Genomic DNA, 144179 nt, shown 5'->3' with positions numbered 1-144179 from the left:
CTGTATATTTCCCATTGGGTAGCTGCAGTCAAAACTGAATTACGTGTTTCTTTTACTGCTCATAGGGACTCATATCCAGAGATCACCAAATACCATCTGATGTCCTCACTCTACCAGACCGTCTATACTTTTTAGAAAACACCTTATATACTCGAGTATAAGCCGTCTCGAATATAAGCCGAATATAAGCCTAATTTTACCACAAAAAAGTGGGAAAACCTATTGACTCAAGTATAAGCCAAGGGTGGGAAATGCAGCAGCTACTGGACCCAACTGGACCACCACGAGACACAAAACAGGGGCTGCAGGCATGGTACAGGAGATGCAGGGCTGTGGGCATGGTACAGGAGATGGTACAGGCATGGTACAGGAGATGGTACAGGCATGGTACAGGAGATGGTACAGGCATGTCACAGGAGATGGTACGGGCATGGCGCAGGTGATGGTACGGGCATGGCGCAGGTGATGGTACGGGCATGGCACAGGTGATGGTACAGGCATGGCACAGGTGATGGCACAGGCATGGCACAGGTAATGGTACAGGAGATGGTACAGGCATGGCACAGGAGATGGTACAGGCATGGTACAGGAGATGGTACAGGCATGGCACAGGAAATGGTATGGGCATGGCACAGGTGATGGTACAGGCATGGCACAGGTGATGGCACAGGCATGGCACAGGTGATGGTACAGGCATGGCACAGGTGATGGCACAGGCATGCCACAGGTAATGGTACAGGAGATGGTACAGGCATGGCACAGGAAATGGTACAGGCATGGCACAGGAGATGGTACGGGCATGGCACAGGTGATGGCACAGGCATGGCACAGGTGATGGTACAGGCATGGCACAGGTGATGGCACAGGCATGCCACAGGTAATGGTACAGGAGATGGTACAGGCATGGCACAGGAGATGGTACAGGCATGGCACAAGGGATGGTACAGGCATGGCCCAGGTGATGGTACAGGAGATGGTACAGGCATGGCACAAGGGATGGTACAGGCATGGCACAGGTGATGGTACAGGAGATGGTACAGGCATGGCACAGGTGATGGTACAGGCATTGTTCAGGAGATGCAGTGCTGCGGGCATGGTACAGGAGAATGTCTAACATACCTGTCGGTGAGGTGCCTTACATTTAAAAATGGCGCCGCCCTGTGCCAACACGTCACCACGCATGCGCCGCCGATGCTCGGGAAAGCCTGTACACGTTTGGCTATTCCCGGGCAGACGGTGCATGCGCGGTGACGTGTTGGCACCGGGCGGCGCCATTTTAAAAAGGTAAGTGAGACCGAGACTTGAGTATAAGCCGAGGGGGGCTTTTTCAGCATAAAAAAACATGCTGAAAAAGTCAGCTTATACTCGAGTATACATGGTAATTGGACAATCCAGTTTTAAGAGAGTGACCTTTACTTTGGGTGAAAGTTTACCATCCGAGTCTCTGTTGTAAGATTTATTGGGTGATGCCACATGGTCTTATGGTCTCTTTCCTAATAATAATTGTATTGCCAAGTCCCATTTTTTTCCAGCTAGGCCATAGAAAAATAGGGGGCAACCCTACATGCAGTCCATCAAAACTGAAACAGAACTTTTTATTTGAGTTGGCATTTAAAGTGTCAAGTTAATACAGATGGGAAACGACCAGCTGTCGTGACGCAACTGTAAATTCGACAATCTCGCAGAATGTTCCTATTGCCACACCTTACCTAGTAACACAGTTATTGTAACCAGTATGGACTTGATAGTGGGTGTGCTCCAGACATCAGCAACAGTCAGCAAAACACAGCAAGATGCTCTTACAGATATACGGGTAATTCAACCAGATCATCAACAATGGAAGGGGTGATTCATAAAAACTGGAAAACGGCTCGTGGTTAGATAATGAAAGCTAGAATGTGATTTACTTTGATAAATTTGCCCCAGTGCATGCAGCTAAATAGTGCCAGGGTCAGTAATAGATTACATAATACCATGAACTAACTGGGTGGTTCCCCACCCAGAAAACAAGGAGTATCCTGCTCATGCTTCATGCAGTCATTGCTAGTGAAGCTGCAACAAGAACAGTGTGTAGCTTTTTCCATAGTTAGCTGCTTTTGACCTCCTCCAATGACAGTGGTCACTAGGATAGAAAGTAAGGGAAAATCCTCCCCAGTGGGAGCCCAGATTGTAAAAAAAACAGCCAACAATGGTTAGAACCAATGTTCCCTCTAATTTTTTACTGGGCTGAGCAAATAAAAAAATTTCTGAGCGCAGTGCTCCCCAACCTTTTTATCGCCGCGGACCGGTCAACGTTTGATCATTTTTCTGTGGCCCCCAATCAATGCAGAGTGCCCACAGCATTGCCCCCAATCAATGCAGAGTGCCCACAGCATTGCCCCCAATCAATGCAGAGTGCCATAGCATTGCCCCCAATCAATGCAGAGTACTACAGCATTGCCCCCAATCAATGCAGAGTACTACAGCATTGCCCCCAATCAATGTAGAGATGCCAGCGTGCCCCTTTTCAATGTAGAGGTGCCAGTGTGCCCCCTTTCAATGTAGAGATGCCAGTGTGCCCCCTTTCAATGTAGAGATGCCAGTGTGCCACCTTTCAATGTAGAGATGCCAGTGTGCCCCCTTTCAATGTAGAGATGCCAGTGTGCCCCCTTTCAATGTAGAGACTCTTCAGTCCCGAGTCTAGTAATGGTTCTGCCATTTTTTCAGTTTTTAATTAATGCAGAGTGCCCACAGCATTGTCCCCAAATCAATGTAGAGATGCCAGTGTTCCCCCCCCCCCGTGCACTTACCTCATGGTCACGGGCGGCAGCTTCTCTTCAGTTCATTCCCCGGCTTCCTGCCTCTCCTCAGTCCTCCTGACTCCCCGAGTCCCGGCGCCTCTTCCTCGGCCAATGGCATGAAGTTGGCCTTTCGGCCAATCAGGAAGCGGGAGGACCCGCTCCCTGATTGGCCAGGAGGAGGATCCGTGTGACAATAGCGAATTTTCATTCGCTATTGTCACACAATGGGCGTGCTCTCGCGGCGCACGCTCTGCTACACGGCCGCCACGTCTGCGGCTGCGCGGTTTGAATAGGTGCTTGCGCGGGACCTTCATTCACACTGCGCGCCCGCGCATGCGCGCAGGCTAAAGGGAACACTGGTTAGAACTATTGCCTACTCCAGCCTTTTTCAACCAGGGTGCCTTTGGGTTTCTTCAGGGATGCCTTGGCAAAATGCCTAAAAATCGCATACAAGCCAGCAGATGGATCAAGTCTGCCTTTTAGTTACACAAAGCCACAGGCTTTCATTGTGAACCATTACAACCATCCAGCTGCTGGCGTCTTAACTAGGGATGATCGAACTTTTCAAAAGTTCGGTTCGGCCAGAACATCCGAACTTCCTGAAAGTTCGGCCCGGATTTCAGAACCCCATTGAAATCAATGGGACCCGAACTTCGATAAGCAAAAAACACAATTTTGAAGCCCTAAAACCCAATAAATGCCCCTAAAAAGTGCCTAGGGTTCTGGGTCATGCCCCAGGGACTATTAATCACACAAAAAAAGTTCTTAAAAATTGTCATTTTTGATAGAGAGCAAATTATTGAAAAAATTAAAAAAAAAAAAATGAGATTTTTTTTTGATTTTGACTTTGGATTTAGTGTCTGGGGGGTCTAAAAAGTGTACCTGTAAAGTTTCAGCTCTGTAGCATGTCCAGAACCATAAAAAAAAAGATTGTTTGTATTATGTCACTTATAGAACAGGGATATGGCTCCGCGATTTTCACACCTTGCCGGTTTAGTATCAAGCGTTTTTTTGGGCGTTTTTTGGGGGTTATTGGAGGCAGGCATAACATCAGAACTTCTGTGTAGGGGTATATATACACACATACTTATATGTATATATACCCATACACATATATAGGTGTGAAAGTAGCAGAACACTATACTTGCGCTAATGAAATAATTAACACTTATATGGCTCCGCTCCTATCACACCTATATATGTGTAAGTGTAAAATACATATAAGTGTGTGTGTATATATATATACCCCTATACAGAAGTTCAGATGTTTTGCCTGCCTCCAAAGAACCCAAAAAAATGCCCAAAAAAATGCCTGCAAGAACAAACCTGGGCATTTTTTTTGGCGCTGGCATTTTTTTGGGTAAGTAACCCCTCTACCAGGATCCAGCGATCTTCCTAGTGGTACCCCGAGTGTGGCTCGGGGTTACCGCTTTTGGCACTGAAATTTAACCCCGAGCCACACTCTGGAATACCGCTAGGAAGGTTAATGACATCAATGGTTGATAAGGGGAATGTCGGGTACCTGCCCAGCATCCTTGTTTGATCCTCTCCCTCAGCTTTGAGGTCACATAAGCTGAGTGAGGGAGAGAATCTGAGGGAGATGAGAAACATTGGATTACTAGTCAGTACCAATGTGCAAAGGTGTATTTGCTTTGGAAGAATAGATCACCTTTAACATTGGGTGTCCTACATGTGTGGATGTTTCTGTGTTATGTGAAACTTTTAGTTTAGTTTTTTACATTTTAGAATGGGGTGCATCATTTTAAAGGGTGCCTTGACTGAATAAAGGTTGAGAAACACTGATCTACTCTATTCAAAACTAAAAACCATAAAAGGTTTGAGCAGAAGTTCTACTTGAAAGTGCATTATGTGTAGAGAAATCAGGGAGAACTAGAGAATGTGACTTCATGGACCTCATGCCTTTTGGTCCACCAGAGTCTCTATAGTTCACCATTGTTGGGTGGAAGAGTTATTCTTACAAGTTAGCCAGGTCATACTGACTTGTTCGAAATCCCTCATGCGTTTATATTGAGGTATAATTGATTGTTCCGCAAAGAGTATCCTTCTTAGGCTCCATGCAGTCCAGTGAAGCGCCAACAAAAACAATACTTAGCTTTTTGCTTTAATAGCGTCTCATTACCTATTCTAATGATAGTGAAGACAGAAGTGAGAGGAAATCCTCCTCAATGAGAACCCAGACAGAAAGAAACAGACAACAGTGGTTCCAAGTATTGCCTATGATATTCACAACTAAAAACAATAAAAAGTTAGGGCAGGAGTTTTACTTGAAACCAAAAGAAAAATGCGATGCTCGGCACCTTGCTCCTGCGCTCAGAACCTGGTTCTCGAACACCCTCTATCATGGGACTTTCCACTTGGCATCCTCAAATGGCTAGACCTTGCTGCCCTCTACGACCGGGGTGGTTGACTTTACACTGTAAACATAAACAAAAAAGAGGGCGCACCAGCCTAGCGCATTATCCTCAGTAGGCTTTTATTAATGAATAATTAAAAAGTGTCTACTCACAAACAAGTGATGTAAACCAGCATATTAACTCCGACAGACAACGTCCATAGTGTTGGATACCACTGTCTAGGTTCAGAAGATCGGCTGATGCGTTTCGAGGCGATGCCTCTTCCTCGGAGCCTGACCTTTTGTTTATTTTTTTTGTTTATGTTTACAGTTTTACTTGAAACCACATGATATATGGAGAACGCAGAGAGTAATAGAGAATTTGTGACCATGTCTCATGGGCCTCATGCCTATGGTATGGCAGGTTCCTAATAGTTCACCATTGTTGGGTGGATGTGTCAATCACACAGGTTCGTCACCTGAATTTATATTTAAGTATAATTGAGTGGTCCGCAAGGAGTATCCTTCTCATGCTCTATGCAGTCGTTGCCAGTGAATCTGCAACAAGAACAGTGTGTATGACAGCAGGTGGCCTACTGTATGTTCAGTTAGCATCCAACTGCCCAGGTCAGGGGGAAAGGGTTAATGCTTTGCCGCCTTCCCAAATGTGTTAGCAGGCTTTCTCTGGGGTCCAGCCTCTCTCCCATGTTCTATAAAAGGGAAGAGGTCCGAATCTTAGGGGGAAACATGCAACCAGGGATACGTGCAGAGACTTTCTGGGACCTACAGTCTGCTCTTGAACGCCAATTTGCTGGGACATCGCAAGAACCTCAGTTCGAGCATTTCTAAGTATGGACTTTACCCAAAGACGCTTGTGCAGGTAACCTGGGGCAGCCACAGTTAGGTTTAGTTAGGAGAAAGATATTACTGCATGTCATATATGTTGTGCCAAGTTTACAGTAAAAGTTAATCCAACTGCTCAATGCCTGGTGTGAAGTTCAAGGGGTGCATGTAGGTTTTGGCAAATTCTTAAAGAACCTACAGCAATATAGGGTACGTGTAACATCACTATGACAACGATTTGTTCAGCAAGACAAGTAGGAAGTGGGAATTGCCATGAGTGATTGCAAGATAGCACACCTACCAGTCTTTGGCATGGTACCTGGTTAGGTGACAGGTCCTACTATAGTGAGGAGGTCAATGGTCATGCACAGAGCAGCCGCGATCCTCTTCTCCTGGGGTCCTCCATCGGCACTCCTGGTGACTCCTCTTCGGCGAGAAGCCACTTCCTTTGGGGGCAATCATGCGGGCTCCCTCCAGAGCCGCCTTGTTTGCGTCCATTAACACAGGCCAGGAGGCTCGGCGCACATACTCCCCCTGGTTCCAGTGGTAATTTTTAGTGTGGGCAGCATGCCATTAGGATTATTGGCACCTGCCTGCGGGTCCTGCATTTCACTTTGCGGGTAGTTGCCACTGTGGGAATTTGTGCAGTTTCTGCAGCAGCACCACTCGCACAGGTGTGAACTTAGCCTATGACTTTAAGGCCTGGTTCACACCCAACACATTTTTTTGGTGCTTTTTGCAGAAACGCACTAGTTGATTTAACATGGTTTCCTATGGGACAGGTTCACATCTATTCTTTTTTCAGCCACGGCATTTTTCAAAAGGGTCAGGGACTTTTTTAAATGCAAAACCGTGCTTTTTTGGTTCAATAGACTTCAGTGGAGAAGCTGCACTACACATGTAGTGTTATGTGTGTTTTTGCAGCGATTTTACCATGATTTTGTCACAAATTACGTTTTTTTAATCCCACCCAACAACAAACTGGCATAAAAAAAAGCATAAAAAATGCAAAACGCAAATAGCAGCAAAATCGCGTGTGCAAAAACGCACAGCAAAAAGCACTGCAGAAACTAAAAGCAAACTGCATAGGTGTGAACTGTAAACCAAGCCTAAGTGTGAAGGTAGGGTTTAGAGGTATAATTCAGAGTAAACTAAATTAGGTTGCCATCATCCCTGATTGGGTACAAAGAAAGGGGTTGGTTCCTCAAGCCAAAGAAAGGTGGGATCTTAAAGGCAAGTTTTATGATAAAACACAAATTTATTAATAAAATACATAAGTTAAGCAAGACAAAAAGCAGATGCAGATGGTAAGAAAGGTAACATAGGTGTTATGCATCAATGATACAGTCTATGTTGTGAACTATTGTACTTATAACTTGGAGTGGTGATCCCAGGTTGTAGAAACTGGGGTTCCGACGCGTTTCGGCATTTATTCAATACAACAGCCTTTATCAAGGAAAAAATCACCATACTCTATAATGTGAAAAAAAGTGAAAAAGATTGCAAAAATTAGTGACAATTGTGCTGAATATTGCTATAACATTCAATATAATAACATCGTTTTTTCAGGTTGTGTACCTATAATGCAGAGGTTGCCCCCATATGTCAGTGGGAGGGGTTTGTAGTCCGGATTCACCTGGGTTGCTACTGGATCTGAGAAAGGTCTGTCAAGAACGGCTAATTAGTGTTTGGAATGCATGGCAACCTATATGACAGGGGTATATGTGTATATAGTCATGCATTGTGACTTACAGGTAGTGTTTACAGATGGGTAGGATCCGGGAATAAGTGGTATACAAAGTACCAAAAGTCTTCTATTCCTTAAAGGAACATAAAGGGGATAGAGGCACAAATATTATCATTAGAGTCATTGGGGGAGGGGGAAGTGGTATTCCACTGCCTAGTTAGAAAGTAAGAAAACTTACAAAAAGTTTGCTTGCAATTGGACCGGAGCAGATGGATCATGGAGCCTAAGTGTGAGCACACATGGGGTCCACGCTATGTGCTTGGTGGGACCCCATTCTGTTACTGGTAGTGAGGTACCCCCTACGCCCCTTACACATAGCTTTTTGCATAGATAGCCGTTCACTACCTTTTCCAATGACAGTGGACATCAAGACAAGAAGTGAGAGAAAATTCTCCCCAATGGGAACCCAGATGATAAAAAAAAAGCTAACAGTGGTCTCAGCCATTGCCTACTTGTATTCAAAAAACAATAAAAGGTTTGGACAGGAGTTCTATTTGATGCTAGAGATTTTGTGACCATGTGACCTCATTGACCTCAAGTCTTTGCATCCAAAAGATTCCCAATGGTTCACCATTGTTGGGCGGAAAAGTCATTCATACAGGTTGGTCAGGGCGTCCTAGCTTGTTCAAACTCTCTTTTATGAGTTTATATTTAAGTATAATTGTGTCTTCATCAAATTACAATGCATAGTCCGCTAGTTACAACTGCTAGGAAACGTTTTCCTTTTTTATTTCTTCTCACTGCACAGTGTCCTTTTGCAAGATAAAATTGCATGTTTAGGCATTGTCTTCTTGATGTTTACATGTGTCCTACGCATAAGTTAAAGTCCGGGAAAAGATGGGGAGCCTAGAAAATTCAGGTAGTTTCCAGAGCTGGCGTGATTCCCTCCAGCTTCCCATAATACAATGGGGATACACAACGCCTCAGCAAATTTACTACACATATACTCATGGTTTCTGCTTTTTACTTTTATGAAGTTTTTGTGGTTGTAAACAATAAAGTCAGATATAATATCAATTTAGATAAACTAGTTGTTTAGATACCAGATTTGTTTGTGGTGTTTTCCTTTTGCTATGTCTAGAAGGAGCAATCTCATTGTTTATAGCCTGGATTGGAAGGAAAGCCTCATAGGCTGAGAATGAGGGTGTCAGGAGGATTAGTAAGATGGCAGACTGACCTTTATTTTATCTTATCACTAAGTTCGTTTTTTTCTTAATAATTGAAAAATTAGTCCCTATGCATTTATTGAATGCTGGATAGGCCTGGATTTCTAGCAACTGGAAAAAACCTACCCCTCCGACCCACCAACAATGGTTTGACAAGGTGAATTATATTCAGACCATGGAAGACCTTAACGCTGCCCCAGCGTTGGTTTCAGTGGGAGGAATAGTGCTCCATCATTGGTGTCAGTGGGAGGAATAGTGCCCCATCATTGGTGTCAGTGGGAGGAATAGTGCTCCATCATTGGTGTAAGTAGGAGGAATAGTGCTCCATCATTGGTGTCAGTGGGAGGAATAGTGCTCCATCATTGGTGTCAGTGGGAGGAATAGTGCTCCATCATTGGTGTCAGTGGGAGGAATAGTGCCCCATCATTGGTTTCAGTGGGAGGAATAGTGCCCCATCATTGGTTTCAGTGGGAGGAATAGTGCCCCATCATTGGTGTCAGTGGGAGGAATAGTGCTCCATCATTGGTGTCAGTGGGAGGAATAGTGCCCCATCATTGGTGTCAGTGGGAGGAATAGTGCTCCATCATTGGTGTCAGTGGGAGGAATAGTGCTCCATCATTGGTGTCAGTAGGAGGAATAGTGCTCCATCATTGGTTTCAGTGGGAGGAACAGTGCCCCATTGTTGGTGTCAGTGGGAGGAATAGTGCCCCATTGTTGGTGTCAGTGGGAGGAATAGTGCCCCATTGTTGGTGTCAGTGGGAGGAATAGTGCACCATCGTTGGTGTCAGTGGAAGCATTAGTGCCCCATTATTGGCGTCAGTGGAAGGTATAGTGCCCCAGCGTTGGTTTCAGTGGGAGGAATAGTGCCCCATTGTTGGTGTCAATTGGAGGAATAGTGCCTCATTGTTGGTGTCAGTAACAGGAATTATGCCCCATTGTTGGTGTCAGTGGGAGGAATAGTGTCTTGCATCAGTGGGAAGAAAAGGGCCCCAAGGGCTGAATGAAGGAAAGCAAAGGGCTGCATCTGGCCCTTGGGCCGCAGTTTGGAGACCACTGGTATATAGTGTCCCATGCGGAAATCAAACCTAGAACAGCATACCAAGTGAAGTACGCTAACCTCTTCGTCACTATGCTGCCTAAGAGAAGTCCACTTAATACTTAATATTCAGCCTTGAAGGGATGCCATCACCTTTGTCATTGAGGCAAAGTGACATTGTCTGTGTAGATTCCACCCACCAACCCCCAATATACTTCCCTCTCCAGCACCCCCATGTCTCCACCTCCGCCAAAGCCACCAAAGTGTTGGTTGGCTGATTTTGAATCACAGAGGAAACAGTGACACCACCCTCTCATTATGTGATAGCACTCAATCTTAGCAGATTTTCACTGTACCCAAGCCCTGCATCATGGGGAGGGGGTCACATGCTTCCTCGTCCTCTGAAAATTACCTATGCATAGGCCACCAAAACTGATAGATACCCATTAGGATCAGGGCTGTCTTTAAGGCAGGGCAAAAGGGGAAGCTGCCTCGGGCCCAATCATTGTTGTGGGGCCCAAAGTAGCTGCCCCTTTGGCCCACACTGCCTGCAAATAGTTGATAAGTGGATTTGGGAGGGCCCAAGAACATGTTTGCCCAGGATCAAATCGATATTAAAGATGGCCCTGATTAGGATATTGAATTGATGGAACTGATGATGAGAATGTATGAAGCAACATCAATTTGTGTTTGTCAAATTTTGGTCTCATCCTTTGTGTTGTCCCACTCAGAGTTTGGCGCTGAATGTCAACATCTGTTGAATTTGGCCAAATCAGATGCAGATCTAGCCACCAGCAGCCAACATGTACAGAAGTGCTGATTTGCCCATTATTATCTCAGTTGCGTACTTCAGGCTCTTCAGCAACTTTATTCACCCAGTAGGCTAATCATTTATGGGAAAAGGACCATGGAGAAGAAGAGTTGATTATGTGTTGAACAAGTCTATTTGGACAACATATAAATCCAAGCCAGTTTTTTATCTTGATGGCAGGTTGGCTCACAATGTTGGCGATATCCCTCCATGTGAATAAAGGTGCTTACCTAACACCGTGGCACCAACGCCTTTGCATTGTAGCCAAAGAAAATGACGTCTGTCCCGCAAGCCTGATGCTGCCAAGGCATCTTATCTCATAATGATAAATATTAAAGAACAGATGGGACTTTCCATCATCCCATCTTGGGAGTAGATGTCATTAAAGATGGATTTATAGCTTGCACAGACTCTTCTATCCGAAGCAGGCAACTGTCCAGGAAGAATGGGGAAAACCAGAACCTGCTATCAGGAATTCAGGAGGAAGCTAATTTAACATTTAGATACGGATAATTTGAGTCCTAATGGGACCAGACTATGATATCATCATCAATTATGTCCATTGTCAGAAAATACCTCTATACCTAAATTAGACGGTGATTCAAGCTATGAAAGGAATTCAACTCTTGTGTGAATCAGGTGGCCGTGCTGGTCATTAACCTCTTAAGAACAACACAAAAGATAGATTAAAGCCCCGTACACACGCAACGATTATCGGCCGACCGATCAGCCGACTTTTGTCCAGTGTTGTTGTGTTGGTTGCAATGTGCTCTAGACTGCACACAAATTTTCTCGGCCAACAAAATTCTACTTCAGAAGTGATGTCATGTGATGGTTTACTTTCCGTGTGTTTTTTCTTCTCTGAGCATGCCCAGTCTTGCTCATCAGATTTTTCCCTGTCGAAATCTGTACTGACTGCACGAAAATCGGCCGTGTTTTGACGGGCAACAAAAATTTTATAGCCTGCACACCAGATTTTTTTTCGGCCGAAAAGTCGGAGTCGGTTGTCGCAAGCATCATACTAACAAGCCGAAAATCGGCAGATCGGACGTTGGACGGAAATTCCCTGCCAATTTTTGATGCGTGTGTACAAGGCATTAGATAAGCCCGACAGCAAACATTTATTATAATACAGCTTACCAACTCTTAGATGTGATGGCTGCATCCATTTTCTTTTTTAGGCTTTCTTTCTTCTAATTGAATTGGGTGATCTGGCCAAAAGGTCTGTTTTTCAAAAGAACAAGCTCTCCTAGAATTGTATCTTTTGGAGTGTTGAGATAAACCACTTACCACTGACGGGTGCTTACAATGGTCAGCTATTATTTTTTCATGTAAACCCTTTATCCCAAAAGGAACAAAAACTGTTGCTGTAACTGCCTACGTAATGTGTTAGCTGGAGTTTGGCTTCATTTGTTGGTGTATTAAAATCTGCTAGTGCATCTAACATCCCCCAGACTGACAAAGCTGCTGTCCAAATGTTCCCCTGTGCTTCCTCACCCAGAGAGGGGACAATCTAATACAGGAGGTGTGTTACTGGCCAGATCACCAGGTAAAAACAGAGGGGGAAAGGCCTAATAAAAAAAATGTATATATATATATATATATATATATATATATATATATATATATATATATATATATACACATATATATATATATACACACTATATATATATATATATATATACACTATATATATATATATATATATACACTATATATATATATATATATATATATATATATATATATATATATATATATATATATATATACACTATATATATATATATATATATACATATATATATACACACACTATATATATATATATATATATATATATATACACTATATATATATATATATATATATATATATATATATATATATATATTTATATATATAATAAATGCAGCCGCCACATCTAATGATTGGTGAGCTGCCATATATTACATTTCGTTTTTTTGGTTTAATACCATTGAAAGCATACACCCATGTAAGCGTCATGTTTGCAGGTGTTCTGTGCATCCATGTGCAAGAAGACCCATTCATGTCTACAGCAGCTGCAGTGCCAGTTCAGATAAGTGTCCCTGAAATCACACTGCCTGCATTCAGGGGCGTGCACCCACACAGATGTCAAATTAGGGGCAGTGGCTGTGCCCGTGCAGCTTGCTGCTCCCAATAGATGTAAATGTGACTGCCTGCAAGTTGAAGAATGGAACACCTGTGCATTCGGCATGGGCAAACACAGCCCACACAAGGGTGTACATTTAAAGTGGTTGTTAAACCCCTATAGTATAAACATACAATCCCCTCTGTTAAATAACATTATGTGTTCCAGTGTCTGTGCTATATAAAAAAGTTGCAGATTTCTACCTTATATCAGAGCGTCCCCCTGCGCTCACGTGACTCCTCGGCTCTCTCCTCGGCAGAATTGCCACAGTTTCTACCCACGATCTTGATGCCCATGCGATTCCCGTAACTTGCAATGGCACCCCAAACATGGTGCGATTTTGCCGCCCAACGAATCGCTGTAAAATCGCGCAAACAGAATCGCGGGACGCCTGACACCCAAGAAAAGTACAGGAACTTCTTTTGGGCGACAGGCGTCCCGCGATTCTGTTTGCACAATTTAACTGCAAATTCATCGGGCAACAATCACAGCAAAATTGCGCCGCATTTGGGGTGCCATTGCAAGTCACCGTAATCGCACGGGCGTCCCGCGACTTGCAATGGTTCGGGATCGCGGGCAGAATTGCGGCAATTCTGCCTGCGATCCGAGACGCCTATATGTGAATGGAGCCTTACAGTGACACAGACAGCAATACAAACTGACGGGTGTTCCAATCCCTCTCCACTCTACACAAAACCCGAAAAAACTTTTTGCATTTAGTAATACTGTAAGTATGCCCGTGTGTGAACATCATGTATTGAATGAACGATTGTTTTAATGGAACAAGGATGCTTCCTGGTGATGTAGTGATTGCTCTTCCTTCTTGGGACTTCCATGTTCGTGAAATGAAAGCCAGGTGATTACAATGCATTGTACCTTGCCCCTGGAGGTCAGAACGCTCCTATATGTTGGAACTTTCACTTGCACCTTGTGCCATACACACATTTATATTGCACAATATTGTACTACTGCACAAAAAAAAACGAATCCCCAAAGCATGAATTTCTAGCAATAGGTAATCATTCAGGCTCTTCACACTTTGCATAGCAGGAACGCGCTTTCCTGTTCCCTTTTTTTGCTAATTTTTTCTGTGTTTCTGCACATCACGTGACAAATACATCAAAGAAGTTCTTACATCTTTTTGGATGACAAGTTTTGCTCACTTTGTCATGATTTCCTCAAGTTTTTGTCACTTGACAACCGTCAAGTGACCGACAACCAAAAATTGCACTGCATTTGGGGTGCCATTAAAGCAGAAGTAAAGTCCGCTATATATATATATTATTTTTTTCGGCCACCCAGGTGGGTTATGCCGTAATGTACAGTATGCACAGCATCAGAGGTAGGGGAATTGAGTCACATGACTTGACTTAAGTCAGACTTAAGTCACCAGTTTGAGGACTTGAGACTTGCTTGACTAAAATTAATAAAAGACTCGACTTGACTTTGACTTGAGACATACGACTCGAAATGACTTTACTTTTTTAAGTTATTAAATATTTGCATTCTCTTAAGATGTGTTAAAGCAAAATGAATGTGCCTGTTATGTTTCTCACACCACAGTCACTTAAAACACCTCAGTGTGTTCTGATTTTTAGGACACTGGCTGTTTAAAAATGGAAATACTTAAAGAGGAAGTAAACCCTCCTCTGACACTTCCACCTATAGGTAAGCCTATAATAAGGCTTACCTATAGGTACTATAAATATCTCCTAAACATGTACCGTTTAGGAGATATTTACCTTTCATGCAGCCAGTGACGTCACTGGCGCATGCGCTCTGAAGGAACGGCCGATCGTGCCGTTCCTTCAGTGCCCCGTGCCGTGACCGTCGGCTCCCGCGCGCGTGCGCGGTAGTGACGTCACCGCTGCTCCGGCCAATCAGATGGCCGGATGCCACGATCCCGGAAGACGGGCTACTGGACATGTCGCCCGTCATAGAGGTAAGCGAGCGGCGCGGCGCGGCGGGGGCTCGTTCTAAGGTAAGTATTTGATAATGGGCTAGTATGTGATGCATACTAGCTCATTATGTCTTTCTCTTTCTCTGTCAACCTCTTTAAAATGTTTTTAGTGACTGTGGTGTTGAAACATGCCTGGACGAAGGATTTTGAGCGGTTTGGGCATTCAAAGTGTTTCTTTAATATGCCAAGAAGAAAGCACTAAGCAGTTTTGTTAATGTTGAAAATAAAACAAAACCTTTCCTGACCACTGACTTTTAACTGATTTAAAGGTGAAAATTGGGGTAGATCAGTAGTTTGACTTGATTTGTGACTTGACCAAAATAAATGACTTGACTTCTAGCAGGGACTCGACTTGACTTGCTTGCTTTTCGCCACAGTAACTTGGGACTTGCTTGAGACTTGAAGGTTAAGATTTGAGACTTGCTTGTGACTTGCACATGTGTGACTTACTCCCATGTCTGCACAGCATATTAATACATTAAGGCAGACTTACCTGTCATATAGTGCCCTTAAGCGCAGTGCTGGGACCGATCCGGCGGGCCCCCGGCGCTTCCATCTTCGCCAGTCTTCCTTCCAGGTCTCGTGCCTTCGGCCATTTGATAGGCCAGGGTGTGATGACGCAACTCCTGCGCATGCGCACGGGAGTTACATCACCGCTGCACAGATCAGGGGCCGCTCAGAGCCATAAATGTTTGCAGAGCTGCACATGCGCGGCTCGTGAACATGACAGCTGACAGGCAGAAGGATGTATTTATGGCAGAAGAGACCAGTAGGGTTTCTTCAATCATAAATACCCTGCCATTACACATCAACTTTACTTCCACTTTAAGAATAAATGGCACCCAAACCTGCATTTTGCCTTAAAGCGTAACTTCACTTTTGTTGAGAAAAAAACATTCCCCTCTGGGTGATCTCTGTATATTGCAAGGATTTTAACAAACTTTGTTGCAGATTCTTTCCTTTTGTTATTCTGAAGAAATCCCTGTGTTCCTCTGTGCTGAGTACATCTAATGGGAGCGGTTTCATAATTATCTATCAGCTGTGGCAGCTGCAGGGCTCTAATGAGGAAAGCTGCGGGGCCTGCATCCCTTTAGACATGTTCCTATTGGGAGTGATGACATTTCTGTTGCAGGGGATGCCAGAAATCTGACTTGTATCTTAGGCAGACTTCTGGGATAATCGGTGATCCAATCACACAAGCAGGAAATGATATTTCTGGGGTGTGGTCAGTATACATTCTGTGTACAGAACACCTCCAGGCGGCCATATTGCATTGCATTTTCAGAAAATTACAACAGCTGCAGATTGAAAAGGAGAGGGAATTTTTAATAACATTCAATTACAATATGATTTGTGTCGCAATTGTATACACTATATTGTTTTTCTTTATTTGCTAGTTAGTTACCCTTTAAATTTCAGCATGATTTGGAGTTGGGGGCAGAATCGCATAATTCCAAGTTGCTTAAGTGTGAATAGAGCTTCAGTATATAGATGATCCTGTGAGTAAGCAGAAAAGGTTTAATGTACATTAGAAGGGTTATGCCTCGTACACACACATCGATTATTGGCTGGGAATTTTCGGCCAACGTCCGATCGGCCGATTTTCGGCTTGTTAGTATGATGCTTTCGACAACCGACTCCGACTTTTTGGCCGAAAAAAAACTGGTGTGCAGGCTATAAAATTTTTGTTGGCCGTCAACACAACGGCCGATTTTCCGTCAGTCAGTACAGATTTCGGCAGACAAAAATCTGATGAGCAAGACTGGGCATGCTCAGAGAAGAAAAAACACACGGAAAGTAAACCATCACATGACATCACTTCTGAAGTAGATTTTTGTTGGCCGAGAAAATTCGTGTTCAGTCTAGGCACATTCCAACCAACAAAACACAACTCTGGACAAAAGTCAGACGATCGGTCGGCCGATAATCGTTGCGTGTGTACGAGGCATTAGGCTAATCCAATTGATTCCTCCATCCACCTTAAAGGGTCTGTATACCCTTACATATACCCAGTGCCATTACTGTCCCCAGGTGATACACAGAGACAAAACAAATCCTCCTACATCAGCTGCACGTGTTTATCTGCAGTCTTCCCTTCTCTACAGCCATAAAGCTTGTCTGAGCTTTCAGAAAACGGAGAGGGAGAGCTGAAATTACACACTGCAGAGCTCAGTTAGAAGAGGTCTGAGAGTTGAATGCAGGGAAGAGACACACCACTCCTCACACAGCAAACAGAACCAGAGCTGAGGATGTCAATCACAGGCTGCGTGCTCTACTGATTCCTCCCCTGTCACGTTTTTTTCTCTTGGTGTCAGGAAACATTGCCAGAAGTGACTCATGCTCATAGCAGAGGACCGAAGCAGCAGACAGAAATGACACTTAGTGCTCCGAATTATGACAAGTACACACTATAGAGCAGCCTTTCCCAACACCAAGGAACCCTTGAAATAATTTTTCAGGTCTCAAGGAACCCCTGCTGAAAATGACGATTTCTACAACTCATGATACATTAGTGTGATGGTCAGTGGGGTGAATGCTCCTTACACTAGTGGACACTGGGAAGAATGACCTTCTTCCAGATAGCTAAAAAGATCAATAGTGTCAGGGGAACTTACTGTATCTGAGAGGCAGAAATTGCCCATTGCTCAAGGAACCTCTAGCAACCTCTGGAGGAACCCTAGGGTTCCATGGAACCTTGGTTGAGAAGCCCTGCTATAGAGGGATAGGCTTAGTTCATGTAGCACTGCCCCCATGGGAGCTACTGAGAACGGATTCCCCTGGGTTACCCATAGCAACAGGCAAATAAACTTATCGGGTTAAGTCCTCGGCTCAGTCAATGAACAGTCCAGGGGATTTGGTTGTTTTTGTATTTATTTGGAACTGGGGATGGGAGAAGGGATGAGTGGGATACTCCAACTAGCAACTATGCACAAACTTGAGGACGACTACCTGTAGTGTGTGTGCGGCAAGGCCGCTGCTTCACTTTGCCACTGAAGGTGAAGATTTCAAAGGTGAACTATATGTTGAGGTTCTCTTCAGGGTCTAACTTGGCACCCCCTTTTCTTACTCACTGTGTGTACTGGCTCTTGTCCACTGACTTTCCCTGGGGCGGTGCCCTTCCTGGGCAGACCCATGGCAAGCTCCCGGGTACTCACGGACACTGTTTTTCGCAGGAATCTCTGCCACTGCTCCACTGTCAGATTTCACGGGACCTCACAGCTCAGCCCCACACTTCTGGTCCACATGGCCGACTAATAACAAAAACCAAGGCCGACTGCCTAGGACCACTTTCCAACCTGACAGGAGAGACAGCCTTCACCCTCCTCCCGGGACCTGGCTTCCCACCCCAAAGACATCCTGTCATATGAGCCCTTGGCTTTTATGACAAACCCCAGGATGCACTGCAGTTGTGCCCTCCCACTGGGATAGTCATAAAAGCCTGTGTGTCACTGGTTGTGTTTCCTCCACTGTCCAACAGGCTCCCCTATTGGATACAGTGGAGACACTCCATCAGACCAAGTGAATCACACCTGGACACATGTAACAGGCAAAACTAGAAATCCTGCTCCCTGATAAGCAGAAGAGCAATTACATGCCTTTACCTAGCACCTGACTAGGAGGGTGCTACATTCATATTTCATGTCTGAGGTTTACAACCACTTTAACAGTGGAGACAGATGAATCTCCCTGCCAACTATTAAATTCTGACAGCAGACGCCACCAGAAGTCATTGTCCTCTGCCTGAGGTCATCATCGTCACCAATATGGTTAACCACTTAAGTCCCGGAAGATTTTACCCCCTTCCTGACCAGGGGGTATTTTGCGATTCGGCACTGCGTGAGTTTAACGGACAATTGCGCGGTTGTGCGAAGCTGTACCCAAATGAAATTGACGTCCTTTTTTTCCCACAAACAGAGCTTTCTTTTGGTGGTATTTGATCACCTGTGCGATTTTTTGATTATGTGCTATAAACAAAAAAAGAGCGACAATTTTGCAAAAATAACAATATTTTTCCCATTTTTTTATATGAAATTCCCCCCAAAAAAATGTAAAAATCTAAATTTTTTTAAATTTTTTACCAATTTGTTTTCTGCTACCTATGTTTGATAAAAAAAAATCACAATAAGCGTATTTTGATTGGTTTGTGCAAAAGTTATTGCGTTTACTAACTAAGGGAAAGATTTTTGTCATTTTTGTTGGTTTTTTTTTTTAACAAGTTATGGCGGCGATCTGCGATTTTTTTTTTTGCGGTACTGCGACATTGCGGCGGACAGATCGGACCCTTGACTGACATTTTTGACACTTTTGGGGGTACCAGTGACATTACTACAGTAATCAGTGCTATACATATGCACTGTTACTGTAAAAATGACACTGGCAGGGAAGGGGTTAACTTTATTGAAGAGAGAGGGGTTAAGTGTGTCCCTAGGGGCGTGTTTCTTACTGTGATTGGATGTGGCTGTGTGTGTAACAGCACAGATCAACAGTCCTACATAGCAGGACCGAGTGATCTGTGCTTTCACACAGGGAAGAATGACAGGCGGCTTTGTTTACATTAGCCGCCTGCCTTTCTCCCTCTCTACCCGATGATCGCGAGTGACCGGCGGACATCGGGTCCGCCGGTCACACACGCCGGCTTCCATGGTTACGAGCGGGGGCGGGAGCGCACCTCCAGCTGCGCACGCTCGCCCCTATTCGCTCCCAGGCTAGTGACGTACCAGTACGTCACTTTGCCTGGGAGGGGCTGACCGCCGCCGTATATAGTCGGGCGGCGGTCGGCAAGTGGTTAAACAACTAACTATAGTCAAGCCTGGTGGTGCCAACAGAGGGCAAATTTGGCTGATTCAGCCAGATTTGGCCAACATTTGAGTGGTGTATAGCAGCCTTTTGGGGTTATTGGGATGGTTAAAGTGGAGTTCCACCCTAATTTAATACTTACCTCCATCTTCTCGCTCCGGGTCACCTGAAAAAGAAATGGATAATCTCATATATTTTTTTTTTTTACTTACCTCGTAGCGAAGAAAAAATACCTACCTTACTTCCTTCTTCCTCCTTCCTCGGCCGCGGCCCGTCGTCACTTTCTGGCTCTGCAATGATTCCTGGGAGCTGAACGTCATAGCTCCCAGGAATCATTGCGCCTGCACCGGCCCCGACGTCAGTTCCGGGTCACGCGCGTCATCCCCTTCTAAACAGCTTCTGGGCATGCCCAGAAGCTGTAGAGGGATGACGCGCGCGACCCGGAAGTGACATCGGGGCCGGCGCAGAGCATCGTGGGACCAAAGAAGGCGGAAGAAGACGCCGAAGGGGATCTCGCTGGCTTCAAGCTGCCCACATCTGAGATGGCAGCGCTGGACAAGACGTTTTCAAGGTAAGTATTTGTCCTAACAGGTAAGTGCAACCCGGGACAGATCAGAGGCTAGCCATTGTGGAATAGCCATTGTGGAATGTACTAGCCCTGACTGTCCCGGGGGTATTAAAAAAAAAAAATCCAGGGTGGAACTCCGCTTTAACCACTTGCCGACTATCTACGGCGGCGGTCAGCCCCTCACAGGCAAAGTGACGTAGGGCTACGTCACTAGCTTGTGAGGGTCTAGGGAGCGAGCACGCGCCGCCGGAGGCGCGCTCCCGCTCCCGCGTGGTCACGGACCCCCCCGCGCGTGTGACCGGCGGATCCGATGTCCGCCGGCCACTCTGCGATCGGCGGGGGAGAGGGAGAAAGGCAGCTTGTGTAAACAAGCTGCCTGTCATTCTCCCCTCTGTATGAGAGATGATCATATGGATCTACTATGTAGATCCGTTGATCACTCTGCATACAGCTGAAGCCACAGCCAATCACAGTTAGAATCACGCCCCTAGGGACACACACAGCCCCTCCCTCTCAAATAAAGTTAACCCCTTCACTACCAGTGTATTTTTACAGTAACAGTGCATATGTATAGCACTGATTACTGTAGAAATGTCACTGGTAACCCCAAAAGTGTCAAAAATGTCAGTCAATGGTCCCATCTGTCCGCCGCAATGTCGCAGTACTGCAAAAAAAATCGCAGATCGCCGCCATTACGCGTTAAAAAAAAACACCAAAAATGACAGAAATCTTTCCCTTTGTTAGTAAACGCAATAACTTTTGCGCAAACCAATCAAAATACGCTTATTGTGAATTTTTTTTTACCAAACATAGGTAGCAGAAAACAAATTGGCCAAAAATTTTAAAAAATTTTGATTTTTACATTTTTTTGGGGGAATTTCATATAAAAAAATGTGAAAAATATTGTTGTTTTTTCAAAATTTACGCTCTTTTTTTGTTTATAGCGCAAAAAGTAAAAATCGCACAGGTGATCAAATACCACCAAAAGAAAGCTCTGTTTGTGGGAAAAAAAGGACGTAAATTTCGTTTGGGTATGGTGTCGCACGACCGCGCAATTGTCAGTTAAAGTTGCACAGCGCCGAATCGCAAAAAGTGGCCCAGACGTAAGACAGCAAAATGCTCTAGTGGTAAAGTGGTTAAACAACCAACTATAGTCAAGCCTGGTGGTGCCAACAGAGGGCAAATTTGGCTGATTCAGCCAGATTTGGCCAACATTTGAGTGGTGTATAGCAGCCTTTTGGGGTTATTGGGAGGGTTAAGGTGAGGGGAGTCTTCACGTAGGGCACAGACCTCTGTGCTGGTAGCTCAACACTGTAAACTAACTGCTGATTTCCCATTGCCAGAAGCCAATGTACTGGCTAGATTCCTAATCTTCTATCAGACAAGTAAAAGCTGAGACTTCAAACACAGCTCATCTCTTAGCAGTTAATGAGCTGAGGCTTGTAATTCACCAACTGTGTCAGTGGAAAGAGTTTTATTTTTTTTTTTCAGGAGAATCTATACTTATTTCAAGACAATGACTGTACTTTTATAATGACTATGTAAGGTGACGGAGGAGTGTAAATTTAGGCTGCCAGTTCTTAGTATAACGCATTTTGTTGAATCATATGTTTACATTAACACAATTTAACTCGGAAGGTCACCCACAGTAAATAACATCCGTACATGTGTTTTTACGTAAAAAGAGGAGATAAGTAATATTTTCTGCTGTAAATTGTTTGGATTAGTGTTCTGTGTGGTTGCTGGTATGGGTAATATACTACATAAACTACATACTCCACAACATTAAAATGCTGAACAAAAAAAAACTCTACTGTTTAATGCAGGCATGTCCAACCTGTGGCCCGGGGGCCGCATGCGGCCCAGAACCGCAGGCAATGCGGCCCACTGCCCCCTGAAATTTTTTTTCTTTTTTTAGCTGGGGAGGAAGGAAGTCGAGTCGGGGGCACGGCCACAGTGGCTTCCAACTAACTGTAGGCAGAGGCTGCCTCGAAGGGGATCATCCACTAGTTGTGTTAAATTAGTGCTGGTGGGGGAGCGTAGCAGCGCGGGAAGGGCGCGGCGGCGTTTTATTACTTATATACCTTAACTATAGTATATATTTTATATGCGGCCCGAGAAAATTTCTCTACACTTAATGTGGCCCAAAGAAGCCAAAAGGTTGGACACCCATGGTTTAATGCCTACCCTTGTCTGTGAAGTTGATGGGCATGGGGCAAAAACTTCATTTTTTTTTACTTTTCTGCAGCAATGGCTTCCTACATAACGTTCTTCTGGATCACTTTAAAGCGTAACTCCACTTTTGTTGACAAAAAACATTCCCCTCTGTAGTCTCTGTACATTGAAGGGATTTTAACAAACTTTGTTGCAGATTCCTACCTTTTGGTATTCTGAAGAAATCCCTGTTTGTTCCTTTGTGCTGAGTGGGTCTAATGGGAGTGGTTTCATAATTATCTATCAGCTGTGGCAGCTGCAGGGCTCTAATGAGGGAAGCTGCTGGGCCTGCATCCCTTTAGACGTGTTCCTAGTGGGAGTATCTCACCAAAAATGACATTTTTGTTGCAGGGGAGGCCAGAAATCTGACTTGTATCTTAGGCAGACTTCTGGGAAAATTGGTGAGCCAATCACACAAGCAGGAAATGATGTTTCTGGGGTGTGGTCAGTATACATTCTGTGTACAGAACACCTCCAGGTAGCCATATTGCATTGCATTTTCAGAAAATTACAACAGCTGTAGATTGAAAAGGAAAGGTCATTTTTTATAGGGCTCTAATGAGGGAAGCTGCTGGGTCTGCATCCCTTTAGACGTGTTCCTAGTGGGAGCATCTCACCAAAAATGAAATTTTTGTTGCAGGGGAGGCCAGAAATCTGACTTGTATCTAATGCCTACATACATTTTCTAGTAGGTGTCCATCATTCTCATCTCAGAAGGTTGGGAGGTATGTGTATGCATATGAAATAGACCCTAGATTGTAAGCTCCTTGAGGGCAGGGACTGATGTACAGTATATAAAGGGCTGCATAAATTGTCATCGCTATAAAAATACATGTAATATCTATAAATACAGAAAAGAAATGGAACAAAACGTTGTCTCAGTCAACTGTAATTTGAGTTGTATGTAATCAAAGGCTGTTATATTCTAGAACAGCAATTCTATTAGGGACTGTAGCCTCGGGTCACATGATTCTTTATGATAACTTTAAAATCTTTTTAAAAGCCTAAGTTTAGTTTTTCTTTTTCTTTCTAATTAGCACAAAGGGCAGTCCCTTAAGCTGGTGTCTGGTGTCCTAGCTGAAACCTTATGTCTTCTGCCCCCCCCCCCCCCCAACACACCCACAGAAGCAATACTCTGGTGCTATGGGAGCTATTTAGGTGTTGGACCTGTCATAGGCACTTGTTAAGAGTGTTTCTGGCGCAAAGTTAATGCTGAATCGGCATGGTGAACTCAGTCCAATAAGTAGCAGCGAGAATAGTCAATGGTTGTGATGTATGCTTTACATGTGTAAACCATACATCAGTCCATCACTGTATGGAAAAATACTAAAGATGAAAGGCGGCAGCTTTCCTCAGAGTATAGCCAGTTCTGTAACAATGACAAGAAGGGAGAGAAAAGGGAAGCACCATCTAAGTATAAAGGTTAAAATACATTTACTGCACAATAACGGGAGAGGGTAGAAGGCCGTTCCGATCCATCCCTCTGGTTTCTCGCCATCCACAGGACTCTAATGGTCAGATGCAGGCCTGCAGAAGGAGCTTGAGCTGTGAGCGCGTAGCCTGCCTGCCTGTCCAACCGTCATGTTTATCCGGTGACGTCTTTTCCACTTGCGTTCCAGGCTGGTTTGCCTCCTGGTGGCCCCATGACACTCAGAGGACCTGCATATGACCATTACAGCCTTGTGGACAGCATGATACCCGAGAGATGGCTCAGGACGGCCTTCTTCCCTCTCCATGTTTTGATGAGCTTGTTACCTGCTTACATCTTGTAAGGGATTTTTAATCCTTGTGCAATAAATGTATTTTAACCTCTACACTTAGGTGGCGCTTCCCTTTTCTTTCCCTTCAAGAGTGCTGACTAAGCTCGCCCTTTCCGCCCCCTTCTCAATCCATAGAAGCTGCACTATAGATTCCAGCAATGAAGCGCCCTATGAATGATGAAGGAGCTGATGAATGAAAGGTCCACCTCCTCCATTCATAGAGAACTTTTTAGTCCTGGAAGCTACAGTACAGCGTCAATGAATGGAGTTGGAGAGTAAAGTGCTAGACCTAGAGAATGGGATAAGCAGCTCAATCTCCGTATTTGCGGAAAATACTAAATTAGGCAGGGCAATAACTTCTACGCAGGATATGGTAATCTTACAAGATGACCTGAACAAAATAATGGGATGGGCATCTACATGCAGGGCTGCTGTTAGAAATCACGGGGCCCCGTACAGACTACCTGGCAGGGCCCCACCCAAGAAAATATTAAAGATATATTTATCTAAAATTACAACAAAATCACTATTAGCAGACACAAATATAACATAACTCGCATCATTTCTGCTAAATCTAAAAAAAAAAAAACTATGTTAAATAAAAATGAAGATGAGATGAGATAAATATACAGGCTGGGCAGTCGGAGCTCAGTGATCAAAGAGACAGAGAGAGAGAAACAAATTTACAAATAAACTTCTGAGGAGAGATAACATTAGAGCCAGTGCTGGGAGGGGGGCACACACAGGGAGGGGGATTAGTGAAGGGACGACTGTCTCTTTCTCAGCAGATAAAAGCTGATAGCAGGGAGAGGGACAGATCAGATTCAGATGCTGGAGGAAGATTTCTGTATTTGTTGTCCATCACTAATCCCCCTCTCTGTGTGGGCCCCCCTGTGTGCTCGGGCCCCCTACAAGAGGGCTGGTGGTCCCCCCCCCCCCCCTATCAGCGGCCCTGTCTACATGGCAAATGAGGTTTAATGTTGAAAAATGTAAGGTAATGCATTTGGGTGCCAGAAATACGAACGCAAGTTACTCACTAGGGGGAGAGCCTTTGGGGAAATCTAAGATGGAAAAGGACCTGGGGGTCCTAGTAGACGACAAGCTCAGCAATGGCATGCAATGTCAAGCTGCTGCAAGCAAAGCCAATGGAATATTGGCATGTATTAAAAAGGGGATTCACTCCAGAGATAAAACAATCATTCTCACACTCTACAAGACTCTGTTCCGGCTGCATCTGGAATATGCCATCCAGTTCTGGGCGCCGGTCCGCAGGACAGATGTGCTGGAACTGGAGAGATACCAGAGAAGGGCAACAAAGCTAATAAAGGGACTGGAGGATCTCAGCTGTGAGGAAAGACTGCAAGTATTGAACTTATTCTCTCTGGAGAAGAGACGCTTGAGAGGGGATATGTTATCAATGTACAAATACCGTACTGGTGACCCTAGCATAGGGAACAAACTATTCAGTGAAAGGGAACAGAAAAGGACTCGCGGCCATTCGCTAAAATTAGAAGAGAAGCGGTTTAACCTTAAACTGTGTAAAGGGTTCTATAATGTCGGAACGGTAAGGATGTGGAACTCTCTTCCACAAGCAGTGGTATCAGGAGCATCAATAGTTTCAAAAAATGATTAAATGGGAACCCTAACGACCACAACATACAAGGATATACAATGTACTATTGACAAAAACACACACTCATCATGGGTTGAATTGGATGGACTGGTGTCTTTTTTCAACCTCAGTAACTATGTAAGACGGTGGGCATAGTTGGCAATCTTGAAATAAGTGCCTGTGACAGGTCCAGTGGCTATATTAACCCCTGCAGCACTGGAAGACTACTGCTGCTGGGATGTGGGGTGGGGAGGCAGGGGACGGAAGATTTCAACTAGGCCAGCCGGTACCAGCACGAGGGACACTTCTAATTAAATGTAAGTCCTGTTCCTTCTGCTAATTTAAAAAAAAAAAAAGTAGACTTTAAGAGATATGAATCTTTTGTTAGCTGATTGGTCTATTTATTTACATTAGATGAAAAAAAAAACTGAGTGGTGGATAGTTATGACTATATATTAAAAAAACTAGCCCAATTTGTTTTTTTTTTTTTTTGTCTGCTATCAGGGAGTCCGTCTGCATATCCTTCCTCGTTATACTCTGCTCCTGCCATTATGACCCCACGACCCCTGAGACTAGTGCCAGCAACACCGCTTAATTCTGATATAGATCTCCATGCTGACATCATCGCAGCTACCCGGGCGGATGAGGATGGAGACACGTAAGTGCCATAAACCTCTTCTTTTCCAGTGTGTGTCTCTTATGTTACTTCAGGTTTTTTTGTACTCATTTGCTCTGCATCTAATAACACTTCCCTCTGCTGTGCCTTTATTGAGTCATCTACACTATATGCCTGGCAGTGCAGATTCCTCCACCCACACTGTTTAGTGTGGATAGGGGAATCAAGTGGTTTCTCTCTTTAGCCCCGTGGAGATAATAATAGCATCTCTAACATACTCTTCAAGACACAGGCTATGAACAATATGGGTGGAAGCCATTGACAAAATGGGTTGAAGCCATGGACAAAATGGGTGGAAGCCATGGACAAAATGGGTGGAAGCCATGGACAATATGGGTGGAAGCCATGGAAAAAAATGGGTGGAAGCCATGGAAAAAATGGGTGGAAGCCATGGAAAAAATGGGTGAAAGCCATGGACAAAATGGGTGAAAGCCATGGACAATATGGGTAGAAGCCATGGAAAATATGGGTGGAAGCCATGGACATTATGGGTGGAAGCCATGGACATTATGGGTGGAAGCCATGGACATTATGGGTGGAAGCAATGGACATTATAAATGGAAGCCATGGACATTATGGGTGGAAGCCATGGACAATATGGGTGGAAGCCATGGACATTATGGGTGGAAGCCATGGACATTATAAGTGGAAGCCATGGACATTATGGGTGGAAGCCATGGACAATATGGGTGGAAGCCATGGACATTATGGGTGGAAGCCATGGACATTATAAGTGGAAGCCATGGACATTATGGGTGGAAGCCATGGACAATATGGGTGGAAGCCATGGACATTATGGTTGGAAGCCATGGACATGATGGGTGGAGACCATGGACATTATGGGTGGAAGCCATGGACAATATGGGTGGAAGCCATGGACATTATGGTTGGAAGCCATGGACATTATGGGTGGAGACCATGGACATTATGGGTGGAAGCCTTGGACATTATGGGTGGAAGCCATGGACATTATGGTTGGAAGCCATGGACATTATGGGTGGAGACCATGGACATCTTGGGTGGAAGCCAGGGAAAATATGAGTGGAAGCCATGGACAATATAAATGGAAGCCATGGAAAAAATGGTTGGAAGCCATGGACAAAATGGGTGGAAGCCATGTACAATATGGGTGGAAGCCATGGACATTATGGGTGGAAGATATGGACAATATGAGTGAAAGCCATGGACAAAATGAATGTAAGCCATAGACAATATGGGTGAAAGCCATGGACAATATGAGTGGAATGTATGGGAAATATGAGTTAGAAGTCATGGATGAGGTAGACGTTATGGGTGGAACAAATATGCTTTTGAATTGTAGAAGGCAAGTGAACCAAATATAGGCAAACACAAGCATTGTTTAGATTCCATGCAGATAGTCTTCACGCTTAGAATATGCACTTATGAAAGTGGGAGAACAATCGAGTTCAGTAGGAGTAGAAACTCAGAGCTTTTTTATTAGGTTGGGCTCACAACAGGAAAACATTTATTGGCATACATTGATGCTCATTTTATAGCATTATTTATATTGTTTATTACAATTATTTATATAGTGCTGGCAATTGACACAGTGCATTGACATCAGCCCCTGTGCAAAAAGAGCTTTCAATCTAGGGTCCCCATCTCAAAGGTATACCTACACATACTAGGGCTAAATTAGACAGGTGCCAGTTGACCTACCAGCATGTCTTTGTGGGAAGAAACCAGAGTACCCAGAGAAAGCCCAGGCAAGCCCAGGAAGAACATGCAAGCTCCATGCAGGTAGTGCCCTGGTTGGGATTCAAATCAATGACTCTAGTGCCACAGCACAGAAGTGCTAACCACTAAGCCACTATTGCATTACGCTAAAGTGCAACTGACCTGGTTTTAAAATGATTAAACAGTGCCGAAGTATCTGAATCGGTCTTCAAATCGACCAATATGCCCCTGTGGATCCCGCTTTTAGTCGAAATTGTTCATTGGGTCTCACTAAGCAAATCATTATTAAGGCCCCAATCATCCTGGTGTTAAGCCCTACCCTTTGATATTTAACTTTTAAATGTACTAATTCTCAATAAAGCTCTATCAGGAATGGTGGAAATGGGGGTTAAGTTCCATGAGTGGAGTTTAACTGTGACTTTGGAAGAAGCCAAGAAGCTATGGATAGCCTTTAGATCCACTACTGCTGTTAGTTTAAAAACCTTTTAGACCAGGTCTGGTTCACTTTGAAATTGAAAAGACAAGAACTTACTGCTCAAGGTGGTGTGATTGCCTGATGACTCACACCGGTGCATGCCCCAGGACGCCTCCGTGAAAACTTGATAAAAGAAAAGGAATTGGCAGCACTCCAGGTTGAGTCAAAATCCAAATTTATTGACTGGACATCCAAATATAACAATCGTGACAAGGTAGACGCGTTTCACACACTGACTGTGTGCTTAATCATTAATGATTAAGCACACAGTCAGTGTGTGAAACGCGTCCACCTTGTCACGATTGTCATATTTGGATGTCCAGTCAATAAATCTGGATTTTGACTCAACCTGGAGTGCTGCCAATTCCTTTTCTTTTATCTGGTTCACTTTGAAGACTACATTATGGTTGACTTTAATGGGAATATGCAGATCAAACAAAATACAGCATGCAGAACTTTTCCATAACAAACTGTAATGCAACATATTTGTGAGAACAAAATCTGTGAAAAATGGTGTATTTTCTCTTGCCCATTTATCTCGTTGTGTTGGGAAATGGAACGTAATGCATGCTAATGTGTCCATTTGTATTTAATTTTGTGCAGCCCATCTGAGCATACCCTTGATTCCATTGGGTGGGCCATAGTGTTTTGGTCTGTTTGCTGTAAGGATGACGGGGAACACAGAGTATGTTATATTTAGGAATATAGCACAATATAATAAATATTTCAAATGAATAGAGTGCACATCGGCATTGTCTAAAAATATTAATCTGAAATAGTAATACCTGAGACTCCCATGACCATGCAGAGTCTAGGTGGATGACCTCCTATAACCATACAATCACCTTGTTACTGGAAAATAGCAAACAGTAAAGCACATAGAAACCACCTAATCTGGCCGTTCAAAACCACAAAGTTCCCCTACTCTTCCCCCCACCACCGCAAACTTCCTGCACCATACAATACTTCCCTGCCTGTGTTATTCTAATGTATTTCACCGGTGTCTGCAATATTCCCCTGACTCTCCCACATTAAAAGGAAGAGGGCAGTGTTTGTAGCGCAGTAACCCATAGCAATAAATCATATAATTTTTCATCATCTGATTCAAGCTACGTTCCACATTTCTGCTCTTTGCATTGCCTTTTAGTTAGCTCAGCAATGTATACAGCTACATATAGCTTGGGCACATCCCCCCCGTAATATTTCTGTGGCATCCCCTTTAATTATGGTTGCCGTTTGTTCTGATTTGGATCAGAAAGCCCAATTTAGGAAAAGGCTGTGTGTATTTGAGAGAATTAGCAGCCCTTTTTTGTAGTCAACTGGGCTGCAACTGCCATTTTAGAAACCTTAGCTTCAATCTCGCAAGTTAAAGTATTTGTAAAGGTAACTTTTTTTCTATTAAAATTGCAAACATGTTATACTTACCTGCTCTGTGCAATGGTTTTGCACAGAGCAGTACCAAACTCCTTTTCTAGGGTTTCCCCGCCGGTGCACCAGGCTCCTGCTCTTCTCAATGTGCCACCATAGGAAGCCACTACCTATGGTGGCACACCTGCGGGCTCAATCCCAAGCTGGGCTATGTGCATCTATTGACACACATAGCAAGGCTAAGTCCCACCGCCTGTTCTCTATTCATAGGATTTGATTGACAGCAGCAGGAGCCAATGGTTCCTGTTGCTGCCTCTGTAGGCAGAGAGAGAGAGGCGAGAGCTGCTACAGATGGGCACACCACTTGATCGAGAGTAAAAAAAAAGTATAAAAAGGGGTTAGGGGGCAATATAAACACTGGGAATTTTTTTTTTTTTACCTTTATGCAAGAAATACATTAAGGCAGGGGTGTCAAACTCAATCTAATCGCGGGCTGCATCAGCATTATGATTGCCCTCAAAAGGGCCGGTTGTATCTGTAAGACTAGAGCATCCCCCTACCCTTACATAAGACGTCAATAGCCCCTCCACCATCAGAAGTTGAATCCCTCACCCTCCCTTACATCACAGTGACCCCCCCCCCCCCCCCCATATTGTGCTGCTGCTGGGAAGAAGCTGTAGGCATTGCTGGAAAGCAAAAAGGTACAGGGTCTGCAGGAGGATCAGAACAGGGCTGGAGCTCTGCAGGAGAGGTGCGAGGGCCACATGAATTGGCCTGGAGGGCCGGATTCGGCCCGCGGGCCTTGTGTTTGACACATGTGCATTTAAGAGGAAGTAAAGTCACTAAAAAAAAACGAGAAAGAAAAAGCCCTGTAAAGAGAAAGGCATAATGAGCTAGTATGCATCGCATATTAGCTCATTATGAAGTACTTACCTTAAAACGAAGCCCCCGCCGTGCTGCCCCCTCAGCGACAGGATGGCCGACATGTCCGGCCGTCCTGCTTCCGGGTTCGCGTCCTCCAGCCATCTGATTGGCCGGAGGCGCGATTACATCACTCCCGCGCGTGCGCTCGGGAGCCGCCGTTCACGGCATAGGACTCTGAAGGAACGGCACGGGTGGCCGTTCCTTTAGAGTGCATGCGCCGATGACGTCATCGGCAGTATGCACTCTAAATATCTCCTAAACGGTGCAAATTTAGGAGATATTTACAGCACCTATACCTAATAATAACTTAATATAGGCTTACCTATAGGTAAAAGTTTGTGAAGTGGTTTTACAACCTCTTTAAGGTAAAAAAATTGTTCAGGCTTTAGAGCCACTTTAAAGAAAAATGGCAACTTCTCCAATCAATGTTTAACTTGCTGTTGAATATGAGGTGCACATGGACAGGGCTTTCCACAAAATCAACACAATACAAACCTTTCCCAGCACTCCTACCAGCTAGCCAGCAATCTTTACCATACGCAGGCACCATATTATACCCAACGTCATTGTATCACCCTGAACTGAGGAAGTGGAAACTTGAAGTAAAGCAATTCGGTGTTCATTAAACCAGATGACCCCGACCTATCCTTAGGCATATGACAACCTGCGCCTCTGGTGATCCGACCATGGACATACTTTTTTAGACTACTTGTACTCTGTGAACTGTGGTCTCTAATGCTAGTCTTTGAGAGCCTCCATCTTGTAGCATATAAAGCATTGAATAAACTAAGGGCAGGTATGCCTGAAGGCGATCCATTACCATTTAATGGTGAGGGGACACACCAGAAGCCCAGTGCAGAACAATGACAGCTAAAGGCCATTAGTGTGCCCCCATACCAAATCCAGCAAGCTGAACAAAAACAACAACCCCTCCAATCAGTTTATAACTAGTTTTTATTGTAAGGAGCACATGCACAGGGCTTTTTCACAAAACACAATACAAACATTTCCAAATGCACTTATCACTTACCGTATTTTTGCGACTATAAGGCGCACCGGATTATAAGGCGCAGTATCAGTTAACAGTAAATTTTCAAACTATTTTCATATATAAGGCGCACTGGATAATAAGGCGCACTTTTTTTTTTTGGAACGTTGATCCGCGCGAGGTTTACTGGCAGGTGCTCATCGCGAACCCTCGGATGACAGTTCTGGCAGATACTTTATGCCAGACATCCACTATCCACTGGCACACAGTGGCATAACTGGCCCGGCGTTGCCTCCCGGTCTTCGTGAAGGAGTGCTCTCCTTCCATCATCCAGTTTTCCCACGTGATTCGCAGTTTCGCCTTGAAGGAACGATTGACACTTATGTCCAGTGGTTGCACCCCTTTGGTCAAACCATCCAGTTAATGGTAAATTTTCAAACTATTTTCATATATAAGGCGCACCGGATTATAAGGCGCACTGCCAGTTTTTGATCAAATTTTAGGATTTTCAGTGCGCCTTATAGTCCGAAAAATACGGTAATTAGCAAAAACCCAAATTGACATTGCCCAGCAATTTGCATTAAAACAGAGGATTTAGTTGTACAACATTAGTAAATATGTCTCATCAGGGCCCCTCTGGATAGTGTGGTCCCTAATTCTAGTCTATGAGAGCTTCCATCTTGGAGCATTCATAGCAATGAATACATGTAGGGTAGGCATGCCAGGAGGTAGTTCCTTTCCCTTAAATGGGCAGGCCCAGCACAGAGTGGGCTACATACAGGCATACTAGTAATCAAATTAATCATTGGTGTATGTGCTCCAAGATGGAGGCTCTCATAATTTAGAGTTAGGGACCAAACTTAACAGAGGGACCTTGATGAGGCAGTACAGCTTCCACTTATATTTGCAAATGTTGTGCAACTAAAACCTTGTTTTTTGTTTGCTAGTAAGGAACATGCATAAAGAGAGAGCCGAGTTCATCAATCTGCTGCTTCTCTTTCAACATCCAATCACAGGCTGAGAGCAGGGAAAAAAACTAGATGTGTTTAACTTTTTTAGTGGCAAAGGCCATTTACTTAGAACTACCATGTTATACACAAACAGCCCCATCCCAGGCTAGCGCTTCCCCCGCAGGAGCTGCATTGTGTTATGGTTTTTCTGTTCTGCCATGACTCTTTAGGCTGCATGGTCCCCATTGACACACCTGTGAAACTTCATTGTTAGTATGCTATCGCTCTTTAATAATACTCAGAAAATAGGCCACCAGCAACTTGGTAGTAGATTCATTAAATATACTATGGCAAGGCAAGTTAGACAATGCATGAATCTTTAAACAGGCAATTAAACAAGTTTAAACTTGCTGTACTGGTTAAGGTGAACACTGGCCTATAATATGGCAATTAACTGCAAAACGTTAAACCAAATTTCAGCTAGTATAAATAGGGGGCAATATAACGATATTACCTAACCCAAAAAAATGTCCTTGAGTGCACTTTATGTAAACAGGCCCAACAGCAGGTAGGTGTATGGATTCCTGACAAGGGGTACCCCTGAAGATGGCTATAAAGTACCTGGCACCTATTTAAAAGTACTAAGCCGGCTATCGTTGGGGAGCCTTCTGTAAGGTGGTGCACATAATGTTGTTCCTTTAAGACTGTACTCAAGGGAGGGCTGATGGGATGTTAATAAAGAAGCAGTCTCCCTTGGCATTACCTATGGACAGTAAGGGATTACCTTGCTAATTCCGCTCACCACTCCTCATATGCAATAAATCCTTTCCTTTACTCTTGGTGGTCAGCTGTCCTAAAAAGCTCAGTACTCATGATTAGGTCCTCTCTGATGTGGGCACACATAGCAAAAGGTCTCCTCCAGCTCAGGTCCCAAGACATAGCAACTCTCTGTGACTCAGTCTTGCAGCTCCCTGGGTGCTCAGAAAGGCTCAGTCTCTCACTGGTGTAGGCACATACAGATCCAATGTCTTCACACATCCCTTAACGGCACATAAGCACCAGCTATAACTCAATCCCAACTCTAGCTGTCTGCAACAGGCCCATCCTCTCTCTGGTGTGGTGTACAGACCCCAGCAGCAGGTCTGTACATCCTGGATCCCTGCACTAGACTTCCCAGATCTCACACATTTGCCCAGGAAAAGCTCTGTCCTCCAGGGATTTGTGGGAATTGTAGTTTTCAGTCTATTAATATGCATTGCACACTGTTCCTTGGGGACTACATGTCCTATGATCCCAGGCTCAAGCGACTCCACCCAAAAGCGAGGGAGAGATTAAGAGGCTGCAGAGTCCTCCTTGCTGCAAGTACTGCTGCTCATACACAGTGGTTGGTGGAGAAGAGAAGAAGAGAAGGGAGGGGGTGGTAACCTGCTCTGTCATTAAATAGGGGGGGGGGGGGAGTAATGCACAAAGCCAGGGGCACCCGGCTACAACAGTAAGCCAGCTGCAACCTCACGTTACATACACCCCTTCCTTTTTTTAGTTGCAACATCTTGTAGGCTTGACTAGGTTGAGCTTTCATTTTGTTAGCATGCTTTGCAGTGCTCTGGTAAACTCTAGCTTGGGGGATGATGGAGTCCTACCTGCAAGACTGATCATTCGAATCGATGAAGTCTAAAGGCAACTAAAGTCCAGACTCTAGGGGGTTGATTTTACTAAAGAAAAATAGGCTTCTCACTTTGCAAGAGAACTTTCTCAAGAGCTTAGTGGATGTGATGAAATTTTAAATTGCAAAGAATACCAAATCCTGCGAAAGGAAAAAAACTGCCTTTTTTGCTTGCACATGTTCGGATTATGGAAGTTATCAGAGCTTCACCACATTCACTAAGCTCTGGGGAAAGTTCACTTGCATGGTTCAACTTCCCTTGCAAAGTGAACAGCTTTTTTGCCTTTAGTAAATTAACCCTTTGAGGTTTCTTAGTATATAGTAAGTCTAGACTCCTGGTGTCCAACCTTCAGCCAAATGGACACACATGGCCCTATTAGTACTTATTGTTCAGCCCGCAGACAGGACCAAGACTTAAACTGTTACTAAACACACAACAGTAAAATTAGTCTGTATATGCAGTAAAGCATGCTTGTTATACTTACTGTGGAACCTAAGGGGTGTAATAAGGCTGTTTAATCCTGTCTTCTCTGATCCTCCCTTTCTTCCACTGTTCCCAAACCATATCCGGATAGTACAGAGGCTAAGAAACAAGCTGCACATGCTCAGTTTGGTGTGTATTGCTACAAAGTTTATTTTAATTTTTCTTGGGAGGGTGCATATGATCAGCTAAACCAATCAGCACTGTCCAGTCATAGGTCAGGGGTCCTGCAGCTAGACGAGGCCCTTCCATTGGGGGCACAGTGGCGCTGCCCCCCCTATCCATGCATCCGGCCCCCTAGACTACATGTAGGGCGCCGCACGCCTAGATTCCAATGGGTTTTTTTTTTTTTTGAAGCACGTGATTAGAGCCAGAGGCTCTAATAGGCTTAAAAAAAAGGGTGGGCTCGGGGCACAGAGCATTGCGCCCCAAGCCCACCCAGTTGTGTGACAATAGCGAATGAATATTCGCTATTATCACACTGATTCTCCTCCCAGTCAATCAGGAAGTGGGTCCTGAGACCCGTTTCCCCATTGGCCGAAAGGAGAGGCCATGCTATTGGCCAAGGAGGAGGAGGATGGAGGAGACGCAGGGGAAGCCACCGCCGCCGCCGGGGGAAGGGTGGGGGGGGGGGGTTATATGGTGTGTGAGCTAGTGTGGTCGGGGGGGGGGGGGGTGTATGGTGTGGTCCGTCTGCCGCCCCCCCCGGCCCATGGAGCACCAGCCGCCACTGCCTGCAGCCTTATAGGACAATCATGGGAGCATTAAAACTCCTACAAGCTTTAACCAGACACTGATAGAAGTCACAAGACTGCTATATACTGCTGATTAGAAAAGGTATTTAGCAGTTTATATTTACTAAAATTATTGCATTTCCATGTTCTGTGTACTGTGGGAGACCAGATATAATGAATGCAGGCTCCTGGGTTTAGTAACACTTTAGGTCAGTGAAGGCAAAATATTCATTATTCTGGCCTCTGCTAGTTAAATTTGCCTATTTTTTTCACACTTATTTTTTTTTTCTGCACAACACTTTCCCTTTCCATTAAAGCCTCATTCACATGGGTGCTGAAGTCCATACAGTTGTCTTTTTATGTGGTTGGAGCCACTTGGAGCTACATGCAGGCAGCCTATGTTACTGAATAGGGATGCAGCGTCTGTATGGACACAGGAGCATGCTATAGTTCAACAAGCATGCAGGGGGGTTCACTGCATGTGGTCTGCATTCGGGGGCCACGCACTTGCCCCTGCAAGCCTGTGAAATTAGAACTTTTGCCCATGTCCATACAGTTGCTGTGTCCGCATTCAGTAACATAGGCTGCCTGCACGCAGCTCCTGATGGCGCATACACAGCATACTTACCCATGTAAATAAGGCCTTTTCTCTGAACTGATAATAATCTTGATGCAGAGAATATAAAATGTGGCAGCAATTAAAGGGGATGTAATGGCAGTGATCGCTAGAAGGATGTCCCCAGTCTCTGATTGTCTCCTGCAGCATGCCACCAAACTCCAACAAAGGCTATATTCACATCAGTCATCTCTGGCCATCGCCTGCAGCATATCCGTAGGGTTTGATTTACAAAAGGCAAATAGGTTACTCACTTTGCAAGGGAAGTGAATGGGGTGAAGCCCCATTGACATCTTTCACCCAATTATGTGCAAAGATGCACAGTGAATATAATTTATTTTCTTTGTATGTGATTGGGTATTCCTTGCAAAGTGAAATTTCATCACACTAACCTCTTTAAGACCGGAAGGATTTACCCCCTTAATGACCTGGCCCTATTTTGCGCTTCGGCACTGCGTTATTTTAACGGACAATTGCGCAGCCGTGCGACGCTGTACCCAAATAAAATTTACGTCCTTTTTTTCCCACAAATAGATCTTTCTTTTGGTGGTATTTAATCACCTGTGTGATTTTTATTTTTTGCGTTATAACCAAAAAAAGAGCCACGATTTTGGAAAAAAAAACAACAATATTTTTCACTTTCTGCTATATAACATTCCCCCAAAAAAATTAAAAATCAAAATTTTTTAACATTTTAGGCTAATTTGTTTCCTGCTACATATTTTTGGTTAAAAAAAATTGCAATAAGCGTGTTTTGATTGGTTTGCGCAAAAGTTATTGCGTCTACTATCTACGGGAAAGATTTATGTCATTTGTATTGTTTTTTCTTTTTTACTAGTAATGGCGGCGATCTGCATTTTTTTGCGGGACTGCGACATTGCGGCAGACAGATCAGACATTTTTGACACTTTTGGGGGGACCGGTGACATTACTACAGTAATCAGTGCTAAAAATATGCACTGATACTGTATTAATTACACTGGCAGGGAAGGGGTTAACATTATAGGTGATCAAGGGGTTAAATGTGACCCTAGGGGAGTGATTCTAACTGTGGGGGGGGGGCGTGGCTTCTGAGATGACCACAGAGACATGTGATCCTATATAGCAGGATCACAGGAGCTCTGCGATCATTTCAGGAAGAAGGACGGTCGGCTGTGTTTACAACAGCCGACCGTCCTCTCTCTGCTGGGAGCGATCGCGGGTGTCAGGCGGCAATCGGAACCGGACACATGCATCGGCTTCCCCGCTGATGATCGGGGGCGGGGCGTGCCGCCGGTGGCGTGTGCTTGCTCCCTAGCTCCTCCCAGGTGAGTGTCGTAGACCTACGTTGTTTTGCCTGTACAAGCCAGCCTGCCGCAGTAAATATAACGTAAGCGGTCGGGAACTGGTTTAAGGAGAAGTACAGCTATACTTCACCTATAGACAGGGCTGCCATCAGGGGGGTACAGCCCATACAGATAAAGGGGGGCCCAGGCGTCCCGAGGGGCCCAGTTCCTCTGGGATGCTCCAGGCTCCAAGTAGGCACCTCCCCTTTTGTTCCTTTTTACCCCTACACTGACTAGTCCCGACTCCCGCTGGTGCCACCCACTGCCCTGGCTCCTGACACCCATCCTGCCACTGGCCACCGCTGTAAAAAATATTGGTTGCTAGGACTGTCTGGCATCCTAGCAGCCAATCATATGCATTCACAGGCCCCCGCAGAGGAAAAGGACGTAACCTGGTGATCAGGTCCTGGGGGCCCAGGCCTAAAGTTGTGTAAGGGGCCCCAACATTTCTGATGGCTACCCTGCCTACAGATCACAGGAGTGCAGTTCGTCCTGCTGGTCCAGTTTCTGAAAAGTTCCCGTATGGTCGGGATCCAACCAGAAGCTTGGACCGACAGCTGGCTCAGGCTCTCAACAATTTGCTGAGAGCCATTGCCAGCCCCTTCTGCCCCCTCCACAGCCCAGCACTCCAGTGAGTTGGGGGGGGGGGGGGGGCAGAGCAGAGAGCTGGAGACTTAAAGTCCCTGGCTCTCTGCTCAAAGAATGCTGAGAAATGAGTGATCAGTGGTGTCTGATCGCTCAGTTCTCAGTGCAGAGCCGGTGGGGGGACAGATGCAGCATCGGATGAATGCTACATCCACCTAGGTGAGCATACATTTTTTTTCTCTCTTTTAACTAATCTCTGGGGCAAATTGCCTTGCAGAATGCAACATTCCTTGCAAATTGAACAGACTATTTGCCTTTAGTAAATTAACCCTTAAGTCTGTGTCTCCTATAGCATTACATATAGTGGATATTATGTGCAGCCATTGGATAATGTGGACGGCTGCACTTGGGGATCCCTTATATCCAGTAGGCTGACCATCACTGGTCCACACTGGTGAAGCCTTCTCATTTCAGAAATGCAAATGACTTCCACTCCTATATAAAGTCTACTGAGGGGTTTATAGGAAATAGCACATTTCTGCAGAGCGGTGCTTTCTGTATATCTGATGCTCGGGGTCTGTTTTGCAATTCCGCTATCTTCACCCGAAGCGTGTCTGTTGGTTATCTGTGTTTGTATCTTTATATGACGTCATTCCCTTCAATGTTTAGTTTCATTTTATAGTAAGAGCCTTTTCTGTGAAATCCCTTTAACTTCCTAAAACTGACACAATACTAATTATCCTTCCCCCGTCCGGCCCCCAGACAGCGAACCGCCACCCTATTTGTTCAGATCTGTCACCTGCTGACACCAACAATTTATCGTACCACAAAACAAAAAAAAAAGAATCTCAGAGGAACAGATATTGTGGTAAATAAATGCTTTTTTAATGAAAACCCTAAGAGGTCTTTCACATGAGCGACAGTCTCTACCGCTCTCTGAAAAGGGATCTGCGGTGAACTGCTTATCAGAGGGCTGTAGAGCAGCGGCTGATCAGGGGCTGACTGGCAACTTTTGGCCCAGGGGGCAAGTACAAACAAGTGGTCCACGGTGCAGCGACTCGGCCCGCCTCCCAATCTCTCTCTTCCTGGCCTCCTCCTGATCCCCCATTCCTGCCTGAAGCTCCACTCCAGGTACTCTCTACTGATCGAATTCAGGTTCCCCACCTGGCCAGCAGGGGGCAGTTGGGGGGAGCTAGGACAAATCCGTCAGGGCTGGCTGGGGGAGGAGAGTCTCCAGTGGGGCATGGAACTGGCCTCTGCTCAGACACAGCTTACACCATCCATGCTGGGGGGGCTGCACTTTTTCCGTGTCTTCATCCCACATTCAGTAGGTCAGTGGTGGGCAACTTTTTACTTCTCTTCACCAGGAATCCTTAAGGCATGTCTGTGGCAGAAGCGGTGCAGCCTTTTTACTGGGCATCAGAGCAGCCCGGGGGGCAGTTGCCCCCCTGCCCCCCGGGCCAGTCCTTCCCTGCGGCTAATAGCCTTTTTTTTATCCCAAGGGGGGTTTTGTACTAAAATACAGAGTCATGAATGCAAACCAAGGTGTAGGCTCTGGGGTTGTGGCTTGGTCCCATTGACATCAATGGGCAAGTTTGACAGGCCTTTCAAACTCTGCAAGCCAAGTTAAATTTGCCACAGTCAAGAAGCAAAGCATCGTGGCCATGGCTTCTCCACTGCACTTGCGTATTTACAGAAAATAGCGTACACATGCAAAAGAAATGACTATCAAATATAAAGGCAAAAAATGGGGATTTGGTCCCACCATATGGCCATATCGTGCTCAAGCCCACCACTACGTCAAAGTACCCCATTGTCAGTGGGTCTCTCCACTGCACTGTCCTGCAGTGTTTAGGTGGGTGGTTGTGGGGTGCTACAAATGCGGATCAACCACTCCTTTGCGATTGGTGTGCAATGGCCCAAAACCAAGTTTCCAGCATGTTTGGCATCATGACTCACTGTATAGGGCTCTCTTTAACAAAATGTTTTTTATTAAACTTTTGCTTACCTGGAGATCCTGCCAGTAACAGCACTTCCTGATGCAAGCTGACAACGTTAAGACATTGTTGCGCAATTAGCAGCAACTTTGTAAGCTTGTTGGGCAGGTGCAGCGTAGTGTGGTAGTGTGGTAGTTAACAGACAGAGTTCAGATTTGCAAAGAATGATGTATTGAAACAGCAGGTTGACAGCACAAAAAGCCCTGGCAGGGAGGCTCACCCGTCTAGTGCCACTTACAACTGTGCAGTGGAGAGACAGTGGTCTGACGACTCAGGGATGCTGATAGCATCTGCCACAAGGAGCGGAGTGTGCCCTGGCTGGTCCGACCCAAAGGGGAATGCCCCGTACACACGTTCCGATAATCGCACGATAATCGTACGACTAATGTTTCGTAAATTGTTGCATGTTACTAAAATCGAAACCAACTCTGCATACAAACCATCAGATTTTCTTTGTACGATTCACTGACCAAGTGTATTATTCGTAGCTACATATCGGAAGTAATGTATATACGTCTGACCCCTGCGGATTATTTTACTGTTTCCGATCATGCATGGTATTTGTCGATCGACTTTTAGCGTACGAATACTGTACTGACGAAATGATTATCGTTCGAGAAGATGTCGTACGACAGAAGTTTTCCTGTTTGTCCCTTCGGATTTTGTTGGACCAACTGTCGTGATCGGCTGTCGAAAGCTGTGTACTAACGATCAGATTATCGTGAGATCAGGTCGAAAGCGAGTTTTGTCGTAGGATTATCGGAACGTGTGTACGGGGCAGAAGTGTCCTGAGAAAGTAGACGTAGTCCCTGCTCTTTCCCTACACTACTGAACCTCTCCCTATCGCCGACACTGTCCCCGATAGAAGAGGAACCTGCCCCTACCTTATCCACTCACATAAAGGGCACCATACCTATGGGTCAGAGTCTTAAACAGACTCTTCTTGACCCAAGATGGCTGTCAGGGTCACCTGGGGCATGTGCATCCAATCAGAAATCATAGAGAAACCCAGCTTCCCTCAACTTCCTCTTCCATCTGCATTCCTGCTGTGGATGAGCGCCATCTGCAATGGAGAATACAGATTGCGCTGCCTACAAGCTTACTAGGTAAGCTCCTTCAGTTGGCCATTGGGCTTTCTATTTGATAAATATAATAGGTAGCTCAATGGTCAACTAAAGAAGCTAGCATGGCAGACTGACAATGCTGCTGCTAACTATGCGGCAATGGCTTAGCATTGTCAGCCTGAAATAGCAACTGATGTTACTGGCAGGAACTTCATGTAAAAAAAATTGCACCAGATTGACAAAAAACGATTTCCTTAAGGAAATTGTGCATGAAGTGACATGAATCCAAATGTACTAAAATTAACATTTGGGTTTACATAAACTTTGACTGTTTTAAGTACTTTGCAAGTATTAAATGTAAGCTCCAGTTTGATGGAACACTTGGACAATGTTAACAATGGAACCTGTCAGAAGCTTCTTTATGTGGATCAGCTGAGCCTTCTGTCTGGTTTAGGAAATCCCTGTCATCCAGTCCTTGGGAGTAGATTGGCAGAAGATTGGCAATGACAGTCTTCAGAACTAGAGAAAGGCCTTAAAATAGTACATTTATAACAGGATCTCTTTAAAAAGGATCAGTTGAACCCATTAAATGCAAGCCGTTAACATATTTACCACTTTTCCTTGCCATGAATGAGGAGCAACTTTATGGGCAATGTGCTTATTTAATATCAGATCTATCTAATATGTCTATCTGATTAATATGATAGGAAGATCAAAGACCAACTGGAGAAGCTAGCACAGCTTACAGTAGTCCTGGTCAACTGTGATATTTCTAGGAGTGGCTGCACACACAATTCTCCATATGTACCTGGGATATGGAACTGATAGGGGTGTACCTGGGAAATTGGGCCATAGGCGTGCGCAGGGGGTGTGCCAGGTGTGCCTGGGCACACCCTAATCACTACGTGCCATGACGATTCCCCCTACTGCCCAGGTTTTCCCCTTATTACGCCCCCCCCCCCACCTGCAGTGCTGCTGGCTTCCCTCCTTTCCCCCAGGTTGCTGCGGGGAAAGTTTTAGGATTGAGAGCAGGGAAAGAGGCTAGTCAATATGTAATTTACCAGTGCCTTCCTTTTATAAACGAACACAGGGAACCTACTCGCTCACTACACATTCATTCATAGCTGAGGCATAGTAAACTGTGTTTACTATGCTTCAATTTGTGAATAACCAGGAAGCTGCTCAGCACAGAGCACTTCCCATTCATTCATTGTCCAGTGCAGCCGAAGCTGCAGAGAAAGCCATGTGTGTTTGAGATTTGGGGTGCACACCCTAATGCAATTGGCTGCGCACACCTATGCATTGGGCATCACCATTGAGCCCTTTAGAAATGTAGTAGGTTCATCAACAAAATTTCAAAGAATGAGACTGTCTACCTGGGCACCCTGCTGACATACCTACTCTCCCCTGTTTTCTACCACACCAATTCCAACATCAAAATGGACCTGAGGGGGTGTACCTGGTACACCAGATATCACTGTTAAGCCCTCTGGAGACGTAGTGGGTTCATCAACTGAACGTCAAAGAAGAAGGGTGCCCACCTGAAGACCCCAATGATGTACCTACCCACCCCACTTTTGTATTACATCAATCCCGACATCAAGGATGCCAAATTACCTTAAGAATGTAAATATCAAGTCCTATTAGCTCTTACACTATAGTCAGTTAGATGCACGGAGTTGAGACAAAAAGAAATTCTGTCTATAGAGATGGTTGCAGGTTTACCAAAACCATTATGGGTTATGTCTTTTATACGAGTAATACGAGATACGAGTGAGGTAAGAAGCCAAAAAGCCCTCCATTAAAATGTTAATGTAAGCCTCAATGCAAAGAATAACCCCAATCCGAAATAGAATAACCATTTACTCCTAATACCTCAACATTCATTTAGCTTCTTTTTTATATAACTAAATCTGTCTTTATAATAGATTTTTGTAATGCCCTGCAGAGATAGATTGAAAGGAAGATGTACACAGCTCAGGTGGATCTATATCTACAATAATGGGTGCTGGACCTCGGATTGCCATCGGATAACAAGAACATGAAGAGAAAGTGGCCACACACCGAAACGATGACTTGATAGTAGCAAAGATTTATTGTACAAATCTGGATACAAGATGTTGGAGATACAACAACTTTAAAGCTTAGCCTATTACAGATTAACTGCAGTTCACAAATCGGACACTAGATGTCGCTATGGCTCAGTGATATGCTATGCATTTCTATGATGTGTTGTAATATCCTGTACACTGTACTGAACTTGTTGGTTATCTCTTCCTGACTGTTGTTCATATTACAATGAGGTGACATCTTTGATTTCTGTGTTATGTTCCAATAAAGAAGCCAGTTCCTGTTTACTCCACAATGTCTGATCTGAATGGACTCTGCTGCACCCAGTGATCACACTCTGCAACACAAGATACAACAGAGTGGAAATGATAGACGCGTTTCACACGACCAACAGCGTACTTGTTCACTAAGTGAACAAGCACACTGTTGGTCATCTACCATTTCCATTCTGTTGTACCTTGTATCCAGATATGTACAATAAATCTTTGCTACTAGTATCAAGTCATCGTTTCGGTGTGCGGCCATTTTCTCTTTATGTTACTGCAGAGCTAGATCTGCAGAAAACACTGTATGACAGCATTAAACACTACTGTCAATGTAAAACAGGGAGCTTACCGACAGTAGATGGCAGAAAAATGACCCCTTCAGCGTAGTGATGCTTCTTCATTGTCCAGTAAACAGGCTGAGAGGTGGTCAGTGACAAAATTGTATACCCCAACATCAGTGGAAACAATTTGGGTCACCAACCTGGTTATGTTGTCTGGCAAGGGCCTCTAAATTCTAAAAATAAAAAAAATGTGTGTTTAATTAAATTTAACATGTGTGCATTTTCATTTTTTAGCTATTTATCTAACATCTAGCCTAAAAGCCAAGGCATTTACATGTTCCTTTACCAGGTGTTCATCAGGTACATGTGTGTTTGCTATGCTGCCCCCTTTGTCTAAAAAAAAAAAATCCCCTTTTTTACATTGGGATTGATTTACTGAAACTGGAGAGTGAAAAATCTTGCGCAGTTCTGCATAGAAACCAATCAGCTTTCAGTTTATTTTTTCAAAGCTTAATTGAACAAGCTGAAGTTGAAAGCTCATTGGCTACCATGCACAGCTGCACCATATTTTTCACTCTCCAGTTTTAGTAAATCTACCCCATTGCATCTCTTGCTACACATATTTATGTATTCACAGGGCTTTTTTTTCTCCCAGAATAGGTACAAGTACTCCCCTCTTCTGAGTCACCCCTTGTCTCCACTCCCTACTCACCACCGAGCGCTGTCCATTGGTTCCACCCTCTGCCCACCTCCCAGTACCCCCCCTTTTAGAGAATACAGAACCAAGTATCATGTTGTGGTTCTAGATAATTTGTATGGAATTTGTTAATGATAACTAGAAAAGCAGAAAAATAAATCCCCTGGAATCAGCAACAATAGACCCCCCCCAACAATAGATCCCCCCAGCAGCAATAAATCTTCCCCTGCAACAATAGAAAAAAACTTAAAATAGATCCCCTGCAATCAGCAACAATAGACCCCCAACAACAATAGCCCCCCAGCAACAATAAATCCACCCCTGCAACCCTGCAACAATCGCCCCCCCCCCTCAATAAATCCTCCCCTGCAATAATAGCCCCCCAGTAACAATAGTTCCCCCAAGCAACAATAAATCCTCCACTGCAAAAAAAGCCCCACCCACAACAAAATGCTCGCCAGCAACAATATATTGACTCCAGCAACAATAGATCCCCCAGCAGCCAGCATCAATAGGCCCTTCAGCTCACTCCACTGGTCCCAGCACCCCTTTGCCATTGCATACACTCAGACCGGAGGTTCCGGAACTGCGTTCCCCCGCGTTCCCGCTGAAAAAAAGCCCTGTGTATTCCCTATTCTTTTCAGCACCATCTAATGGCCATATTGTAGTATTTTACTACTACCCATAAGAGAAAATAGCCTACAAACATTTGTTTTTGCCCAATTTGCACAGAAGGAATACAAATGTAACTTCACTGGACAAATGACTATGCATCTTTTTTTTTTTTTTTTTTAAATAGACCCCCAAGTTTTCCCTTTAAGTATTAACCTGGACAATGCATTAGCATGGCAGTTTTCAATTGATCTAAATTTTTTGCCATCCACCGGTAATCACACATTTGATCACTCATTGTTTATTAAAAACCTATAACAATTTTGTTGAAAGTGATCTTTGTCCCCACCAGGTCTAATCTAGGCAATTTTGATCCCAGCTCCCTAGGATTGTTTGAAGCCAAACATGTCTTTAAATGCTTTGCAATTTTGACAAAAAAAAAGTCCAGTGGCTCTATACAATTGTCATGTGTATGACCAACTTTACAGTTTTACTGTTCTCTGTGTGGGTGAAGGTCTGATACAACTGCAGTATGACACACAGTCCAACCTACCCCAGAAGGCCACCAATCGGCGCCTATGCCGTCGTCACGTGGGGTGGAACCCCCCCCCCCATACCTACTACTAGGTCCGGCGCCCCTAGTGAGCTAAAAAAAAATGTTTTTTCTCAATCTTTTTTTTCTTCTTTTTTTTTTGGGGGGGGGGGGGGCGACGCCCCTGCGCCCCCTATGGACAGGCCGCCACTGGCCACACGTTGCCTGAACTTAAAGTGAACTTGCGCTTTGCCCATGAAATCAGCAGTGCCTGGAATATTTCGGTTATTTGGCGCATCAAATTTGAAACAAACTATGATCCCTACACAAGGCTGCCAACTTGTTATGTGATTACTGTGCTCCATTGCTGACAGTATTCTCTACTTCTCCCTCTCTAGAGCGCTGCACATTGCTGTGGTCCATGAGAACATTTTAGCTGTTCAGCGGGTGATTTCACTGCTAAACCATGGGAGAATAAACCTGGATATACTGAATAACCTTAGGCAGGTAAGTGTCTGGCATCCAGTAAATATGTCACATAGCATCCTGTACATCTTCTTATCAGCCTCTATCTTGGTGGAACGATAAATGGACATTTTTTTTCATTACAACAACGGAGATGCAAAACAAGCATGAAACAGTTTTAAACAATATAGAAGTAGGTCAAAGGTCAGAAGGTGATAAGAAACAGGAGAAGGAGATAATAAACAGAAGGAGTTTACACGATCAGAAACAGTAGAAGAAGCTCAGGAGATCAAAAACAGGGGAAGGAGCTCAGGAGATCAGAAAAATAAGAAGGAGTTCAGAAGATCAAGAACAGGTGAAAGAGTTCAGGAGATTAGAAACAGGAGAAGGAGCTCAGGAGATCAGAAACACAGAAGGAGGACAATGGGAGAAGGAGATCAGAAACAGGAGGAGGAGCTCAGGAAAGCTAAAACAGGAAGAAGAGCTCAGGAAAGCTAAAACAGGAAGAAGAACTCAGGAGATCAGAAACCAGGGAAGGAGACCAGAAACCAGGGAAGGAGCCCAGGAGACCAGAAACCAGGGAAGGAGCCCAGGAGACCAGAAACCAGGGAAGGAGCCCAGGAGATCAGAAACAGGGAAAGGAGCTCAGGAGATCATAAATAGGAGAAGGGGATCCAAAACAGGAAAAGGAGTTCAGGAGATCAGAAACAGGAAAAGGAGTTCTGGAGATCCGAAACAGGAAAAGGAGTTCAGGAGATCAGAAACAGGAAAAGGAGTTCAGGAGATCCGAAACAAGAAATAGAGTTCAGGAGATCCGAAACAGAAAAAGAGTTCAGGAGATCAGAAACCGGAAAAGGAGTTCAGGAGATCCGAAACAAGAAATAGAGTTCAGGAGATCAGAAACAGGAAAAGGAGTTCAGGAGATCAGATACAGGAAAAGGAGTTCAGGAGATCAGAAACAGGAAAAGGAGTTCAGGAGATCAGAAACAAGAAATAGAGTTCAGGAGATCCGAAAACAAGAAAAGGAGTTCAGGAGATCAGAAACAGGAAATAGAGTTCAGGAGATCAGAAACAGGAAATAGAGTTCAGGAGATCAGAAACAAGAAAAGGAGTTCAGGAGATCAGAAACAGGAAAATGAGTTCAGGAGATCAGAAACAAGAAAATGAGTTCAGGAGATCAGAAACAAGAAAATGAGTTCAGGAGATCAGAAACAGGAAAAGGAGTTCAGGAGATCAGAAACAGGAAAGGAGTTCAGGAGATCAGAAACAGGAAAAGGAGTTCAGGAGATCAGAAACAGGAAAGGAGTTCAGGAGATCAGAAACAGGAAAAGGAGTTCAGGAGATCCGAAACAGGAAAAGGAGTTCAGGAGATCCGAAACAGGAAAAGGAGTTCAGGAGATCAGAAACAGGAAAAGAGTTCAGGAGATCAGAAACAGGAAAAGGAGTTCAGGAGATCCGAAACAAGAAAAGAATACTGTACTGTCAGAATACTGTTGACAATGACAAGTTTTACAATGTATTTCAAAGTCATATGTTTATGCTTTTTTGTCATCTTAAAATGTAATTTTTTTGCAAATGATTTATGAAGGGACTTTTGGCCTATGACAGGTACCCTTTAAAATTACTGATCACCTCTGCAATAAATTGTAAAACGTTTTTTTTTCCAAGGCATTTTACATTTCTTCTAACCTCATTTTCCACAACACTAACAACCATGTAAAAAAAAAAAAAAAGATTTAACGTGTATACACCACATCGGTGATTAATATATGTAACTGCTCTTTGTAGTTAGTTTAGTGTTTTTTGCTCTTGCTGGAAGTCATGTGACTCGGGGGATCCCCCCTCTCTGTTTTCTATTCACTTCCTCCTGACCTCTTCTGCAGAACTGTGTCTGAGACTCACTCGTACGTGGACAGCGAGCAAACTGATGTAACACAGGCGGTCTTCATCATATAAACAGATATTCTGCAGTTTCTTAATCCAGAGCTGCAGTCATTTTCATTTTTATTTATATACTCGTGAAATGTATCAGCTTTTTGTATACAATCTTGTAGCTGTGTGTTAAAGTGAACCTCTGACTTGCTAATGCAGTGCAAAGCAATGAGTTCATTACAGTGGCCAGGCTGTTGACCGGTCTTTCCCAAACTTTTCAACACAAAGGAACTCTTGAAAAAACTTTCCAGTCTCAGGAAACCCCTGCTAAAGATTACTATATCTACAACTCATCATACATTAGTGTGATGGTCAGTGGGACGAATGCTCCTTACATTTGTGGTCATTGGGAAGAATTACCCCCTTACAAGCTAAAAAGATCAATAGTGTTAATGGGAACTTATCTGAGAGGCAGAAATTGCTCATTGCTCAAGGAACCCCTAGCAACCTCTGGAGGAACCCTAGGATTTCATAGAACCCTGGTTGAGAAACCCTGATATGGACATTCAAGTGTTGACATATCCTTAACAAATAGCAATTGTGCTCATGCACATGGGCAGAGAGGCACACACCACCAGAATTCAGAGTGTTTCTACAGTATGTCTGAAAGTCTCTGGGCTGGTAAGGTACCATCCCAACATTGAGGGCATTTGGCCTGGCATTTTTCAGGAAGTGGGGAGTGGGGCTGCATTGCCCCTCCCTTTTCTTTAGGGGGGTTCCCACGTCTTTAAAGAGGCTATATGCCATTTTTTTGTTTTTTCCTTATGTATTTCTCCAAAGCATTTGGCTTCTTTGGTTAAGGATTTGAGGGGGGTTGCAGTCTTAGTGCCCCCCTCCCTTTCTTGGCCATCCAGGCTGTGCATGCCTGGATAAGGGTCTGGTATGGATCTAAGGGGGATCTCACACTAAATGACGAGTGTGGGGGTTCCCCCTTAAAATCCAGACCCCTATCTAGGCATGCATCATGGCCAGGAAAGGACAGCAAATGTGTCTGCTCCCTCCCTTTGGAAGAGACATTTACACTGACCAATCATGTCCCTGGTAAAAATGGTGATCAATGTAAATGCCCCTGTTACATTGGTGACCATCGTATTAACTCTGACTACATTAATGGTTAGTGAAGTATTCAGTATTACAGCGGAAGTAAGTATAAATACCCCTGTTACAGCAAGGTTGCATGGCTGGAGAAGGGTAGGGTATAGGTTTTGTTGGGGACCCCATGCCTTTTTTTGCCTGGGGTTTGCCTCAAACTGATTTAAACTTTGAGGAGGGCCCTATGCCTTTTTTTGCCTGGGGTCTCCCTCAAACTGATATAAACTTTGAGGGGGCCCTATGCCTTTTTTTGTTGTGTCTATTTTTTTTCAGGACATATGGCATGCTATGGTTTAGGAGTTGGAGGGAGGTACACACTCAGTGCGTACACTCCCTTTCCTGGCCACCCAGGCTGTGCATGCCCGCAGAAGGGTCTAGTATAGATATTGAGGGGCATCTCACACTAAAAGAGGAGTGTAGGGTTCCCCCCTTAAAATCCATGCCAGATTCCTATCCAGGCATGCATCCTGGCCAGGATAGGAAGGGAGAAGCAAGTGTGTGCCCCACTTCCTCTTAAACCATACCAGGTAACATTCCCCCCAAAGTTGGGAGGGTGCATTTTGTTGGGGACCCTATGCCTTCATTCAATCATCGGCAAGGCATTTAGTATCCATGTTGATGGGAACAATGGGCTCCTAGCAACATCCCTGGCCTGGTGAATGGGGGGGGGGGGGGTCTGCAGGTGATGGAGGGGGCTTATCAAAATATGTACCCCTTATTATTCAATAACTAAAAGAAAATGTAAATAGGAAATACTAATATCCACACCACTTTATTAAAAAGAAGAACAAAAGGTCCCCACAAACACAATGACCTCGTAACAACAACCCTCTGCCATCACTTCTCACGTTGGAAATGACAGCCCCAGGTCAACTGATGAATCTAAAATAACTGGCTGGGGATGCTGACTGACATAATTGACTAAATATGACCATACATGGTTACCAACGTCACCCAGTATGTCTGCTGGCTCGTTTACAATTTGAAACGGCAGCCAGCTGGAAGCTGTCATTTAGTGGTGGTGGTAATATTGCCACTATTAGACCCCTTTCACATCAGGTTCACCTGTCAGTTTTTCAGGGAGACCTAATTGGCTGCTCCATTTACCCCTATGGGGCAGTGGATGTCAGCGATGACATGTCCGCTGACACCTGCTGCTATCCGATCCAATTCTGCCCATGAAATCTAGAAGGATGGTAACCCTATTTTCCATCTGTCTGGAGGATCGGATCAGATGGGATCAGATGAAAATGGACAGGCAGTCCATTTTCATCCAATCTCCCCATAGAATACAGCAGGACTCTGATAGGTCCGTCACAGCACAGTAAGCGGAGATGGACCTGTTATCCTCCTGCTCAGCGGGGATCAATGGATCGATCCCCCACTGAGCAAAGATGAGTCCGTTGGACGAAACGCCCAAGTGAAAGGATCCTAAAAGTAACTTCTACTAAATATATGGATGGGTGGACGAACAGACCAAATCTGTATTTCCTTTAGAGCTTATAACACCAGGTACATTGGCCTGTATATCATAAAGCTGAATAACAATGTAGCCTGTCTGCATCTTTGTGCATCACAACGCATGGTTCTGCATGTCACCACAGTCCGTCACAATGCGATACAGTGCATAGACTTAAAGAAAGTTGAGTTTTTTTGATAAAAGTAAACAGTGTGATGTGTTGCAACCACTCATTGCATCACCCCTTTATTACCCCTACACAGCATACATTAGCGTGGGGGCTGATATGAACAAGCCCTAAGTTTATGCAGAAAATGTTAAACATTTTCCATTATTGGGTGTGTGTAAAAAAAAGCAACATTCACTTTCTGAGTAAATGTTCTTTGAAATAAACAAGGGTTAAACCCTTCACCACACAACACCTCTTCACACTACGAGAACAGGGGAATCCAAACTCAATCACCCACACATGTACTCACTGAAAGTGCTGTAGATTGTTTGCCTATTACTGATTGGAAGGGCACTTATAAAAAAAAAAACTGTTAAAGTAAACAAGGGGCTCCGAAGCAGAAATGAGGTTTGGGGCCCTGCACTAGCTATAATGATCATTATTTGCCATGATGACCATTATTTTCAGTAATGAGGGCCAATGAGAGCAAAAAATAACTGAATTGTAATATTAAGTAACAAATACATTGACCACTAATGCCCCAGATATAATGGCTGCCTGGGTAGGTCCCCCCCCCCCCAGTACATTGGTGGCTAGTGAAGAATACTCCTTTTAAATCGATGGTAAGTTAGCATCTCCTGTAAGGAGGGGACACTTACACTGATCACCAATGTCCCTGGTATAATGGTGGTCAATGTAAAAGACGGTTACATTGGTGGGCTTGTAGAATACTCCCATTATATTATTGGTCAGTGAAGTATCCAGTGTTACAATGGAGGTAAGTAAAAATGCCCCTGTTACAATGGCGGAAGGGGCACCATTGGTATCAATGAGGTAATAATATTATATTGGTGTTAGTGGGTAAAGAACCCCTTATCGTTGGTGTAAGTGGATGAATAGTCCCCTATTATTGGTGTTAGTGGATAAAGAACCCCCTATTGTTGGTGTAGGTGTAAGTGGATGAATTGTCAGCTATTATTGGTGTTAGTGGGTAAAGAACCCCCTATTGTTGGTGTAGGTGTAAGTGGATGAATTGTCCCCTATTATTGGTATTATTGGTGTTAGTGGCAGTAAAGTCCCCTATTATTGGTATTAGTTGCTGAAGAGTCCCCTATTATTGTTGTTAGTGGCTGAAAAACCCCTATTTTTTGTAAATGCGGGTGAAAAGCCCCAATTAATGGTGTTTGTGGGTGAAGTGCCCCTTATTATTGGTGTTTTGTAGATGAAGAACCCCCTATTATTGGTGTTTCTAGGTGAAGAACCCCCCCTATTATTGGTGTTTGTGGCTGAAGAGCCCCCTATTATTGGTGTTAGTGGCTGAAGAACCCCGTATTATTAGTGTTAGTGGCTGAAGAGCCCCCTATTATTGGTCTTAGTGGCTAAAGAGCACCCTATTATTGGTATTTGTGGGTGAAAAAAACCCTATTATTGGTGTTAGTGGCTGGTTAACCCCCTATTATTTGTATTTTGTGGTAAAGGGCCCTAGTTCAGTGATGGCTAACCTTGGCACCCCAGATGTTTTGGAACTACATTTCCCATGATGTTCAACTACACTGGGGTGCCAAGGTTCGCCATCACTGCCCTAGTTCATTGGTGCTCTGTGGTTAATAGAACCCCCTATTATTAGTGTTAGTGGCTGAAGAGCCCCCTATTATTGGTGTTAGTGGCTGAAGAACCCCCTATTATTGGTGTTAGTGGCTAAAGAGCACCCTATTATTGGTGTTAGTGGCTAAAGAGCACCCTATTATTGGTGTTAGTGGCTAAAGAGCACCCTATTATTGGTGTTAGTGGCTAAAGAGCACCCTATTATTGGTGTTTGTGGGTGAAAACCCCTATTATTGGTGTTAGTGGCTGGTTAACCCCCTATTATTGGTGTTTGTGGGTGAAAAAACCCTATTATTGGTGTTAGTGGCTGGTTAACCCCCTATTATTGGTGTTTTGTGGTAAAGGGCCCTAGTTCAGTGATGGCGAACCTTGGCACCCCAGATGTTTTGGAACTACATTTCCCATGATGTTCAACTACACTGGGGTGCCAAGGTTCGCCATCACTGCCCTAGTTCATTGGTGCTCTGTGGTTACTTACCTCCAAAACAAACACCACAGGAGATGCTGATGCTTGCTCTGGGTTTCTGGGGCCCATTACATATGTATGGGAGGGGCAATAATGGGACCACTATGGTGAAGTCATAAGCCTTTCTGCAGTTTGAAAAAAAAAAAACACAAAAAGATATTCATTTCTCATTGGACAGATTTCCTTTCACTTCCTGTTTCATAGTCACCTAAACAAATAAAGAGTATGAATATAGGGACACAAAGCAATAATAACCCTATAGGGTTACTAACCTTCACCTACTCTACCAAAAACTGAAAAAAAAACAGTATTGGTCAGAGATACAGTTTAATGTAATTGTGCTTTTTCTATTTATTGTGAAACTATTTGCAGACAGATAATTTAAAGGTGACAGCTGCTGCTGTTACCACCAATTTAACCAAAAATGATGTGGTTTTTAGTTAGAGTTCCTTTTAGCATATGTGTTTATAATTTTTAATTATTATTATTTATAAAGTATAAAAAAAAAATATTTTTAAGGGGTCTATTAAAAAAAAAAAAAATGGTGTACAAATGTCCCAGCAATGTGCATATCCATCTCAAATAAACGCTTGTAACATGTCTAATATATATAATTCCTATAATTGTCAGCTCCATCTAGTGATCATAATGTGGTATGTTCCTGAAATATTTCAATCAGTAACATATATCTCATAATGATCACTAGATGGAGCTGATGATCAAAAGAATTACTGTATTAGACAAATTACAGGGATTATCACAGCTATTACATTTTATAAATAGACCCCCTGTGTGTTTTTATTTCCTAAATTCTCCGGTAGAAATGGTCCCAGTCAAAAAGGACCAAATGGAATTTGAAAATTCTTTTTCTGAGCACTTTGACACCACATTTTATTTTGTTCTATCTCAGACGCCCCTCCATCTTGCGGTGATCACAAATCAGCCAGACCTTGTTGGCCTCCTACTAGAACATGGATCCTCGCCCAGCATTCAAGACCGTAACGGACAGACTTGTGTTCATTTAGCGTGTGAATATGGAAGTATTGCCTGCCTAGAGGTTCTGATGAGAGCTGAAATCAAAGACTTGGAGGCCACCAATTATGAGGGTAAGAGATTATGTCAAAAAATGTCAGAAAATTTAATTTATAATATTGTCTTTTATTGAATAACTAGTCAGTGGGCTTATTTGGTTAGGCAGTGCACATACCATTGGTCCAATAATCCTTGGAAACCAATTCGTTTTCATATTTCTCTGACCGGAATTCAGAAAGTAGACTAACATAGGTTACTGCATGTTGCATGACACTGTCATCTTGGACATGTAGGACAAGGAGACAGTGTATTTGGAAAAGCCATCCCTGACCCTCTCATATTCATTTTACCTATGCTCCCTTCCAGCTGTTTGATCCTCAGCAGCCTGTGCTGAGACCAAAGGAACCAATCATGGTCAAGTGACAGTGCTTAGGCCTAGCTATTGGCTGGTGGGTCTGGCACGTTACACAGGAGCAGGTCACATGGGAGGAGCAAGGAGGTGAATACACTGGAGTCAGGAGCCCTTTCCAGAGGCAATGTCATTTTGCCTTGCAATATTTTGGAGGTTTGTTGATCCGATTAAGTTGTCTGTGAAAACTGAAATAAGAAAAAATATAAAAAAAATATTAAAATTGGCAATGTGAATGCCTTAGCATGAATAATCCCCATAATGTGTCCGATATGTTTAAATCCTATGATCAGTAGCTGTATCTAGTGGCTACAATGCTGCATTTTCCTGATGGAACAATTTCATGAAAATATTGCATTATGGCCACTAGATGGTGTTGGGGACTTTCAGAACCGGACAGCTGGAGAACTCCCTACGAGGCCTCGGGAACGCACAGAGACTTCTGAGATTGGTAATGGTGTTTTCATGCTGTATATTCTTCTCTATTTTTTATGCAACTATGCTTGATTCATAGTCATAACATCTTGTTTGTTCGGATATGTCTGACTCTGCAGAAATAATATTACATGAGAACATCTTGATTGATAAGTTTGTTGAGGGAATATTCTAACTTGTGTAGTATGCCAAAACATATCATGCGACCGTGAGTCATAGTGAAACCAAACCCCTTATTGATAAATCAATCTCTCTATTGTTCAAATTGTATACATGCTCGGGACATTTCCTGAAATAAACGAACATGCTTTGACTCTACTTTATTGTCGGAAGTCTATGTGTGTTCCCGAGGCCTCATAGTCCAGTACCCGAGGCCACTGGTTCTAAAAGTCCCCAACAGATGGAGCTGACAATCATAGGAAATAAACATATTAGAAACATTATGGGGATTATTTTTGATAGCTATGCAATGGCTGAGATATTTACACAGCCATTTTTTTTTATATAGACTCCATAGTGTTTTTTTTTTCTACTCAGAATTTGATCCTGGGCTCAATGCTAGTTAAAGCCATATTCGCTGTGCATAGCGATTACCAGTAAACTGACACTGGGAGACATACTGGAAATTCAAATAAAACACTTCCTGAAAAATGTCCACACAAATATTAACTACTTCATGATCCCATAAAGTGGTTGTAAACCATTACCTATACCCAGTGAAGTGACTGGCCCTAAAGGAGTTGTAAAGTCAAAAGGTTTTTTTATCTTAACCACTTCTGGACCGGAAGATTTAGGGGAAGGGGTTAACATTATGGGTGATCAAGGGGTTAAATGTGAGCCTAGGGGAGTGATTCTAACTGTGGGGGGCGTGTTAAATAAACAAATAAATAAAAAGAAAGGAAATAATTGGTGAAAACTGGAGAAAATAATCTACAGCTACCTAAAAAGGCAAAATATAAAAGCAGCAGGAGACACGAGTCATTTAAAATAAAATACAATCTTTTTTATACAATAAAATAAAGATTATATATATATTTTTTAACTCTTGTCTCCTCTGCTGTGCCGCTATAGTCCGCCTTTTTAGGTAGCTGAAGACTATTTTCTCCAGTTTTCACCTTTTTTTATCTACATATCCTGGATGAGGCCAAAAAGTCTCCTTTTTTTTTGTATTAAATAAATAAAAAAAATCTCCATGTACTCAATCCTATACTTACAGCTGATCTAGAGGAAGGCAAAAATTTCTACAGTGGGGAAAAATAAATTCCTTCCTGATCCCACAGAAGGCAATCGGATATTTGCTGGATCGATTTTCTCTGATGTTAATACATTTAAGAATTTGTGAAAAAGTATTTATGACTATTTATTATTATTATTATTATTTATGACATTTAAAAAATATACTGCATACTGCATATCTGTAAAATAAATAAATAAATAAATGTATCAGGATTATGTTTATAAGAATGTAGTTGGAAAAAAATATAAATACCTGTAATAAACCTGCAGCAAGGAAAGTTAGAACTCTTATCTAATTGTTCTTGGAACTCGGAAAGTACCAAAGCCATTGCTTCAGTAAAGAAGCCAGGCAGGGGCGAGTCAGGAACTGATGCTGCCCTTGGTGGCCATTTTTGTCGCCCCCTAGTGTAACAGGTGCAGCGGCCGGGTGGAGAACGCTGAGCCTGTGGTTTTAAATTGCATTACTAAGGCTGGCCATACATGTTCAATATTCTTATACAATTTTTCTTTAGAGTTACCAAAAAACATATAAGGTCAAAACTAAACAACTTTCAATTGTATCCAATTAGGCAGGCCATAGTTTTAGATAAATCTAAAGGAAAATTGTACAAGAAAATTGAACATGTATGGCCACCCTAAGCTGCACTAAGAATGGAGTTTCAGGTATGATCTCAGTGCTGCCCCCTGCTGTGCCTCCATTAATATAAATGAAGGTGGCCTGGCTTCAAGGCCAAGCTTCCCATGAGCCTTACTCGATTGGCATCATTGGCGGCACAGTCCGGAAGTCAGGCAGCCATCATTTTCAGGAGATCAGCGATGGCACCTTTGATAGTATTCCTATAAGAATTTTCTTTATCTGTCTTCTCTCTGTGACACTAAACTTTTGCATTTTGTCTCCTCCTTTAGGTATGACCGCATTGCACATAGCTGTCAGTACAGAACGCAGGGACCTAACGCTTTGTTTGCTGAAGCACGGAGCTGATGTGAACGCAGTGGTACGATGCTGTTTATGGGGAATCAAACCCAACTGGATTTTAATTTGCTTTCAAAATGTTTTTTAAAAAAAATTAAGCTGCATGAATTTTTTTACTGCTTACTATACTACGAAAACGCACACAGTAATGGAGGGTTTCAACACACGCAATTCAACACAACAACACATTAATAACACAATGCTAATTTCCACTGCGCTAGCAGCAAATACTAGAATTTTCACAATTCTGACCACAATAGACCTCCATTTCGTGTACAAAAACTCCTCTGAGGATAGGCAGCTCAGGCCACGGAGGGGGGGGGGGGAGGGGTTATACATCAAGAACAAAGAAATGGCTTAGATGCTGGGACCTAGCCCCCTATACAACTTCTAACAGATCCCATGGGTTCCTTTCGCCTAGAAATCTGGAGGGCTGTACAATTGTATCACTTTCTGCACTCCTTACCCCTTCCAAGTCCTTTTCGTCGCCAAATTACCTCGTTAGAGGAAATATGTATTGACAAGGGCATTTTGCCCCACACACTTTCTTTTTTTTTTTACACACTTTCAAAGATGTATGCTCTTCTTGTAACCCCACCTGGGGAATACCATACACCGTTCCTTGACAAATGGCAGGTAGAGCTAGGTCGAAATTTTTAGCAACACTCAGAGGGACAACAATATTCCATTCTCTTTGAAATCTTTGATCTGTACAAAATTTCAAAAAACGAATTTTATGATTCTTAATAGATGGTATTATAGCCTTGCTCTTTTATATAACTATTTTTCAACTACCGCTGACACATTGTTACATACCTTGTCCCAAACTGACCAGTTTTTGGAAAGATGTCCGTAGAGTAACTAAAATATTTACAGATTATGCGGTTCCGGACGATCCAGGTTTTTTCCTCCCACATATCCACCAAGGAATAAAAAAAAACCATAATGCCATTAAATCTTGTATTCCCCTTACCTGGAAAAGTACGCAACCTCCATCCATCAGAGTTTTGCTCCTGAAAGTTGAAGGTTTAATTTAGACGGAGGACTTGGTCCTCACATCACAACACAAATGAGAAGTGTACTCCAAAACATGGAACCTGTGGAATATGTTGATCTATTCTGAGCTGGGCCCTGTGGAATAAGAGGATACCTTGCACCCTCCCTTGGATCAAACCGACAATACCCCCTCCATCCTCCTCCCCCCCCCCCACCCACAACTCCTAGGCCCCTTTCTACTCTCATTTTCTCTCCCACTTTTTTAATTCTTGCCTCTTTGTTTAAAACATGCAAAAATTATTAGGGCAGTACCCCTTTTCCCAACAACAGAGCTATTTCAGAGTGTTCAATTGGTGTCATGCTAAGTAGTTTCTGAGTGTAAGTAAGGTAACTACTTAGAGATCGCTCTGGAATTGTTTCTCATTGCTATTCAAGTTAACAAAATTGTAGTGTGTAGGTCTTTGGCATGATTGTTATCTGATGTTATCTGTATCCAGTCAGTGGATTGATATTCCCCTTTGTACCTGATATATTTTATTTTGTTCATATTGGGTACTACCTTGCTGTAATAAAATAAAAATTTGGAAAAAGAAGAACAAAGAAATGGACAAAGTGCTTTGTCCTCCTAAAATTTGTCGCTTTGTGTATTAAAAAATACTTCTGAAAAGCTTCCCACTATAAATAATGGAAGACACTGCTTGTAATATCTCCAGTCAGGGTAAAACAGATACAATCTGGCCAGACACATAAATCCTTCTCACGTATCTCCAAACGCCAATCGCAACTAACAGTGTATAATATGGCAAATGTGTTTTTGGGGCTATGCCCTCGTCATCAGAGTTTAAAACACATGTAAAACATACGATCAATTATGTACCATGGAACCATTATCCTCTTAACCTTTTAACAAGGTGCATTTTGTATTTCAACAATATGAAGGTCATCACGTGTATTGTGCATTTATCACACTTTACTGAAAAGAAAAATGGTGGTGGCAAAATTTGCCTAATAAAAGCTAATTCTCAGGTTCCTTGAAAGAGGGACTCTCAATTTTTTTTTAGCGTACTGTTCTAAAGGGGACAACATGCTGTGGTGTTGGGGTGATTATACTCATGTGGCCGGTGCTTTTCCCAATGCATTGCACCAGTCCAAACTGTATTTTAGTGCCTGGCAGCCCCATTTATTGAACAAAATGGAAAGTTCAGGTAACATCAGTTGCCCACACATGGGTTCTTCCATGTCAATATGAATAGTAAAATGTAAAAGGCTGAGCCACCTAGCTCTCTTCTTAGCTGCACCACTGCTCTTCTTGCCAGTCTCTCTGACTATGTTAACTAGCCTTCCTGGTTCACTTGGCTCTCTTAGCTTTTAGTCGCAGTGCCCTGCTGCACGGCCCACTCCTGGCTTCTCCTGACACCCCGATAGGAGCCCACCTGACTTCTGGAACAAGACCTCCTGCCTCCTGGCTGGGGCACCTCTGACCCCTGGATGAGACCTCATGTCTCCTAGCTGGGAGCGTTGAGCTATCCTCAGGCTTGAGTATATAATGACCCTGTACACCTGTGTACTCACACAGGCTGCAGGCACTCAGTAAAATTCAGACACAGGATTGAAAGTTCCATCCCACCCAAGACACTTTGGAAACCCTGGAAGGTGGAAGTGGAGAGAGAGATAAAAAAGCTCCAGGTCCAAATCTGGAATTACAGAATCTGGATAAAACAAAAAACACAGCTTTCTCTGCTCAGAAACAATACTCTTGAACTTCCTTAATGCGAATCCTGTGTTATTTTCTCCTCCATTTCCACAGTGGCAGGGCCTTGCACTGTCACAGTACATGTAGTTCTTTGTCCCATGTTCCTACATGCTTTTTAAGCCTAGCTACAAGGTCAGACAGGGTGCCCCTCCTCCCCCCACTGCTGTCCGACAACATAGCGAGCAAGGAGAACAGTGCCTAATAACCAGGGCCTATTGTGGCTCCAAGCACTTGCCTAACATGCTGACATGCCCCCTCCTCTGCATTCCACTTGCCGTATTGTTACTCTTCTCATGGACTAACAATGGGATAGTTGCTCCTCAGCATTTAATATTGGTTCTAATATAAATCTGTTAAGTTATCGTTTCCCTGAGTCTAATCAAGTTTTATTCTGTTGAACCTTGATGACGAGGTAGTGGTGTTGCCCCTTGAAATGCATAAGATACTTTTCTACGACATATTTAACGATAATTACAATGATTTTTGGACTCCTTCATCCATTTTTGGTCTGGTACTCCTTTCCGTATTCCTGTTGTTTGAACTACTGTTGGGTGTCCACTGGGCAAAGCCTTGCCATGTTGGAACCACCCTGCTAGATTGATTTTGTTTTGATGTTTTTCTTCATCTGACTGCACATACAAGTTGGAAAGTTCCCAACGTCTTATTAAATATGTTGTTCTGGAGAACCTTAGCTTTCTGTCCCTATGGCAGGAAATAGAGAAAGTCTCCCAAGTAGAGCAAAAACAGTAAAAAAAAAAAATATATATATATATATATATATATATATATATATACTGTATATATATCAGAACAAGAGAATTGGCCCGCGGGACTTTGTATGAGGTACGTGCTCAGTGGCTGGAAATGAATGACATGCATAGTATGTGAATAAAAAATGATTGATTTTATTGCATAATACATATAAATGACAACGTATGCTCAAAGGCACATAATAGCTCAATGGCTCAAGTTCAAATGACATGTAACATGAATGATACTATCACATTCCTATTCCTATGTATAGGAGTCCACTCTTGCTATTTGAGCTTTATTGGTCTGTGAGTATTAAGTACTCCTTTAGCTCTCATTATTTATTGAACCTTTTTATTTCATTCATATTCCATTCCCACTGCATACTGTAATATATTGTCTTCTTTTAGAGACATCTTGAATATATTGATCTCTGAAGAAGGGAGATGTTCTCCCGAAACGCGTCAGTTCACAACATATATTCCAAAATGCTATGTCATTTCATTTTATCATTTATGTTACCTTAAAAAGCAAGAGGTTACACCAAGTTGTTTACTATAATGTGATAGTATCATTCATGTTACATGTCATTTGAACTTGAGCCATTGAGCTATTATGTGCCTTTGAGCATACGTTGTCATTTATATGTATTATGCAATAAAATCAATCATTTTTTATTCACATACTATGCATGTCATTCATTTCCAGCCACTGAGCACGTACCTCATACAAAGTCCCGCGGGCAAATTCTCTTGTTCTGATATATATTTTGGGATGGAGGAGTGCTTTGGTGGGAACCAGACCATTACCCCTTTTTGTTACTTATATATATATATATATATATATATCAGAGCTTACAACCCTACCTATTCCATTCCGAACTAAAAAAAAAAAAAAATCCCAAGTTGTGCAATGTTTTTTATTTAGTGATTTCCAAAGAATATATAGCTCCATAATTGGACCGTAGTTCTTCATTAACCTAGTGACCTTTTCTTACAGGATATAAAGAGTGGACAAAGTCCATTGATCCAAGCAGTGGAAAGCAACCAAGAGGAAATGGTGTCCCTACTTATTCAAGTGAGTGCTACCTCGTGCTATCGTGCCTTGATTTTCCCTCATTTGTTGGGTGTCCTCGTAGGCTCTCTCTGCAGACCAAACCAGACTTTTTATGGAAATGTTTTGGAAAATGTATAGCCAATAACAAGTTGTTCCAGTTACAAGAGCAGAGGTGGTGCTCCTGGCCAGTGGCAGATGTATTTAAGGGGTGTTTTTGTTTTTGGCAGTGCTTCATTTAAGAAAGATAGATACTATAGATAGTCTTATATAAACTATATTCCAATTAAATATCATCCAGTGTTGAGTTTTCCTCCAACACTTTGCAACTCAAATTGCTGCTGAATCAATTACAATTGACTTAGTACATTTTTGGGAGGGATATACATTTATTATGGGTTGTACAGAGCAAGTAAGTATAACATGTTTATTATTTAAATTTAAGAAAAATCGTGCCCACCCAGGGACGCCAAAAAAAAAAAAAAATGAAGAAAAAAAAAACTGAACCTTTAACCACTTTAAGACCGGAAGGATTTGCCCCCTTCCTGACCAGGCCCTATTTTGCGATTCGGCACTGTGTTACTTTAACGGACAATTCGTGCAACGCTGTACCCAAATAAACTGATGTCTTTTTTTCCCCACAAATTGAGTTTTCTTTTGGCGGTATTTGATCACCTGTGCGATTTTTATTTTTTGCGCTATAAACAAAAAAAGCAACAATTTTGAAAAAAAGACAATATTTTTCACATTCTGCTATATGACATTCTCAAAAAAAAAAAAAATTAAAAATCAAAATTGTTTTACATTTTAGGCCAGTTTGTTTTCCGCTACATATTTTTGGTAAAAAAAAAAAAATCGCAATAAGCGTATTTTGATTGGTTTGCGCTAAAATTATCGCGTCTACTAACTATGGGAAAGATTTATGTCGTTTTTTTTTTTTTTTTTTTACTAGTAATGGCGGCAATCTGCGATTTTTTGCGGGACTGTGACATTGCAATGGACAGATCAGACCCCTGACTGACATTTTTGACACTTTTGGGGGAACCAGTGACATTACTACAGTAATCAGTGCTAAAAAATATGCACTGTTACCAGGGCTGGCCCTACCATAGGTCCCCCTGGGTCCATTGGACCCAGGCAGCACTTGGGGAGGGGCAGCAAATTGACTCCAAAGATTTTTTTCCCAGCAGTTTTGTGGGTCATCAGTTTGGGACGTGTTACGGGTGGCATTTCCTCATCTCATACAGCCACCTGTAGTGCAAACTGATGAGTATGGGGAGGTGGATTGTCTCCTCCGGGGAATGTCCCTCGCGTGATCGTGGTGTGCGCAATGACCTCAGACATCCGCGCACTCCATCTCATGCAGGGCAGGCTGGATCTTCTAGGGCGGTGGGCGCGGCAGACACAGGAAGGTCAGGAGGACTGAGGAGAGACAGTGGGTGTTTGGACAGGTCTGGTGGTGATTTATGGAAGAATATAACAGGATATATAATATTTTATAAATTTTATATTTTTTATATAAAATAATGGATGTGGGGGCCTTTTGGTGGGCGTAATTTTTTTTTTTTTTTGAGGGGAGGGGGGCAGCATTATATTCTTGGTCCCAGGCAGCACATTGTCTTGGGCCAGCCCTGACTGTTACTGTAATCACGACACTGGCAGGGAAGGGGTTAACATTATGAGTGATCAAGGGGTTAAATGTGAGCCTAGGGGAGTGATTCTAACTGTGGGGGGGGGGCTTCTGAAATGACCTTAGAGACCAACACAGCTGACCGTTCTTCTCCCTGCAATGATCATAGAGCCCATGTGATTCTTCGATATAGGATCACATGGGCTCTATGATCATTCCAGGAAGAAGAACGGTCGGCTGTGTTTACAACAGCTGACCGTTCTTCTCTCTCAGCGGGGATCGATCGCGGGTGTCAGGCGGCAATCGGAGCCACCTGCCCACTGCATCGGCTTTCCTGCTGACAAGTGGGGGGCAGGAGCACGCCGCTGGCAGCGCGCGTTTGCCCCCTAGACTCCCAAGAGAGAGCAACGTACAGCTACGGCGATTCGCCTGGCAGCGGGCGGTCGGCAACACGTTAATATCACTAATTCCATTGCAAAATGTATCTTGTTAGTTTGGGATAGAATGGAGAAGAATGATCAATTTTGACAAGTTTGAACTGTTTTCTCGTTCTTAGATTTCTTTGGTCTGGAGTTGGAAATCTACTTTATGGGGGTCACAGAAAACAATAAAAACCCAACAGAGAATCTAATTCTTCCTCACTTTGCTGAGAAAGAAAAACAAATTGCTTCCATTGCTCCCCGTTGGGTAGATTTCCTTGTACTTTCCGTTCTGGCACAAACAGCCGTAACAAGCTAACTCCCACTTATATTGGTTTACAAATGATCACCAAATACAAATCCAAAATAAATGTTTTATCATTTAGGCTGAGCCAGCCAGTAAACTGCAATATTTTACCAGAAGCAATGTGTTCCTGAAAAAAAATACAGCAGTTCAAAGGCCGGATATGATAAGAGCATTGTGCAACATGTGTGTTCATTGCGGATTTTTATTATAAATAACGATATGGTTTATAATTCTCACCCTGAAGATAACATTGAAGAATTCAATTCAGCTTCTTTTATTGATTTACCAGGGAAGAGCATAAGTGTTCCATGATTGAGATAAATGGAAATGACGTCATAGGCTTAGTCCATCAAGGGACTGTCCCAGTATAGAACCTTGTACTTCCTTTCCAAGCCAGGCTAGAGTGAAAATCAGCAAAATCCAAGCAAATATTTGAAAAGCTGCCAAGTGAAAGGTGAAGTTAGTTTTAAAGTGATTGTAATCTATCACTGTGTAAAACAACCCATTCAGTTTAAAACACAAATGAAAGGCAAAACATTTTTGTATAGACATACAAAAAAAAAAAAAAAAACTTAAGATACCTATTTGTAACAAATTCCCTCCGGTCCCATCTGCATAATAGCTGGAAGGAAGAGAAGCAGCAGCACACTGAGCTTCCCAGTAAATGCCTGTGCAAGAGGGGGGGGGGGGGGGTATTGGAATATTGGAGGAATATTGGAGGAGAGTACATGGAGTTCCCAGCATAGCTAGAGAACTGACAACCATGTGTTCTCCTGCTTAGTGTGGTCAGTTTTTAACCACTTTAGGACCGCTCACTGTGCTGCTACTGCGGCACAGTGGCAGCCCTGGGACCTACGTCGCTGGACTCCTAGCTGTCTCAGCGCCGCCGGAGGCTCGCTCCCATTGTGTTTAGAGCCGGAGTCAGGCCGGAGGAGGAGAGGCGGCGATTGCCGTCTCTCTTCCTCGATCGTCGGGGAAAGTGTGAGAAAATCCGCCTGCTTGTGTAAACAAAGCGGGCGGATCTTCTCTGTGACTCTCTTGACTGTGACTTCTCTTCTCTCATAGCTGAACCTGCGATCTCTGTCTCTGTCACAGAACCCCATCCCCCCAACACACGTCAGTAAGCATTAAGGCATACATTTAACCCCTTGATCACCAACAGTGTTAACCCCTTCCCTGCCAGTGTCATTATTACAGTAACAGTGCATATTTTTAGCACTGATTACTGTAGTAATGTCACTGGTCCCCCCAAAAGTGTCAACATTGTCAGTTAGGGGTCCGATCCGTCCACTGCAATGTCGCAGTCAAGCAAAAAGTAGCTGATCGCCACCATTACTAGTAAAAAAAAAAAAAAAAACAATAAAAATGAAAAATCTTTCCCGTAGTTAGTAAACGCGATAACTTTTGCGCAAACCAATCAAAATACGCTTATTGTAATTTTTTTTTACCAAAAATATGTAGCAGAAAACAAATTGGTCATAAATGTTAAAACATTTAGATTTTTAATTTTTTTTTGGGGAATGTTTTATATCAGAATGTGAAAAATATTGTTTTTTTTTTTTTTTCAAAATTGTCGCTCTTTTTTTCAAAAAATTTAAATCTCACAGGTGATCAAATACCACCAAAAGAAAGCTCTATTTGTGGGGAAAAAAAAGGACGTAAATTTTATTTGGGTACAGCATTGCACGACACGCAAAATATGGCCTGGTCAGGAAGGGGGTAAAATCTTCCGTTCTTTAAGTGGATAAAAATACGCTCATTGAGAATTTTTTTGTCAAAGACATGTAACTAAATACATTTTGGCCTAGATATATGACAAAAATTTAATATATTGGATATTTTTTAACAGTCAAAGTAGAAAATGTCAATTTTTCACACAATTTTTTCTATTTAAAAAAAAAAAAACGAAATGCGTTTGGGAGGGTCTGAACATTTCAACTTCATCAGGACTTACTGTAAATGTTGTTTATATTCCTGTTAAACCATACATAGCATGATAATCAAAAATAATTTATTTGAAGTTTGTATGAGTAATCCATTATCTGGAATGGACCCAGCAGCAACATATTTTGCTAATTGTTGCTGAAAAACATGGTCTGGTGACAGGGTTAAAAAAAAATACCAATCTTATTAAATTTTTAAAGGCAATGTAAAAAAATTGATTTAATTATTAATTGATGATATTCAGGATAATAGTTTATTTTATTTTATTCAATATAAAATATTGCCTATTATTTTTTATAGACACTATTTCCTGCCAGCAGATGGCACTATAGGCTTCTTATCATGTGTTTACCAGACTGCCTTTAGCTACTTTGCTGAAAAAAAGCCTAATATTTACAGAACTGAACTTTAAACTTTGTAGCTGAATGTAATATTGAAGACATAAGGCCCCGTTCACATACAAGCGACGCTACTTCGCGCCGCGACCTCGGAGCGGCCGCCACGGACTTCATAACATTGAAGTCTATGGCGGTCGCCTCCTGGTCGCCCCAAAGAAGCTCCGGACCCTTTTTCTAAGTCGGAGCGACTTGTGTCGCTCCTATTAGAACGGGTCCGCAGCTTCCCTATGGGAGGCGACCTACAACGACCTGTGAGGCGACCAGGTCGCCTTAGTGTGAACGGGGCGTGAACGGGGACTTAGGCCCCGTTCACACTGGGGCGATCCAACTTCCCGGGGCGACCTCACAGGACCGCACCGCGACCTCGGAGCGGCCGGCACGGACTTCATAACATTGAAGTCAATGCAGGTCGCTCCAGGTCGCCCCAAAGAAGCTCCGGACCCTTTTTCTAAGTCGGAGCGACTTGTGCCGCTCCTATTAGAACGGGTCCACAGCTTCTCTATGCCAGGCGACCTGTCAGGCGACCAGGTCGCCTGACAGGTCGCCCCAGTGTGAACGGGGACTCACTCTTACCTCCTCCGTATCGCTCTAAATAAAATTCCAATTGAAGACAGGCGGTCACAAAGGAAGAAGCTGCTGCTGTATTCCGCCTTTATAAAGCGGAGAATGCCCACAAATCGGGCTTCTGGCAGGGGAGTTGCTGAGGAAGTAATGGAAGAGAAAATGAATGGATTGCAAGTTACAAAGGCAAAAAACAAATATGTTTTTTTGGTGTGCAATGCATCTAATATGCCATTGTGGCTTCATTTAGATATTCTTATGTATTACAATATGTTAGTGTTGCCATTGAATATTGTTTAAATAGAACGGGTTACAATCTAAAATTTCAAAATGATATCTCTGCTTACTTACAGCATGGCGCAAAGGTGAATCAGCTGACATATGCTGGGAATACCGCATTGCATGTGGCGAGTGGACGAGGCCTTACTGAAATCACACGGTTACTTCTAAAGAGCGGAGCAGACGGCACCATAAAAAACTGCCACAACGACACAGCCTTGACAGTGTCAAGGGACAAAAAGGTGAGCTGTGAGGTAGGGAGAGCAGATGTGCAACAGGGCCCGGGCAATAAAATGTCATTGTTCTTAGTGCAGGTCTTTTATGGAAATTACCATTTTTCAATGATATACAGCAGACTTTCCCAATCTTTTTAACACAGAGGAACCCTTGAAATAAATTTCTAGTCTCAGGAGCTCCTGCTAAAAATTACTTTATCTGCAACTCATGGTACATTGGTGTGATGGACAGTGGGAAGAATGCTCATTACACTTGTGATCATTGGGAAGGTACATACAGGTAGCTGCAAAGATCAATGGTGTCAGTGGGAAACCTGAGAGGCAAAACTGGTCATTGTGCAAGGGAGGTTAGGTCTCTTTCACACAGGCGGAAAATGTTACCTCCCTCTGAAAAGTGATCAGGCAGTTTATAGGCTTTCAGGAGGCGAGACTGCTGCCTTCCACATGCTTGTTTTTCAATACCCAGACCTATCCCAATGGGGATTTTATATGGAACTATTTTGCAGCATAGCCGCATTTGGCATGCAGTTGTGGCACAGTCCTATTGACTTCAACAGACTGTCCCATTAGCTTCATGGTACATTGGTGTGATGGACAGTGGGAAGAATGCTCCTTACACTTGTGATCATTGGGAAGGTACATACAGGTAGCTGCAAAGATCAATGGTGTCAGTGGGAAACTTGAGAGGCAAAAACTGGTCATTGTGCAAGGGACCCCTAGCAACCTTTGGAGGAACCCTGATTGAGAAACCCTGATATAGATCCTACCAGGAGCACATATCCTGTTCTAGGATAACAAAGCTCACTCACTATATTTAATCTATGAAGGTGAAGTATGGTCACCCTAGCTGCAAAGATCAATGGTGTCAGTGGGAAACTTGAGAGGCAAAAACTGGTCATTGTGCAAGGGACTCCTAGCAACCTTTGGAGGAACCCTGATTGAGAAACAGTTAGGACTCTATCACACAGGAAGAAAACCTTACCTCCCTCTGAAAAGCTATCAGGCAGTTTACAGGCTTTCAGGAGGTGAAACTGCTGCCTTCCGCATGCTTGTTTTTCAATACCCAGACCTATCCCAATGGGGATTTTATATGGAACTATTTTGCAGCATAGCTGCATTTGGCATGCATTTGTGGCACAGTCCTATTGACTTCAACAGACTGTCCCATTAGCTTCAGGGTGAGTTAAAATTGACACTCTATGAAGCAATGTGTCCATGGCATATTGAACTTACTCCTCTGGCCGCCATGTCAGTTTGGAGGGGGGTTCATGGGGCCGTAAAGAATCAGATCAATCACTTGGTTATTGCTGCCACTCCATCACCAGTGTGAACAAAGTTTATAGTATTAGAACTACCTAACACCTCATCCTCTCCTCATCTATATAAACATATAGGAGGGGGTGTCCTGTAGTCAACAGGACAAACCAGGCAGAGCTGATATCACTGTAGAGTACACAGGACAGCAGAATTTCTAACACAATCAGTGGGAACATATTAAACAGAAATAACCAGAGCTTTTTTTCAGTGGGGATGGGCTATGCTGGAGGGTCTATTGATTCCAGTTGCTTTGGAATCTATTATCGGGGGGGGGGGGGTCATTTGTTGCTGTGGAGATCTGTTGTTGCTGGTGGGGGATTTGTTTTTGCTGGGGGATCCTATGTTGCTAGGGGGTCAATTGTTGCTGGGAGGTATCCACTGTTGCGGGAGGGGTCTATTGTTGCTTATACAGGAATTTTCAGATTATGGTTGGTATGGTTTGCCACCATCCCTTGTTACACATAAGAATAAAAAGGTTTTTCTCCTCAGATTGGGATTTTAAGGGCAACAAAAACATGGATATGTAAAAATTAGTAAAAAATTACAAATTTTATTCAAAAATACATAGATTAAATTCAAAATTACATATATTGTTCACAGCATAATAAAAAACATGTCGTGGAACATTGAGAAAGGCTACCACACATGAGTAGATAATATTGCACTGAGTATAGAACCCTTTGATAGAGTATAGATCCTGATCCAACGCGTTTCAAACATACTTAGAACTAACAGTTCTGTTCTTCATCAGGGAAAGATAGATCCCAACTAATAAAGGGAGAGAGAGAGGGGAGACGAAAGAAATTCCCATGGAATCCCCTTGCAGAAAGGGTGTTCCATTTCGTGGGGATTTTCAGCACACTGTTTGGGGTTGCTAAAATGCAGCCTCTCTTGGAACGCCTTGGGATCTATGCACTCTTGGGACCTTTTTCAACCGGGATCCCTTTGCTTTCTGTCGGTCGTATGGGGAATACTTTATTCGTTTCCTGCGGCCCTACAGGAGAATATGGGACCTACCCATCTCATGAGAACTTGGATGCAGATATTTGGGATCTTTTCCAATTAATAGTTTTTACGTATGTCTTTTTTCTTTGGAGGAAGGATCTATGGGGATTTCTTTCGTCTCCCCTCTCTCTCTCCCTTTATGAGTTGGGATCTATCTTTTCCTGATGAAGAACAGAACTTAGTTCTAAGTATGTTTGAAATGCGTTGTATCAGGATCTATACTCTATCAAAGGGTTCTATACTCAGTGCAATATTATCTACTCATGTGTGGTAGCCTTTCTCAATGTTCCACGACATGTTTTTTATTATGCTGTGAACAATATATGTAATTTTGAATTTAATCTATGTATTTTTGAATAAAATTTGTAATTTTTACATATCCATGTTTTTGTTTGCCCTTAAAATCCCAATCTGAGGAGAAAAACCTTTTTATTCTTAGGGGTCTATTGTTGCTGGCTGCTGGGACATCTATTGTATTGACACATTGAGGGGCTCTATTGTTGTTGGGGAGATATTTTGTTTCTTGGGGTCTATTATTTCTGGTGGGAGATCTATTGTTGCTGGCTGCTGGGACATCTATTGTATTGACACATTGAGGGGCTCTATTGTTGTTGGGGAGGTATTTTGTTGCTTGGGGTCTATTGTTTCTGGTGGGAGATCTATTGTTGCTGGCTGCTGGGACATCTATTGTATTGTCACATTGGGGGGCTCTATTGTTGTTGGGGAGATATTTTGTTTCTTGGGGTCTATTATTTCTGGTGGGAGATCTATTGTTGCTGGCTGCTGGGACATCTATTGTATTGTCACATTGGGGGGCTCTATTGTTGTTGGGGAGGTATTTTGTTGCTTGGGGTCTATTGTTTCTGGTGGGAGATCTATTGTTGCTGGCTGCAGAGGATCTGGCTTTAGAAGTGGGTAGGGGACAGATACAAGGGGTGACTTTGAAGTGGGAGTACTTGCACCTATTCACTGAGAAACAAAAAACTCTGTATATAACAAAAAATTTCAAGCATATTTAACAGACCGAATGGGAGCAAATAAAAGAAGTTCATTGTTAGAGTTTACGTATACTTCATTTTGAAAAATGCAGAATTGCAACTAAAATTAAGCTTTTTGTAATGGTCAACAAGTGTAGAGTAATCAGTCATATAATAAAAATCTATGTAATCTATTATAATAGGTTAGCTTGTGGCAACTTTCAAAATATTGTAACAGGGAACAAGTAATTTAATTTGCTATTCAGCAAACAGTGGCATAGAATTCCCCTGATTTCTTGCAAAATGTTGCTTCGGTTACCATATTGCTTCCTCTGTATAAACATTAATCACTGAGTTAGTCATGATGTATTATAGGGGGGGCGGTAGGGGCGGATACCGTCATCAGACCAATAATTCAAATAATATGTATAAAAACCATTTTTATTTAATAATAATAATAATAAAATTGTTTTTTATACATATTATTTGAATTATTGGTCTGATGACGGTATCCGTTTAAAGTCTCCCTGCCGCCCCCCCCCCCCTGTTTTTTCTGTTCTCATTATGAATTTTGGGACGTGGATACCTTTACCCTCATATCCCTGGATATCTATATTCCCCCCTTTGGAGCTTGTCTTTTCTTATATACATGATGTATTATAGGCTACAGATCCACTTACCGGTCAATTTATAAAGCATTGTTATCAGCTATGGATTTATATTCTCTGCCCACGTAGGCCCCCTTCTACCCCAGTTGACTAGCCAGCCTTAGAATAACACTAACAGGGACATCCAGCAGCCATGGCGAAATTGTGGAACTGCACCCTCTCCCACGCACTAAAACATGACATGGATGGGCGTACCGCCCCGCATGCTCTAAAATAGTGTTCGACTGATATCAGTTTTTCGTTGCCAATACCGATATTTTGGCCAATGCATCTGTATTTATTTATTTTTTTGACAGGTACTTTTGTGGAGGGATCTGGGGGTCTAAGAGACCCCAAACCCATCCTCTGCACTTAAAGGCATTCAAAAGGCCAAGTTTGGCTGTTTTGAATGCTGTGATTTTTTTAAATCTGGCGCCAGACAGTACCCGGAAGTGATGTCACTCATGACATCACTTCGGGGTTTTTACATGGAGACCCGATCAGAGCCGAATGCGGCTTTGATCGGGTCTTCGGCGGCCATGCAGGCTGGTTGCCTGGGTCTCCCAGTGGGACGGGAGACACGGGCGAGCCGCGGAGGGTGGCGGGAGGGTGGGGGCGTCCCCTCCCGCTCCTTGTAATGACAGCCGAGTGGCTTCTCAGCCGCATCGGTTGTTATTACAAGCCAGCCAACTGTCAGCTATGGACGCCGGTACCGGGGTGATGCCTCTAGCTGCAGGCATCTCTCCGGTACAAGCACTTTCCAAAATATCGGTAATATCGGTAACCTCCGGGGCCGATTCCGATATATCGGGAAAAGTGCATATCGGCCCTCGACATATTGGCTTTGCCGATAATCGGTCAATCCCTACTCTAAAGCTCTAATTTTTCAACCCCCCCCCTGCCCTGTACTGTAGATGCCCAAAGTTGGCATGGAGGGTTCACTGTGCATGTGTGGTTTGCTTTCCAGCAGCTGGTTTGGTTGCGTATGCAAGATGTGTTTTTTTTTTGGCTATGAGCCAGTGTAGAGTGGGAATGTTGCAGAACTTTATTACAGCAGTAGCTGTCAGGGAACCTGTGGTGCCTTGCACCCCAGGGGTGCCAGAATAACTCACTTTGAGGCAACTTACAGTGTATTTAGCATGTCACCTTGGTCACAACACCCCCACACACTTTTTTTCATACCTGCCTTCTGGGCTGGGCCTTTTGGCTGAGAACAGAGGAGTTTTCATACCTGCCAGAAGGCCCCCAATGTTTTGTACTTGACACCTCTAAGCACATATTTATTTTTGCACTTTACACATTCCTGATTAGTAGGGCATAACACCTCAAACTTGCCCATAAAGTATTGGGGGGGAAAGGCATGTGGCCTTATGGTGAATGTCTCCCCCTCCCATGGGGGCTCCCTTCAGAGGAGCCCCACTTGGTACTTAGGTGGACTTGTCCTCCCCAGGTCCCCTAAAGAATGGGCCCACCTGGTTTTAACTGGGTGAACCACAATTACCCCAGTTCCCATCATGAGTCTTGTGCCCCAAGGGATCAGGGCCAGGGTCGTTTCTTTTCAGGGGAAGACCATGTGTACACCCTGTGCATTTGTTTGTAGTTCACTTTTTGTTTGATCACTTTTTTATTTCACCTGGTGTTCAGTATTGAGTGTGCCCACTGCATGACTGAGAAACAAACAGAACAAAACTAAACAAAAAAGTTGTCAGAGAAGACTGAGACCCCGTTCACACTGGGGCGACCTGTCAGGCGACCTGGTCGCCTGACAGGTTGCCGTAGGTCGCCTGCCATAGAGAAGCTGTGGACCCGTTCTAATAGAAGCGACACAAGTCGCTCCGACTTAGAAAAAGGGTCCGGAGCTTCTTTGGGGCGACCCGGAGCGACCTGCATTGACTTCAATGATATGAAGTCCGTGCCGGCCGCTCCCCGGCAAGTAGCGTTGCCCCAGTGTGAACAGGGTCTGAAAGTCATGACCTGGAGGAAGGGAGGCCATGGTCCACGAGTTTCCCACCACTGATCTACAGCATGCATAAGGTGCGATTTTTGTCACACGGTGTCCCCCCCCCCCCACATGGGAATGCCTGAGAAGGCGACTGTCCCCTCCTGCCCACCCCTTGTCCCAGCTCTGCCAACAAGTTAAAATATCATATACACACAAGATACACTGAAGTCATGGAAAGAGAGGCTAAAAGAAACAGTTTGTCCAACCTGTATAATCCCACCTAGGACAGATGAATAGATGGGCCATTCAAACTGTAACCCTGTTCTGCAGTTTGGGCTTAGACCTCTGGACCCACAATGTGTAAAATAATAGTATATAAAATACTAATCCACTAACAAAGATGTAAAAACTGTGCAGGGGCAACATTGTGGGCCCAGCTACAGTGCATTGGCAATTCTACTACACACGGGAGTATGTTACCGACAATCTGCAATACGAGGTGTGGGTGGATGTGTGCTGTTATCTATGTTACTGTAGGCCATGGACTATGTTTGCTATGTAGAAATCTACCCCTTAGTGGTATACCGCTTCTTCGAAAAAAATAAAATAAAAGTACTTTACACTTTGCATGCGTCCCAACTGAGAAGCACATGGAGTACAAAGTGAATTAAGAATAAAAAAAACCAATAGGAAAGTCATGTGATGGGCCTCCCTTACAACCACAGAATTATTTCCAGTGTTAAGTAATGATAACTCTATGACTCACAAATGGATCTACACTACAGCCACTATTTTATGAATTGGCCTAAAATGCAGACCTCCATCCTACTACTCTGTTCTGTGATGATGTAAATGTTGGCAAGAGGAACCATTGAGTACTGCTGGGGAAACAGGAGATTGATACTCCCAGTTTCCTAGCAGAGTTTTGGGGACGATTGCTCATCCATGACACAAACAGCGGGATAGGTTAACCACTTAAGCCCCGGAAGATTTTACCCCCTTCCTGACCAGGGCCTATTTTGCGATTCGGCACTGCGTGACTTTTAACGGACAATTGCGCGGTCGTGCGATGCTGTACCTAAACGAATTTGACGTCCTTTTTTTCCCACAAACAGAGCTTTCTTTTGGTGGTATTTGATCATCTGTGCGATTTTTTGATCATGCGCTATAAACAAAAAAAGAGCGTCAATTTTGCAAAAATAACAATATTTTTCAAATTGTTTTATATGAAATTCCCCCCCCCCCCCCCCAAAAAAATGTAAAAATCAAAATTTTTTTACATTTTAGGCCAATTTGTTTTCTGCTACATATGTTTGGTAAAAAAAAATCGCAAAAAACGTATTTTGATTGGTTTGCGCAAAAGTTATTGCGTTTACTAACTAAGGGAAAGATTTTTGTCATTTTTGTTGTTTTTTTTTTTTTTTTTTTGCGGGACTGCGACATTGCGGCGGACAGATCGGACCCTTTACTGACATTTTTGACACTTTTGGGGTTACCAGTGACATTACTACAGTAATCAGTGCTATACATATGCACTGTTACTGTAAAAAATGACACTGGCAGTGAAGGAGTTAACTTTTTTTTGAGAGGGAGGGGTTAAGTGTTTCCCTAGGGGCGTGATTCTAACTGTGATTGGATGTGGCTACTGGTGTAAAAACAGAGATCCACGGTCCTACATAGCAGAACCGTATGATCTCCATTCTTACACAGGGAAGAATGACAGGCGGCTTTGTTTACATTAGCCGCCTGCCTTTCTCCCGGTGTAACGGACGATTGCGAGTGCTCGGCGGACATCGGGTCCGCCGGCACACGCGCGGGGGGGGTCCGTGACCGAGCGGGAGCGCGCCTCCGGCGGCGCGCGCTCACTCCTTAGAGCCTCACAGGCTAGCGACATAGCCCTACGTTGCTTTGTCTGTGAGGGGCTGACCGCCGCCGTTAATAGTCGTGCGGCGGTCGGCAAGTGGTTAATATTTACACAATTCTTTTGCAAGCAATTTAATTTTCACCACAGGGACAATTTACAGTCCATGGTAGCTTTTGTTACCTCCATATTACCAATGACAAGATCCTATGTGAGGAATACATTGCTGGTATAATAAAAAAAAATTACGTACAAAAACGCATCATTTCCATTTAGGGCAAAGTGACAGTGTCTAGGTAAAGCCCACCCCTGAGGACTTCATACTTACCTCTTCAGCACTGCTCGCTTCTATACCATACTACTAAAATACTGGGTGCTGGCTGGTATCAGAAAGAGCGGTGACATTGTGTTCTCCATCATGTGACATTGGGTGCAAGGCCCAAACACTGCAATATGGGAGGAGGTCACATACTGATACCCATATGCACAGAAGGATGAGTGGTGGAGAAATACTGGGTAGGTGAGTATAAAGTCAATAGGGGTGAGCTTTATGCAGACAATGTCGCTTTGTCCTGAATGGCCAAGATGGCCATTGTAAGGGCAATGTATAGTGTTTTGTATATATTATTATTATGGTGTTCAGGACTACAAAATATTTTTTAAGGCAATCATTTTTAGGTCAGGTAAAAATATATATCACCTATCAGAGGTGTAACTAGAGCCCCGGTGCAAGAAACCATGAAGGGCCCCCCGGACCCCTGGCCCCTGGGGCTCTTCCCTCTGATCCTGGGGCCCTTTAATCTCATTGCGGGGCCCTTTATTATGGTCCCACAGTGGGACCCTTTTACAAGTTCTTCAGTAGGCTCCGTCCTGCCATCTTGGGGCCTCCCCATGCTGGTGGAATGCCAGGGCCCTGTTGCAAGTGTGACCTTTGCAATCCTGGAAGTTCACCCACTGGTGTCAGTAGTTTTTATTTTTTGGTATTTTAATTGTATTATTTTTTATCATTTTATTTTATTTTTTTGCAATGTCACTGACTATGACTCTGTCCATTTAGGAAAGGAAGGAGCTGGTAAATTACATATTTACCGACCCCTTCCTGGTTCTCTATTGTGACACATCCCCTGCAGCAACCGGAAGAGAGGGGAGGGAACACAGTGGGAGGGGGGGGGAACCAGGGGAGCACACAGGGGACCGCATCATACCACCCACCCCCCCCACCACACCAGAGCGCGCACCATACCCCCCCCCCCCCCAGGACCACAGCAGGACAGGGGACAGGACCCCCTCCCCCCCGCTCACTCACCCTGCCTGGATATCTGCAGCAGCAGATGGCAGCTTCGGCTTCTTCCTCCTGTCTTCTCGTCTCCTGCCTCCTCCTCCATGCCCAATGGCATGGCTTCTCCTTTCAGCCAATCGGGAAACGGGTCTCAAGACCCGCTTCCTGATTGGCCAGGAGGAGAATCCATGTGACAATAGTGATTTCATTCGCTATTGTCACACAACTGGGTGAAAAAAAAAGAGGCCCATTGAAGTCCATGCGTCCGGCGCCCCGCATGTAGATTAGGGGGTAGGACGCATGGATAGGGGGGGCCCCCAATGCACCAGCCGCCACTGCATACAGTGATGTCATCAGTGTGCATTGGTTCTTTACTCAGTATATTGTTTACAGAGCTCAACAGTTCAAACTCAAATTCATACTCCCAACCAAGTGAATCTGATGAGTGACTCAAACCCCCTGCCTTTATCTACCTGCATACTTCATTTAGATGAGCCATACCCTCTTTAAATTAAAGAAAAACAGTCCAGTAGCAAACAGCTTCTCTGTGCTCTCTGTTTCAGATAACCCATTATTCCCTATGACACAAGGTCATGTAAAAAATAAAGATGTTCTATAGTTACAAATATAAAATATGTGTGAGTAATGTGTAAAAGAGAAGTATATGTTTTCTTTTTTATTTACTACTCATACTTACCTAGCTATGCTGCATCTGTCTTCCGGCACCCTTAACACTGAGAACGAAGTGATCTAACACCTCTGATCGCTCGATTCTCAGAGCTCCCCGAGCAGAGCGCTGCTATCTGTCAGTCAGCAGCTCCCTGCTCTGACACCCCCCCCCCCCCCACTCACTGGAATGCTAGGCTGTGCATGGGGCGGGTGCAGCCGGCTCAGGCTCTCAGTGGCCTGTCTCAGAGTCAGAGCCACATGCCGGTCCAGGCGTGTGGGCGGATCCCAACTCCATTGTCGTGATTTGCCCGAGCCTGCACCTGCTCTGTGACGTCAGCAGACAGAGGACTTCAGCCCGCTGTCTGCTGAAAACAGGTGACAGGAGTGCAGAATGAACTGCACTCCTGTGATCCACAGGAGTACAGCCAAACAAGCATTGGCTGTACTTCTCCTTTAAACAGTACTATCATTTTCCACACACAGTAGTAGTCAGCTCACCCCATGAATATTCCGTCGGATTATGGATGTGAGTGTAGGTGAGTGTTGTTTAAACTGTGCATACAATTGATGTTATAGTATGCTAAGAATGCAATGTGGTCACTGAATTAGTGATTCTCTCCCACACAGAGATACACTTCATGAGTACCAGTCATTCAAAAACTATAGGTCTGGTTAGTCATGGAGTAAAGAGGCAGTTATCATCCCACTCAGCTACGAAACCCCAGTGGTAATACTGACCAGCTCAAGACCACAAAAAAAAAATAAAAAATTAGGTAACTAATTTTATTTGAAATGTGTTACATTTTGGAGCTTTACCTGACTCAAATGTGTCAATTTGCGTTAAAACAAATACAGTTTTGTTTCGAAATGATATGACATCATTGCTACACAAACCATTTTATTGTTTAATGCAATAAAAAAAAAATCTTTATTTCAGTCTGTGGACTATTTTTAAAGCTGGACTCCGGGCAGAAATGTTTTTTCTTATTATCTATAATGGTGTTGCCAGTGGCGCTGGTGCTCCATGGGTCGGGGGGGGGGGGTGGCGTCAGACGGACCATACCATACCCCCCTCCCCAGGCCACACTAGCCGGCACACCATACCCCCCGCCCCCCCCCCCCGGACCACACCAGCCTGCACACCATACCCCGGACCACACCAGCCCGCACACCTGTGGGCAGGCAGCGGCGGCGGCAGTGGATTCCCCCTCATTCTCCTGCGTCTCCCCCCTCCTCCTTGACCTATGACATGGCTTCTCCTTTCAGCCAATTTGGAAACAGGTCTCAGGACCTGCTTCCTGATTCTCCAGGAGGAGAATCCATGTGACAATAGCAAATATTCATTCACTATTGTCACACAACTGGGTGGGCTCAGGGCGCAGTGCTCTGCACTCTGAGCCCACCCTTTTTTGAAGCCTATTAGAACCTCTGGCTCTAATCACATGCTTAAAAAAAAAAAAATTGGAATCCATGCGTCCGGCGCCCTGCATTTAGAATATGGGGCCGGATGCATGGATGGGGGGCGGCGCCCCTGCGCCCCTAATGGACGGGCCACCACTGGGTGTTGCATTGCCAGACCTGATTCACCTACATATCCAGTTTGTTAGAGCGGTGGCCACTGTGTTGTCTATCCTCCCAGCCACCAGTCTGGTAACGTTCCCATTTTAGTTCTGGTACAGTGAACGGTGATGTAATTACGCTCTGGCTCTGACTCCGTTAGACCTCTGCAAAGAGATCACTGCATCCAGGGCCAGTCCTACCATGGGTCCCATTGGGTCCATTGGACCTAGGCGGCACTTAGAGAGGGGCAGCAAATTAACTCCCAAAATTTCTATTCCAGTGGGGAACTTCCCTCACGTGATTGGGGTGGGCACAATGACATCAGACATCAGCACACTCCATCTCTCGCAGGGAAGGCTGAAACTTCTAGGGTGGTGGCTGAGGCAGACACAGGAGTGATAGGAGGACTGAAGACAGACAGTAGGTGTTTGGTGGACCGGTCCGGTGGTGAGTTATGGAATAAGATAACAGTGTAAATAATATTTTCAAAATTGTATATTTATACAGTATAAAACAATAGATGTGGGGGCCTTTTGGTGGGCGTGATTTTTTTTTGGGGGGGGGCAGCATTTCATTCTTGGACCCAGGCAGCAAAATGCCTTGGACCAGCCCCGACTGCATTCTCACAGAGGCATGCTGGCAAGGTTTTTTTACCCAGGCGACGGACACTTTTCAGAGACAATTAACTGTATGACCTATAATGTATTTTGTTGTGATGTACCTGGAATTTATTTTGCTGACGTGAACCTACACACTACGAGGGTCAAATGCTTGTTAAGTTTATTGGTAGAGGATGAAGTTGTAATACTTACCTTATTCCTAGGCCAGTGGGCTCCGGTGCTCTTCTCTCGCTGGGTTGTGGGTGAGCCTTTGCCATCCTAGGGTACAATGTCAGACTAATGAACGGGATGACATCAGCGCGTAACCACTGTCCAGTCTGGTAACTTTCCTGTTTTAGTTCTGTTACAGCGACGAGTGACGTAATTACGCCACCGCTCGCTGTAGTAGGCGGACCCAAAAGTCCAAGACTCCTGGCCTGAACCTCCCATTGCACATGCCTCATCAGATGCAGCTCTGCTTCCACCCCAGGTCCAGCTCCACCCTTATTTAAACCACAAGCTCCACCCAAACAATGGGGCCATCACGCCTTGCATTTTTCATTGCTTTATGGGTAATGTAGTACTGTTTCCCTGCACAGAAGTGACCTGTGGGGGAATAGAAAGTCTTCCACCCTGCATATGGAAGTATATATTTTTCAGAAGGACATGGTGACGTCAGGGGGAGTGGAAATTCCAATAAAGTAATGAATTCTGATTTACATTTAGTCAGCATTTTATGAAAGTTTTGGGAGAGCATCTGCAAGTCCAAATGTAGCAGGATCTTGAAGCTGGGCTTTAATGCCTTTAACAGGGAAGCCTATTGACAAAGCTCAAGATCAAATGTACACACATACAACTGAACAAGTAAGGCTCTGAACCTTACCTTCTTTTTTGCCTGTCCTATTCACTATAGGGGCCCTACAGACTTACAGTTCGAATACGGACAGCCCGAAGACAGTAGATTCTGCTGTGCTCTCTAAATACCCCCTCTTTTAATGTCAACCTCCACCTACAGCAAGTCCAGATGTTCTTGCAACTATAGCCAAGTAGGAAACAGCACAGGGATGTAGATATGGCATCTGTCTATCTATAGCACCAGAAAAAAGGTATCTTTGTCCTACCCTTATAGGCAAAGTCTCATCTTGCCTCATGTTATGTGTGGCCTTGGTAGGATATGGCTATACGACTAACTGCAATATACACTTTATTGTCAAATGTATTGGGACGCCTGCCTTTACATGCACATGAACTTTAATGGCATCCCAGTCTTAGTCTGTAGGGTTCAATATTGAGTTGGACCACCCTTTGCAGCTATAACAGCTTCAACTCCTCTAGGATGGCTGTCCACAAGGTTTAGGAGTGTGTTTATGGGAATGTTTGACCATTCTTCCAGAAGCGCATTTGTGAGGTCAGGCACTGATGTGGACAAGAAGGACTTGTTGGAAAAACTCCACTCTAATTCATCCCAAAGGTGTTCTATCGGCTTGAGGTTAGGACTCGTGCTTTGTGCACTGGTCCAAATCATTTGGTGGAGGGGGAATTATGGTGTGGGGATGTTTTTCAGGGGTTGGGCTTGGCCCCTTAGTTCCAGTGAAGGGAACTCTTTTGGCGTCAGCATATCAAGACATTTTGGACAATTTCATACTCCCAACTTTGTGGGAATAGTTTGGTGATGGCTCCTTCTTGTTCGACATGACTGCTCACCAGTGCACTAAGCAAGGTCCATAAAGACATGGATGAGCAAATTTGGGGTGGAGGAACTTGACTGGCTTGCACCTGACCTCAATCCGATCGAACACCTTTGGGATGAATTAGAGTGGAGACATGTGTGTGTAAAGGCAGGCCTCCCAAAACATTTGACAAAATAGTGTATATATTCATTCCACAATGACGGGAAGAAAATATTGAATATGCTTTACACAGTAAACAGATTCTCTGTATAACATAGAAATGACTCATTCTGTCACTTCTGTTTATGAATAATCTTGTGCATCATACCCTGGGTGAGAGGGTCCTTGCTGACGTCACTTCAGAGCTCAGACCGGTAGGAAGTGGTATGAGATTTTTCTCACTACACTAACACATTGTGCAAACGTTTCTTTGTTTAGTGCTGTAAGCATGCCACTGAGGCTTTACTCTCATGTTAAAAAAACTCGCAAGGCCACATATTTAACTGAAAAATTATTTATATATTTGGAGTGTGGTACCACTGAGGGGAACTCTGCTCTTGCAGCCCAATGAAGTTCTCATGATAGAGTGCTATAGTTACAATTTCACTTCCCCCACCTGCTGGTGAAATGTGGTAGTGCAGAATTACCATGTAATAAAATGGCTTTTTGAGGGTCGTCATTACATTTCACTAATTGGACTCCAGTATTCCAGGTAAGGTATGCATAAAAAGGACAGGTTGTTTTATTAATTACTAGTGTGCTATTTGGAAACTTTACACCCACATAAGGTATTTTGTACTATGTATTGTACCTATTTAATAGTTTGGAGGGACAGCCCTTGGTTTGGAACCAAATCCCTGTGTCCCTATTTTCTCCTCAGTTGCCCTCATTTTTTTGACCTCTATAAAACATGCACTATTTACCTATTGAACATGTTATACATTAGGGTAACCAGACAACCCTGATTTCCAGGGGAAAGTTCCAGATTTTAGGGGCTTTCCCCAGAAAAAAGAAAGTGTCCCTGGTTAAAAGAATGTGTCCCTGATTTCTTTACAGCTTTAATAATGGTGTCCCTGGCCCTGGGGGATGAAAGTTCATCCATCTTAGCAACATTTCTGTTATTGGCCTGGAGCAGGAAGGGGGGGGGTGTCTGCTCCTGGCTGTGTCCGGGGTAATTGATGATGTCACATGCCAATATTACATAATCTCAGCCTGAGCAGACTTGTTGCAGGAAGTAAGGATATGGATTATTTGCCACCTTGCCCTTGACTTAGAGCAAAGTAGGCTCTGGTTTTATTAAACCATACCCCGTTAAGGCTCTCTCACTGCGGGCGTGGGAGCGGGAGTGCTGCCATCCTGGGTGGATGTCAGACAACGTCCTCCCAGGATCCCGCCTTGCGTGCACGGCCAGGCCCACACTGTGGTGCTATTTGTCACTCTCTATGTCCACCAGACAGATGACAAATCGTTGTAATGGTCCGCTGCAGGTACCATGTGATCACTGGGACCAATTACAGCAGATCACATGACAGCTTTCATTCATAGCCATTCATTGTGTACTATTGTGCTGATCTCTGTAATTGGTCACAGTGATCACATGGTACAGACAGGGCCTATTACAGTACATCTGTACCATATGAAAGCTCTCCCTTCTGGTTGGCTGAGACACAGCAGCGGTGCCATTGCTGTCAATCAAAGTCAGTAAGCCAATCGAGAGAGAGAGGGGGCGGGGCCGAACGGCAGCTCCATGTCTGAATGGACACACCGAGCTACAGCTCGGCTCGGGTGCCCCCATAGCAAGCTGCTTGCTGTGGGGTCACTCAATAAGAGGGAGGAGCCAGGAGCAGCAACGGGGGACCTGAGAAGAGGAGGATCTGGGTTGCCCTGTGCAAAACCAACTGCACAGAGCAGGTAAGTATAACATGTTTGTTGTTATTATTATCATTTTTTTTAAATGAGACTTTACAATCACTTTAACCACTTAAGCCCCGGAAGATTTTACCCCCTTCCTGACCAGGGGGTATTTTGTGATTCGGCACTGCGTGACTTTAACGGTCAATTGCGCGGTCGTGCGATGCTGTACCCAAACAAATTTGGCGTCCTTTTTTTCCCACAAACAGAGCTTTCTTTTGGTGGTATTTGATCACCTGTGCGATTTTTTGATCATGCGCTATAAACAAAAAAATAGCGTAAATTTTGCAAAAATAGCAATATTTTTCACATTTTTTTATATGAAATTCCCCCCCAAAAAAATGTAAAAATCAAAATTTTTTAACATTTTTGGCCAATTTGTTTTATGCTACCTATGTTTGGTAAAAAAAAAACGCAAAAAGCGTATTTTGATTGGTTTGCGCAAAAGTTATCGTGTTTACTAACAAAGGGAAAGATTTTTGTCATTTTTGTTTTTTTTTTTAACGCGTAATGGCGGCGATCTGCGATTTTTTTGCGGTACTGCGACATTGGGGCGGACAGATTGGACCCTTGACTGACATTTTTGACACTTTTGGGGTTACCAGTGACATTTCTACAGTAATCAGTGCTATGCATATGCACTGTTACTGTAAAAATACACTGGCAGTGAAGGGGTTAACTTTTTTTGAAAGGGAGGGGCTATGTGTGTCCCTAGGGGCGTGCTTTCTACTGTGATTGGCTGTGGCTTCAGATGTATGAACAGTGATGAACGGTTCTACATAGTAGAACCGTATGATCATCATTCATACACAGGGGAGAATGACAGGCAGCTTGTTTACACAAGCCGCCTGACTTTCTCCCTCTCCCCCGACGACCTACGTCGCTTTGCCTGTGAGGGGCTGACTGCCGACGTAGATCTGCGTTAGGCAGTCGGCAAGTGGTTAACTATGTTCCAGGTGCAGTAAAACAAAAAGTATTCAATATCTAGAGCAGGGTTTCTCAACCAGGGTTCCATAGAACAGTGGTTCCCAACTCCGGTCCTCGGGACCCACCAACAGGCCAGGTTTGCAAGATAACTAAATTACATCACAGGTGATCTAATTTGCTGCTCAGTGATTGCAGTATTCTAGTCTGCATCCCCCAAGGTAATACTTAAAATCTGGCCTGTTAGTGGGTCCCGAGGACCGGAATTGAGAACCACTGCCATAGAACACTAGGGTTCTTTCCCACGGACATTGATCTTTTTAGTTATGTGTAAGGGGTAATTCTTCACAATGAACACCAATGTAAGAAGCATTCTCTCCATGGACCATCACACTAATGTATTATGAGTTGTAGATATAGTCATTTTTAGCAGGGGTTTCTTGAGACTGGAAAGACTGGAGACCAGAAAAGTATTTTCCTTTGTGTTGAAAAGGTTTAGAAAGGCTATAGTTTGATTGACAGACAGTTTTTTTTATTTTTTCAAAGAATGAGAGTTTTATGTAAATAGTGACATGCAGATACACACTAATCAAACAGAAACAGGCTTTTATTTGAGATATCTGTGTTAGAGGGTTTCCTGGTGTCTGGGTTGCCAAACCGGTTCCCTGGTGGGGGGGGGTTGGGCCCATGGATATAGCTTTTCAGGAATGGCAAGCTGAAGCCCCAACCTTGACCTGTTGGTTCCAAAACATGCTTACGTAGGTTTCATTTTATTGTCTTTAGACCTGGGTAGGGGTACTGACTGCACTTTACATGCGGTTCCAAGTACTTAAGTGGTCACTTCCCACCCATGGGGCTCATGCTACCTTGGTGCCCAGGTGACACTGCAGGTGCACAGGAGGAACCTACCTGGTCACCCACCATCACTGAACCATCATCACTCCCACCCCAAACCGGTTGCTGACGGGACACTCCAACTCCAGCTGAGCACAATTTTACACAATACTCCATAGACGTCCATTATGACTGCCTGTGGCCTTTAAACAGGTGCACTCATCTTACATACAACTTCAGTGACCACAATTCTCATTTTGTTGCTTCTTTACTTAAGTTAAACATGGGTTGCAAGGTGAAAAAAACGTGGTTTTGCATATAACAGTTATAAAGGCATAGCATTACAAAGTCCCCTGTAAGGCAGTGCCACGTTCCCAAGGTAGTGTATATAATACTTCAAATACACTGCTCAAAACATTAAAGGAACACTTTTTAATCAGAGAATAGCATCAAGTCAATTAATTCCTGGGATATTGATCTGGTCAGTTAAGTAGCAGAGGGGGTTGTTAATCAGTTTCAGCTGCTTTGGTGTTAATAAAACTAACAACAGGTGCACTAGATGGGCAACAATGAGACAACCTCCAAAACAGGAATGGTTTTACAGGTGGTGGCCACTGAAATTGTGTTTTCTACTCATCTTTTCTGACTGTTCTTCACTAATTTTGCATTTGGCTAGGGTCCATGTAACTACTGGTAGCATGAGGCGATACCTGGACCCTATAGAGGTTGCACAGGCAGTCCATCCAGGATGGCACATCAATTTGTGCCAATGTAGTAGGTTTGCTGTGTCTCCCAGCACAGTCTCAAGAGCATGGAGGAAAATCCAGGAGACAGACAGTTACTCTAGGAGAGCTGGACAGGGCCATAGAAGGTCATTAACCCATCAGCAGGACCGGTATCTGCTCCTTTGTGCAAGGAGGAACAGGATGAGCACTGCCAGAGCCCTATAAATGATCTCCAGCAGGTCACTGGTGTGTTTTGCCTCTGACCAATCAAAAACAGACTTCATGAGGGTGGCCTGAGGGCCTGACGTCCTCTAATATGCCCTGTACTCACTGCCCGGCTCCATGGAGCTTGATTGGCATTTGCCATTGAACACCACAATTGGCAGGTCCGCCACTGGCACCCTATGCTTTTCATAGATGAGAGCAGGTTCACCCTGAGCACATGTGACAGATGAGTAAGGGTCTGGAGAAGTCGTGGAGAACATTTTGCTGCCTGTAACATCGTTCAGCATGACCGGTTTGGTGGTGGGTCAGTGATGGTTTGGGCATATCCATGGAGGGACACACAGACCTCTACAGGCTAGACAATGGCACCCTGACTGTCATTAGGTATCGGGATGAAATACATGGACCCATTGTCAGACCCTACACTGGTGCAGTGGGTCCTGGGTTTCTCCTGGTGCATGACAATGCCCGACCTCATGTGGCGAGAGTATGTAGCCAGTTCCTGGAGGATGAAGGAATTGATACCATTGAATGGCCACCACGCTCGACTGACCTAAATCTAATAGAACACATCTGGGACATTATGTTTCGGTCCATCCAATGCCGTCAGGTTGCACCTCAGTCTGTTCAGAAGCTCTGTAATGCCCTGGTCCAGATCTAGAGGAAAATACCCCAGGACACCATTCGTCGCCTCATTAAGAGCATGCCCCAACATTGTCAGGCATGCATAAAAGCTTGTGGGGGTCATACAAACTACTGAGTACCATTTTGAGTTGCTGCAATGAAATTTCAGACAAATGGACTAGTCTGCTGCATCATTTTTTCACTTTGATTTTTGGGTGTCTTTGAATTCAGCCCTCTGTAGGTTGATCATTTTAATTTCCATCAAACGATGTGGTATCTTTTTGTTCCTAACACATTACCCAGTCCATATCAGTTTAGACGTCCAGCATGATATTTTTCCCCATTTAGATCTGATGTGTAATTGACCGCAGTTCCAGAATTGTAGAAAACAAACTTACTTTACTGTTCATCAGTGAGGTGCCATAGGATGGGTGTCGTATCACCAGTGCTACACCAGCTCTCCTATGTTCTATAGGCCCGAGGTCTAACTTGCCCCCCAGAGGGGCAAACACTAAGGAGCCTCCTTCCCTTTATGCTACTCCAGCTACAAGTCCTTGGTTTGTTGGCAGGCTTTCTTTTATCTTATTCTCACAATGTACGTTCGAAGTTGAAGCAAGTCAGATAGTGCCTGTCTAATTTCCAAGCTGAAGGAAGTACGTTATCATATATTATTGGTTGAACTAGATGGACTTGTATCTTTTTTCAACCATGCTAACTATGTAACTATCACCTAAGCCAGGAGTCTCCAAACTATCCAAGCAAAGGGCCAGTTTACTGTCCTTTAGATTTTAGGATGGCTGGATTGCGACCAGTGGGGGTAGAAAATGCCTCATACTTGGTGGTTAGCAGGGGTAAAAAAAATACATAAGGCCTGTGGGCAGTAGAAGGTGGAATAGTGCTTCATCATTGGTATTAGTGGGAAGAATAATCTCCATTGTTGGTGTTAGTAGGAGGAATGGTGCCCCATCGTTGTTATTAGCGGGAGGTATAGTACCCCCATCATTATCAGTGGGAGGATTAGTGTCCCTTCATTAGTATCAGTAGGAGGATAAGTGTCCCATCACTGGTTTTAGTGTGAGGAGTAGTACCCCATCATTGTTATCAGTGGGAGGATTAGTGCTGCTTCATTGGTATCAGTGGGAGAATTAGTGCCCCATCACTGGTATCAGTGAAAGGCATAGCACCCCATAACTGGTGTCCATGGGAGGAATAGTACCCCATCACTGGTATCAGTGGGAAGATTAGTGCCCTGTCATTGGTGTCAGTGGGAGGAATAGTGCCTCATCATTTGTATAAGTGGGAAGAATAGTCTCATCTTTGATGTCAGTGGAAGGAATGGTGCCCCATCTATGTTGTCACCTGAAGGAATAATGCCCTATCTATTGTGTCACTAGGATGAATAGTGGTCCATCTTTGGTGTTAGTGGAAGAAATAGTACCCCATTGTTGGTGTCAGTGGGAGGAATATTGCCCTAGAGCAGTGGTCCTCAACCCTGGCCTACAGGGCCCACTAACAGGCCAGGTTTGCAAGATAACTGAAATACATCCCAGGTGATATCATTTGCTGCTCAGTGATTGCAGTATTCTAGTCTGCATCTCCCCAAGGTAATACTTAAATTCTGGCCTGTTAGTGGGCCCTGAGGACCAGAGTTGAGGACCACTGCCCTAGAGGATGAATAAAGGCAAGCCATGGGCCACATCCGACCCATGGGCCGCAGTTTGGAGATCGCTGATCTAGCCCTTTCCTTCCCAACCTGTCTGCCCTTGGTCCACCCCCTTCATTCATTGGATTGTAGTTCTTTCAGACATGTGGGCATTACCTAGGGTGGTCTACATGTAAATGCACACTCCTCCAAACTGACATCCAATTATTTAAGGCATTTTGACACCTGCATAACTCCTTCTAGGAGTCAGCCAGCTTTCAACAGGGCTAATGGCTCTTGAGAGGAGTACAAGGGCAGTGTGCTGTGATGTTTTCATGATCTACCGCCATTGCATAGGGAAACACAGAGACCCAGTAATGTAACCCCCGCTCTAAAATAAGGTACCCAATGAAGTCAGAAAGGGTTCCGTTAGATATTTCGCTAGTATGATGATGAGGAAGGGGGAAGAGGAAGGGGAGGCAAAAATAGTGCTTTTTACTGGTACCTTAGACAAAAATGAAGTATCTAAACTTTGCAATGCAAGGGAGAGCCCCACTGCAAGCATATTTTTTTTTCCACTTCCCATAATTCAGCTTTAAATACATGTGTCATGCACTATTTAGTGGTGATTTTGTAGGTTAGGGTTCAAAAAAATGAACATCACTTCTTTGAAGTGTCACCTTTTACACTATTTATATCATGTTTTTACTGCATAAATTCTTTGCAAGCACGAGGAAATAGCTGGTTTAAATACTAAAATGACTTTACTCATTGCTAGGTGCACCATGAAGGGAATATTATGTGAAATGTGCAAGCTGCAGTCTTAGGATAGTCGTGTTCACTCTCCCATACACTGATGATCTTTAGCAGTTGGCAAATGTCTACTGGCAGGCCTCATTGACACCTGTGACATTCTTTACCATTCTTTGAAAAGCAATCCGCAATGAATACTGTTGCCTCCTTAATGCCATTTATTTTTTGGGCTGATTTTTTTATTTTTTTTGCTTGCATTTGCAGCATGGTGCCATTGACACCAACATGTGGGTTTGGAAGGCATTGTTAAAAAAAAATTGCTGCCCATGTAAACAAGGCCTACCTACCACTTTGATGGGTTTATTCAAAGACCAGAGTAAAAATGAATTATTTTTTTACTGTCAAAAATAATTGAGGTTTAAATTTCTGCTTACCATGCCCACATCCCTATAATTTTTGTAGGAAAGGAGGTTCCCCCCCATGCAGTGGGACTTTAAAGCTCAAAGAGTAGACATATAATTATAATGCAAAAGTTTTATTATGAAAAAAAGTTACATATGACAGAGTAGCAAATATATAAAAAATATGGTGCACAGTAAAATATGGGGTACACATTACCACAGTGTAATTTTATACAATATCTATATTGATATCTACATGCAGAGGGTGCATAGACATACCCGACGCGTTTCGGAGTCACTTGGCTCCTTCCTCAGGGATAGCTTTGCAGATAATGTAGATATGGTCTATAAGGGGAAAATCATATCAATTACAACACGTGTATATATGTACAGGTATCATATATGGCATGGGTGGGTCCACATACGTTACTTACGGAGTGTTTCCAGGCTCCGGTTCAAAGAGTCACATCCAGTGGCATCTTAAGAGCATTATAGGCCCCCGGGCAATGCAGTGCACTGGGGCCCTGCCTACACCATCACCCACGAGAATAAAAATGCAAATTATCGATAAGGAGATATTTATTGGTACAGCAGTGACAGGCTAATGACAGCTCCCAAATTGGGGGCTGGGTCTAATGAACACACACACGCACGGGAGTCAGACTCGACTGTCCTGTGTGCGTCTGTTCCTGTGGAGGCAGACAGGCATTCCTGCAGTTGTGGGCTCCCCCTCCACGGCCCAAGTGGCCTTACAGTAGCACAGGGCCAACAGGCGATTGCCATCTGCTAAGTTTGGCGGCGGGATGCAGATGGGAATCGGGACTAATGCCTGGCTGGGGCTGGGCTATTGGGCAGGTGGGGCCCCTGGGCAAGTGGGGCTCCCGGGCAACTGCCCAGTGTGCCCATTCGGTAAGATGGCCCTGGTCACATCAATAAAAACATGGAGATAATTCGAAAGCTATCACATCCACAGGGCACCTTGCACCCCACTGGATCTAAAACAGGGGAGATAGGTGGGGGCCTCAAAAAACCAGGGGGGCTGTTCGGCAAACACTAAGACCACCCGGTACCAAATAAGGAGGAAAAGGATGAGTGGAGCACTCACATATAGTATAGTCGTGTATTCGTGGGTCTATAAAAGAAATAGAGACAATGGTTTGCAAATCACATACCTAATGTCACTGTCCCTCTGGTGTCCCACTGGGTTGTATCACATAAGTCAGGGGTATACAGGGGACAGCCCATGTGCAAGAGTATACAGGCACATCTGGTTTACCTATAGGTGTATAAGTCAATAAGAATAGGTAGTCAACCGCATGCTGGGGCACCAGCTTCAAATAAAGTTATCTGGCCATATCTAGACATAACCCAAATATAGGACTTACCCAGCCAAAGTATATTTCTAGAGATCCTGCATTCTGTCTTGCCGTTGCATACTGTTAACTATCATCAGTCTGTATATGCAGTAAAACATGCTTGTTATACTCATTGTGGAACCCAAGGGGTTAATCCTGCACATTGTGTAAAAAGGCTGTTTGATCCTGTCTTCTCTGATCCTCCACTTCTTCCACTGTCTCCAATTGATCTCCTGCTAGAACAGAGTCCTTGGAGTCAGTCTGCACATGCTCAGTTTGGTGTGTATTGCTAGAGAGTTTTTTTTTTTTTCTTGGGGAGGGTACATGTGATCTGCACAGGGCCAATCAGCACTATCAAGACAAAAATTTAGAGGTCATGCATCCTCATAGGACAGTCAGATAATAAAAACTCCTCCTACAAGCTTTAACCAGACACTGATAGAAGTCCCAAGACTGCTATAAACTGCTGATGAGAAAAGGTATTTACTAGTATATACTCACTAAAATAATTGCATTTCCATGTTCTGTGTACTGTGAGAGACCAGATATAATGAATGCAGGGTCCTGGGATTAGTAATACTTTAAGCTTAAAAAAAACTCTGGTCAGGAAAGGATTCAACAGAATTGATTAATGACAGCAACCTAAAAATGCTAAACATGACTTTGTTTTTGTTTAAAGTTGTTATATCGGATTGAGTTATCAAAAGAACTTGTAATTTTCTGATTTAATTTAAAAATATATTCTATTGTCTGTCAGATTGCAGATATCCTTCGGGGAAAGTCCTCCTCTCCACGAGCTCAAAATGAGAGGTTCAAGGGAGAAAGTCGAGAGCATACTATCACTCCACCGCAACACAAAGTTGTAGCACCCAGTCCCACTTCCATCAGTCCACCTCCGTAAAGATCGATGGATCCGTTTACTCTCCCTACCTCAGACTCAATACTGTGACCTGCTAATAGGAAGGTTGTTCATCCAAAGAAGATGGAGACTGGCCACCATTGTTTCTGGTCTTCAGTGAATGGCCCTACCGTCCTGGAGAACGTTAAGAATGATTCAATGGGTTACATGTCGAAAATCATCACGTTTCAGGACAGAAAAACAAACTGAGAATTCCTATAGATAGGATGAGACAGACCCTCTCTCTAATCCAAAACAATTGACTTTCACCTCAATGTTCTCCATAAACTGCTCTACCAACATACACCTACCAGAAGCCAGCACAATACCACCATGCCCATTCTTTCTTTCAGCTGTAAGTGGATTGCTGGTTCGTGGTCGATCAGTGAATGTAAACTTGTACATTCCATTCATAGTCTGCATATTGTATGTCATTTAAAATCTGAGTGTTGGTGTGTGCAGTTAACTTTTCCTTAGCACTAGACTACTTAACTAAGGACAAAATCTTGTTCCTTCATTTTGGAATTTTTGTTGTCATTTGTGCCTCATTCAAGAGATTTCCTTCACTTCCTGTCTTGTACACACAACAGGTTATGGACGGAATTCTCCCCAGTGATGTAAATTCTCTCTTGGAGAAAGTGTGTCCATTCAAAGACTTGCCTTCAGCCTTGATGACAGTGACTATTGTCATCAAGACAAAAAGAGGGGTGAATTTACATAAGGGGGGACAAAGACAGCCATAATCACAATAGGCTAGGTGGGACTTTAAGTGAGACCCAGCAGGTAGTGCCCGGTGTCTCCATCCCTGTATCAAGAAAAAAATGAGGTTGAAGGATTATAAGAGGTGCATGAAAGTCAGCCAGCCCCCAGCCTTGATGACAGTGACTATTGTCATCAAGTCAAAAAGAGGGGCGAATTTACATAAGGGGGACAAAGACAGCCATAATAACCTGGAACAAGTAAAAACAAGGTGCTGGATTAAATGTATCAATAGATCATTTTAAGGCATGGTGGCTCTGGTAAAGCTGTTTTCAACAAAAGGGGGGTGGCCCAAAAGCAGGTGCACCAAACAAAAGGTCTGGGAGTCTAATGGCACTTTTCCACTGCAAGTACCTTCTCGGCTCTACTCGGCCCTGCTTGGCCCGGTTTGCTTTTCCACTGCTGGTACCGCATGGTACGTGTTGGAACGGTTCGGTACGGTACGGTATGGTTTGCTTTTCCACTAAAGTAGTACTAAAGTTAAGTGGGTGGGATAACAATGGGGTGGGTGGGATTCTCTAACCAATCAGTGGCTAGTAGTGACTGCATGCAAAGGATTGTGGAATATGGTACCGGGTATGGTACCTGTTGGAACCACAATCGAGTGGGTACTGTTTTTGAGAGACGTACCGTTCGGTTCCATGCAGTGGAAAAGCGCCGCCGTACCGTACCGTACCGAACCGTTCCTACACTATACCATGCGGTACCAGCAGTGGAAAAGCACAAAAGCGAGCCGAACCGTTCGGTTCCATGCAGTGGAAAAGCGCCATAAAAGATTTTAATGTTGATCAATATTAAATGCTTTTGGACTACCATATCTTTGTTTGGCGCACTCATTGGACTTTGTACAGGTGACTCTTCAAAATCTGGTTTTTGGGACACTGACTTTTGTTGAGAACAGGTCTTAGATACATTTTAAATTGTTTGAGGAAGAGTTATCCTTATGAATCAGAATTCACATAATCAGTGTAATATGTATGTGAGTCGTGTAGGAAAGCAAACAACGTACAACAATTCACTCATCCTACCTTTAGGACTGGCATACAATATGTATTGGTATGGAGGGCTGTGCTAACAATAATAGTTGGGCTATGTTAGGCACTCTGGGATTATACTGCCACAGACTTTATGAAACCTTGTAGAACTGAAGTTTAATAACATTGTTCTAGAACTACCCCCCGGATTGCAGACTAATATTGTGGTCTTAAGAGCAATGGGTTTTATTAAAATCAAACTGCCTGGTGGCTTATTAATGTATATGGAAAGTGAAAACGTATGGACAGACTAAGGCCTGCCATACATGGGTCAAATTTCGAAAGAACTTTCTTTAGAAAATCTTATTTAAGAATTTTCATTGGACTTTCGCACCATTAGTGGGCTGCAGCAATGGCCGATTTTCATGTAGCCATCTAATTTGAGTGATCGGGCAAGTTTGACATTTTTTTAAAAATTAACGATTTTCTAATTAGTGATAAGAGAATGGTTTGAAAAATATAATTGGAAAAGAAATGCGCATGATTACAAGAAGAGAAAATTCCCGGAAAGAAAAGAAGATTCCAAACCATGAAAATTCTTTTCTGTAGCAACATGAGATAAAATTGAAGGCTTGGTTGGTCAAATTTCAAAATCAATGATGGCATTATCAGATTACAATACACACAAAATTTCTGATTTTCTAAAGAAAGTTTGTTCGGAAATCGACCCATGTATGGTCTGCACAAGGAATGGTTAAGACACTGGGGTTGATTTACTAAAGCTGGAGAGTGCAACATTTGGTGAAACTGTGTATGGTAGCCAATCAGCTTCTAACGTCAGCCTGTTCCATTAAGCTTCGACAAAAAAAATCCTGGAAGGTGATTAGTTTCTTTGCAGAAACCACCACCAGATTTTGAACTCCCCAGCCTTAGTAAATCAACCCCACTGTCACGTTTTTTTGGGGTTGCCGAGATGTTATTTTTTTCCCTTCACTTCTTGTCCTAGAGAAGGGATCTCTCTAAAGCAATGAGATATCCCCTCTTAGACGGTTATCACCAGAACAGATTTCCCCATTGAAGGATGGGAATTTCAACCTGTCTGAGTTGTCATAGGAAACATCACTTTCTGTATTGGAGAAAATGTTCACCATTACATCCAGGACTAAAAGGAAAAGAGTCCAACTCCAGGAATTAGAAAAAAAATCCACCCTTGCTGTGCCCCCCCCCCCCATCCGCACTGCAAGGATTACATGCTTGGTATGTCTAGGGGATGCTGGAACAGGCAGGTTTTCTTCCTTATCCCTCACTTTTCCTGGTCCCAGCCCTGATCTCTTCTGGTTCTGGTCTGTGGACTGTCTTTCTGCATCACCACATACAGAGTAGGGATAAAAGCCCTATGTCATACGCAGTTAAGGAGACACACGGAGCGCCTCTAAGTGCAGTATTGGTTTATTCAAAAGGGAGCACACAATATAAGTAACTCACATTTGGTAAAAGGTCACAGGCTTAAAAATACTCCGGTGGTCTTTAGAGGTAAGCTGTAAAGTCCAAGTGTCCCGGGGAGAAAGATGGTGGCAGCCGAAGAGATGGAGCCGGGAGACAGAAAGGTCGGCCTGGCGCCTTCCGGGTTCGGCTGATGTCGGGGGAACCAGACTGGAACGCAGCGTACGTCGCGTGGCATCACCGGAGCTAGGAAATGACACAACGCATTTCAGAGCATGCGCCAAGCTCACAATGGGCATGCATGCTCTTTTTTCAAGTGTAGGATCCTACATTGTGAGCTTGGTGCATGCTCTGAAACGCGTCGTGTAATTTTTCCTCTCACATATGTCATACGCAGTAGGAGTGATTATGCAAGCACGGCCAGCCACGCCTTATGCTGGCCGTACACTATACAAAAAGTCGTTCAAACTCATTTTCGAAAAACGAACACTCGGCCATGAGAGCAAACGATAGTGCCATCGTGTAATGACCGATAAATCCTTCAATGGACATAAATTAATCCATTTTTTTTTTTGTTTTGTCACATGTCTTGTGCAAACAGTTTGGACGAGAAACACATTAACCTTTCGATTTATCGTTCATTCGGCAGAAAATTTGCAAAATTGCCTTTTGTCTCTTTGGCTCAAAAACATCACAACCGATTACCGATTTGTGCCCATTAACTGGCCAAAAAATGAACAAACTGTCCAAATGAGCGAATTTCTGATAATTTTTCGTATGGTGTATGGCCAGCATTAGAGAGGAGGCTTCAGAGCACCGGTGACACTGCTGGAGTGACCCTACTGGAGTGCGGAATAAGCTAAGTATTTCTGCTCATTCTTGCACCCCTACACATGAGTGTTTTACCCCTGCAGTGCAGGAGACGAGTCGACCGCGTGGGTAGATTTTTATTTCTAATTCCTGGAGTTAGGCTTTAATGCAGCGGTGTATTCCTTTTAAATCAGTTAAATGTTTATACTTGAACCTGTATTGATATTGTCCTCCCATTATCCCTAAACTGGTAGGTGAAGGGGTAGCACTAGTAGTCAATCAGGCTCTATTGTGTTCACATGTGCATGCAGGGACATACAGACAAGAGTAAAGTGAAGAATAAGCATTTGGTGACTTATATTTGTGTTGCTGCTCCTTCATTGTTCCAACCGAATGCTCCTGACTGTGAGGTGACACTACTGCATTCTTTAAAAAAAAAACTCCACTTTTGTTGAAAAAAAAAAACCTCTCTAGTTGACCAGTGTACATTGGAGGGATTTTAACAACTTTGTAGCAGTGACCAACCTTATGTTGCTATGAAGACATAGTTTTTAATTTCACTAGACTGATTGCAGACTGAATCTGAATTGGAGGGTCTTGTTCACAATAGTTAGCTGGTGCACTCTAAACGAGAGAAGTTGCAGTGTCTGCATCCCTTTAGAAGTATTTGATCCTTGGGGCGTATCTCACCAAAAGTTAGATTGCTGTTGCAGGGGATGCCTAAAATATTACTTGCATCTTAGGGCGACTTTGTATCATGCCATTTCACCCCAGGTTTTCACCTAGGGGCTTTTCCAGTGACCTGCCTGTACTTTTTGTGGAACTTTGTGCCTGGAAAATTGATAACGTCCATGGCATCCAAAAATCGTTCTTTTAGCTCAAAAACGCTTTTGGACGAACTGGAAAACAGCGACGGTTTATCGGAATTATTTGAAAAACTGAGCGATAGCGATTCGTGGGAAAATTCGTCATCAGGTACTAAAAGTGACAACAGCGACGATTCTGCGACTGAGCTCAGCTATGTGCAGACTTGGTGCTCTATTGACTGCGGTATGTATCAGGCAGCGCCCCCTGAGTACAGATTCTCCCTCATAATGAAATATCTCCACTTTGAAAACAATGGAGAATTTGATGAAATTTATTATTATTGTTACATTATAATTTATGATTTCGTGTTTCAAACTTTATCCTATCCGGGATGTCTACTAGACTCTTATTTGGACAGATTTAAGTGAGTTATTCCTAAGAATTACAGTCCTAAAATATAAAACATATTTCCATGCAAAACAATGACATAATCAGACCGCCAGGGAGGTTAAATAACATTAAGACCTCATTCACACTAGCGCGACTTGTCAGTCGGTCGCCTGCCATTGATTAGCACAGGACCCATTTTAATAGGAGCGACACAAGTCGCTCCGACTTAGAAAAAGGGTCCTGTACTACTTTGGGGCGACCTGGAGGCGACTTGCATTGACTTCAATCATATGAAGTCCGTGCAAGTCGCGCCGAGGTCGCGGTGCACGCTGTGCACCGCGACTTCACAGGTCACCCCAGCAAGTCGTGTCGCCCCTGTCTGAACGGGGTCTAAATTACAACATGGCTTGTGGAGCTATTGGTATGCTATATTATTTCTTTTTTATTTGCTATTTTCTTTTCAATGAAAGTGGAGTCACCCTTTAACAGAGAAAGTGGTATCACCCTCCTGGCTGTCTTTTATAGACATACAGTATATTAATTACAAGAGTGTCTGGATAAATGACAAATAATTTGGCAGATAAGGTACAGTAGATACCGTATGTGTACTTCAACTACATATTTAGCGTATTTTGCCTGGAATATATCTTTAACACACTGATACGTTTTTCTACATTTGGTGGAATTTTTTTGTTATATAAATTTTAAACAAAAGCTCTTTGGGCATCCAAGAACAGCTCAGGATGATGTATGAGCTCCTTTTCAACCTTAGAGTCTAGGCGCTATGATTTGCTTATTTACTGTACCAATAGGCCTGTGGCATATCCCCATTGTCAACATTTAATAAGTATAATGGAAAGAGGTGAACAGAAGTCACAGCCTAAGGTCTGGTTTCTGTATACAGAGGGCGCCATGATGGTCAATGATCATCAACAAATGGAGGCCACAGGTTGAGTTTACCATCACCTATCAGCCTGGTCATTGTTGTGATCAGTGATCCACTTTTACTACAGCAGGGCAATTTCGAAAACCAGCAAAACAAATCCTTTGGTAGAGGTCATCAAGAACTGGAGACCATGTCACATGTTTTCCATTCACCTATCAGCCTGGTCATCTTGGTAATCAGTGATCCACTTCGACTACGTCATGGCAATGTTGAAAACCAGCAAACCAAATCCTTTGGTGAAGATGCCGCGACAATCACAGCATTATACTGTTCCACAACTCAGCTCTACAGAAACTTTATTATTTTTTGAGTGAATGATTTAGAGGACTTAATATGAACTTCATGAACTGAGTATGAACTATCATGGACTGAAAAGATGATCTTCTTCATATCGATCTGTGACTGAGAAGAGACTATATGACATAGGAAAGACAATTGATGTATCCCCCGTTTTGTTCATGTATGTATTTTGCTGCAAAGAAAGAAAGAGGGTGAAAGGTAATACGTGTTGTGATGTAAGCTTTGCATTCCTGTAACTTATTTAATTTTTTTATTATAAATATTTTTTTTTAGTAAACCAGGTGTATGTGTCAGAAAAGAGATGATATGGTCTTCTTCTACAGTAATTGTGGCCAATAGCCAAGTGCAATGTTGGGTTAGCTGTGCAGTTCTGGAGCCTAAAGCCTCGTACACACGCAATGAATTTTCGCCGACCGGTCGTCCGTCTTTTGTCCAGAGTGGTGTCCGTTGGTTGGAATGTGCTCTAGACTGCACACAAATTTTCCCGTACGACATAATTCTACTTCAGAAGTGCTTTCATGTGTTGGATAGCTTTGTATGTGTTCTTTCTCACTGAGCATGCCTAGTCTTGCTCATAAGATTTTTCTCCATCGAAATCTGTACTAATGAGACGTGTTTTGACGGAGGACAAAAATTATATAGCCTGCACACCAGGATTTTTTCAGCCGAAAAGTCGGAGTCGGTTGTCGGAAGCACCATACTAAGAAGCCGAAAATCGGCAGATCGGTCGTCGGACGAAATTTCCCGGGCCGAATTTCTTCTCGTGTGTACGGGGCTTTACTCCAGCCAAAACTTTTCATTTTGGGGAAAGGTTGGACCCTTTATTGGGTGTTTATTATTGAGGTAAAAACTAAAGGAGTTCAAAGGCTCCACTCCATCAGGAAGGGCGGTGCCCATGTCCAAAGGAATGCACTAAACTATGGTAATCTTTAAATGGTTGCTGTGTTTATGGAAGGTTTCAAGAGATTCAACACATTTTTGGGATCTGCGTCCCCTTCATCGGGGCAAATAATAAACATATTCAGTAATTTTAAGCTGTAAACATTAAAAATTATTTACGATGTCTGTGTGTCTATTGGGGAGATTTCCTCTAACTTTTTAAGTTGGTGACACCTAGATAAAATTAGTGGAACACATGACACCAGGACAAAAAATGAACTAGGAAGGAAAAAACTAGGAAGGAAGTAACCAATATTTATTGATGTCTGTGGCTCTTTTTGGAGAAATTTGCCCAACGCAAAAAGCCTTGTTCCTTAACCACATCCCGACCACCCGCCGCCTTTTTACTGTGACAGGGTGGCTCTCCTGTGCAAATTGACGTAGGTCTACGTCGGTCGCGCGCGGGAATCTAGGGGACGAGCGCGTTTGGGTGAGCCGATGCGCGGGTCAGGCGGCTCCGATTCCCGCCTGACACCCACGATTGCTCCCCGCTGAGAGAGAAGGACGTTCGGCTGTTGTAAACACAGCCAACCGTTCTTCTCCCTGCAATGACCATAGAGCTCCTTCTATATGGGATCATATGTCTCTATGGTCATTTCATAAGCCACGCCCCCCTACAGTTAGAATCACTCCCCTAGGCTTACATTTAACCCCTTGATCACCCAATGGGTTAACCCCTTCCCTGCCAGTGTCATTATTACAGTAACAGTGCATATTTTTAGCACTGATTACTGTAGTAATGTCACTGGTCCCCCCAAAAGTTTAAAAAAATGTCAGTCAGGGATCCGACTGACACTGAAAAAAATACTGCAAGCAATACTTTTCAATGCGTTTCATCACATTGGGTTGCAACACAAACTACGCTGCTTTGTTACTAGAACTTAAAGCGGTAGTATACTGCTTTTTTTCACTTTTAACTACAGGTAAGCCTTATTATACCGGCACGGTTTAGGAGATATTTGCAGTACATGCAGCCACTCACGCGGGACCACCCTTATCGGAAAGCCAACCGTCCACCGTTTAAAAAAATACCAGGGTTATGGCAGCTATCTGCTGCCATAACACCGGTATTTAGGTTTAAATGGAGGACGTATATATACATTGGCTGGTTGGCAAGTGGCTAGGGACATAAATCTATCACATAAATGGTGATAGGTACTGATGGGTACTGATGATCAGTACTGATACTGATAGGTGATAGGTACTGATGGGTACTGATGAGTACTGATGAGTAGTGATGGGTACTGATGAGCAGGCAGCAAGTACTCGGGTACTTCAGGCGTCAGGTACTCTGATGAGCAGGTGGAAGGTACTTGGGTACTCTGATGGGTAGGTGACAGGTACTCGGGTACTCTGATGGGTAGGTGACAGGTACTCTGGTACTCTGATGGGTAGGTGACAGGTACTCATGTACTCTGATGGGTAGGTGACAGGTACTCGGGTACTCTGATGGGTAGGTGACAGGTACTCGGGTACTCTGATGGGTAGGTGACAGGTACTCTGATGGGTAGGTGACAGGTACTCGGGTACTCTGATGGGTATGTGACAGGTACTCGGGTACTTTGATGGGCCAGTGACAGGTACTTTGATGGGATAGTGACAGGTGCTTTGATGGGCTAGTGACAGGTACTTTGATGGGCTAGTGACAGGTGCTCTTTATTGGGGGGGGCAATCAGTGTGTTTGGGGTGCACTGTAATTGGTAACTAGCTGTTACCACAATCTCCTCCTCACACAGGATCAGTGTGTGAGGAGGAGAACACGGTGACAGCTAGTTACCGTGTTCTCTGTTGACATTTGTGACCGGCTGTGATTGGACACAGCCGGTCACTTGGTAAAAAGCCAATTTCATTGGCTCTTTACCAAGATCGGGGATTGGCTCTTTCCGAGGGATGAGCCTCGTCCCCGATCGCTCCCCCGGGGAGCGCGCATTACAGAGGGAATGAGCAGCTCGTACTGGAGCCTCTCATGTGATCGGCTGTGATTGACACAGCCGATCACGTGGTAAACAGCCAATTTCTATTGGCTGTTTACCTTGATCAGGGATGGGCTATGTCCGAGGGACGAGCCTCCGGGTGCGCGCAGTAGCAGCTAGAACGGGCGGACGTCATATGAAGGCCGCCCAGATCTGTAAAGCAATCCTGCCGGCGTCATATTACTATACGCCGGTATGGATGTGGATACATAGCTTCCTGAATACAGGAAACTGTGGTAACATCCACATGTGATTCTGAGTCTCGATGATTGAAGGAGCTTAAATCCAACAAATGAAAGGGGTGGGCCAGGGACAGTTAAACTGGGTGGGGGGAGCTGAAAGATATTGGCTGTCCTCCTGCCAGAAAATAAGGCGGGATTTATTTAACTTACTGCAGCTTTTTATGCATACTGTTAGAAGCTTACAGTGTGCTGTATAAAAGTAAGCGATTTCAGTACAGGAGAAGAGTTGAAATTTCCAAAGTTTAAGGTTGAACTTCTGCTCTCAGTACAGAGGATCTGTGAGAAGGTGGAGCTGCAGGAGGAAATACAAGGGAAAAAAACACAGAAATTGAACTTTAAACTTTGGAGATTAAGGAACTGTCAAAAAAAAAAAAAGATCAATGTGTGAAGGAAAGACAGAGGAATTTAAATGAGCCCTGCTAAGCTTGGGTGTAAATGTTACTGTTTATTTATTTATTTTATTTCAGGTTCTTAAATAGCTCTGTCAATTTACACAGCGCTTTACATATACATTGTACATTCACATCAGTCCCTACTCTCAAGGAGCTTACAATCTAAGGTCCTGTGCTACATCACCAGGACAGTCGCCCTTCTGTCGCTCCAATCACCATACATAAGTGCAAAATGGCCAAGAAGCTGAGGGTGCTATAACAGTCTGGCTCCCCTGTAATCAGTGGAGCAGGGGTTGTTTATCTAGGGCTGCTCAGTGTTTCACAGGCTGCTGTTCTGTTACTTCCCCCTGTCTTTTAGAGGATTCTAGAAGTATAGTGGTAAACAGAACGAGCAGCCTAGAAATGTATGGGACTCAAGCCAATCCCTGGGAGGTGTACCCAAAAGGTGGAGAGACAGAGCTCATTATTAGTCTGATGCCTGAGCAGCAGTGCAGTATTCTTGGCTTCAGTATTGTAGGAGGAGACTCTTGTATGGGGGGTTCTGCCTCCTGGTGCAGGATACCGGAGCAAGCCGTGAGGAAGATACCGAGGTCCCAGTTAGGTTTAGATCCATGTCCAGGGATCAAGTTGGGTCTTGAGTAACTCACTGGAGAGAGCAAGAAGTAGGTTGGTGGGAAAGAGTCCAGCTGCCCTATGGTGGTGTGAGTCTACATCTTCCTCACTAGGAAGAGCCCAGTGAATAGGAGGCAACCAATGGTCCTGTGGCTGAGTGATTAGATGACCCCCCCAGGGCTAAAGGAAAGTGACTGTGTGTAGCTGAAGGAGTACAGGTCATCAACAGCATAGAGATCCTGTGGAACATTCAGCAGTTGTGCAGTGCAGCCAGAAATGAGGAGTCCTCAAGTCATCCAGTTCTACAGCTTTTGGGGTATCCCTCTACTTATCCCAGTTTATCATTCCCAATAAAAAAAAAAAAATCTTAAAAAGAACCGCTAGACTGTTTTCTGAGCCAGTTGAAAAATTAAGGAAATGTGTGCCTGGCTGTGCTCTAGATGAGTAAAAAGGACTGTATTTTCCAGAGGCTCTTACGGGGGGGCACTACATATATAGTGGGCGCTGGGTTTAAAGAATGGGAAAAGCTTGGAGCTCAGCATTAAAATCCAATGGAACTTTCAGTTTATATTGGCTAAACACATTCTAGGTTGAAAGCTTCCATAACCTTGTGTATAGTTAGGAAAACCCAAAGATCTCCCAGACCTCTATGACCAACTCCTCCTACTTAGATTTCTAGGCTTTTCCCCAATAATCCCATCTAGTTTATCCCCACACTTCAAGGGCTTTTCTTCCTTTACCTAATGTCTCACGTTGGACCAAATATGGTGTGGGAGACATTCATTGAATGGTAATGTGTGAGAGACCTTCATTGAATGTCGATGAGTCAATTTAAGATATTCCAGCAACTGTGGGGTGACTATGGTGTTTCTTTTTGCCTTATTTTAACTATATGCAACACTGCCATGCAACTAAGGTTCATTTTGTGCTGACCAAGGTCACCCTCCTTCCGACAACCCTGGAAAAAAATTCTGCTGAGCAAGGGCACCCTACTCCTGACAACCCTGGAGAAACTTCTGCTTCTGTTACATTGGACTGGGTTGATCTCTAAATACCATTCATCATTACTTCTGGCCAAATCTACCTACATATCACAAGGTTAGGAAGAGGTGGCAGAACTTGATTCTACATATTGACCCCGAGGACTTACCAGAAGTGGAATCAACTTATATGACCTTGGTGATCTCCTCTCGGTATAGGCTGATTGTATTACAGATAAAAAGTAATGTTTGTGTATGGCGCTACCTGCTCAAGGGAAATATGAATATGGTGCCGTAATATACAGTGTGTGGGAAAGTGTAGACTAGACTTGGTAATCCACCATGATTCCAAAAAATTGATAAAATCAATAAATAAATAAATAAATAAAATCAATAAATAACCATAATCCTTATATATCATTAATGCCATAAATTATGTTGTAAAGTGCACCGTGCCAAAAGGAAAGGTTGCTGTGCATATGACGATACCCTTACAAAGTGCTAGTGCAAGTGCAACTGTGTGGCTGATAAAGAAATGGTTAATAGTGCTCAGTTAGTGTACATTTCACAAACTTTATTGGTAAATGTGCTCACTGGTGTAGATAGTACAGATATATACTGTATGGATATACTATCAATGATGGAGTGATATCCCCTGTCCTATGGGTATAGTGTTAATTCAAATATCTATAAGTGCTATCGTGCTGAACAAATCAAAATTCACATTGGGTGATGTTTAAAAATATTATTAGTGGGGAGGTCAATCCCAGTGCTGTGTGCCAGGCAGTAAAAATACCAGTTACTTCCGGTGTGTATTAACCGGTTTCGGTGCGGGGGCTAATAGTGCCTATACCCATGGCCCCCCATTAGGTATTGCACTCACCCCTCCTAATTCCCCTTTCAACAGGGGTGCTGGCTAAAGTATATATAGTCCTGAATGCTAGCTTTCATGGGTCCTGGGCGTCCCGGGTGTCCGTAGCAAGATGAGCTATGGGTCCCTTCCCAGAAGTCCGTTGGGTCTGGTGGGCTCAAAGAACAAACAAAAGATCCCCCATAGTGTAGTATGTAAAAGTATAATCAAAAAGAGTGCTGAAAAACTCACAATTGGATAATCACTAATCAGCGGGGAACGCCGGGACACTTCCGCTTTCCACGATCTGAGCTCCCCTAACCGGAAATGAGGTATGACGCTGGAATCTCCTCCCTACGCGTTTCATCATATAGACGTCACCTGGAGCGGCCTGATTTATTTACAGTTAATCCACCAGATTCTATGACATGCTCCACCTCCCTCTGCATCCCTCTTGCTTATGCTTGCTTCTGAAAAATGCTGGAAACGAGAGACAGGCGCTTGTTAGCAAAGCAACCATCTTCCTAGCTGCGGTATCAGGTGGCAGCTTGTCGGACATTGCAGCCAGTGTTGCATGGAATCTAGAGAGATGGAAGAAAATACTGCATGTACTTTGTCCCATCAGTATCTGAATACTGTAAAACAGTTAAATAAAATGAAAAAGGTAATACTTCTTCTTTAATACTCCATGTTTAGTTCCAGACACGAGGTTAGCGAAAAGCAAAGACAAAAATTTCCCTAATTCTTGATGCAAAGGGCAAAACTTTCCCAAATTCTTGATTGCTTGATGAAGAAACGCCTACGCACAGCCAAACTTTGCTTGCTGTGCCGCTGAGAACAAAGCAGCTGTAATAAAAGAATAAAGACATGAAAGAAGAACATAAATAAATGGAGGGACATGATGCAGGTTTCCAGTCAAGACTGTAAATTAAAGCTAAACACCAGCCAATTTTTTTTTTTTAAACGGGGAGGGGAAGAGACAACATTTCTCACAGGTTCTTATTTCCATCTCTGATCCCTTTGGAAAGATTTTTTCTTATTTATTCTCCCTGTGACATCCATACAAGAATTGGGAGATTGGTAATCACCTGGACAGAAAGATCGGTTGTCCCCAAGAAGACACAGACCACAATAGGGACATTGCAAGAAGTTTTGACTTTCTGTATTTCCTTTTAAATGAGGAGATATTTCACCAACAGGGACACAAAAAAGAGAGAAGTTCTAACCCCTCCCTACTCTATAGAAAATGACATAAAAGTTGTTACCTGTAGGCCTTAAAATGCATACAGGGACCACAATCTACCTGCTCAGACCTTCAGTTCTCCATAAAGGTATTGCTATTCTTCAGTAGTACACCCTTCTAGCCTTTGTTGGCCATTTGGTGAACTGGGAACCCCTATAGAAGAAGAAAAACAGGCGCCGCTGAATGTAGCAACAGATTTATTACATGACAATGATACGTAGTAACTCACATCATAGTGTTCTCAAATCCATATTCCGTAGTGTAACTGCTTCCTGTATACAATCCTCCGTGTCCCGACTGGCCCGACTGGCCCGCAGCTGGGAGATGACGTGCAGGAAGCTTCACAGGGAGCTGGTTAGGGTGGGAGCTGGTTAGGGCGGAAGCTGCGGTGAACCGCAAGCTAACCGGAAATGACGTAACGCGTTTCGTAGCATGCGCACTTAGCTCCTTCATCAGAAGTAAAAGTTTTATGTCGGGACATGGAGGATTGTATACAGGAAGCAGTTACACTACGGAATATGGATTTGAGAACACTATGATGTGAGTTACTACGTATCATTGTCTCATTGTCATGTAATAAATCTGTTGCTACAATCAGCGGCGCCTGTTTTTCTTCTTCTGTTGCCAGCGGGATTTTCCATTTTTGCCTGCCAGAGCTGCCCTGAACCTCTGCAATACTAGTGAAGTCCAGTTCGTTACAGCCTTTGTCCATCTGGCTGTTTTTTACTGGTGTCTACCCCTTGGGCACAAGCGCCCAACACCTCATCTTCTGGGAACCCCTATGTATGATGCAGAAGAACAATTCTCAAACACGCTCAATGTAGGCTCCATTTTATCTCTCAAAAAACAGAGAAAGTAGGCACCAAAAGGTGACTAGACCTTGTGAATAAGGGGCAGTCTCTAATGTAGTTGATAGTCCAATAATTAAAAGTCCATAACAATCAGGAGTCCATAGGAAAAGATAGGATATTCCATCAATCTGTGAGGAGGTCCAAAGGCAAGGTGTCCAGGCACTAGGGAAAGCTTAATTACAGGAGTAGAAGCAGGCTCTATAGGGCAAAAAAGAAAATAGAAAGTGCCTCTAAGTGCAGACAACATGACAGGTTTATTGGTAGGATGAAATACCAAGGGGCAAATCACACTGAGTGAAGTCAAAACAGGCTCATCGGGTAATAGAGAAAACCGAGATGTCAGCTCTGGATGACCCCGGTGGTCTGCCTCATGGACATCTGGTTTTCTCTTACCTGATGAGCCTGTTTTAACCTCACTCGTTGTGAGTTGCCCATTGGTATTTAATCCTACCAATAAACCTGTCATGTTGCCTGCACTTAAAGGTGCTTTCTCTTTCCTTTTTAACTCTCACATACAGAATCCCTGAAGAAAGTCTCAATACTAAAATGTTATTCACAGCTATTAAACCTTCCTGGAAAGTTTACCATGTGATATACCAAGTAAAGAAGATGTTGCCCAGCACAAGCTTCAATAATCCAGACAGGTAGGAAACTGAAATAGGATTAGGGTGAAGAAGACTTTCTGTAGTCAATAGCATTATTCTTCAACGTCATCATTCTTCAACAGCATACGTCTTCGACATCATCATTCTTTAACAGCAGCATTCTCCAAAGGCATCGGTCTTCAATAGCATCAGTCTTTAAAAGAATCAATCTTCAACAGCATAGGTCTTCAACAGCATTGGTCTTCAACAGCATTGGTCTTCAACAGCTTTGGTCTTCAACAGCATTGGTCTTCAACAGCTTTGGTCTTCAACAGCTTTGGTCTTCAACAGCTTTGGTCTTTAACAGCATCAATCTTCAACGGCATCGGTCTTCAACAGCTTCGGTCTTTAACAGCATCAATCTTCAACAGCATCAATCTTCAACGGCATCGGTCTTCAACAGCTTCGGTCTTCAACAGCATCAATCTTCAACGGCATCGGTCTTCAACAGCTTCGGTCTTCAACAGCTTCGGTCTTCAACAGCATCAATCTTCAACAGCATCAATCTTCAACGGCATCGGTCTTCAACGGCATCGGTCTTCAACAGCATCGGTCTTCAACAGCATCAGTCTTCAATGGCATCGGTCTTCAACGGCATCGGTCTTCAACAGCATCGGCCTTCAACAGCATCGGTCTTCAACAGCATCGGCCTTCAACGGCATCGGTCTTCAACGGCATCGGTCTTCAACAGCATCGGTCTTCAACGGCATCGGTCTGCAACAGCATCGGTCTTCAACAGCATCGGTCTTCAACAGCATCAGTCTTACATGTGAAGCAGGAGCAGCTCTAGCTATAAGTTCCTGCACATCGTGGAAGAAATCCCTTAGTACGCCTTCCTCCAGCACCAACAAGTCTGTGGTGCATTGTCACTGCTGCCGCCATCTTCCCCACCAGGAAAAATAGCAGAATAGCCATGGAAAAAGATCAAGTTGTCCATCAAGTCTTCCCCCTTTTTTTTTATCTATGTGAAGATCTATGTTTGTCCCAAGCATGTTTAACCGCTTGTCTTCCAAGGCAACTGTTTAAGTTTTTAAAGGAAGATGGGGGAAAGTATCGGGCTTCAGGGATAAGAATGTGAATGACGAAATCTTAATTATTAATGAATAAAAATAGTGCTGTGTTATGTCAGGGTATAAACTGAATAAATACTTGTTATGTGTCTTCTAAATAAATATAAAATTACATTCCATAAACCAATGGTTAAATAAATGGTGAACAGTATTAAGTAAAGATTACTGAATACTGTTCACCATTTATTTAACCATTGGTTTATGGAATGTAATTTTATATTTATTTAGAAGACACATAAAAAGTATTTATTCAGTTTATACCCTGACATAACACAGCACTATTTTTATTCATTAATAATTAAGATTTCGTCATACACATTCTTATCCCTGAAGCGCGATACTTTCCCCCATCTTCCTTTATCTTTTAACTGTGAGGCTAACAGTGATTAATATCAGCAGCATTAAGGGTATTTTCCACCTATATCTCTTTAGACAGTGCGAGATTCACACCCACATATATGTTTAAGTTTTTACACACGTTAAAATCTGCATTTTTTGCTAGAAAATTACTTTAAGCTTTCAAACAATTCTACATTTTCTGAAAGAAGAGGCCCTGGAAAATAAAACTGTGATTTTTTTTTTTTATATCACATGATATTTGTGCAATTATTTATCAAATACATATTTTCAAGAAAAAAATACACTAAAATTAATTTTAGTGCACACAAACACAAAATAATATATCAACTTTTTTGGTAAAACATAAAAGATGGGGTTCGGTAATTAGATAGCCTACATGACAATTTTTTTAAATTGTGTGTCAGTGAAATGGCGAAAAAAATATGGTATCCAAAAATTTCCTAAGGTGAAGTCTGTTTCAAACATCAACTGCTTTTTAGGTAAAATACTTTCTAAGATTAGTTTCGTACTTTACCCCTGCTAGTTTGAGGTGTTCTTGAGCTTAGCTACATATTAAAAAAACTTTTCCTCCTTGATGTATTTAAAAGTTTGAATCACACCTCCCATTTCACTTCTTTCCTCAATACCGTATATATTATGTTCCTGCAGTCTCTACAGATATGTTGTATATCTTTAGAACAGTGGCCTCCAAACTGCGGCCCTTTGCTTGTCTTTATCTAGCCCGTGGGGTATTCCTCCCAGTGACACAAGGCACTATTTTTCCACTGACACTAATAGTGGGGTTTAATTCCTGCCACTGATACCAATGATGGGGTACTGTTCCTCCCACTAATACCAATGATGGGGCACTATTCCTCCTACTGATACCAATGATGAGGCACTATTCCTCCCACTGATACCAATGATAGATTCCTTCACTAATTCCAATGATGGGGTACTATTCCTCCCAGTGACACAAGGCACTATTTTTCCACTGACACTAATAGTGGGGTTTAATTCCTGCCACTGACACCAATGATGGGGTACTGTTCCTCCCACTAATACCAATGATGGGACACTATTCCTCCTACTGATACCAATGATGAGGCACTATTCCTCCCACTGATACCAATGATAGATTCCTTCACTAATTCCAATGATGGGGTACTATTCCTCCCACTGATACCAGAGATGGGGCACTATTCCTACCACTAATACCAATGATGGAGCACTATTCCTCCCACTAATACCAATGATGGAGCACTATTCCTCCCACTAATACCAATGATGGAGCACTATTTCTCCCACTAATACCAATGATGGGGCACTATTCCTTCCACTGATACCAATGATGGGGCACTATTCCTCTCACTGACATCAATGGCAGAGTAGTATTACTCATACTGATACCAATGATGGGGCACTATTCCTCCCACTGATACCAATGATAGAGCACTATTCCTTCACTAATTCCAATGATGGAGCACTATTCCTCCCACTGATACCAGAGATGGGGCACTTTTCCTACAACTGGAACCAATGATGGGGCACTATTGCTCCCACTGATAATAATGGAGAACTATTACGCCCACTGATAAGAATGATGGAGAACCATTACTCTCACTGATACCAATGATGGGGCACTATTCCTCTCACTGACATCAATGGCAGAGTAGTATTACTCCTACTGATACCAATGATGGGGCACTATTCCTCTCACTGACATCAATGGCAGAGTAGTATTACTCCTACTGATACCAATGATGGAGAACCATTACTCTCACTAATACCAATGATAGGACACTATTCCTTCCACTGATACCAACAATGGAGCACTGTTCCTACTACTGATACCGAAGATGCGGCACTATTCCTCTCACTAGTACCAATAATAGAGCATTATTCCTCCCACTGATACCAATATTAGGGCATTTGGGAGCACTTGTATCAACAATGGGGCACTATTCCTTCCACTGAATTACCAATGATGGAGCACATTACTTCCACTAATACCAATGATGGAGCACATTACTTCCAATAATACTAATGATGGGGCACTATTCTGTCCATTGATACCAACAATGGAGCACTGCTCCTCCTATCGATAAAAACGATGGGGCACTATTCCTTCAACTGATACCAATGAGGGGACACTTTTCCTCCCACTAACACCAACAATGGGCACTGTTACTTTTACTGACACCAACGATGGGATACTATTAATATTAAGTTAGTACAGCGCAATCATCTGTTTAAATTATTAGTGCAATTGGTATGTGACAAAATCCGCAAACAATGTCAGTGAAGATATAAACCTACATACATATCACAATAAGTAAGAATACCTTTTTTTTTTTTTAATTTAAATTAAAAAAAAAATCTTTCTAGTGAATGTTCCAAATTCTTGTGCAAACTGTGCAGAAAAAATAGTGATCAAATAAAAAAAAAAAACATAATGTCCAAAACAATTAAAACCATCCAATAAAGATAAATAAATCCTTATAACGAGTGTTCTTGCCACCTCTGTGCATAATGATCAACTAAAATCAAACAGTTTCTCATATTATCCACCACCAATGTTCTCTAGCAGCTCACCTCCAACTTTGACTCCTGTTTCACCAGAGAATCAAGATACGCTGTTTCCCTTTAGGGATATATGAAGATCTGTACAGATGGATGGATATCCTTGGACGTTTCACAACCGCGCTCTCTCCTTAATGCGGTACACGCATATTATTCAGCCATATAAAACAAAACACATACCATCTAGTGCTCTCTGTAAGAACAAATTTATCCACTTGCCGACCGCCCGCCGTAATATTACTGCGGCATGGCGGCTCGGCTGCATCCAGTCACGTAGTACTACGTGACTGGAGTGTATGTGGTTTCGGCGCCGCGTGCGTCATTTAGACACAGCGGGAGGCGGGCCGCGGGAGGAGTGCCGGCGATTGCCGCTGCCCTCTTGTGATCGTTGGAGAAACCGAAGAGAAGACCCGCCTGCTTATGTAAACAAAGCAGGCGGATCTTCTGTCAGGCAGGCAGGGAGAGATCAGCAGTTTCAGCTAAGCTCACAATCCCCCCTCCCCCCCACAGTGAGCAAGCACTTTAGGCATACATTTAACCCCCTTGACCACCCCAAGTATTAACCCCTTCCCTGCCAATGGCATTATTACAGTAACAGTGCATATTTTTAGCACTGATTACTGTAGTAATGTCACTGGTCCCCAAAAAGTGTCAAAAATTTCAGCTACAGGTCCAATCTGTCCGCCGCAATGTCGCAGCCCCGCTAAAAATCGCTGATCGCCGCCATTACTAATAAAAAAAATAAATAAATAAAAAGTCCAATAATCTATCCTGTAGTTTGTAAACGCTATAACTTTTGCGCAAACCAATTAAAATACGCTTTTTGGGATTTTCTTACCAAAAATATGTAGCAGAATACAAATTGGTCTAAAATGATGAAATTTTTTTTATTGGGAATGTTTTATAGCAGAAAATAAAAAATATTGCGTTTTTTTCAAAATTATCGCTGTATTTTTGTTTATAGCGCAAAATTTAAAACCGCAGAGGTGATCAAATACCATCAAAAGAAAGCTCTATTTGTGGGGAAAAAAAGGACATCCGTTGTATTTGGGTACAGCGTCGCACGACCGCGCAATTTTCCATTAAAGTAACGCAGTGTAGAATCGCAAAAAATGGCCTGGTCATTAAGGGGGTAAAATCTTCGGGGGCTGAAGTGGTTAAGAAGCTGAAGTTAGAAGCTGACTGGTTACAATGCATTCTGTGTGCCCCAGAATAAAGAAACACAGCTAAATAGATGGGAAGAGAGTTTTGGAGCTGCTGTTCCTGCCCCGAGGAGGAGAAAAGACATTTAGTACATTTAGCACTTGTCTGTTTGTTAAGGTTATCAGTCTGCATAACACGCATTTCAGAAAAGCTGCACCCAGAACTACAATTACATTTTTTGTATTTTTTTCCTGTTTTCTATGCTGTCCACAAAGGTGGAGACATACATACCTGCAGCATATTTGATGTTAGGCCATCATACCTACATTTTTCACACCTTTGTACTTGTAGCAGTCCACCTTTATAATACATATTATTGTGTGTACTTTCCCCTGATGCTTTTACACAACAGGAAAATTTAACAAACTTTGTCAGCTTACGAACTGAGTAGTGGGTCAAGAGCTAATCCCAGCATTAAAGTGACATTAACCACTTTACCACCGGAGGATTTTGCTGTCTTACGTCCAGGCCACTTTTTGCGATTCGGCACTGTGCGACTTTAACTGACAATTGCGCGGTCGTGCGATGCCATACCCAAACAAAATTTACGTCCTTTTTTTTCCCACAAACAGAGCTTTTTTTTGGTGGTATTTGGTCACCTGTGCGATTTTTACTTTTTGCGCTATAAACAAAAAAAGAGCGTAAATTTTGAAAAAATAATATTTTTCACATTTTTTTATATGAAATTCCCCCCCCCCCCCAAATGTAAAAATCTAATTTTTTTTTAATTTTTGGCCAATTTGTTTTCTGCTAAATATGTTTGGTAAAAAAAAAATCGCAATAAGCGTATTTTGATTGGTTTGCGCAAAAGTTATTGCGTTTACTAACTAAGGGAAAGATTTTTGGTGTTTTTGGTGTTTTAATGTGAGTAATGGCGGCGATCTGCGATTTTTTTTGCGGGACTGTGACATTGCGGCGGACAGATCGGATCATTGACTGACATTTTTGACACTTTTGGGGGTACCAGTGACATTACTGCAGTAATCAGTGCTATATATATATGCACTGTTACTGTAATAATGACACCGGCAGGGAAGGGGTTAACTTTATTGGAGAGGGAGGGGTTAATGTATGCCTGGTGCTTACTAATGTGTGTGGGAGGAGGTGACTGAGTGACACAGGGACAGATCGCATGTTCAGCTATGCTGAACCCTGCAATCTGTCCCTGCCTGTCACTTAGGAGATCCGCCCGCTTTGTTTACACAAGCGGGCGGATCTCCAGACTCGATTCCCTGACGATCGGGGAAGAGCGGCAGCGATCGCCGCTGCTCCTCCCCTGGCCCGACTCCCGCTGTGACTGAAAACAGCTGGAGCGAGCCTCCGGCGGCGCGCGAGCGCCGCCCAGAAGGGGAGGAGTCCAGCGACGTAGGTCTACGTCGCTGGACGGAATCGAGCCACTTTGCCGCAGTACAGTCCCAGTGACTGGTCGGCAAGTGGTTAAACTCTAAATTGCTCTCAGCCTACTCCGAATTCATTCTTTCTTTTTCTTTTTTTTTTTTGCTGCTCTAATCCGATTTCCTGTTAGAGGGTGGCTACCATATAGGTGTGCGCACCGGGTGTGGGAGCACTGGTATCAAACAATGGCACACCCTGAATATCCTGTAAGGTGCCGATTCCCCCTGCTTCCTGTCTCCCGCTGCAGTGCTGCCAGCTTCCCCCCTCACCTCTCAGGAGCAGGGAAGGGCCTGATAAATATTTTATTAAAAGGCCCCTTCCTTTTCTGAATGAACACAGTGAGTGATCTGTACTGATTGCTCCTGTATTCATTCTTAACTGAAGCATAGTAAACTATGTTTACTGTAGGCTGCCAGGGTGGATTTGATTTAACCACTTGCTGACTGCCGCACGACTATGTACTGCGGCAGTCAGCCTCTGCTGGGCAAAGGGATGTATGGGTATGTCACTCGCCCACGAGCCTGTAGGGGGCGAGCGTGCTTTTCCAACGGCGCGCTCCCACCCCCGATCGTTCCCTGCCTTCCCTGCATGTGTGACCGACGGCTCCGATGTCCGCCAGCCACTCGCAATCTCCCTCAGGAGAGGGAGAAAGACAGACGGCTGATGTAAACACAACCGTCTGTCATTCACCCTTAGATCATCACTGAGGCTATACGATCCTGCTATGTAGGATCGTATGTCTCTGTGATTATCTAAGAAGCCACGCCCCCTTACAGTTAGAATCACGCCCCTAGGGACACACTTAACCCCTTGATCAGCAATAAAGTTAACCCCTTCCCTGCCAGTGTCATTTTTACAGTAACAGTGCATATTTATAGCACTGATTACTGTAGTATTGTCACTGGTACCCCCAAAAGTGTCAAAAATGTCAGTCTAGGGTCCGTTCTGTCCACCGCAATGTCGCAGTCCCGCAAAAAAAATTGCAGATCGCCGCCATTACTAGTTAAAAAAAGAACAATAAAAATGACATAAATCTTTCCCGTAGTTAGTAAACGCAATAACTTTTGCGCAAACCAATCAAAATACGCTTATTGCAATTTTTTTTACCAAACATATGTAGCAGAAAACAAATTGGCCTAAAATGTTAAAAAAGTTTGATTTTTACATTTTTTTTGGGGAATTTCATATAAAAAAATGTGAAAAATATTGTTATTTTTTCAAAATTGTCGCTCTTTTTTTGTCTATAGCGCAAAAAGTAAAAATCGCACAGGTGATCAAATACCACCAAAAGAAAGCCCTGTTTGTGGGAAAAAAGGACATCAATTTCATTTGGGTACAGCATCGCACGACCGCGCAATTGTCCGTTACAGTCACGTATGCCGAATCGCAAAATAGGGCCTGGTCTTTGAGCAGCCAAATCTTCCGGGGCTTAAGTGGTTAAATCAAGTCAATTTAAATCACGATTTAAAACATGATTTAAATCACTAGTAAAAAAGCTTGATTTTAATCAACTCGATTTTAATCATAATTTTTAACCTCCTCCTTTAACACTCCGCCAATGCACATAAAGCCGGGTGGGAGCTTCGTCCTTCTGATTGGACGTTCAGGAACGTCCTTCAGAAGGAGGGAGATGTGCAATCTCGGTGTGCCTGTGTCCCCTGGACACAGCAACACCGCTCAGCAGGAGGGCCCTGTGATAGGCCCATCTGATCACATGACAGCTGTGTCCAATCACAGCGTCATGTAATGTAAACACAGCTGATGTAATGGCTATTGGCTCTTCTTCTCCTCACACAGAGCATGTCAGTGAGGAGAAGAAGAGACGATCTGTGCTTCCAGTTTACAGCAATTTTACTGCTATTTACACACTGATCACCCAGCTAGTGTCCCCTAAACACAGTGTCCCCAAACACAGTGTCCCCAAACACAGTGTCCCCAAATGTGGAAACACCTGTCAAACACCTGTCATCATCTGGCGCACATCTGTCCGTGATCATCTGGCGCACATCTGTCCGTGATCATCTGATGCATATCTGTCCGTGATCATCTGGCGCACATCTGGTGCACATCTGGTCATGATCATCTGGCGCACATCTGTCCGTGATCATCTGGTGCACATCTGGCGCACATCATCTGCCAATGATCATCTGCCACACCTGTCCATGATCTGCCACATCTGTCCATGATCATCTGGTGCACATCTGGTCATGGTCACCTGGCGCACATCTGTCCGTGATCATCTGGCGCACATCCGGCGCACATCATCTGCCAATGATCATCTGCCACACCTGTCCGTGATCTGCCACATCTGTCCATGATCTGCCACACCTTTCCATGATCTGTCACATCCCAGTTTAACATCTGTCACACATCTGACACATTTGTCCCAGGAATCATCTGCGCACATCTGTCCACATGGTTAAAAAATTATTTAGCAGTGAGGAGGCTTTCCTTATGCTCCAGAGTATGTCAGACGAGAGTAGTAGCAAGTATGAGCTAGTAGAAAGCAGTGGCTCTGAAATGGAAACTGAGGGTGACAGAATCCTAACAAAAAGGCTCCACCAGCAGCGCAGCAGATTATAGGCAGATTATAGGCAGATTATAGGCAGGCATCCACTAGCAGTTCTGCAAGTTCTTTGTGGAGTGGCAAGCAGGGCATCATTCCAACACGATAGGCCAGATGCGTCATCCACAACAAGGCAGGGCCCATACTAGTTTCCCGGATGTATTATTATACCCTACATGACTTCCTGATACTTCAGCAGAGCCTATAACTCCCCCATTTACAGCACAGCCAGGCCCTCAAATACAATGTGAAAATGTAACCCCGCTTTATTATTTTCATTTATTTTTCACGGATGATCTGCTGAACTACATAGTGGAGAAGTGAAATCTGTGCGCCAGCCAACATATTGCCAGCAAACCCGATTTTGGGCTGACAAAAAAAAAAATGAACTCCATTCCTACTGGTCTACCCAACCTATCCATCATATGCCAGTCTACTCCTCTTTGATGCCCAGAAACCGTTGTGAAATGATAATGCAATTTTTACATTTCAACAATAATGCCCAGTGCCTCCCTTAAAATCATCCTAATTATGATAAATTATTCAAAATTCATCCCCTAATCATATTTTTTTTTTTTGCTCCAGCTTCAAACAAATGTTTACCCCCGATATAAATATTTGTGTGGATAAATCCCTCCCTAGTCCACTTCACCTGAAGACTTGGCATCAAGCTACTTTCCCAGTAAACAGGCCAAATATGGGGTAGAATTTTATAAGGTATGTGACAGGGCCACCGGTTACACATACGATTTTAAAATTTATGAGGGTAAGGACAGCCAGTTAAACTCCCCTGGATGCCCTACCTATATGGGACAAATGGCAAAATCGTCTGGCAGCTGATAGAACCACTGTTTGGGAAGGGTTACCACCTATATGTAGACAATTTCTACACAAGTCGACCACTTTTCCGCCAACTCTACCTGAAGAAGACTGTGGCCTGTGGGACAGCACGGTCCAACCGCAAGGGCTTCCCACAGAGATTGGTCGCCAGGAAATTAAGTTGAGGGGAAAAAGCCAGTATGCGGAATGAAGAGGTATTAGCTCTAAAGTGGAGATATAAAAGAGATGTCTGCATCCTTTCCACAATACATGACCACACCTTGGTGAAACTTCAGACAAGACGCCTGACGGTGCTACTTGGATGTTGGGCCTCTGTATGTGGCCAGGCTGTGGAAAAGTCTCACACATGTGGTATCACCATACTCAGGAGGAGTAGCAGAATGTATGTTGGGGTGTAATTGTAAGTTCATCTATGCCATGTGTAAGAAATAACTTGCTAATATGACAATTTTGTGAAAGAAAAAAAAAATATTTCTTCATTACCCTATTGTGGGCAAAAAATTCCAACTTAAAAAAACTCACTATGCCTCTTACTAAATACCTTGGACTGTCCTCTTTACAAAAAGGGGTCATTTGGGGGGTATTTGTACTGTCCTGACATTTTAGGGCCTGAAGAAATTAGATTTTTCAATGATACATAGCCTAGCTTGTAGATTCTATAACTTTCACACAAACCTATTATCATAAACTTATCAGGATTTTTTTTTACCAAAAACATGTAGCAGAATACATTCTGGCCTAAATGTATGACGAAATTAGATTTTATTGGATTTCTCTTAAAACAGACAGTGAAAAATATTTTTTTTTTTACATTTTTGCTCTTTTTTTCGCTTATATCGCAAAAAATAAAAAACCCAGTGGCAAATAAATACCACCAAAAGAAAGCTCAATTTGTGTGAACGAAATGATAAAAATTTAATTTGGGTACAGGGTAGCATGACTGAGTAATTATCATTCAAAGTGCAAGAGCACTGGAAGCTGAAAATTGGTCTGGGAAGGAAGGGGTTGAAAGTGCCCAGTATTGAGGTGGTTAGAGAGGTTGGTTAAGAGCAACTGTCATCTCTGTCCCACAGCGGCTCCTCCTCTGATCCGTTGACTCACCGACAGTCCCATTCACTTGGTGGCTTGGTGGATGGCTGATGATATGGCAGTGACACAACAAGGTGAGGGACGTGGCGGCTGCAGGTGAGTGGATGCCCGCTAACAGGCACTGCCATGATGGATCTGAAATGACAGGTGCTCTTTAAATTAACCAGTTCTGGACCAGAAGGATTTGCCCCCTTAATGACTAGGCCATATTTTGCGATTCGGCACTGCGTTAATTTAATGGAAAATTGCGCGGTCGTGTGATGCTGTACCCAAATAAAATTGATGTCCTTTTTTTCCAACAAATAGAGTTTTCTTTTGGTGGTATTTGATCACCTCTGCGATTTTTATTTTGTGCGCTATAAACAGAAAAAGCGACATTTCTGAAAATTATATAAAACGATATTTTTCATATTCTGCTATATAACATATAAAAAATTTTTTTCATAATTTTAGGCCAATTTGTATTCTGCTACATATTTTTGGTAAATAAAAAAAAAATTAGCAATAAGCGTATTTTGATTGGTTTGCGCAAAAGTTATCGGGTCTATGCACAGGTGCCAGCTGTTGCGCAACTACAAGACCCATGATGCTTTGCAGTTACAAGTATGACTGCCACAGGCAGAGGCATGATGGGACTTGTAGTTCTGCAACAGCTGGATGGCCGCCAGTTTGACACCCCTGAATGGGATTGCAAAAAGAATGGACAGAGGGCGCACCAGCCTAGCGCATTATCTTTTAAAACAATTTATTGTAAACATACGTACACAGCCAGTTTTTTTTTTTTAAACTAACAACCAAGCTTTATTTAATAAAACGGATACTAAATTTACACATAAATACGACTAGAACCCCACTCTCCTCCTATAGCGCAATTGGATGGAAACAGACTGTCTGTCTTTTTCCATCCGATGCCATCTGATCCGATCCTCCGATTACCGCTCCATAGAGGAGAATGAGGGGTCCGATCAGGTCTGTCTGAAAAACTGACAGGCGGACCCGATCAGACAGCCCTTGTGAAAGGGGCCTTCGGCTGTATATATAATATAAACATTCTTTTTTTTTTCAATTCTTATTAAAAAAAAATGATATATAATAATATATATAATATATATATATATATATATATATATATATATATATATATATATATATATATATATATATATATCATTTTTTTTAATAAGAATTGAAAAAAAAAATGTTTTTTTTTTTTTTTTTAATAATTAAAAAAAAGAAAAAATGTATTATTATTTATTTTTTTTTAAATTTAAAAAATAAATGAATAATAATAACCACACTCCCTGTCCACTTACCTTTAAGCAAAGGTAACTGGACAGAGAGATGAAGCCTGCAAAAACTTCCCATCTCCTTCCAAAGAGCAGATGAGAAGGAAGGCATTGAGAACATGCATTACTCCCGGCCACCACAAGAGGGCGCCAGTTCCACTAGCCTCTCATCTAACAGAAGAAGGCCGAAAAGCCGGGGCCACAATTTATGGACGGCGTGGAAGTCCGTGCACTCGGGAAAGAAGGTGGGGGCGCAAAAGGGACAGGACAGCTCCTGCAGGGCCCCCCAGGCGCCAGGTCGCTAATTCTAGTCGCAAGTGCGACCTGGCGCCCGGGGTTTGTCGAAGCCTGCATTATACTCACAAGGCAATTGTGAAACATGGGCAAGTATAAGCAATGTCCACTGGACATCATCTGCTGCCGCAGGCCGTGGAAGGATGTGGACCTCCAAAAAATTGCTTACGCGGTTCAGAGCTCTGATGAAGGGGGAACATCCCGAAACGCGTAAGCGTTTTTTTTTGGAGGTCCACATCCTTCCACGGCCTGCGGCAGCAGATGATGCCCAGTGGACATTGCTTATACTTGCCCATGTTTCACAATTGCTCTGTGAGTATAATGTGTACGTATGTTTATAATAAATTGTTTTAAAAGATAATGCGCTAGACTGGTGCGCCCTCTGTCCATTCTTTTTGCAATCCCATCCAGGGGTGTCAGACTGTTTGGGTTACCACGACCCGTTGAGAGTGGCAGCACAGCCGGAATAACTTCAATCAGATCCAAATCGCATTTTTTTGGGATACTAGCCGCAAGACCTCCCCTCAAGCGCAGGAGTCAATTCCTCTTTGTACCTATCTATGGGATTGTGTGGTTGGGTTTTCATTACTGTTTTTTTTTTTTTTTTTTTGGTTGAGATGGACTTGTGTCTTTTTTCAACCTAACTATGTAACTACAAACTAGGGGAAATATTTTTGTCATTTTTATTATTATTTTTTTTTTTTACTAGTAATGGCGGCGATCTGCGTTTTTTAGTGGAACTGCAACATTGCGGCGGACAGATCGGGCCCCTAACTGACATTTTTGACAGTTTGGGGGGGACCAGTGACATTACTACAGTAATCAGTGCTAAAAATATGCACTGTTACTGTAATAATGACACTTGCAGGGAAGGGTTTAACACAGTGGGTGAGCAAGGGGTTAAATGTGTACCTAAGGAAGTGTTTACTAACTGTGGGGGGTTGGGCTTTTGAAATTACCATAGAGATCTTTGATCCTATATAGAAGGATCACAGGCGCTCTGTGATCATTCCAGATAGAAAAACGGTCAGCTGTGTTTACAACAGCCGACCATCCTTCTCTCTTAGCGGGGAACGATTGTGGGTGGCCGGCAGCAATTGCAGCCGCCGGCCCCGTGCATTGGCATTCCCGCTGCCGCTCGCGCTCACCCCTTAGCACCAGGCGCGTGACCGATGTAGTCCTATGTCGGTTCGCACAGGAGGGGCTGCTTGCAGCAGTAAAACTGCGGCGGGCGGTCCAGAACTGGTTAAGGACTCATTCTTGCTGGTAGTTAGTGTGAAATTGTGTGAAGGCATCAATACAGTCCATGTTATCTCAGCTTGCAGAGCTTGGACTCATTGAATGAGATTACCAAAAATGTAAATGTAGCGCCCTCCTAGGTAGGTGCTAATGAGAGAGTAAAGTTCTTGGCTCTGTCTGCCTATCAGAGGGGCAGCAGGTAAATTCTATATTGCCAGGGCCGGGACAAGGCCATCCAGCGCCCAGGGCAAAGATGCCAAACTGCGCCCCCCCCCCTCCATTAGGGTTAGGGTCAGGGTGCCCACATCCCTGCAATAAACCATTGCGCCCAGGGCCACCTGCCCTCCTGCCCACCCCTTTACCCAGCCCTGTATATTGCACTCTGCTTAACCACTTCCTAACCACCTGCCACCTTTTTACTGCGGCAGGGTGGCTCTCCTGTCTAACCGATGTACATCTACATCGGTCGCGCACGGGAAGTTAGGGAGCGAGCGCGCGCAGCTGGGGGTGCGCTCCCACCCCCCACTTGGCAGCGGGGAAGCCGATGCGCGGGTCAGGCAGCTCCCATTGCCGCCTGAAACCCACGATCGCTGCCCGCTGAGAGAGAAGAACGGTTGGCTGTTGTAAACACAGCTGACCGTTCTTCTCTCTGGAATGATCATAGAGCTCCCGTGATCCTTCTATATAGGATCACACGTCTCTATGGTCATTTCAGAAGCCACGCCCCCCACAGTTAGAATCACTCCCCTAGGCTCACATTTAACCCCCTTGATCACCTATACTGTTAACCCCTTCCCTGCCAGTGTCATTATTACAGTAACAGTTCATATTTTCAGCACTGATTACTGTAGTAATGTCACTGGTACCTCCCAAAAGTGTCAAAAATGTCAGTCAGGGGTCCGATCTGTCCACCGCAATGCGCTGTCCCGCTAAAAAATTGCAGATCGCCGCCATTACTAGTAAAAACAAAAAACAATAAAAAATGACATAAATCTTTCCCGTAGTTAGTAAACGCGATAACTTTTGCGCAAACCAATCAAAATACGCTTATTGCAATTTTTTTTACCAAAAATATGTAGCAGAAAACAAATGGGCCTAAAATGTGAAAAAATTTAGAGACTTCCGGTTCCGGCGCCCATGTAAGCAGCAGCGCGGGACTCCGGCTCCAGACCTCACCTGCTATTTATTCGGCTTTCTCGGCCCTAAAGAGCCGGCGGACGCTGCACATCACCCGCATTACGTCCCGGGTACCGAGCGGACATGGATCGATTCCTCCAGCACGGACCCGCACCGCCGCAGCACGGCGGAGCTCCGCCTCTCCCACAAATCAAGCCCCCGGCTTCAGTTGCGGCCTCCTCCGAGATTAATATGGAGGACGCTGCTTCACACACAGGCACAGCGGGATCCGGTCCACCACCCAGCCCTATTCCAGAGGCTCAGATCGCTTCACTAGCCCAGGCAGTAGCCACCCTTCTCTCCCCCACCATCAAGGATGCTGTGGACAGGGCTGTCTCGGATGGGATCGCACAGCTGCGGAAAGAGATCGGTGACCATGCTCATAGACTGACTGAAATGGAGCACAGGATGTCTGACCTGGAAGATGAGCTGCAGGGATCCTTTGCTATGGATCAGCAAGCCAGGCAGGCCCAAAGGTATTTATTGGAAAAGGTGGACGATCTGGAGAACAGATCGAGGAGAAATAACCTTCGGATCATAGGTCTGCCAGAAACCTATGGGACTGATGCTCTATGTGACATTGCCTCCACGAGGCTACCCACGGCCCTAGGGATCCAGTCAGCCTGCTCGGTGGAAAGAGCCCACCGCCTGGGGGCCCCATCCAACGATAGACGCTCACCTCGCGCTGTGATCGTGCGGTACCTGAATTATATGGACCGGCAAAATATCTTGAAGTCCTTCCGCAACTCCAAGGCCTTACAAGTTGACGGGCACAAGCTCCTAATTTTTGCAGACTACTCCCAGGAGGTGTCGCGTCGCAGGAAAACTTTCCAGCCAATATGCCAGGCTTTGTTTCAGAAGTCCATCAAGTTCACTTTGGCTTATCCCGCCATCTTACGCCTCGCGGACTTGTCCGGCGAACAGAAGTCTTTCTCCACACCTGATGAGGCCTACCATTTCCTGCAACGCCACTTCAACATCACGCTGGACCCCCCTTCCACGCCTTCCCCCCAGCGCCCCCAAGGCAGCCGGGAACAACGGAGCCCCAGAAAAGATCCAGCTAAAAAGCAACGAGTATCAGGCCCCTCTTACAGACGCAAATTCCGTTGAAGGCACCCTGGATGGCAGTTTTTTTCTTCTTTTTTCTTTTTTCACCTTCAGCGCTACCTCCTATCTGAGGTGCAATGCGATTATCCTGTGTTTCGCCAGTGACGGACAGTTCCTTTAGGTACCATTGGTAACTATGTCTATATTGTTTGTTCTATATTTTGCCTGTTGGTTTGGTCACTGTGTTATGACTTATGTTTCCCATTCGGGGCGCACTGACGTGTGTGGACGTGTGTCTGTGCATGTCACTGTCCTCCCTCAAGCCTGACGGCTGGTTATGTAACAGGTATTCCTTTCACCGCTCCTGCATGGTTATTGTTTCTTGGTTTTTGTTCTGATTGACAACCGCTCGACCCGCACACCTTTACCTGTCAAGTCTTCTATGGAACCTTTTGCCGGTGCGGGACCCTCATTTAGGTCGGCCTGCACGCCCGCCGACAAGGATCCTTTCTGTCACCGGCTGAGGGGGCACTATGGCGACTATGTCTGGTAACGCTGTCCGATGCGCACGCGAGCTCCCATGAGGAAAAAAGAGAAGTCCTCCAAATTTGATTGCTCTTTGCTCCCCCTTCACCCTTATGCCCCTGTTGGGCCTTACCCTACGCCTCACACTCCCTTAGTGCCTCAACCACCGCTTGAATTATGGATTCACTCGGCTACCTCTGCCCCTGTGCTGACCGGCAAACATACACACTACGTGACACCTACACTCACACTTGTTAACCGGCATCTGGATCTTGTTCCATGGCACCCACCATGAGTGTGATTTCATGGAACGTTAAGGGACTCAGATCTCCCAACAAGCGCATGGCGGTGCTCAGACATCTGAAACGTCTGAGGGCCGACGTCGCGATCCTGCAGGAGACGCACCTGGAAGCCAAGGACTTCCACCGCATGAAAAAATTGTGGGTAGGACAGGTTCTGGGTTCCCCAGCAATCAAGGGAAAGGCGGGAGTACTGGTACTCATACACAAAAATTCCAGCACACTTGTAAAATCTTCTGTTACAGATGATGCTGGCCGAGTGATTGTGCTTCACCTGGCGACCGCCCTTCGAGAGTGGGCGGTGGCCGGAATTTATGCGCCCAATGCTCCAACTGATTCTTTCTTCCAGGAAGTTACCCGCATGGTAGCCCCCTACCTACATCTGCCACTCCTGGTGACAGGTGACTTCAACTCACTGATGCACCCCCTGGAGGATAGGTCTTCCACAAAGGACACGCATACACCCAGACCCCCACGTCACTCCCCTCTGCTGAGGGACTTTGCGGACAGTGTTCAACTCTCGGATGTCTGGAGGCTTAATAACCCAGAGGGTAAGGAATATTCGTTCTTCTCGAACCCCCATCACACTCTTACGCGTATTGACTACATTTTTGCCAATCCCAAAATGCTCCCCTATACGGTCGCCCCACGCATACACGACATTGCCGTATCTGATCACGCACCGGTCTCGGTTACCCTTACGATCTACTCGACGGTTACAACGGCTAAATGCTGGCGGTTCCCCTCCTTCCTAAATAAAGACCCGGGCATGGCCTTGCTCATCAGGGATGTCTGGACAGATTTTGTATCACTTAATGACTCGCCGACGGTCTCCCCCGTACTCTTGTGGGAGTCGGGGAAGGCCGTGCTCAGGGGTCGTATTATCTCATACGCTGCAGCGTACAAAAAGTCTATTGCCAAAGAATTTATGACAGCCAGCTCCCTACTGAGAGAAGCCCAATCTGCGTTGAATACGAGAAATAACGAAGAGAATAGGGAACGATGGCGCGAAGCCAAGGCGTCTTTCGACGACTGGGCGTCGAAACGGGAATTACTTTACAAATCGCACCAGGATTGGAAATATCATTCTTTCGGGAATAAACCAGGCAAATTGCTAGCCTCTCTTTGTAGAGGCCCCTTTACCCCGACGCAAGTCTCCGCTCTTAGGGATGCCGACGGTAATAGGGTGGAGGACCCCCAAAGCATAAACGACGTCTTTGCAAAATTTTACCAAGCTCTATACAGCCAGGAGTCTATGGACGAGGATACTGCCTCGGACTGGCTCTCTAGGGTACCCCTCCCACAGGTCACTCGGGAACAACTCTCACGTCTGAACGAACCTCTTTCACTAGAGGAGATTTCCAAGGGCATTAAATCTCTCACATCAGGCAAATCCCCCGGACCCGACGGCTACACTCCAGATTTCTATAAGCTAGCGGCCGACACAGTCGCCCCGACGCTGCAATTGGTGTACAATCATATTTTGGACGGCAACCCTTACCTCCCCACGGGCCATCAAGCCCATATAAAATTGATATATAAGAAAGGGAAAGACCCTCTAGACCCCGGCTCTTACAGACCAATCTCACTTCTCAATGTGGACTCCAAGCTGCTCTCCAAATTGATGGCGGACAGATTGGCGTCCATAATGCCCTCTATTATTCATCCCACGCAATCCGGATTTACAAAAGGCAGATCTGCAACATCGAATATTAGGAAGGTACTGGTGGCTTTGGAGGCTTCCAAGGCCGACCCGGGCACGGACGCGGCGATAATCACTCTCGATGCCGAAAAGGCTTTCGATAACGTGAATATCCAATGGCTGGATCGAGTCCTCACCAAAGTGGGCCTCTCGGGCAAATTTTTGCACCTAATCAGAATGATGTACGCGAGTCCGCAGGCGCAGGTGGTGATTGCGGGACACATCTCTCCCTCGTTCCGACTGTTTAAGGGGACGAGGCAGGGGTGCCCGCTTTCGCCTCTACTGTTTAATCTAGCTCTGGAACCCCTGTCCAGATATTTGCTTTCCCATCCTGACCTTAGAGGCATACGAGTGGGGGCGGAGGAACTGCGCACCGCTATGTTCGCGGACGATGTACTTATTTTTACGTCAGATCCGGGCCACGACCTCCCCTTGATCGAGGATATATTCGCGGACTACCGTCGGTGCTCGGGTCTCCGTATTAACTTCCACAAAAGCGAGATACTACCCCTGAACACGACGCGCACTCCTCAGTGGGCGGCTTCGTCAAAACTACGTATAGCGACCACACACATCACCTATTTGGGCGTCAAAATAGGACGTTTTCCCTCTACCATTTACCGTTTGAACTTTACACCAGTGCTTGACAAGATGGTAGCCGAGTTGAAATCCTGGGCTAATTTGCCACTTTCTTTGTTTGGTCGGTGCCACTTATATAAAATGACCACCTTCCCGAAACTTCTGTATCCTATGCAGACGATCCCAATCCTGTTGAAACATACGGATATCAAACGACTCCATGCAGCAGTGTCTAGTTTTATTTGGCATGGGAAAAGGCCTCGTATATCCCTCAACAAGCTGCATATGTCACGGAGGGAGGGGGGGGTTGATTTACCAAATACTAGAATATATAACCTAGCGTGCCTTCTGCGGGGATGCTTAGATTGGATCAGCAGAGAATCACGATATACAAATTATTCATTGGAGACCCAAATGGCTGCTCCTCACGACCTGGTCGCTTTGCTGCACTGTGGGACAGGGGATGTCCCTAACGCTCTCCGCCACAATATCTTAATCAAGGATACGGTGGCTGCTTGGAGAGAGACGAGGAAGAGGTTGGGGTCTTCCCAAAGATTGTCCAGACATCTTCCCATCCATAACCACCCTGGTTTCCCACAGGCGCAGCAACATTCGGCATATGGGGTATGGTCCCAACGGGGGATAAAATTGATGGTGCAGCTTTTTGACGCGGATACTGGGAGCCCTTTAAACTACGACTCATTTGCCAAGACTCACGATCTGCCGAAAGGCCACTATTTGTGTTTTAGACAATGTATAAGTTATGTGAATGATATATGCCGTGCATCCTTATTGCGATTCCGCCCCACCCTGGTAGACCAATGGATTCTTCAGGCCAAACACAGGATATCGCACTTATATAAGCCGCTACTCCAGGAACTCTATCGGGGAACTGAGCACTCGATCGCTAAATCCTGGAATAAGATGCTCAATTCACCTGATGCTCACACCAGGATCTTAAAGGGCTACCTGACTACTCGACAGCTTGTAACCAATGAATTCTGGAGGGAGCAACAGTTTAAAATTCTCCATGGAGCATATTACCCTCACATCCGATGGTCGAAAGACCCAGCACATCATTTCTGCACTCTCTGCAAAGAACATTACCCTTCTCTTCTGCATAAGCTGTGGCTCTGCCCGCAGGTTTCATCTTTCTGGGACAAAACAATACGCTATATTACCAGAATGCTGGGGGTATCCATTCCCAAAGATGTCTTCCCACTCGTGTTCAATTGCCTAGACCCGGAAAGTCTTCCATTGCCTAAAGACTCCAGGAAAAGCGTAACTCAATTTAAGCCATGGCTGGTCAACTGTTTGATGGCAGCCCGCAGATTGATTCTGCGACACTGGATGTCGGACTCCGCTCCCACTATTGCTGAACTTTCCTCTGATATCATCTCTTTAAGGAATATTGAACTGGTGGGACCCACATTGGATCCTCGCCTGACCCGATCGACCATAGATCGCAAGTGGAACCTGCCGACCCCCGATCCTTCTTCTCTTGCGGGACCTTTCACATCCCCACTGAACTGAACTGATCTGAGACCCCATTACTGACTTGGTGGACAATTGCTAACACTCCTACGGCTACACTTTATTTCAAGTCACTGATATTACATATATTGATGTGCTTGGCAATACTGGTGTCTATATAGTTGCATCGTATGGCGCAGAGGTAGAACTGTTCTTATACACATAGGATGGCAGTAGTCCTTTTGCAGTCTTTTAATCAACCTTTTAATCAATCTTGAGGTACTGGTTACTCCCTCCCCCTCTTCCCCCCCTTCTACCCCCCTATCCTTCCCACCCCGCCATGCATTCCCTTCACCTTGCTTCCCTCTCCTACTTCCCTGTGTCTGATATGTGCGAAAAAGTTACTCACCATCTGTTTTGGTTTACTACACTTTCATGGTCGATGGAAAACCTCGACATTCTGCATAGTTTCTCAGAGCTCAAATTGTTTACAGGTTTAATATTGTGGTTTGTATACTGATGTTATTGCTCGCTTACTGTTTTACTTTGTATTGAGCACGTTTTCCAATAAAACTTTGATTAAAAAAAAAAATGTGAAAAAATTTTGATCTTAACAGTTTTTTTTTTTTTTTTGAGAATGTCATATAGCAGAATGTGAAAAATATTGTTGTTTTTTTTTCAAAATCGTCGCTCTTTTTTTGTTTATATCGCTAAAAAATAATAATCGCACAGGTGATCAAATACCACCAAAAGAAAGCTCTGTTTATGGGGAAAAAAAGGACATCAATATTATTTAGGTACAGCATCGCACGACCGCGCAATTGTCCGTTAAAGTAACGCAGTGCCGAATCGCAAAATATAGCCTGGTCAGGAAGGGGGTAAAATCTTCCGGTCTTAAAGCGGTTAAAAATACGCTCATTGAGAATTTTTTTGTCAAAGACATGTAGCTAAATACATTTTGGCCTAAATATATAACAAACATGGAATATATTGGATATTTTTTAACTGTAAAAGTAGAAAATGTCAATTTTTTTGCAAAATTTCCGCTCTTTTTTTATTAATATCGCAAAAAAATGAAAAGCGCAGAGGTGATCAAATACCACCAAATGGAAGCTCTTTTTGTGGGGAAAAAAAGGACGTAAATTTCGATGGGTACGGCTTTGCATGACCACGCAATTGTCCGTTAAAGTCGTGCAGGGCCAAGTTGCAAAAAGTGTCCTGGACGTTAAGCAGGAAAATCCTCCGGTGGTAAAGTGGTTAAAGTGGATAACAGGGAGCCAGATCTGTAAGTTAGGTCGGCTCAGTGTGCGATTCATCTGGTCTGAGGGAGTGTCCCCACTGTCCCCAATGGAGAGGTACATTGGACAGTGGAGGAAACCTGGCCAATGACACACAGGCTTTGTTACAGCCCCAGGGATTGGCACAGACAGTTGTCTCGGTGCATTGTGGGATGGGGTATATAAAGTCAGGGGCACATGAGGTAGAAATTTTTGGCGGGAAGCAGAGTCCCAGAAGCAGGGTGGCAGCTGCCTCCTCTTCTGAAGTGGATGGTGATGGCCACAGGCAGTCGGCCTGGTGAAGCTGAACCTAGAGGCCCAGGAGTTGGGGCACTGCGAGAATCTGGACTATACACTCTGAGGAGTGTATAGTCAGTGGACGGGTGTCGGCTGGTACAGAGAAGGAGGGTGCTAGGTGAGCACCCTGAAGAGAAATACAAACAGGAACATTTACCTCAGATTAATCTAGTGGCAGGATGAAGTTGCGGCCTACCTGCATTTCTCCAGTTAGAGTCCTCAGAATAGTGAATAGTTCACACATATCCCTCTCATCCCTTCTCCCATCCCAATATAAAATAAAAACAACAAAACAACAACCCCTAGACTGATCATTGACTGAGCCAAGAACGTCAAGTGATAATATTTCTGCATACAGTTGCTACGGGTAATTTACCACTTAAGCCCCAGGCCTATTTCAGACACTTTTTGTTTACAAGTTAAAATCAGTATTTTTTTCCTAGAAAACTACTTAGAACCCCTAAACATTATATATATATATATATATATATATATATATATATATATATATATATATATATATATATATATATATATTTTTAGCAAAGACTCTGGAGAATAAAATGGCAGCCATTCCAATATTTTTTGTCACGCGGTATTTGCGCAGCGGTCTTAAGCCCCAGCCCTATTTTGGACACTTTTTGTTTACAAGTTAAACCAGTATTATTTCCTAGAAAACTACTTAGAACCCCCAAACATTATATATATATTTTTTTTAGCAAAGACTCTGGAGAATAAAATGGCGGTCATTGCAATATTTTTTGTCACGCGGTATTTGTGCAGCGGTCTTTAAAATGCAATTTTTTTGGAAAAATTTAGAAAAATCACACTTCACTGCACTTAAAAAAAACTAAACAGTAAAGTTAGCCCATTTTTTGTATATTGTGAAAGATGATGTCACGCCGAGTAAATAGATACCCAACATGTTAACGGTTTAAAATTGCGCACACCTGTGGAATGGCGACAAACTACGGTCAATAGAAATCTCAATAGGCGACACTTTAAAAATGTTTAACGGTTACCAGTTTAGAGTTAGAGTGTAGCTCTTTTTTTTGGCCATCGCGGCGATACCTCACATGTGTGGTTTGAACAGCGATTTCATTCGTGGCTCGACTTCCATATACGTTTTCTTTCTTGCGCGAGCTAACGGCAACGGGGGCGGCTAAAATTTGTTTTGTTTTTTCCTATTTATTTATTTTTAACTTTATCAAAGGTTTAAAAAAAAAAAAAATCTGATCACTTTTATTGCTGTCACAAGCAATGTAAACATCCCTTGTGACAGCAATATGGAGTGACAGGTACTCTTTATGCACTGCATTTTTATGTATTCAAAATGCCGAAAACAGCATTTTTGAATACACTTGTATTTTTGTTTTTTTAATCTGCCGCCTTTGGCAGCAGAGTAACCCAGACGTGAGGTCATGGACGCAGGGCCGTTTCTAGACTATTTTACGCCCTAGGCAAGACCAGCTATTTGCATCCCCCCCTCCCCCAAAAAAGGAAAGGGGTTAAAAACTCCTCTATGTCATACCTAGTAACCCTGATCTAATGGTTCCTCCATGTAATGCTGTCATACCTAGTGACCCCCATATTCCTCCATGTCACACCCGGGGACCCTAATGTCCCTCCATGTCACACCCAGGGACTTTGATATTTTTCCATGTCACACCCTGGGACCCCAATATTCCTCCATGTCATGCTGTCATACCCACTGACCCTGATGTTCCTCCATGTCATACTAAGGGGCCCCCGTGTTCCTCAATGTCATGCTGTCATACCCAGTGACCCCAATGTTTCTCTATGTCAGACCCTGATGTTTTTCCATGTCACACTTGGGGACCCTGATGTTCCTCCATGTCACACCTGGGGACCCTGATGTTCCTCCATGCCACACTTGGGGACCCCAATCCCCCATGGCACACTTGGGGACCCCAATTCCTCATGGCACACCTGGTGACCCCGAACCCCTGTTACACCCGGTGACCCCTATCCCCCATGGCACACCTGGTGACCCCGATTCCCTTTCATACCAGGGATGCTCCATGTAACACCCAGGGGCCCTGATCCCCTGTTCTGGGGACACTCACTGGGCGGTATGAAGAGAGTGGCCTGCACTCTGCCCTCCTTCACTGTGATCCTGCTGATTCCTTCTCCCAGGACGCTCCTCTCCTGGACCACAGTGCTCACCACAGCTCCAACCGGCTCCTGGTGGAGGGAAAAGCAGCAGTCAGAGAGCTCCGCACCTCCTTCATCAGCAACATCCTCAGACCATTCCGGTGCCTCGTCGCTTCTGCCCCAGTAAAGGTTCCGCCCTCCAGTGCTGCGCTTCAGCTCAGGTTCAGCTCTCCTCTGCTCCCTGCTTAATACCGACCCAGGGAAATGAACGGCTGCCTATCAGCTCAGTGCAGAGAGTCTCTTCCTGCCTGGGGTTAAGGCCGCTCAGCTCCAGCTGAAGAGGATCATCATGCAGGAAGCACTCTGGTGGGCTCCATTCCTGCCTCTTGGGGCCCCTCCAACAGTGGTGGAAAGCCAGGACCTGGTAGTTCCGCCACTGCTCAAGACACCTGGCATCTTCCTCTGTCCCTTCTTCCTCCCCCACCGCCACCCCTCCCTTCATTTCACAATAATCATTCATGATGGAGAGAGAGTGCCGACTCGTGGCTGCGCCCCTAAGTGGCAATGCGCCCTAGGTGGCTGCCTAGTTTGCCTAGTGGAAGCACCGGCCCTGCATGGACGCCGCCTCCAGGTTACGTCATGTATGACATGGAAAAACATCAGGGACCACAGGTGGGACATGGAGGAACATCAGGGTCTCTGGGTATGACATGGAAGAACATCAGGGACCCCTGATGTGACATAGAGGAACATTGGGATCACTGGGTATGACAGCATTACATGGAGGAACCATCAGATCAGGGTCACTGGATATGACATAGAGAAGTTTTTAACCCCTTCCCTTTTTATTTATTTTGGGGGGCGCAAGTAGCTGATCTTGCCTAGGGCATAAAACAGTCTAGCACCGGCCCTGTGTAGGACCGTTGATCACTGTTCCTACACCTCAAACCACAGCCAATCACAGTTAGAATCACGCCCCTAGGGACACACACCACCCCTCCCTCTCAAAAAAAAGTTAACCCCTTCACTGCCAGTGTAATTTTATAGTAACAGTGCATATTTATAGCACTGATTACTGTAGTAATGTCACTGGTAACCCCAAAAGTGTCAAAAATATCAGTCAAGGGTTCAATCTGTCCGCCGCAATGTCGCAAAAATCGCAGATCGCCGCCATTACGCGTTAAAAAAAAAAACAACAAAAATGACAAAAATCTTTCCCTTAGTTAGTAAACGCAATAACTTTTGCGCAAACCAATCAAAATACGCTTATTGCGATTTTTTTTACCAAAAATATGTAGCACAAAACAAATTGGCCTAAAATGTTAAAAATTTTTGATTTTTACATTTTTTTGGGGATTTCATATAAAAAAATGTGAAAAATATTGTTATTTTTGCAAAATTTATGCTCTTTTTTTGTTGAATATTTAACATTTTTTTTTAGTTAGAGGAAAATGCAGCAAAAAGTGAAAGCTTGTTATACCTATATGTTTACAAAACGCATATTTTTTAAATTTTTTTTTGCGCATTTATCAGTGACGCGCAAAGGGCAGCCTATTCATTTGTGCTCTTTGCAGCTTTTTCTGTTTTGCAAATTTTTTACTGCTTTGTTGCTGTATTTGTTGTTTGCCTTTTTCACATTGCATGCTATTATCAACCTGTTAGTGAATTTTTAAACGTGTGCATTTTGCACACATTTAGAAAGTGCGCAAGGGTGAAAGGGGGGGTCAAAAGTCAGGGGTTTCAGTTTCACTCAAAACTTAAATATCAGTTTTTTGCCATACAGCCCCTTTAAATCATATATATGTAATGGCAATAGTTTCTGAAAGGGCATCGCGATGATGCAATACTTTCCAGATGACACAATGAGAATTAAAGGAAAACACCATTTTCAGTTCACAGAACACTCATTTCATTTCTCAGGAACAGTCTTGCATAATCAATGATTTTCTGTACACAGTCTGCCCTCTAGTGGTAAGTTTTCAGATTACATGAAGTGGATGCATTCCATATTGGCAGACAGTGGGCAGATTTTTGCTGATAATCATGTTTGCTCATCCTGCAATTGTTCATTACAGAGCTCCCTCTTTGTAAGTAGCATATATTTCCTTTTGCTTTCCAGCACCCCACATACAATATATATATATATAGCACAATCTATATACCACCAGTGCATGTATTGTTATTAACCCCTCAGTGTCTAAGCACTTTCAGCGACTGATTTATCTACTTACTACTACTAAATTCAGGTGCATCTCATAAAATTAGACTATCATCAAAAAGTTCATTTATTTTAGTAGTTTCATTAAAAAGATGAAACTCATATATTTTATATAGATATGTTACACACGCAGTGATAAATTTCAAGCATTTCTTTAACCACTTCTGGACCGGGCCGTTTTCTGACGCTTGTTGTTTTTCAAGTTAAAATCAGGTTTTTTTTTGCTAGAAAATACTTAGAGCCCTCAAACATAAATATATATATTAGATTGCAAGCTCTTCTGAGCAGGGCCCTCTGAATCCTCTTGTATTGTAACTGTACTGTCTCCCTCTAATATTGTAAAGCGCTGCGTAAACTGCTGGCGCTATAGAAATCCTTAATAATAATATATATATATTTTTTAGCAGAGACCCCAGTGAATATAATAGAGATCATTGCAATATTTTTTTTATCTCACCATATTTGCGCAGCGGTCTTACACTTTTTTGAATTAAAAACTAAGAAATCAGTAAAGTTAGTCCAATGTTTTTCTATAATGTGAAAGATAATGTTATGCCGAGTAAATAGATACCCAACATGTCATGCTTCAAAATTGCGCACGCTCGTGGAATGTCAACAAACATTGGTACTTAAAAATCTCCATAGGCAACATTTTAAAAATTTCTACAGGTTACCAGTCTAGAGTTACAGAGGAGGTCTGGGGCTCAAATTATTGCTCTCGCTCTAACGATCGCGGCAATACCTCGCATGTGTGGTTTGAACACTGTTTACATATGTGGGCGCGACTTGGGTATGCGTTCGCTTCTGCGCGCGAGCTAATGGGGACGGGGCGCTTTAATTTTTTTTTCCTATTTATTTTATCTTTTATTTATTTTTATTTTTTTTTTTTTTTTTTTTACTGTTTTTTTTTAAATGTTTTTCGATTAATTTTATTCCTAATACAAGGAATGTAAACATCTCTTGTAACAGAAATAACCATGACAGGACCTCTTTAGATTCCGTTCACACTGGGGCGACCTGTCAGGTGACCTGGTCGCCTGACAGGTCGCCGTAGGTCGCCTGCCATAGAGAAGCTGTGGACCCGTTCTAATAGGAGCGACACAAGTCGCTCCGACTTAGAAAAAGGGTCCGGAGCTTCTTTGGGGCGACCTGGAGCGACCTGCATAGACTTCAATGATATGAAGTCCGTGCCGGCCGCTCCGAGGTCGCGGTGCGAGCTGCGCACCGCGACCTGTGAGGTCGCCCCGGCAAGTAGCGTCGCCCCAGTGTGAACGGGGTCTTATTGTGAGATCTGGGGTCAAAAAGACCTCACATCTCACATCTACCCTAAAAAAGAAAAAAGCATTTTTTTTTTATGATGACGTATGACGTCGCTCCGGTCCTCAAAGGCCATAGAGTGGAGTGGGGGCAATCCCAACTTCCTGCCTGAGGGGACAGCAGACCGGATCGTTTTCCCCGTTACCGACACCTCCGGTAAGCGGGGAAAATGACTGGGAAGCGGCAGGGGGGGGGGCACCTCTCCCGCTGCCCATAGGGGTGATCACGGGGCAAATCTGCCACTGGGACCACCCTTATATTAAAATGGTTCATTTGCCATTTAATAAAATACCGGGGTTATGACAGCTATCTGCTGCCATAACCCAGTTATTTAAAGCGGAGTTCCACCCAAAAGTGGAACTTCCGCTTTAGGGAGTCCTGACCCCCTGACATGCCACATTTGGCATGTCATTTTTTGGGGGGGGGAACGGGTACCTAGTTTTGACAGGTACCCGCTCCCACTTCCGCTCGGAGCGCCGCGGCGCCCTTAGCGGAAGTTCTCCTCTCCCCCTCCCTCCCTGCAATCTTCTGGGACACGTCAGAGGTCCCAGAAGATTGCCGGCCAATCACGGCGCGCAGCGCGACTCGCGCATGCGCAGTGGGTACCCGGCTGTGAAGCCGCAAACTGTAACAGCCGGGTGCCCACAGCAGTGATGCCGGCGCCAAGGGAGAGGATCGAGGCTTCCGGCGGCCGCATCGCTGGACCGTTGGACAGGTGAGTAAATGGCTGGAACTCCGCTTTAATGTCAAAGAACTGACGTAGATGCACGGTGGGCGGTCCGTAGCAGGGTTAATTTTGATGATTATGGCTTACAGCTAGTGAAAACCCAAAATTCACTATCTCAGAAAATTAGAATATTACAAAAGACCAATAAAAAATAGGATTTTTAATACAGGCAGGTGCCAAGTCCTGCTGGAAAATGAAATCTGCACCTCCATAAAGCTGGTCGGCAGAGGGAAGCATGAAGTGCTCTAGAATTTCCTGGTAGAGGGCTGCGTTGACTTTAGACTTGATGGACCAACACCAGCAGATGACATGGCTCCCCAAATCATCACTGACTGTGGAAACTTCACACTGGACCTCATGCAACTTGGATTCTGTGCCTCTCCACTCTTCCTCCAGACTCTGGGACCTTCATTTCCAAATGAAATGCTAAATTGTCCACAGTCCCTCTGGTGACCAGCTTTATGGAGATGCTGATTTTATTTTCCAGCAGGACTTGGCACCTGCCCACACTGCCAAAGTACCACTACCTGGTTTATTGATCATTGTATCTTGTTCTTGATTGGCCAGCAAACTTGCCTGACCTAAATCCCATAGAGAATCTGTGGGGTATTGCTAAAAGGAAGATGAGAGACACCAGACCCAACAATGCGGATGAGCTGAAGGCTACCAAAGTAACCTGGGCTTCCATAAAACCTCAGCAGTGCCACAGGCGGATCACCTCCATGCCACGCAGCATTGATGCAGTAATTCATGCAAAAGGAGCCCCGACCAAGTGCATATTATACGGTACATGGACTGACTTTTCAGTAAGCCAACATTTCTGTATTAAAGGTTTTTTTTTTTTTTTTTATTGGTCTTATATAAAATTCTAATTTTCTGAGATACTGAATTTTGGGTTTTCACTAGCTGTAAGTCATAATCATCAAAATTAAAAGAAAGAAATACCTGAAATGTATCACTCTGTGTGTAACACATCTATATAAAATATATGAGTTTCACTTTTTGAATTGAATTACTGAAATAAATTGACTTTTTGATGATTTTCTAATTTTATGAGATTCCCCCTGTATATATCTTCTTCATCGTTAAATACTTGCCTATGTTCCAGTTTTAGCTGGTGCCGTGATCACTGCCCCGGGTTTTCATATATTGGATGTCTCTTTTCTCTTGCAGCAACCTATGGAGCCCCCCTTGTATGTAGGGACTCGAGTTGTGTCCTCACTAGACTAGGAAAGCAAGACACTCCCCTGCTCCTCCCTTTATCCCACCTGGCTGGAGACTGCACTGTCCACTGTTAACTCCATCCTGGGAAGACCAGAAGTTCAGGGAAGCAGCACTGAGAGACCAGAAGCCAACAGCATTAAACTGCAAGTCCTGGGGTAAGAATTTTAATAAGTATTTTACTAAGGGAAATTTATTTTATTGTGCTCAATGCATTGAACTATAAACTATGCCAAGGGTTTACTACTACTTGAAAGTGCATCTAAACCAAAGAACGAAAATACAATATACAGTATGTCAGCCTACCAGACTTTTGATGTGTCAACACTTTTTATAATTTTTCTTTTTTTAAACCTGGTCATCATGCCTGCCAGTAACATGCTTCCTTTTCTAGGGTGACAACGCTCACTCACTGTACTATATTTATTGGAAAGCAGTGTTGTCACCTAGAACAGAACTACAATGCTCCATCTCCTCTTCTTCACATGTAAAGGGGAAGTATTCTGTAGTTCTCAAATATAGCTGAAAAAGCAAAGGAAGTTATCAGATGATATGACATCTGGCAAAATTAATTTTTTGTTTGTTTGACACAGATCAGCCTCTGCTGCAACCTCTCACCTTTTTTGCTATAAAGTTGCAATGTTGCCATCTGATTACCGGGGAGAGAAGACTGAGAATAGGACTACACAGGTCATTTAGGATCTCAGAGACTTAAAGGGTAACTTTAAGTTACCTTTTGGGAAAAAAAAGCAAATAAATGAATATATATATATATATATATATATATATATACAGTATATATACTCACCCACCACTTTAACCTCTTCCCGACTGCCCACCGCCTTTTTACTACGGCAGTGTGGCCCTTCTGCGCAAACCGACATAGACCTATGTCGGTCGCGCGCCTGCAGCTAGGGGGCGAGCACGCGCCGCCGGCGACGCACTCCCACCCCCACTTGGCAGCGCAGAAGCCGATGCGTGGGTTAGCCACCTGATACCCGCGATCGTTCCCCGCTGAGAGAGAAGAATGGTCAGCTGTTGTAAACAGTTCTTCTCCCTGGAATGATCACAGAGCCCCCGTGATCCTTCTATAAAGGATCAGATGTCTCTACGATCATTTCACAAGCCACACCCCCCCAAAGTTAGAATCACTCCCCTAGGCTCACATTTAAACCCCTTGATCACCCACAATGTTAACCCCTTCCCTGCCAGTGCCAATATTACAGTAATAGTGCATATTTTTAGCACTGATTACTGTAGTAATGTCACTGGCCCCCCCAAAAGTGTCAAAAATGTCAGTTAGGGGTCCGATCTGTCCGCCACAATGTCGCAGTCCCGCTAAAAATCGCAGATCGCTGCCATTACTTGTAAAAAAAAAAAACAATAAAAATTACATAAATCTTTCCCGTAGTTAGTAATCGCAATAACTTTGCGCAAACAGATACGCTTAAAGTAATATGTAGCAGAAAACAAATATGTAGCAGAAAACAAATTGGCCTAAAATGTTAAAAAATTTAGATTTTTAAATTTTTTGAGGGGAAATTTATATAGCAGAATGTGAATTTTTTTTTTTTCAAAATTGTCGCTCTTTTTTTGTTTATAGCGCAAAAAAATCGCACATGTGATCAAATACCACCAAAAGAAAGCTCTGTTTGTGGGAAAAAAAGGACGTCAATTTAGTTTGGGTACAGAGTCGCACGACCGCGCAATTGTCCGTTAAAGTCACGCAGTGCCGAATCGCAAAATAGAGCCTGGTCTTTAAGCAGCAAAATCTTTCGGTCTTACTTTACCACTGGAGGATTTTGCTGGCTTACGTCCAGGCCACTTTTTGCGATTCGGCACTGTGCGAATTTAACTGACAATTGCGCGGTCGTGCGATGCCATACCCAAACTAAATTTACGTCCTTTTTTCCCCACAAACAGAGCTTTCTTTTGGTGGTATTTGATCACCTGTGCAATTTTTACTTTTTGCGCTATAAACAAAAAAAGAGCGACAATTTTGAAAAAATAACAATATTTTTCACATTTTTTTATATGAAATTCCCCCCCAAAAAAATGTAAAAATCAACATTTTTTAAAAATTTTTGGCCAATTTGTTCTCTGCTACATATGTTTGGTAAAAAAAAATCACAATAAGCGTATTTTGATTGGTTTGCGCAAAAGTTATTGCGTTTACTAACTAAGGGAAAGATTTCTGTAATTTTTGGTATTTTTTTGTTTAACGAGTAATGGCGGCGATCTGCGATTTTTTTTGCGGGACTGCGACATTGCGGCGGACAGATCGGACCCTTGACTGACATTTTTGACACTTTTGGGGGTACCAGTGACATTGCTACAGTAATCAGTGCTATACATATGCACTGTTACTGTAAAAATTACACTGGCAGGGAAGGGGTTAATTTTATTGGAGAGGGAGGGGTTAATGTATGCCTGGTGCTTACTGACATGAGTGGGGGGAGGTGACTGAGTGACACAGGGACAGATCGCATGTTCAGCTATGCTGAACCCTGCAATCTGTCACTGTCTGTCACTTAGGAGATCCGCCCGCTTTGTTTACACAAGCGGGCAGATCTCCAAACTCGATTCCCCGACGATCGGGGAAGAGCGGCGGTGATCGCCGCTGCTCCTCCCCTGGCCCGACTCCCGCTGTGACTGAATACAGCGGGAGCGAGCCTCCGCCCACAAGGGGAGGAGTACAGCGACGTAGGTCTACGTCGCTGGACGGGAACGAGCCACTTTCGCCGCAGTACAGTCAACGTGACTGGTCGGCAAGTGGTTAATAACATTCAATTACAATATGATTTGTGTCACTATTGTATACAGTATATTGTTTTTTCTTTATTTGCACATTTTTTCCCCACAAAAGTGGAGTTACTCTTCAACAAAAAGGGGGCAGGGAGGTGAAATCAGCAAATCCTGCTAGAAAATCACCAGCTAGTCGCTTGCAGATCACGTATGTGCATGATTAGTCACACAGCCCATTTACTGCTATAAAAGCAATTAACTGTAAACAGTAATTGCAACACACCTGCATTGCATCTCTGTGCGTTTATAGGAGATCAGTCGCACAACTACAGACTGCTCATGTAGCATCTCTAATATCATTCAATGTGCTATAATAATAGTCACCGATCACAGGAGAATCATCAGGTCCAGTTTAATACCAAGAATTGATAATCTAAGTCAACAAATGATGGAAGGTTGTGTCTTTTATATCTGCCTTCATTTTTTAAAACATTCTGACTCTGAGCTATATCACATAGAAGTGAACTAACAACATATGCAGAAAGTGTGGAGTTTAAGGGATACCCTGTTTGAAATGATGATATATTCAAAATGATCATAATGTCAATAAGAATAAAGTGCAAATAAAGTTCAATTCGTAGTACAAATACCTGGAGTGGAAAACAGTCCATTGTACTGAAGTAGAAATGAAAGTGATTTAAAAGGTCATACAAAGTTTGGTGAAGTCCTTCCCTCGACCGTAAGATTACACATAAATACCCAGATGAGATGTACAGTGTTTAAAAAAAGTATTCATATCCTTAAAATGTTCCATATTTTCTCATGTTACAACCTAAAAACCAGTGGCGGCTGGTGCTCCATGGGGCGGGGGGACAGTTGGACAGCACCATACACCGGACCACACCAGGCCACACACAGGCTGCACACAGTACACACAGCATTACAGTACAGGACCCACAGCATAGCATGACATGACAGTACAGTACAGGACCCCCCCCCCGGCTCACTCACCCATCTGCAGCAGGCGAACGGCGGCGGCGGCTTCTTCCCCGTCTTCTGCGTCTCCTCCTCCCTCCTCCTCAATGCCCAAAGGCATGGCTTCTCCTTTCAGGCCATCAGGAAACGGGTCTCAGAACCCGCATCCTTATTGGCCAGGAGGAGGATCCGTCTGATTATAGTAAGTTTTCATTCGCTATTGTCACACAACTGGGTGGGCTTGGGGCGCAGTGCTCTGTGCCCCGAGCCCACCCTTTTTTTTAGCCTATTAGAGCCTCTGGCTCTAATCAAATGGCTAAAAAAAAAAAGCCCCATTGAAGTCCATGCGTCCGGCGTCCCGCATGTAGATTAGTGGGCCGGACGCATGGATAGGGGGAGCGCCGCCCCTGCGCCCCATATGCACCAGCCGCCACTGCTAAAAACATAAATGTATTTCTATTGCGATTTTATGTAATAGACCAACACAAAGTGGCACATAATTGTAAAGCGGAATGAAAATACCACCCCCCCGAGTCAATACTTTGTAGAACCATCTTTCACTGCAATTACAGCAGCACATCTTTTTGGGGATGTCTCTACCAGTTTTGCACATCTAGAGAGTGATATTTTTGCCCATTCTTCTTTGCAAAATAGCTCGATGGATTGGATGGAGTGTGTCTGTGAACGGCAGTTTTCAAGTCTTGCCACAGATTCTCCATTGGATTTAGTCTGGACTTTGACTGGCCCATTCTAACATATGAATATGCTTTGATCTAAACCATTCCATTGTATTTCTGGCTGTATGTTTAGGGTCATTGTCCTACTGAAAGGTGAACCTCCATCCTAGTCTCAAGTCTTTTGCAGACTCTAACAGGTTTTCTTCTAAGATTGCCCTGTATTTGGCTCCATCCAACTTTCCATCAACTCTGACCAGCTTCCCTGCCCTTGCTAAAGAAAAGCGTCCCCACAACATGATGCTGCCACCACCATGTTTCATGGTGTGGATGGTTTGTTCAGGGTGATGTGCAGTGTTAGTTTTCTGCCACACATATTGTTTTCCTTTTAGGCCAAAAAGTTAAATTTTGGTCTCATCTGACCAGATCACCTTCTTCCACGTGTTTGCTGTGTCCCCCACATTTTTTCTTACAAATTGCAAACAGGACTTCTTTTGGCTTTCTTATTGCCACTCTTCCATAAAGACCATATTTGTGGACAGATTCTCCCACCTGAGCTGTGGATCTTTGCAGCTCCTCCAGGGGTTACAATGGGCCTTGTGACAAACGCACTCAAAACAGAGGCTTTTGAAGGGGACTGCAGGCTAGGCTTTTACTTACTGACTTTGGGCCTTGGTATTTAGTGAACATCAAGTCATCAACTCAAGCCACCTGTCTTTTACCCACTGTTAATTGTGCTAATTAACACACCTATTGTCCTCTAGCAAACTATTGGGGGATGTGTTTACACTTATAATAATGTGTATTGTACTTTGGGGGCTTGATGCCAGCAAGTCTGCCCTGGAATGAGATACCTGTTTGTCCAGGTGGGTAATTGTTAATTGTGTTACTTATTGTTTGTCTTCTAGCATTCTGTGTACTCCACCTAGGCTGGAGTATCTCAAGACCACTTTATTGAGGTATAAACACAAATGTGCACTCACCCATTCAATGTTAAAATCAGGCATGTAACATCTAAAGTTGCAGCAAGCCGGAGGCTGTCTCGCAGTGTTCCTTCCGCATAACCAACAAAATGGCCGTCAAAGAAGACGTCGTAATGACGAAACGCGTCAGAAGGCGCTAACTGAGCGTCACACCCGGAAGTCCAAGCACGGCCATTTTGTTGGTTATGCGGAAGGAACACCGCGAGACAGCCTCCGGCTTGCTGCAACTTTAGATGTTACATGCCTGATTTTAACATTGAATGGGTGAGTGCACATTTGTGTTTATACCTCAATAACGTGGTCTTGAGATAATGCACTATGGGCCTGTCCCTTTTGTTTAACCACTTAAGCCCCGGAAGATTTTACCCCCTTCCTGACCAGGGGGTATTTTGCGATTCGGCACTGCGTGACTTTAACGGACAATTGCGCGGTCGTGCGCCGCTGTATCTAAACTAATCTTTGGCGTCCTTTTTTTCCCACAAACAGAGCTTTCTTTTGGTGGTATTTGATCACCTGTGCGATTTTTTGATCATGCGCTATAAACAAAAAAAGAGCGTAAATTTTGCAAAAATAGCAATATTTTTCACATTTTTTTATATGAAATTCCCCCCGAAAAAAATGTAAAAATCAACATTTTTTAACATTTTTGGCCAATTTGTTTTATGCTACCTATGTTTGGTAAAAAAATTGCAAAAAGCGGATTTTGATTGGTTTGCGCAAAAGTTATCGCGTTTACTAACAAAGGGAAAATTTTTTGTAATTTTTGTTGTTGTTTTTTTTAACGCGTAATGGCGGCGATCTGCGATTTTTTTTGCGGTACTGCGACATTGCGGTGGACAGATCGGACCCTTGACTGACATTTTTGACACTTTTGGGGTTACCAGTGACATTTCTACAGTAATCAGTGCTATACATATGCACTGTTACTGTAAAAATACACTGGCAGTGAAGGGGTTAACTTTTTTTGAAAGGGAGGGGCTATTTGTGTCCCTAGGGGCGTGCTTTCATCGGGTCCGCCGGTCACACGCGCGGGGGGGTGCGTGACCGCGCGGGAGCGGGAGTGCGCCTCCGGCGGCGCGCGCTCGCTCCCTAGACCCTCACAAGCTAGCGACGTAGACCTACGTCGCTTTGCCTGTGAGGGGCTGACTGCCGACGTAGATCTGCGTTAGGCAGTCGGCAAGTGGTTAATATCCCCCACTGCATGTGAGACACAGTACCACCAGGATTCTGAGAGGAATTTGTATCCACTACCTTGCATCCACGTTTTGGCTTTGGAAGTATTGGGAGCTGCACGGTTCTGGAAATAGGCTGCAGTGGTCCTTAATCACTCACTGCTCCAAACCCACCATTGTCTGGTAAGAGGCAGTATGTGGTGGCTGGGAACTCACCTTTGTTTGTATTGATCAAGCACCTAGGAGGAATATAGTGAAATTCTTCCTGGGAGAGACTGCTACAGTGGCGGAGAGAAAACCAGCATGGGAGATCTGTAATGGATCCTCTATCTCCGTACAGCGTGGTGTCTTCAGCAGGGAGATAGGCTGCTTCCGGCTCTCAGCTGTGCGGTCCACTGGTAGAGGCGCAGCGCAGGCTGGCGTGTGACGTCACCGCGGTGCAAGGAAAACAACTTTTTTCCGAGCATGCGCAAAGCTCTCACAGAGTATGCACGCGCCTTTACCAAGTGTCACTTGCAGCAGCAGGACAAGGTAAGGGGGTGCACTGTGATGTAAGGGAGGGCGAGGGTCTCAACTTCTGATGGTTTGAGGGGGGTGCTCTTGACATCTGATGTAAGGGGGTTGGGGTGCTCTGGACATCTAGACTTACAACTGGCTCTTTTAGGGCCACCATAATGCTGATTCGGCCCATGATGAAATCGAGTTTGTCACACCTGTTCTAGAAGTTTCCAGTAAATTCCAGAAGGCAGGGGGAGGTAACAGAGCCACAGTCTGTGAAGTACTACCCAGTCTCCTAAATACAATTAAATTTTGCTATTTTGCCTACTGGGGAACTATACTAACTTTACCCACATTAGCAACAGTGAGAGTGCTACAGAAATGTACAAACTAGCACCAAACCTGAGGGGAGAAACAGGGGTTTTTGCAGGCAGTCTGTAGTGGGCAATCCATCTGGGTCCCTCCCACAGCTCCGCCCTCTGCACAGGCTATGTCCAGCACAGTTGGTCACCACTATTTTTATAACGTAATTTATGGATTTTTAAGAGTATTTGAAAAGGGTGGCTTTTGAGAAATATATTTCTATGGAAGTTTTTGTGCCTGGTGTTCAGCCTTAAATGCTCATTTTGCCTAGGGTAGCTTATGCCTTGTGCCCCCAGAAGTCAGTGCTCCGGGTTGTGGGTGGGCCTTTGGTGTCTTCTCTTACAATGCAGGAATGCTGGGCCTGCATTCAATATGATGACATCTAAGCTGGAACTGCTGGATGGAGCACCGAAGAGGCTTTTGGGGACCAATCATTTTGGGCTTGGAAAGCAGGCATGTGACCTATCATTTCAAGGAGGGACAGACACATGGCTA

At 43.9% G+C, this 144179-nt stretch overlaps 1 protein-coding gene across 1 annotated transcript; it reads left to right on the top strand.

Annotated features, from left to right (window-relative positions):
- The first annotated feature begins 26331 nt into the window (after nucleotides 1–26331).
- BCL3 (BCL3 transcription coactivator) lies at nucleotides 26332–91477 on the top strand. The gene is made up of 7 exons (XM_082274408.1): nucleotides 26332–26481; nucleotides 46224–46332; nucleotides 53924–54119; nucleotides 57032–57120; nucleotides 61597–61674; nucleotides 67263–67430; nucleotides 91102–91477. The coding sequence occupies exons 1-7, from the start codon at nucleotides 26375–26377 to the stop codon at nucleotides 91243–91245; spliced, it is 891 nt and encodes a 296-aa protein (XP_082130534.1). The 5' UTR covers nucleotides 26332–26374; the 3' UTR covers nucleotides 91246–91477.
- The last annotated feature ends 52702 nt before the right edge of the window (nucleotides 91478–144179 follow it).

This window comes from Pelophylax lessonae (assembly GCF_965119305.1).
Source record: "Pelophylax lessonae genome assembly, chromosome: 12".
Lineage (NCBI taxonomy): Eukaryota > Metazoa > Chordata > Amphibia > Anura > Ranidae > Pelophylax > Pelophylax lessonae.
Note: the sequence above shows the minus strand (reverse complement) of the source record. Positions and strands in the feature narration are given on the sequence as shown.

Coding starts and splice junctions, on each gene's coding strand:
- BCL3 (XM_082274408.1), top strand. CDS start 26,375: ATGACCCCACGACCCCTGAGACTAGTGCCAGCAACACCGCTTAATTCT. Junction 26,482..46,223: donor GCGGATGAGGATGGAGACAC/GTAAGTGCCATA, acceptor CTCCCTCTCTAG/AGCGCTGCACATTGCTGTGG. Junction 54,120..57,031: donor GGAGGCCACCAATTATGAGG/GTAAGAGATTAT, acceptor CTCCTCCTTTAG/GTATGACCGCATTGCACATA.